The 144179-nt window shown below is 39.2% G+C and overlaps 2 protein-coding genes across 5 annotated transcripts; both read right to left on the minus strand.

Moving 5' to 3' along the window:
• Positions 1-14604: 14604 nt before the first annotated feature.
• LOC108052459 (hemicentin-1) lies at positions 14605-100100 on the minus strand. Of its 3 annotated transcripts, none has more exons than XM_044459103.1 (17): positions 99865-100100; positions 77961-78302; positions 57605-57728; positions 57419-57542; positions 57253-57337; positions 56175-56285; positions 49489-49689; positions 45684-45835; positions 45478-45622; positions 41753-41883; positions 36134-36293; positions 33903-34111; positions 25957-26119; positions 21303-21524; positions 19295-19594; positions 18400-18557; positions 14605-17533 (listed from the first exon to the last, which is right to left on the minus strand). In XM_044459103.1, exons 2-17 carry the CDS (start codon positions 78049-78051, stop codon positions 16697-16699), a joined length of 3213 nt encoding a protein of 1070 aa, XP_044315038.1. In that variant the 5' UTR covers positions 78052-78302; positions 99865-100100; the 3' UTR covers positions 14605-16696. The 3 variants fall into 3 exon arrangements, with proteins under 3 accessions (XP_044315038.1, XP_044315037.1, XP_044315036.1); XM_044459102.1 differs by having other exon boundaries at positions 77961-78357; positions 99749-100100; XM_044459101.1 differs by having other exon boundaries at positions 77961-78632; positions 99240-100100.
• Positions 100101-117487: 17387 nt separating this feature from the next.
• On the minus strand, positions 117488-118977 carry LOC108052461 (endonuclease G, mitochondrial). Of its 2 annotated transcripts, XM_017134839.2 has the most exons (4): positions 118858-118977; positions 118619-118716; positions 118391-118564; positions 117488-118334 (listed from the first exon to the last, which is right to left on the minus strand). In XM_017134839.2, exons 2-4 carry the CDS (start codon positions 118709-118711, stop codon positions 117531-117533), a joined length of 1071 nt encoding a protein of 356 aa, XP_016990328.1. In that variant the 5' UTR covers positions 118712-118716; positions 118858-118977; the 3' UTR covers positions 117488-117530. The 2 variants fall into 2 exon arrangements, with proteins under 2 accessions (XP_016990328.1, XP_016990327.1); XM_017134838.2 differs by having other exon boundaries at positions 118619-118977.
• Positions 118978-144179: the final 25202 nt, after the last annotated feature.

Raw genomic sequence — 144179 nt, forward strand, 5'->3', positions numbered from 1 at the left:
TCAGTGTGTGTGTTCGGGCCAAGTTATGCAAAATGGCACCCGAAAAACTATGGCGAGAACTGCGGAGGGGCAACGCATTCCATGCAAATGTTGGCAAAACAGATTTTTAACCACCTATTTTTTTAGGCTGCTCTCCTCCCGGAAGGATTTCTTGGCCAGCTGGCTGACAGAGTGACTCCCTGGCTCGGATAGTTAGTCCCTTACCAAATTGGCTGCCAGCCAGCTTATGTAGATTTCAGCAAGCCAAACACGTGCCCGCATCCAACTTGAGTTTCGTTTTCAGTTTTCGGTTTCTATTTTCGTCTGAGCAAGTTGATGATGGCTTAGTTTGCATTGGACTGGGGGCCACCGCTTTTTTGGGCTGGTGCCTATAACTTGGTCTGGCCATATTTTTGTAATTTGCATAATTATATGTGTGATTTATGGATTTAAAACTGTATACTTAATACGGCTCGTCCCCTGGGTGCCTTGTTCATCTCTTTCCGTTGGTAAGGTTTGTTTGATTTGTTAGTTTTTTGGCTCCAGCAAGTAGCAGGCTTAATTGGATGGGATTTAAGTTATTTGTGTTTTTGCTTGGAAAATAACATTAAGAGCGCTGTTTTATCACATTTTTTAATATACTTAATTTATAATCAAATACATCTTTAATAAGTATAACAATTGGAATAGTTTTGTGCTTTATATAAAGATGATATGTTATAACATGTATATTCTCTTTAGAAAGTTTTTTCAGCTAAAGAAACTTTCTGAGATAAGAAAAACAAATTTTCAAATTGCATACCATTATTTTTTGGCTTAAATAGCTTACAATATTCGATATTATTCATATTTAGTTACACTTTGAGAGCATCCCGAAAACCGGCAACGAAAAGATCAAATTAAATGTGTGTATAAAAAGAAATATTAATCACAATGTTTCGGAGGACGCTGCTACTGCGGCAATAATTTCAATTTTCGCTGCAATGTGACAGGCGGCAACAACAGGGCAAACAAATAGCGCGGCAGATGAAAGGCAAAAGCACAGCTCGCACACACACACACGCGCGCCTGTGAAAGCACACAGATACTCACACGGATGAAAACCGCACACAGGCAAGGGTCGAGGAAGGGGAATGCAGCGTCCGCATTGCATATGCAACATGTTCGAATTCCTTGCAACGGACACGCCTTCGAGGCATCCGAGGCTCCACTGTACCATCCCCTCCAGCTCCTTGCCACTTGTCGCTGCTATTGAGATAAGGAAATTTATTGGCTGCGCATGTTCTTTGTGACAGATTTCGATTTATGTGCCTTTATGTGCAAAGATTTTTTCTCTCTCCTGCTTTATTTAAATTTTGCTGCCTGTTCTGTGACCGCAGGCATTCCACATCCCACCTACCCACTGGCTTAACTTTAAATGGTTGCTTACCTTAAAGATATTGGGAGGGGTTTTGGATGGAGAGGCCAGCCGGCAGACATTGCAATAAGCAATGAGCTGCAATTGAGAACTGGCAAATTAAAACGCGTACACAGAGAACAAAAATATCCTGGTGACCTAGAAATACCCTTGGAAAAAAACATTTAACTACAAACCCTAAAAAAATATATGTTTAGAACACTTTATTGCTACATATCCAAATTTATAATTATATTCATTTCATCTCAGGCCAAAGGCTACAAAATTTTTGATTTCTAGTAGTTCTTAAACTTTAGACATTAAAAAAATATTTCTGACACTAAAAGTTAAAACTGAAAAGTTTCTTAGATATTGCCATAAAAATAACATATATATTTTTAATACTTAGTATTCTTTATTTTTGTAGATCATAGTGTATATTTTTTGCCCTTGTATCCACAAAAATCGTCAAAGGATATGTACCAAAGAAGGAGTATAGGAAAGATATTGAACAAGGAGGATGAGAAAAAACAGATAGCTGTGCGAGAAAAAAGAAAAACCGTCATGACGATAAGGACCCGGGCAATACAGAGAAAAATTCAATGAATTGTGCATGTGGTTAATGTCCATTTGGCAGCCTTTTGCCAGCCAGGCTATCTGCACTTCGATTTGCACTTCTTTTGCCGTCCAAGTCTGCCTGTAAGTCGGAAAATCTGGCCTTTTGCTGGTCTACAGTATATGGTATATGGCATATATGTAAATGTATGCTATGGCCAGACTACTGTTGCTTCTGCCGCTCCAATCCCGTTTAATGCTGCAATCAGCTTTGCCTTTTGAGCCTGCTGCTGCTTTGCCCTGTCTGTTCTTGGCTTTATGTTAATCATACGCCCTGTGGCAGCCGCCACTGCAGGCCATGTGCAGTTTCGTGCTGGGCCCCCAGGTCGGTTCGACATTTTTATGACCACATCAAAGACGGACGTCATAAAAATAACTTTTGGACTATCGAGCGTGCCCAATCAATCGTATATCATTGATGGGAATTTCTCGCATGTGCCAGACTTAAGCAATTAACGCTCTTATTGTTGCATTAATGTGAAATTGCCTCAAAGTTTTCGGGGCCAATTAAAACGCCTGAAAAGAAAGTGAGAGAGAAAGAGAGAGCGAACAGAATTGCCTCAATTAAATTGAAAGCTTTTTAATCGTTTTACTTTTACTTTCTACTTCAAGAGGTGAGCGGTTTTTCGTCTTGGAATTACTCTCTCAAAATTTCCATCTCTTCGTCCTCTGAAACTTTTTCTGCCTTTGTATTTATGCTCTGTTTAATTGCTGTAAAAAAAATATTTTAATTATATGCACAAGCGCAAAGAAATATTTTCTGAAAATAGCAAAACGAAATGGAAATTATGCAAACGACTGCTGTCTCTTGCTTTTTATTTGAGGTGACTTGCACACGATTGCAGGTTATTAATTAGCATTGCAAGTTTAATTGGCTCCGGCCAAGCGACACTTTCCATTTGAGAAAATCCCCCCTCCCTGAGCCGAATGTTTACTTATGCCGTTTGACTTTCCCTTTCCGGGGCAGGGGAAATTTTCAGTTCGTCTTGCCACTTTTCTTGAAGGCTGCACACGTCAGCCTCGGCTGGCAAAAGTTTTGTTTGTCATAAACGAAAGCAACGTTGGCCAAAGTTAAAACAAAAAAAAAGTATGGTAGCAAGAAAAACAAGACCACCAGAAGCATCAACCAACTGAGGAACGGAAAAGTAATGAAAAGCCAGCCAAAGTAAACGAAAGAAAAAAAAATGTTATCAGAAAAGGTTGATACAGCAAATTTTAAAATACCCTCATAAAATTGTACTTTTTATAATATAATAATTTATAGTGCTTTAGGGGAAACTGTTTTGCATACAGCTTAATTAAAACCATTATACAGTTTTTAAGAACCTTTTTGAAAATAACCTATTAAAGTTAGAAAACTTGTATTTAAACTAAAACATAGATTTATATAAATAAAATATAAAATATGTTTATGCTAAGGTATAAATCAAAACAGCTTATAAATTATTTCGACAAACCATTTCTTTGTGTTTATTGTGTAGTTCTTTTTGAGAAGTTCGGTGTAACGATCAAAAGTACAAGACTGCATGATTTAGAGTGTAGAAAAAAGGTCAAAACTGGAAAATCAGCTTGGCTTAGCAACGGAAAGAAAACGCAATTACAAGCACAAGTCAAGTTTTTCACTGGGTCGAGAGAATCGGAAGGAGAATTGACAGAAAGTCTGAGCGAGGAAGCTGCAATAGAGAGCGATGTAAAAAGGGATCAAAGTTGCTTTTGACTGGTCGTAATTTAATTAAAGACCATTCCCTTTGTCCTAAGACTCTGGCTCACTCAAAATTCTCCTTGCTGCCGACCAAGTGACTAAGCTGGCCATTTGCTGATTTCTTCCAACTTCTCCTTGCAGTCTCGACTTACGGTTTCAATTTCAATTTTCAGTCATCAAGTGGACTGTTTACGAATGTTGCTTGTCCTGCCGAAGTCCCTTCGCATTTTTTTGATGTTATCCAATTGGCAATAAAGCCTTGCCTTGATGACGGTTTTGTAGACATTTTAAATTGTATTTAAAAATGCAAGAAAAGATTGTGACTAACATTCGTTAAACATTCGTTTAAATCCCTTTGCCTCTAAAATAAATGAGAACTAAAAGGTTTTTATTATTAATGGTCGTTAATTTGAACAATTGGATAACTCATTGAAGATAACTTGGACGATTGTAAGGTAAAACATTAATAATATATTCACAGAGCTTTTTACCAAAAAATTATTAAATATTAAAAGTAAAATATGACGACTAATAATTTAATAGTTAATTAATTATATATATATTGTATATATTTATATATTTAATGGTTTAATCAAATACATAACAAAAATGTGTGCAAAATATTATTTTTATTATTATTAATATTAAAGTAAGGATATGGATAAGCCATCGAGCTAATGGGTTATATAATGGGGAACATTATTAAGGGTGCCATTAAAAAATATATACATTTATTTCTAGAAAACATAACGATTTTTAGAAACAAGTCGTTGGAAATTGTTGCTGACTCCCTTGAGTGCTATGTTGTTTGTCATCCACTTTGAGAATATTGTACGACTTATTTCAATCAGAGCTTAGCTCTTCGACCTCTGACATAGCCAATTGTATCTTGGACAGGCCAGGGTTCGACTCTATTCTTAGAAAGGAATCAGCCCCAACCACTTGACCTTGCCCAGCTGATGACGCAGGCGCTTTCTAATTAGCCAAATGGCCATTTATTGTTACAGCTGCTGTATAGGAGCTTCAGTGACGGCTTTCGGCACTGAACGGCGTTTGTAACGTTCGCAACAATTCCGCCCCACTTGCCACCCAACGAAAGCCAAGTGCATTTTTGTTTATTTGTTAGACTAAGCTGCTGTCACATCTTAACTCAAACCCAAGTTCCCCCTTCCCCTTCCCAGCCCCTCCCCCACCCCCTTCGGCTTTTGGCCAACAGCAGTTTGTCTTTCGTTTTTCATTTTGCCAACGTCTTTCTTTCGCTTTGTTTCGTTTTCGGATGGTTCATTCTGTTTTGCTTGCCGCCCTCGCTTTTGGCCCTGCATTCGTTTCAATTAAACAAATCCCCTTAAGTGCCAACGAGTGTACGTGCAGTGGGTGGGGGGTGGTGGTGCAGCAAGGGGGCCACTTTGTCAACACAGACTGAGTCTGGGATCTTTAACAATTAAAGGAATGCACTTGAAAAAAGGCCATTACGTATATGCCGCGTTAACAAATATAGAACAGGTTGGGGGTACACCGAAAAAAATCGGTTGTAGATTTAAAGTGCTCTTGTTATTTGTAATTCTTATTTTAAGTCTATAAAATATAAATAAAATACATAAATAATATGGCTTAACAACGTATACAGAATAAAAAAAATACAATTTAAGATGTTTGAAAAAATTTAAATTAAATTAATGTTCTAAACTAATTATCCGGATTGATTTATATAATTGATTTTTATTTAAATTTTAAGACCTAAGTTTAAGTAATCTATAATTTTCATTCTTCGCTTTTCAGTCTTTGTTGAAATCGCTCAAATTTATAAAAGGAAATCTTGTTTTAATTAGCTTTTGAATTTATAAAAACCTTAAATAGAAATTAAGGCATAAAAGCACGAATTATGTTATAATAATCTTTAGATTACTATAAAGTGTTTTTTCTATTTTTTTAATTTTTGTTTTGTATTTTTTTTTTTATCAGTGCACTTAAATCAAAGGTGCATAGGTAGCAGCATCTGACAACCAATGCGAACGCATTGTCTGATGATAAGTGTTTGATGTGTCGTTCCTCCAGTTCCCAATGCCCCCGGCATATATTTGCATACGTGGGATCTGCAGGTGGCTGCAAGGGATTCAGAGTTGCGACAGGATGTCGGGTGTCCGCAGGATTCGGGATGCAGGATGCAGGGGTGCAGTGGCCACCGCTGCCAGCGCTCACAAAGTATAACTAAGCGCTGCGGATTTGATGATGTGACGTTGAGTAAAGATGATGGATTCATCAGCGTATGCAAAATGCTGTCACACGCTTTGTCGTCCGCTCCTTCGCATCATCATCTAACCAATCCCGCCCGACGTCCCGTTCCCGATCCCACTCCCACTCCCGTTCCCATTCCCATTCCCGTTCCCGTTCTTTATCATGTCCTTGGCTGTCTGTGCGCTCATCAACATCAGCATCAACATCATAGTCGGGACGATGTCGCCGGCGATGATAAACGAACGTGATTTTGTTGCTGGCTTTCTGTCTTTCCGTCAGTTGGTTCCACCATCTTTTCCCGCCCATTCCCTCCAGCTTTCTGGCCAAATCCGTCTGCTGGCTGGCATTGCATAAGTTACAGCGTTTCAGCGTTTCAGCGTGCGGCGCATAATGAAAATTTCATGTAAATGAGCATGAAATATCTTTTCCATTTCAGTCAGCCAGTCAGGCAGTCAACGTTGGCCAGCGAGACAAATGTCAGCTTATGAATTAAAATGCCTTATGATGCTGATTTCATGTCTCCCTCAGTCTATCTTTGTTTTCCGCAAAATCTGTTCTATTTGTCTATCAGGGCACTTTGTGTATCTTCTAACCCAACGGATAATTGTGTCCGATCTTATTGCAGCTGCCAAACGTTCGACTAACGATCCAAATTCTCATTCTAATTAGCGCGAGGGGGCAATTTAATCCACTAAAGGGGAATAGGATGGCCTCGTGTCGAAGCACTTTGAGCTGCCTCCCCTTGCGAATGTAAACCACTTGATAATGAGCGTGACACCTTGACGCCGAGGGCTGCACCACCCAACCACCGAGATGTCTTTCGCTGACCTCTGGGCGGCAATTTAACCACTAATTACATGCAGTGTCAGCCGGGACAGGCCAACTCACCTGGGGTCATAATTAGTGTAAGCAAATGTAGAAAAGAAATCTTAGACGAGGCCACAAAGAAATGGGAAAAAGCGGCAACTAGGCAAAGTAACAAGAAAACCGCGCAGAGTAAAATGTTTAACGAGCGAGAGAAAAGCGATTGAACAACATTATTGGTACTCTCGGATACCTCAAGCGAAAAAAAATATTTATATTGATCACTTTATATCAGGGACGTTATTATAGGAGCAACCTGAAACCACTTTACCCCACATTTTTATTTTTATAAGTTTATTAAAGCATCAAGAAAACTAAAGTAATGCGGAAATGGTTATTAATGTATTGACTTTTAAATTATACAGTGTTGGTTTTAAAATAAAATAGTGCAACAATTTGCAATCAGTGATATAAAATTAAATAATCTTATTTATGTAGTCCCAAACTTTCAAATTCATGATTTGTAATGTATATTATTTATTTCTCTATATATGCCTAAGTAATTTAAAAAATTTTTTTATTTTCCATTTGAATCGGAAATCTGCAGAACTCAAAGTCAAATTATTTTATTTTAATCTTAAACGATCTTTCTAGTTGAGTGAAGCAAATGAAATGTTGACCAACATACCCATTCAGAGCTGGATGCTGGAATGATAAGAAAAATTGAAGGAAAACTCAAACTGAGCACAAAGTTGCGGCCAGGTCAGGCTGATGTCTCTGGGCTCCGCCGCCTTACGGGGCATTTGCTGGCCAAAAGGTGTGAAAACACAAACAGTTTGTTGCTGTTTTCAGTTTTCTGCATCTTCGCCGCTTATCCCTCGCCTTTCTATCACTTTGCTTTTTTTCGCTGCCCTGTTGCCAAACTGTAATTAAAATTAATTGGAGGCTCTGACTGTGGTCAGGCTGAACCGGGCTCACACAGCACCTTAATTAACACGCCTTTTGCCAGAAATTCACTAATGAATTTTAACGCTTTAAAATTACTAGTGGCAAGCTGCGTTAAAGTAAATTGCCGCCGCCGCTCTTGGCCTTTGCTACTTTCTTGCGCAGAAGCGAAACTTGAGCGAAAGTATCCCAAAAGCGCACTAAACAAAACAGTCAATAAATTGTTTACATGGCAAATTGATCCCCAGCGTGCATTAGATGAGAAAAAATGAGTTGACTTTGAGTGAGAGCAGCAAGTACACGGAAGGAGCATTAGGAAAGGCCAGGATGGAATCAGGATGGAATCGGTGGAGCAGCCACACGGAGTCGAGCTGGGAACTCAGTCCTGGACATTTGGGCCATTCATAAATATCAGGATCTAGCGAATAGGGTTCGGGGCATCGACTTGGCCAAGATAGTTATCTGCCCGGTCGTGTCCAAAGTGTTTTATGTTGAGATAGGTCGCAGAATGCCTATGAGGCGTATACGTAACATCTGACTTGCAAGGCATATATAAATTTCTCATTATGTATGGAAACGTTTACACTTAAAAAAGGTTTAGTTGCGTATTTTGGCTTACAGTGAACTAGAAATTAGATCATTTTATCGTCTACATTTGTATCTGTATAATTTTATTTTTTTAAAACTTTAACTAAAATGTATGGTGCTAAGTTAGACCAATCCATTTATAAAATAAACAAAAAAAGGAAGTGTGTACAATTTAAAAGTGATATAAACTTAGTATAAGTCGTTCAGCAGGTAATATTTATAATTATTTATAGATCCTATAACATCTTTGTTATTGTTCGGTTTGAGAAAAATTAGCTTAGTCTTGCTAATACTATTATTAAACCTTAACTAAGGCAAAACATGAACTTCTGACCAGATAACCGTGGAATTAACCCCATTGTTTGCCCCGATAATGTGTCTTCAATGGCCGACCGTATTTGCTTTGGGTCAATGTAGCCATTGCTTGACCCAAATATTTAAACGCTAACCCACCAATTTGCCTATTTGCTGATAGCCTAAGTGCAGCAAGCACACACAGGCGCACTAATAATATGTACAGGCTGGCCAAATGAAACTGGCTCACTCACACATGAAGTCCGTTAAGCTTAATAAGAAATCGATAATAATCAAAGCCATGACAGCTTTACAGGCGGTGTGTATGATAATAACCCATGATGACGCTGCTGCCGCCCCAATCCAATCGAATCGAATCCAATCCAATCGTCTGAATGCGTTATTGCGGATGTGCAACGCGGCGTATGAAATTAATGCCGTTGCGGTTTGTAACACATTAATTGATAATTAATTAAACATTGCACAAAGCGGCGGCGGGTCCTGCGGCTAAAAGTGCATTTTATGCCCAATCCCATGCCAAATAACGCAAACAATGTCACGCATACGCACTGTTGCCAGTGTGGGAGGAGTGAAACACATGATAAATAGTAGCTCTTAGCAAAGGAAGGCGTGACAGCTCATAAATGTTGAACATGAATTTCGAGCAATATATTCCAAGTGCGGGCTATAATCTACTGATTGGTTAACGAGCAAAGTGTGTTTGAGTTGCCAGCCAAATAGGTTTTCTGGACTAAGTGAAGAATTATGTTAATCGATTAACTGTCGAAAATATAAAGGGTTTAAAGTGTTCACTCAAAAAGAAAAACTGAAAAAGGTTGGCTTGTTCAACATGTTGTCCTTCGACCATTTTAATTCTATGAAATGACAATAAAAATAGTGTCACCATCATTCCTTATCCATGGCAAATATAAGATCAAAAAGCTATTTATAGCTATTTGCATTCCAAACTTGCACTAATGGCTGTACATTTGTTATTATGTGTAGCAAGATTTAAGGGCAATAAAAATGTTAAAAGAAAAAAATCCCCTTAACGAAGTGCCAATGAACAAAAAAAAAAACAAAAAGTGTTTTGAGCTAAATAAATAATAGCAATCCGCTGGACCTTGAACAGGTATGCTGTCATCGGCACAGAATGCACTCAGACTAAGCCAAGCCGAGCTGAGGGAAAATAATGACAGGGAGCAAATAATTTTCCATTTGGCCGGAATGGCCTTGAAATGCAATCCCACCGCCCCAGTCACCCCACATACTTTTGCACCTGGGCTCGGACTTGGATTTTGGATTCCATTCCTGGCCCCCGGCGCCTGCCAAGGCAAACTTTTCCACCTCGTTGGGTCATGCAGCGCGTATTTGTGTCATGGCATATTTTTACAGCGACGAGGTTGAGTTTTCCCCAATTTTTTTTTCTTTCGCTCGGCATTCTTTTCTCTCGTTTGTAGCATGCCCCAGATGCTTAAGGCTTGTTCCAGGCAGCGACTTGGCCGCATATTTCCAGCTGCACCAGCAGTACCACCACCAGCTCCATAATGCCGCACATATTTCGGTGTGTGCAAAAGTTGAAATATATTTCATATTTTACTTGGGCTCGGGGAGTTACGGTCTCTCTTAGCTGCACTGCATGGCGTATACGAAATGTGTAGTGCAGCTTCTTAAGAGTGCAATAAAATGTTTTGTGCTCGCAAACTTTTGTTTCAGCTTCGACTGCCAGGCAAAACTCTTTTTTTGGGAAATACTTTTACGTTGCCGCTGAGTTTTTAGTTGGATTTGCAGTTTTGTTTCGCCCAGCTCTCTACACATCCTATTGTTCGTATGTCCATATGAAAAGTGTCGCCAAAACGCGCATTAGACACTTTTAGGGGCTTCGCCAATGCCATTGCGATAAATGGCATCCAGATGGCAGTTAAAGTTTTTGGGTTTCCAAAGTTTCACCAAGGTGGCAAACTCGTTCGGCAGCCAAAGCAATTGCTGTTTAAAAGATTTTTATGATGAAGGAAACACAATTGATTCACTTGAAAGTTGGTAGAGTCTCAGTCCATTAAGCCTTCGCAAGATTCTACTGCAAATTGGAATATTAGCAATGAAATGTATTAGTTTTTTTTAATGGAGCTACATATATTTAAAAAAATATATTGAGTAAGTCAAAGCAACAGAACACTGAATTAAATATGATAAAACGTGTTTCGAATTGAATACTTCTGAAAAAATAAAAAGTTACCATAAATCGATAAAATGTTCTATTTCTGGTGTGCTTGGGATTCCCCCTTTAATAAGTAATAAGCTAAGCTATTTCTGGATCTAAGGCCACCCCCAAAAAATTCGATGCTCATCCGGTCTGGAATAGATTTTTTTCCCCATTTTAGCGCAAACAAATGGGTTCAATCATATTTGCATCAGTTTAGACAAATTGAATACCCAGCTCATTTGTAAGTTGGCCAACATCCGATGGAAACCCGAAAACCGGGCAAAGCAAGATAAATGTTTTTTGTGTCAGAAAACTACTTTTGCAACGACTGACACAGTGAGTGTAATAAAAGTCAAACGTGGTCGCTTTTGTGAACTAATAAGACGAGCACCGGATATGAGAAACTCGGATACAGATACACAAGCGAGGAAGGACACAAGTCCTGGGCTAATAGATCATTAGTTAGCAGTTGTGCTGCTGTGACCATTTTTGGGGTTGCCTTGGATTCCTCTGGTTTTGTCCAAGCTATTTGAATATTTATTGCAGGCGTAACTGTAATTTATTGGCCAACATTTGTCATGCGAGTTGCAAGATCTCTGTACTGTACTTCGTTTCGTGTCTCTTCTGCATGCGAAGTATTTGTTAATTATGCCATAGCCTGCTTGGGAAAACGCGCTGGCTTCAAAGGACATTTTAATATCGAGGGTTGGATGCCAAAACTTTACCACTGATGATAATGTTGATGACAACATTGTCGACGGCGGAGGACAAAAAATAACACTCGGCGGCGATAAGGCAGTCTGCGAGTATCGAACGAGCAAACAAAGCCCCGCCAAGTCAAAGTGCAATGCAGCATAAAAAATGCAGCAATGGGTGAGCAAGGGGCTTTTGGGGCGGAAAATGGGAAGTGGAGATGGGAAATGGGGCAGGATGGGGATGGGAAATGGGGCTGGGAAATGGGGAGCAGACGCGTCGAGTGCATTGACAGCTGACAGCAAAGAGGCTGAGCAGGCCCCGAGTCATGCATACGAGTACGTCTGGGGCGGAAAAGGGGTGCTCGGTAGCCGAGGAGGGGCTGCTTTCTTTTGCAAAATTGCTTGTTTACTTCAAAGCAAGCAATTCCTGTAGCATCAGCTGCATCATGGCCCAAAACAATGCTGTCAACTTGGGCGTCGCTGCCATCGCACAGCGCCATCAGTACTGCAACAAGGGGCAAAAAAAGTGGCAAAACTTAAGACAGCGTTGCGACCGCCAAGTAACCATTAGAGATTTCGATTTCCTTTTATAACTTTTTCCTTAAAAAAAAAACACGAAATGTGGCCTTTTAAATAAAGTATTTATTATATTGTTAAGAGTGTGCAACTAGATTTTTGATACATTTTCTATGTCAAAAGCCTGAAATCAGAATGAAATGTAAGCAGAAAACAGAGAAAATAAACGTAGTGTCATATGGATTATATCAAGTATTATCAGAGTTATTCAGAGTTATTCCAGGCAATATTTAATTCAATCAACTAAATTCATATTTTATTTGTTTAAAATTAAAAATTAATAATATGGAAGAAACCTATTTTTATATTGATTATATTTTAGTAGCTATACAAGTCATTTTTATTAGAGTATTTTAGCAAAGTTACAACTTATTTTTAAATAAATTTAATAATTTGATATAAATCTGAAAAATGAAAATGTAGCATAGCCAAATGCAACCTACTAAGCCATCAAACCCTTTCCCTGACTTGAGTACTGGGTATGAGGAGGCTGTAACAATGGCTACGATTCTTGGGACAAAGAGCGAGTGCTTGAGACTTCCTCGAGCAAGTCCCCGAGCTCTGCCGAGTGCCCCGGCGGATATTGCTATGGAAATTGATTGAAAGTTTGAGCATCTTAAAAGTAATGGTAATGAGATTGTTTTGCTTGCACTGACGTTGCTCAGATGTGGAGGGCTCACATGTGCCGGGTACTATAATCCCCAAGTGCAATAATTATAAATAGTGCTCGAAAGTACGGGGCTGTGAGTGCGATTAAGGATTGCCTGGCTGCTCTTTGCATCGTTTTACATTCTGGATGCTCTGTCAAATGTTATAAATACGCCTGCATTATGCTCCCCGATTCTGATGAATGGGTGCCCAGCAAACCTTCTCCCTGGCTGGAATAATCTGACCTGGTTGCCATCGAGCGGTGTTTGGTGCTTGGTTGGTCTGCGCATAACAAATGGCCAGCAGATAACAATGGATGATGGGTACAAAAGCGAAGAGGAACCAGCTGAAGGGTTGTTCAAGAGCCAGCCAACCAGCCGTCGGGGGAGCCTGATTGAAGTTCCTGCCATATCCCGCTGAGAATGGATCGATGGCGCTTATAAATATGTATGGGGATATGGTAGAAATTTAAAATAAATGTGGCTTCTCAATTGAAGTATTTTCCCTCATGAATTAGCCCTTCTTAAAGCTCTACGGTCTTGCAAACAATCATATGTGACAGAACACGTCGAAAACATGTTTAATTGAGCGTGGTCCTTTCAGTTTTTAATTTGGCCAAATCTGTCACCAAAGCAAAGAGCCAACGACATTTTCTGCCCGATAAAAGGCGGCAAATAAATTACTCCACAAGGAGTCTTCCAGGGCTGTCCGAATACAATGTGACATGTGAGGCAGTCTAGTAGCGACACTTTGTATTATTTAACACTTGAAAAATATCCATTATATTTATACAATTTTGAATATTATTACAAAGACATGTTTCTTTAATGTTCAGTATAAATTGGGAAAGTAAAATATAAGCTAATGTTTGGTTTTACTATAAGTTTTAGATTCATACGTTGTGTAAAATTCAATTGAGAATTAAAAAAATATTTTCTGAACTAAAGAACTTAAAAAATACTTATCAAAGCTCTTGAAAACCTAAAAGAAAAAAGGTTTGAAGTGTAACTGAGAAAAGACCGTAATATTTGCACTGTAGCTTCATTTGCTGTCCGTCCAGCAATCTCAATTTCTGCCTTCTATTCTTCCTGTTTTGCGAGCCCTTGTATGTGTGTGCTTTTTAATTTTGGACCAAGCGAAACAAAGTAACGCAAATACTTGGAAAGTCATGGAAAATGGCCAGAGAGCAAAGTCAGGAGCATCACGGGTAACTTGTCAAACATGACCATTGCCATTGCCAGGCCACAAATCCATGTGATGTCTCCTGCTGTCGTCTTATTTCTCTTAGATCTACGCTTCGCTGCACATGCAAACGTTTGCCAAAAAAAAGCAAAAAAAAATCCGACGATGAAGGAAAATGAAGAAAGCCAAATGGAAGAGAAGTTTATGCCCCGCTCGCATACACATGCCGAAATAGCTCATACGCCATGTCGTCGCTTGTCCTCGGCTGTGTCCATTTGAGTGCACAATTTGAAAAGGCTACTTGCCTCGGTTTTGGCCTTGGGGCCTCTGCTGCAAGAAGACGCCAACGACATTGCATTGTCAATTTATGTCCGCCTGTGTGTGTCTTTCTACACAAAGAAAATTATTATGCCATTAATGAAGAATATCAAAAATAGCATTAACTTTTAAATTCAACTAAATATTAATGAGTTTTTTCTGCATATTAAAATGGTCTCACTATTTTTTTCTAACAGAGTAAGGCTGGGATTGGACTTGGAATGTTTTTCTCTCTCTGTATTTGTGTGTGCATTAAAATTGTTGCAACATTGCAGCAGTGAAAGCCTTGTCGCTAATGGGCCGAGACTCCTTTTGAGTCCTCATCGCTGACTGAAAAGGGATAATACAACCGGGATAGACATCTGAGATCTAAAAAATCTGGAAACCCGCTCTCAAAGAATGAAAATGCTTGGCTTTTCATTGAAATTTTGTATGGATTTATTTGGTTGAGTTCATTCAGTTGTTTGCTGTTCAGTTTGTTTCTTGTGTCTCAAGTTATTATTGTATTCCTTGTATTTATTGGGATAGGGGAGGGGTATTTTCCATATCTTTTTGAGTGCTTAATCGTAACATACATTCATAATTCATTTGTAGAGTATATGTCTTGCTTTAAACTAAATCATTAATATATTTTACAATTATTTTTTATGACTTCGTTTAGATGTTAAATTAGCTACACTTAGTTTAGATTCATATTGGTTGGAACACTTACATGCAGAAATATACGCAGATGATGACCGACCTATATATTTACGTTTCTTTGTATTTTATTCTAATTGATGTAAGAGAAATCACTTGTTTTTTAATTATTTTTTGCTCTTTTCCTCTTAACTAGCTTGGAATGGAAATTGCATTTGCCATGCTTGCCCATAATTCTTGTCTATTACAATTACAGCTCAACATTTTGTTTCATTCATACTTTAAAGGAGTATAGCTTTTCGTTTTGTTTGTGTGTTCACTTTTCCATTTATCAAACACAAATATTAAAATGTAACAATAATTTACAAGGTGCATTTATTTTGTTATATTTATATATTTTCACAGTTTAAACATTGATTTATACATTGAAGAGAAAAAATACAAATTGATATATAAATGCAATTTACAAACAACAATTATTCCCTTTGTTTTTCTTTTTCTGGCTTTGTTATTTTTTCGTTTTCAAAGTTTACATACCAACGATAGGTCCTTGTTTTGTTTTCTTTTTGTTATTTATAGTCTTTTGGAGTTTTTCGAATCGAATGTGCAACTAATTTACATTCATTAGTTTGCAGCGTTTCTGTTTGATTTGCTTTTGGGTTTTGTAAAATAAATTTGATTTACGATTTTGCTATTTACACATTAATACTTAGTATTCATTTATGCTAAGCTAATTGCAGCTAATTTGCTTGTGTTTGTGTGTAGGTGTTCTTTTATTTATATTGTTTACCATAGATTCGAATAATTTAATTTATTTTCAATATAATTGCCAAGAAGTTGCCCATTCGCATTGCTCGCCTATCTTTGGTTGAGTGAGAGTGAGCTTTAAGTCTATTATATCAAGGATATACTTACTTAATATGTACTAAATGTATGTGATCTTTGAGCCTAATTGCTAGAAATCGCTGCTCTTTGCTCGCCAGCTTGCATTTACAAACATTTACAAAGTCTCCTTGGAAAGTTAATTCATAGTTCTCGTATGTGTGAAGGAATCTCTTGAAAAAATATTGCATAGACTGTGTGTCCATCTGAGTACTTACTGTAAGGAAGGAACATTCTTCTTTTGCTGCGCCATTTTCTTGTTCTAATTGTTCAAAAGAGACCAAAAATAAAATTTTCCTGACTGCTTTTGAACATTTTGCCATTTATATTAGAAGTGCTACAAATAATAAATACCAAATCTTCTTTTCGTCCTATTTTTTGGAATCGATTTTGATTTATTATTACTACAGTTGCATGAATTGATTTTTTGATCTAATTTTAAAATTAGGCTTAACAACAATAGTCCGTTCTTGTCATATTATAAAAAAGTTGCAGGTTAAAAAATTATTTTTTCATACATTGATTATTTTTCGAATTAAGTTTCTATTGTAATAAAAATCAATCGTTTTTGATAAGTGATTGTTCAGTCGGATGGTTTCAAATAGGGAGTTTGGCAAAACTAGAATAGGATCGCCACAGAAAATTAATTTTGTAATGTAGAAATGTCTGTCAAGGAATTTATTAAACAATTATCCAAATTAAATTTGTGGAAAGATAAAAAACATTTTCTATTTCCTTTTTAGAAGAACAATTTCTTTATGTGACAGCCGTGTGTCAAGCCTTTGCATTTAAAAATAATCAGTTCCTCCACGAGCACACAAACGATTCGCCTCAATTCTCTTGAATGCTGTTATTTAATTCAATTCGTTTTGGCAACACTTAGCCTAGACACCAACCACGAAGAGCTCAGGACTTACATGACTAGAAAATCGGGTATGTTTTGGGGCGTGTGTTTTGGGGGCATGGGGGCATGGGTCATCCCTGCCTGGGAGTCCTTAGACGCAGCTCTCCTGCTGCGAATACATGAGCGGGGTGCGAACGGTGACGATTTCGCGCGAATAGGACTTGCCCACGCCCGAAAGTCCCGAGAGCGAACTACTGGGACTGGCCACAGCCGCCGTGGTGGAGGCCAATCCGCTGCTGTTGCTCGAGACCAGCATCTGGCCGTGGGCCATCTGATGCTGCTGATTCTGCTGGTGCTGCTGGTAGGAGGGCGGCATGTTGGGCGCGGGATGGTGGTGCAACTGCTGCTGCATCATTTGCATCATCGAAGCGGAGTTCTGGGGACCACCTGCTCCTCCTCCTGCTGCATGGTGATTGTGTGGCAGAGTGTGGTAGCCACCGGGATGCTGGGGCAGGGTGTACATCTGCACGGTGCCGGGCGAAACGGTCGAGGGGGTGCCATGCGATCCGGGCGAGGAGATGCATGCCCCGGCCCCCGACACCCCCGATCCACCTCCTGCTGCTCCTGCACCTGTGGTGTCCACCTGCATCGTCTTGTACGCATCGATTTGCGCGTATATCGTCGGCTCCTCAAAGTAATCGTAGTCGTACGTGGGCGGCGGAGCGTGCTGGTGCGGATGCTGCATTCCGCCCGCATTCGGCTTGTGGCGCTGCAGCGTCGCCGTCGCCGGAATCGTGGGCAGCAGCTTCCTCATACTCGACCCGTGCGGCAAGGTGCCACCCATCAGGGGGTGGGGGTGCTGCCCCTGCTGCACCTGCTGCTGCTGCTGTTGCTGCACCACCCCTACCGGCTGGCCCTTCTTCGAGGCGCCACTGCTGCCGGACGGCATGTTGGTCAGCGACAACTCCGCGTAGTGCAGCTCATCGTCCTGAAGGGGGAGAAAATGGCCATGGATTTAATAAACTGTCATCGGGGAATTTCCGGAGCTTGGGGACATAAAAAATATTGGATGAAAGTGTACAGTCGAAACAACGCTAGAGAAATCAGCAAACAAAATAGGATTTAAAAACTATCTAATTAATGTTTACAGCTTAACAAGCTTCTTAAGCTAAGGACGGAAGTTAGGAAACGTCTCAGAAACTTATACAATTATTAAACTTCACTAATTTAAAACTTCTGAAAAAAATTTAAAAATTTAATAAGAGGAAAATAACTTAAATAAAATAAAAAGAAACTTTAAAAAAGAAGCTATGCAACTATATAATTCAATCCATAAGCTAGATGAAAAAATGTACGCTTAATTTTATTTCTTAAATCATTTGTTTTACTGAACTTTGTAATCTGCAAATAAAAATGTTGTTCTTGTCTTATATTTTCCCTGATTTAATCAAATTGCTATCAAAGGCCTTTGCTGGTATTTCTAGGAAATGCGTAACCCAAATCAAGGCATTTGTCAAGCTAATTAGAGGCAACAAAAATTTCAATTACTTTTAAAAACAACCAATTTGGTCTTCTTGGAAATAACAGGGGCTACAGCTAAGTTAACTCCTTGAAGGGAGCATCCTTCCCCAAGGTGAAACTGTTTTCCAACGGGGGCTATAATCACAAGTTTATTTTCTAATCTGGCCCAAATTGTTTTCAAGAGCATTTGGATTTTCGCAAGAAATTTGCGACATCAAATCAAAGCATTTGTCATGGCAATGTTGCCGGCACTCGGGGGAGTTCGTCATAGAGTAGTTCGACTGTAATTAAAACTTTTCGGTGGCCAAAAGTTTGGCCGGCCGACTGACTCACCTTGCTGCTCTGATAGGTGCCACTGTCCGCCGAGTTGGCCGGTACGATTCCGGTGCCGGAAGTTGAGCCCGGCTTGCAGCTGATTTCCACCTCGCTGGTCGTCGAAAGATGTCCCGATGGCGTTTGAGTTGCTGATTTTTGTTTATATTCACCATCAACTGGGTGGAAATGTTTGGGGGATGGGAAAGAAACAGAATGGAGAACGCTTAGTTAGTTCGAAAAGTTTTGGGCTGGCCTTCGTCGTTTCTGTTTTTTGTTGTTAAGTAGCAAGGCAAAAGTTTCTGGCCCCGGCCGTCGCCCTCAAATCTTTTGGTGATTTTTTGCAACAAGTTTTCTTCCTGCCCAATTTTCCCTTCGCCAGCTTCCTTGGCTTTTCGCTTACTTTTTTTTTTTATATTTTCTTTGGCCATGAAATTGCTTTACGTTTGGAAAATTGATTAAATTGTTGTGCTGTGCTGGAGTTGCTTCTGCTTTGGGCCGTCGCTTGATTTCTTGATTGCCATTAATCAAGCGAGCACGTGCAGTGAGTGAAATTGCTGCTGCTTTGGCCAAACTCTCCCCATTTCACGTTTAAAAGGGTCTTTAAGGCCCTCGACTGCAGACACACGAGCAAACAAGCTAACCGGCGAGGACCTGACAGCAATTAGCTGTCATTTAAATATTTCAGCACTGGCACAAAAATGCAGCCAACTCTTGAGGACGCCAAGACCGTCCTGTTTGTTTTGCCTGCATGAGCCGGACGGCCTGTCAAATGCATTTGCATAAAGGGAAGCCTCAAGCCAGCGTCCATAAATTGTGAACAGAAGCCCGGGCAGACACCATTTATCTTGAAGGGGACACCGAAAGGAAGAGTACAAGGGCTTAGGGCTTGGAGGATTGGAGCCCCGGAACTTACCCTCATTGTAGGGCACAACATCGGGATTCTTCTCGTCGTACATCTCCTCGGAGTGACTCAATGGCAATGAGATTTTGTCCTTAATTTGCAAATTGCCCGGACGTGAGAATTTCGCATTCGGATGTACGAATTTCTGCTGCTGCTGATGTTTGTGCGAGCGCAGCTTCAGTGCGGCAATAGTTCCAATCCCGATGCACACGATGGCCACCAGGATGCCCACGAAGATGCCAATCGACAGGATCGGAGTCAGCTCGAAGTTGTCCGGACTCTGGGCACTGCCCTTGTACGAGGTCAAGGCGACTGCAAATATAAATTAAGAAAAAGATTCGAAAAATTATTAAAAAAGAATTCTTTTGTCATTGTTAATTTTCATATATTTTTTACTGGCTACTTTTAAATAAATACTTTTAAATCAAAATTGTACTACATTTAAAAGTGTTTTTAAGTCAACAATATATTTTAAAACTCATATAGAAATATTTTAAAAATTGTATTTACAAATTAAAAACTATTCTATAGTACAAATCATATTGATTGTTATATTTCCGACATGATTTAGGTTCATAACTATTCTTTATTAAAAATCTTTGCCTTGCTAAAAGGCCTTTTGAAATGTTCTTTCTGTTCAGACTGGTATCTTATATTCCTTAAACTTACTTATTATTTTTTGTTTTCTGAATAACCTTTCAACGCTTTTCGTTCAGACTTGTACCTTATATTCCTTAAACTTACTTACGTATTTTATTTCCTAAATCAGATTTTTGCTCTGTGGTCCAACAAGTGGAGTTATTCTTTCCTTTGAGCATTTGAATCCTCGAGAAATGCTGATCATAATCAAGCTTAACCTTTGCTCAGAGCATCCACTCTTTGACTTTTTGCCAAGACAATTTTCTTTTCTGATTTCCATCTCCGCCTGGTTTTCCTGCTGTTTGCTATTTGCTTTGCACTTTTCCCCGTCGCCATTGCTCCGACTGACTTTATGAAAAATTGAAATGTCGGCTCAAGTTGTTTACACAAAATGTGACTGTCCCTCTCAGATTCTCTTCCTGCTTTTCGTCTTCCTAGCCGCCCTCAAAAGGGAAATGTACAAAAATGAAAATAAAATTCTTGTCAGCTCTTCCTTTGGCTAATTAGCATTACAATTTCCTTTTTCGTTTAGACCCCTTACCCTCGATAAAGAAACTCGCCTTCCGCATTCTTCCAACCCCAATTCATTAATGCTAATCATTTCAGATTTTTTGCGCTACTTTGTGGGGGAAGGCTGCATAAAATTTGGCGTTTACTGTCCCCAAACTGCAGGCAAAAGTTTTGAGTCGCAGAATTTACAATTCATTGAGCAGTTTAGCGTAATTAAATTGCGAGGTGGCATAATAATCATAAAACCCTGGGCCATCTTTGGTGCGAAACTGATACAGAGGCTTTCGACAGGTCCAAGCGAAATGCAAAGTTATGCAATTCGTTTCGTTTTAAGCGAAAGAGAGCGTAATTCTACAGTATTAGCATAAAAAATTCATAAAAAATAAGATTCACTTTGAGAAAAAGGTGTTTATAAAGCTGTCGGTTCCTGAAAGTTAAACAAATAAAATAACTATGCAAGCTAACTTAAAATTAAATTTTCTTCTTTTAAGATTTCTTGATTTCTGCTATAGTTCGTAAAAATGTAAGCTGTCTTATAAAAATGTATTTTAATACAATATAATGAAATAAAATATAATACAATAAAAGTGATGGCGAAGATCTGTTTTGTATTTCATATTTTCTATATTTTAAATTATGAATATCTTTAATCATTATCATTCGGAAATACATAGTTTTAATAAAATATTTTGTAAACCATAGTTGAGTGTAAACATTTTAGTAAAAATCTTGATATTTTGCAACTGAAAAGACATTTACTACTTTTGGTTCTATAATCATTAAAGGACTGTTAATTTCCCGCAGTGTACTACGCATCTGAATGCATTAAAATTCATGGGCTTCATCGACGGCGGTGTATATCGTCACTTACCCGTCTGTTTCTCGGCCGCCTTCAGGGTGTATCCATCGAGGGCTATGGCATCGCTGCGTCCCCGTCCATTGACGGCATACACGTAGATGCGGAATAGGCGGCCAGCATCCAATCCCGTAACACTCAAGGCCGCGAACTTGGCACTGATGTTGGCCTGGAGCTGCCCACTGTGCTGATCGAAGATTTCCATGAGGAACCACTGCCGCATTCCGCCATCGAATCCTGCGAAAAAGAGGGAGACACCGATTGCATAACTTGGCACGAACTGGGGCTTACTTAGCATATTGGCTGGGATTGGCATTGGCCAAGGGGACGGAACTTCGGGCTTATTTATATTAAGTAGTTGCCAATCGACTGCGGCTCTGTTCATACTTTGCTAATGGTTTTGGCGGGGATTTCTTCAAGGTAACGATTTATTTATGACTGCGATTGCCTGGGCAGGACTTTTGTTTCGGGATTTCTTTGATGCCACGAACAGCAGATAAATGGAATTATCATAAGCAAAATTATTGTGTTGCTGGGCAAAACTTTTAGGCCTTCTAAGTTACACAAATAAAATTGCAGGTAATTCCATAACCAAATAAACACTAATTTGTCAGGAAAACCTCCTAACTTTATTAAAAGTCTTTAACATAAACAAGTTAAACGTTTTTGGCTCAGATCATCAGCATTATCACAAAAAAAGAATGGACTACTTAAACATAAATTTAGAATATCAAATTATATGAAAGAGACAGTCCTCTTAAATGTCAAGTTTGTACTATTTGCATGTGCCTCAATTGCTTTTGAAACCATAAGCAATAAAATAAATAAAGTATAACTCTGAACAGGCCAACTTAAGGTCATCCCTCAAGTTCAGCTTTGAGTAGAGCTCACTGGTAATTGAAGGACCCTCTAACTCTTTGCCGACTGCCACCGAAATATGTATTTTAAGTAATCTAAAGTTACATTTAAAATGCCATTTAATCACACCACAAAAGAAGTGGCCAAACCCACTTGAGTTTGCCCTTTTGAGAGGAGGGAGTAGAAGCGGTTTTGGCCAAAAGTAAGAGGCTAATGTTGGGCCACTTCTTCAGCGGCTGCTTTTGCTTAGCTTTGGCAGCTCAAATGGCACTTCATTGTAGACACAAAAGCCGACTTAAAACACTTGCGAAAAATGTTAAAATATTTTGTAATAAAGGCAGCGTCCAGTAAAAAGGTTTAGGGCGGGTTCCGACCAACTTCTTCAGACAGGCACACGCCGTGGGCCCCAAAGCGAAATTGTTGTGGAAAATGTTTTATATGTTGCTATGAATTTTAGTTGTTGCTGGCCAGCTTTTTCAGCCACCCGAATTCGCCCGCACAAAGAAAAGGGCACGGAAATAGAGTAAAGAGAATGTGCTTGGCCTTTGCCTCAAAGCGGCATTGTTAGCCGGTTGGGTGGGTGGTTGGGTGGTTGGGTGCTTCGGTGGGTTTATTCCATTCTTATTTTCCGTGCCCTTTCAAGGGATCACTCCCACTGCTCGTTGGCGGCCATTTTGTGCGCACTTTAAAACGTTTAGCTAATGAAATTTGCCGCAGCTCCGTTGTCAGAGTGAAAAAACTTCATTGTAATGGGTTAATTTTATTTACTTGGCTACAGCAACAATGAAGCTGCACAAGTGGAGTAAAATAATAACACAAGAGCGGCCAGCAATAGAAGCAGAAAACTCACTCAGAAAAATAGATGGAAAACTGTTACAGTTTTATTTTTCTCATAAGTATATTCATTTTTAGTGCTAACGCTAATGTAAGCTTAGAACATTTTAATTTCACTCTTTATTGTGTATTTGTAAATAATTTCAGAGTTTAGAAAAGCTTAAAATCAAGACCAAGAATTAATTAAATTTGTTGCTACTTAATTACTTAATGAGCTCTGAAAAATGCACCAGATTTTTGTTTGACTGGACAAAAATAATTTTTTTATAGGATTAATTCAAATTCATTTGCGTTTTCTATCGAAGCTAAATATTTTTTTATATTATAATATATTTTTAAATTCTTTTTAGTATATCTTTCCCCAAAATGTTATATTCCAACAATGCACTTTCTATGCCAAAGTTTCCCTCCTACAAAATTAAAATCTTTCTCAGTGCAGCAGCATCGTCGGCAGCGAAGCAAAATGTTATAAACTGAAATTTTATTATATTAAACCGACGCTTGATGAGTTTGGTTAGTTGCTGTTGCCGCTGCCCTGTCAGTTTGTTTTATTTTTGTTTTGCGAGAAAAAACAGCAGTAGCCAACCGAACTTGGCCCCAAAGATGTGGAGTTGTCTTCAGCAGCGCACATTGGATTCAATTCGAGTCGGGCACAGTTGGTTTAAGTTAAGTTCAGTTCAGTTCGGTTCGGTTCAGTTTGAGCCGAGTTGAGCTGCGGCGATGGCCACGTCGAGTTGAGTTGGCCAAGTTGCGTGCTGGCTTATTAAAGTCGACCGCAGCTAAAGTTGAGTTATTATAAAAACAAACGACCAAAGGGCTGCCGGCGTTGGGCTGTGGGTGGTGGTGGGTTGTTAAGGGGCGTGGCATTTCAGTAGTCGTTCGCCTTAATGTAGAGTGCAATATAAAAAGTATCGCATTGTGCGCGCTACCCTGATCCTGATGCTGCTGCTCTTGTGTTGTGCTTAAACAACTTGCGTTAAAGTTTTAATGATGCTGATGACTATGATAATAATGTGCAGCCACTAAATTAGCAGCCGGAGGGGTGGACGGGAGGGGCGGAAGTGGGGGTGGTGCGGTAATAAGGCGAACAATGGCTTTGAGGGAAGGAGAGAGATATAGAGCTGAAGCAGCTTAAAGCCATCGTTGCAGTGCATACGTAATGATATCTAAAGTTTGGTCATTAAGTATACGCACTGTGGCCGCTTTGAGGCGGTTATATAAATAGAAAGTGGGGTGGGAAATTCTGATAAGGGTATCGTTTTCAAAGTTGTATTAATTGGTAAATACTTTGCTAGAACTATTTGTAATGAAGTTAGTAATTTTAAAAAAAGGAGAAATTAAAATATATAACTTTCGATTTATCCAAATAAAAATAAAATAGGCTAACAAGTTAAAAATAAAAACATTAAAACTTAATTTAGTATGCGAAGCAATGGTAATAAAGTCCAATCATATCATAAAATTTTCCACTTCAAGTTCCCCATTTTAAATCGAAATATATTAAAGTACTTAAAATTCAGCAAACGAAATCCAAAAGACCCACCGCAAAAGACCCACCAAAAGAAAAGAATATAAATAGTAGCACAGATGTTAACCTATACTTCAGACTCCATTTCAATCATAAAAATTAAAAAGTTCAACATTTCCGTGGAGCCTTGTAAAATGCAACAATGAAGGCATTTCGAAGGAATTCCCCTGCATTTTGTACCGCGTAATAATTACATTACGCATACGCGGGGTGGGCAAGCACTTGAGACAACATTAAGTAAGCCGAACAATTGCAATTGCCAGCAATTGGTAAAAAAACATTGAGCGCTTTAAGCAGTGGAAAAAGGGACTAACAGTGGAATGTGGCACGCGGAGGGTGCAACAAACAGTAACGGGAAAAGAGCGCCATTAAGTATGCAGTTATTATGCGCTTTTTGTTGCACTTCTTGCAGCAGCCGCCTCGTTATGCAACGCTTTGATTTGCGTTGCCTTTTCGCAGGATCCGCCCGCCCTTCCCCCCTCCCTCTGATCCCCCGCTGCCACCGGTTCGGCACTCAAGGGCTGCATAAATGCATCATAAGCTCGGAGGAGCTGCTGCAATTTGCAAGGACATTTCTCTGTCTGCGCTAATGTGCAACTCTATCGCTGCGAACTTTGAACTCTGGGACTGCAATTTGTGCTGCTTATTTTGCGCTTTGCTGGCATTTTTCTGTCCTTCCGCTTTCCACTTTTACGCTGCGCATAAAATATGCGAATTGAATTTGTATTTAAAGTTTCCGCACTCCTTCTTCGGCAACTGGAAGGCAGCAAGTTGCCTAACAAGCCAAAACATTTTGTATGTACAAAATTTGCGCTTAACTTTCGGCCGTGCACTCCTTCAGCTCGCAGTTCATCACATTGCTACTTCTATTTTATTTATTACTACAAATTTTAAGCTAGAACTGAAATTTTAGCAACATTATTTGCCCCTTATACGCTGGGTTTCCTTTCTAGTTTTATGCTTTCATTGCGTTTTTATTATTTGTGTCTGCATCACGAAAGGAAGTTGGCTCTGCTTTACGATTGTGTGAGTGTGTGTGCTTGTCTGTGAGGGAATACGAATCCGTATCTGTATGGGTGGATAGACATACTCGTAGATGGCTGCCAAAGTGCACTTAAGTTGCTCATGTATTTTAAATGAGTCTGAAAAGCGTTGCAGGAAACTCAACATACACAAGTTACGGCTATCGCACACTCGTGCTCATGCTGCAAAGAAAGTCTCAGGACATGACCACTCCCCCTTTTGCCCTGCGGAACTCACCGCCCCCGGCCCCCGCCATCCCCCTTCTCCTCACGCCATTGACCAATGCCTTTTTCGGCCATTGATTGGCTCATCAGCAATTATAGAAACAAAAAGGAAAAGAGAGCAAGCCGAATGAAAAAGGGCAACAAATTGGCTGGCAATTTGACGTATGAGTATGAGTATGAGTGTGTGGGCCATATAACTCACCTTCAATGCAATAAACCTCCAGCGAGTCGGACGTTTGATTGACCACCGTGCAATTGGTGGGCGCTTCCGGTTTGCCAGCGGCTATCAAATGGAACACACAGGGCTCCTTCTGCTGACCCACATTGTTGTCGGCCCAGCACATGATGGTGCCAAAGTCCATTTCCTGGAAAATGCGGAGGAGACAGCGTTTCATCAATACTCAAGGGTGAACGTGGGTTAAAAATAGATTGCACACATGGAGAAACGTACGAAAATATGAGTTCCGTTTTGGAATATTCTTTATGTTATATATATAATAGCAATTGTGGTTTTTGTTACCCCGCAAATCAAAAATCTTTTGAGTGCTTTATTTACTTACTTAATGATCTGATTACAATTAGGTTTAATTTTATTTTGTTATTAGCATTTGTTTATTAATTATTTCATTTCATTTAAAATTAAAAAAAATAACCCAATTTTGTAAGTAATTCTTAAACAAGTATAAAATATAAAATGGGTTATAATCTCAATATTCTGGCAGTGCCACTACTCGAATTCATCTCTTGGACACGCATTTAAATGGAATTCAAGCAGCCGCACACGACATCAATGTGAACTTAATTCATTAAATCAATATGGATACGGGCAGTGTGTTGTCAGAGTTGCTCTTGATTGATTGCCGCTGTCAATAAGTTTTTCATTAATATAATTTCATGTCATGTCAATGCAGGAAGGCCAAGGAAAGACAGAAAAATGCCTGGCAGTAAAAACAAATGAAGCATTTTGTGGTTCTCCACCCTTAGGGCCATGGCACATGTGTATGTTGGTATGTCCGTGAGAAATGTGGGAGAGGACGGAAGTCGTGTTAACATGGCCCTAATGCCTGTCTATCCCATTGTATCCCAGTGCTAAGTGGCCGCCTGCGGTCTTAGCCATTGTTTGTAGCTCTTGTTTATTTGTTTGCATTTTGTCAAATGTTGTGCTAATGAAATCCTTCGTCTCCGGTCAAGAACACACACACACCCACCAAACTATCCAACCATTCGCACACGTCCATACCAATCGATTTGCCTTCATGGCCTGTATCTGCGTATCTTTGTATCTTTGTATCGTTGTATCTTTGCGGGGCGTGTTTACCTTTGGCCTTTCCCGTTGACTGCGGGACCAGAATCAACGCACTTAATCAACTTCAGGCGGCCCGGACTCATTAAAAATTGAAATCACTTTCGGGTGCACGGCGAAATGTCAACGCAAATTGCAGCTTATTTATCAGTCGGCACGCGTTTCAGCCTTCTCTCTTCGCTTTTGCTAGCTTTCCGAGTCGCAACTGGGCGTGGTTGTCATTTTAATTAGGGCAAGAAAAGAAAAACCATGAAAAAAGCTAGCACACCAAAAATAAAGTTTGCCAACTGTCCGGGAAAAAGGCGAGATTTATGGAGATCGGGAAATGAGTAAGGTTTTCAAGCTGTCTTAGATGCGAACTCCAATCATCTAGAAAACGAGTTGGTGAGTTGGCAGAACTGATTGATTTTTCGGCCTAATGCATCCATTCTATAAAAAATTAAGAGGGATTTACTTGGGCTCATTATGACATTGAGACACTAAACTAAACTAATCTCTTAGATATCAATGGCATAATGAGTTAACCGTAAAAATACTTAAAATTACCTATTCAGTAAACTAATAAAATACAATACAATTAATTACGCATAAATATAGTTTTCAAATTTTATGTTATTTTACCCTTGATTTATTTTCAACATGATACTTTCATCGAGTGTTTAAGGACTAATTAAATCGAATTATACTTTTAATTGTAGGCTTGTGAATTAAAAACTCTGATTGAAAACAAGCTTTTCTCGAATACAAAAGTTAAATTGACTCTGATAATTACCAAACGAATATAGTTAAAAGCTTTAAAGCTGCAAAACTACTTACAATTGCAATTTAAATTAAGTCGAGGGACAGCATATAAATAATATATAAGTGAATAATTGAAACAATATTTGAATTTGTTTAATGTTTTAATTTCATTATTGCTCTCTATTTAATCGATAGGCAATTGAAAATAACAATTAAGTTAAATGAATGCTCCTCCTTCTTCTGATTATCAGTCTTCAGCTGAAATTAAATCGAAAACTAAGTTGAGAAACTTTCTTTGTGAATATCATGATTGTTTTGCCATGAGGAGGTTTGAAGACGAAAATAAATTGCAAATATTCAGCATCCTTTGAGTTGTATTTTAAGCAACGGCGCTTATGCAAATTTATGACAAATTTATGAAAATTAAAACCGGTATGTATGTGCATGCCCAGTGTGTAATAGCTTTTGCAGTTTTTGTTGTTCTGTGGCAAAAGTGTCGACACAAAGGCGCCAAGTTGGCAGCTGCCAACACTGCGCATCAACACAACCGGGCCGAAAGGAAAGTGGCTAAAAGCAGGAGCTAAGGCTACGGCTACGGCAATATAATAATGGAAAAGCACAAAACCAGAAACTCACTTGCACACAATTGCATGGCACTTCAAGGAATAATCAATGTGCAAGATGCCCAGTTCGCCCTGGTTTTTCTATTTGCCACTGTCATCGCCCGGACCGACAATTCTTGATAATTTCTAGTCCCTGGGGCCCCTGAATTTATGCCCCTCTATTTATTATGATTATTTTATTGTGTTTATATTGTCCTAATGTTGCGCCAGCAAAAAAGTAAATATTGTTGCAGCAGCAAAATTTCCTTCGTAGACAGGAAAACAAAATGCATAAAATATATATACACCAACGTATACTGGATATTTTTCCATATGTGTATCTGTGTATTTAAGGGCTCTAAAGCGTACAAAATGCCACTTCTAGGCATTGCATTCTGTGCATTTCGTTTCCAGTCAAGTCTTCTGTTATTATTTATGCTTTTTAATTAAAAATTTAAACATTTAAGTGACATTTTAATGAGTTTCTTGCAGTGGGGTTCACACAGAGCACAGAAATAGCTATGCTCCAAAAAGCCAAGAGACCGAAATTTATTTTTGTGAAATATTTGAGAAATTTATATGTCAGCAGCGGAAATTGCTTGACATGAAAGCCTGCAAAAATTGCTCTGCTCACACATAGAAAATAGCAGTGGAATCGAGAAAAAATTTTGGGGGAAATGGAGAACGAGAAATGCCCATGCACAAAACAAAATTAATGAGCTGTTGGCTGCCTTTGAGCAAATCGCACAGGCAGGAAAAAAAATAAAGAAATGAGGGGAAAAACGAAAAGAAAATATCCCAACCAAAATGTGACGACGACGATGATGACGACAACGACGTTTGAGCTGCGGTTGGCGGAAACCGGAAACAGCATATATGACAACAGAACGGAAGGGATTTTTATACCCTTGCAGAGGGTATTATAATTTCAGTCAAAAGTTTGCAACGCAGTGAAGCAGACATTTCCGACCCTATAAAGTATATATATTCTTGATCAGCATCACCAGGAGAGTCGATCAAGCCATGTCCGTCTGTCCGTCCGTCTGTCCGTCCGTCTGTCCGTCTGTCCGTCTGTCCGTCTGTCCGTCCGTCCGTTTCTACGCAAACTAGTCCCTCAGTTTTAAAGCTATCTGCTTGAAACTTTCCCAAAAGTTGTCTTTCTATTGCAGGTAGTATATAAGTCGGAACGAGCCGGATCGGGCCACTATATCATATAGCTGCCATATAACTGAACGATCGGAAATGCCATAACTTTAGTGTTTTTCAAGTTAGCAAGTTAGGAAGTTCTATGGGTTTTATTTTTGGCTAATCAGTCTGACTTACCAAATTTCATAAGGATCGGACGACTATATCCTATAGCTGCCATATAACTGACTGATCGGAAATGCCATAACTTTGGTGTTTGTAAAGTTAGGAAGTTGGGATTATCTATGGGTTTTATTTTTGGCCAATCAATCCGACCTGCCAAATTTCATAAGGATCGGCCGACTATATCCTATAGCTGCCATATAACTGAACGATTGGAAATGACATAACTTTGGTGTTTTTAAAGTTAGGAAGTTGGGATTTTTTATGAGTATTAAGAATGCATCATATAAATAATTTTGGAGAATATAATTTACAGAATATTCTGCAAGGGTATATCAACTTCGGCTCTGCCCGAAGTTAGCTTTTCTTTCTTGTTCATATTCAATTGAGCTAAATGATTTATGTCTGTGAGTGGGTGTGTGTGTGTGTGATTCGACTGGCTGTACTTGTATGTGTGTGTCCAATCAGTGCGATGGACGAGTGTTTGTGAGCGGAACTCATTTGAATGCCGTTTGACTGCCTCGAATTTCGTTCGTTTGATCGCTGAAATGTTAGCTGAGGTTGTCGCTGCCAGTTTGATTAGTTGCATGCCCAAAAAAAAAGGGGACGAAAATAAAGAAAAATACGTAAAAGAGAGTGTAAAGGACGGAAAAGTGCAGAAGGAGCCGCAACATTTTAAACTGGGTCAGCTAGAAAAAAGCAAAGGGAGGAGCCCAAACCCTAAACCAAAACCAAACCAACTGGGTGCCATGCAACTTGAACAACTGTGTTGAGTGCCTCTTCTCAGCACCCCCCTCGTAAACCCCTTTCTGTCCAGTGCCATTTGCAGCATCCAGTTGCAGCTCCTCCACTGTCATCGCATAATGGCAGCCATGTTGGCTTACAAGCGACCACAAGCCCAGTCCGAAAAACTTAACACGTTTGTGGGCAGACAGTCAAGCGGAAATGTAGGTGCCGACTGGCTGATGGCAAAATCTAGCCATGAACAAGAAAGGAAAGCTAACTTCGGGCGGAGCCGAAGTTGATATACCCTTGCAGAATATTCTATAAATTATATTCTCCAAAATTATTCATATGATGCATTCTTAATACTCATAAAAAGTGCCAATTTCCTAACATTACAAACACCAAAGCTATTGCATTTCCGATCAATCAGTTATATGGCGGCTATAGGATATAGTCGTCCGATCCTTATGAAATTTGGTAGGTCGGATTGATTAGCCAAAAATAAGACCCATAAAAAATCCCAACTTCCTAACTTTAAAAACACCAAAGTTATGGCATTTCCGATCGTTCAGTTATAAGGCAGCTATATGATATAGTGGCCCGATCCGGCTCGTTCCGACTTATATACTACCTGCAATAGAAAGACAACTTTTGGGAAAGTTTCAAGCAGATAGCTTTAAAACTGAGGGACTAGTTTGCGTAGAAACGGACGGACAGACGGACAGACGGACGGACAGACGGACATGGCTAGATCGACTCTCCTGGTGATGCTGATCAAGAATATATATACTTTATAGGGTCGGAAATGTCTCCTTCACTGCGTTGCAAACTTTTGACTGAAATTATAATACCCTCTGCAAGGGTATAAAAATCTCTGACAGGAGTTGCCTTGGTCTTCAAGATTCCAAAAAGTGATTCAATGTTGCAGAGAAAAAAGTGGTTCTATAAAACTTCATTTTCAACAAAATCTTTACAGATAAATCTTTATAGTTATCTTTGAAAAATTAAATTTAAATCTTAAAAGAAACAGAATACTTCCATTCTGATTTTAATTTTTTCCTTTTCACATTACTTTACTTTAAGTCTCAACATTTGATTTTTAACTTTATTGACTGGCAAATAGCTGGCAATTCCGATGTGTTTTAGCTGACCGTAAAAATTTACACATATCGGAATATTAGGGCAACATCTGCTGTCGAAAGGCTGACATGGGGAATATCAAATGCAAAAACCGAAATCCCAACGATCCGACGGGAATGCAGCTCATTGATGGCCAATTTGCTTGGCCAATTGGTGGGGCGGAGCGCCGAAAGCTGCAATCGCAATTGCTGTTGGCCATTGGGGCCATTAATGCGGAAATGTTGCCAAAAACGACAGAGACCAGGCCAAGAGCGTTAGCCAGAGAGGTGGAAAGTGCTTAGGTTTATCCTCTTCATTTTGGCCAATGATGATAACTATTAAAGTCAATGGCATTTACTTCCAATAATTTTACCAGCTCTGCTAGCATTTTGCTTTTTTCCCCAAATAACCTTTGACATTCAATGGTGTTTGTTGTCGATGGTGATGATGTTGTTGTTGATGGGGAGATGGTGGCCCTACTGCTATTCGATTTTTAATTAGAAAGCAGTGCTAATAGAATTTTTAATTAAAATCGCTGGCCTGGCCCGAATGGGTGGCTTTTGTCTCTATCAGGAAGGACTGTGCTCCACTTTACTTTCCCTGTTGCTGGCTGACAACATGACACGCGCACAGGCCAAAATAAATGGCAACAACCATGTGACCCGCCTATTAATTAAAATTTTTGCTATTCAATAACAGACAACCCCCGTGGAGTTCAATGGTTACCACCGTGCACTGACAGAATTATGTGTTAATATTTAAAAATTGAAAAAGTAAATTAATAGTCACAGGAATTCACAGACAAAAGGATATGACTTACATCATAAATGTGAGTATTAACAAACTATTAAAACTAATTATTCATAAGTTAAATAAATACACTCTTCAATAAATTATTTTCGCAGGAAATAATGTGTAGTATTTATATCAGAAACTATTATTTGAAATCTCTTATTATGGTTAACACTCAGTTTATTTTATGGTAATAGTTTAAACATTTTAAGGATGATAACCGGAAATATTTAAAGGCAAAAAGGAAATGTCAAATTAGAGATTGAAAGAACTTTTGCCATAATAATTAGTGTGAATAAATAATATTTTTGCCTACAGAATTTTACACCAATATTAGGAAACAAATCATCAAGAATCAATTTCTTTCTTTTTATCCAATACTTTTTTGCCTCGGTGTGGCCTTCAAAATGTCAAACGGTGTCAATAATAATTTAAAACAAGAAAGAAAAGCTAACTTCGGGCGGAGCCGAAGTTGATATACCCTTGCAGAATACTCTGAAAATTATATTCTCCAAAATTATTCATATGCATTCTTAATACTCATCAAAAATCCCAACTTCCTAACTTTAAAAACACCAAAGTTATGGCATTTCCAATCGTTCAGTTATATGGCAGCTATAGGATATAGTCGGCCGATCCTTATGAAATTTAATAGGTAGGATTGATTGGCTAAAAATAAAACCCATAGAAAATCCCAACTTCCTAACTTAACAAACACCAAAGTTATGGCATTTCCGATCGTTCAGTTATATGGCAGCTATAAGATATAGTCGGCCGATTCTCATGAAATTCGGTAGGTCAGATTGATTGGCCAAAAATAAAACCTATAGAAAATCTCAACTTCCTAACTTAACAAACACCAAAGTTATGGCATTTCCGATCGTTCAGTTATATGGCAGCTATAAGATATAGTCGGCCGATTCTCATGAAATTCGGTAGGTCAGATTGATTGGCCAAAAATAAAACCTATTGAAAATCTCAACTTCCTAACTTTACAAACACCAAAGTTATGGCATTTCCGATCGTTCAGTTATATGACAGCTATAGGATATAGTCGTCCGATCCCGGCCGTTCCGACTTATATACTGCGTGCAAAGGAAAGAAGGGTGTGTGCAAAGTTTCAGTTCGATATCTTTAAAACTGAGAGACTAGTTCGCGTAGAAACAGACAGACGGACAGACAGACGGACAGACGGACAGACGGACAGACGGACAGACGGACAGACGGACAGACGGACATGGCTATATCAACTCAGGAGGTGATCCTGATCAAGAATATATATACTTTATAGGGTCGGAGATGTCTCCTTCACTGCGTTGCACACTTTTGACCAAAATTATAATACCCTCTGCAAGGGTATAATTAAAGGCGAGCGCAGCGAAATATGAAATATGAAAAATTGATCAGTGCGCCGCATGTTACTTTGAACCACCAGGATTGAACCGAGTGTCTGACGTGCTTAGCATTTAACATGACGACCGGGTCACGCATCTGCGGACCGCAATGCCGTTGACATTTGTCGGTTCTCAGGCGACTTTCCGGACTTTCGGGACTTACCTTGACGGGCGTGTAGGTGAGGGTGGAGCCCTGGGCGGAATGGGGCCGGAAACCACTCTGCGGCATGTCGAAGGTCTCCGCCGTGTTGTTGAAGGACCACTTGAAGTTCTCCGGCGGCGGAAAGGCATCCACTTCGCAAACGATTTCGGCCGCCTCGTTCCGCGCCACTCCATAGATTTTCTTTTGATCGGGTCGGCAAATTGGCTTATCTGTAGGGCGGAATCAGGGAAAACAGACGGTGAGTGCGGAGATCAAAAGAAAGTTGGCTGTAGTGCATTCTGCTGTTTGCATCTGCAGCTGGAATCAATAATCGCATCAAACTCTGGACGAAGGATTCTTTGTTTCACCCTCTGCCTCTTACAGGCTCAAAAGTCCCAAGTAGGAAAGTTCACCCTTTTGTGTGGCTGCCCCAGCGCCATTGTTGTCCATTCAAGCAGCAAACTAACAGAGCCGAAACGGGTGGATCAATAAGAAACGGCTTAGAGGGCTACTTTCGAAGGGCTAAATTACCTTTGCGCATCTTTAAGGTTAAATAAACTTTAAACCAATAGCTATTAAAATCCGTGACCTTTAGAATATACCACAGTTACCTCTACGCCAATATACCACAGTACCCTACGCCAATAAATACGGTTTCAAAATAATAAAAACCCTTTAAAATTGGGAATTATAAAAAATTAACTTTTTAGCAACAGACAAAATTTAAAAAAAACAACAAAAAAAACATGGATTTGTCTTTAAAAACTGCTTCTTACCAAGTAAAACCTTTTTGCATTCTTCAGTTCAAAATTCATTTAGTTTTATAAAACTACAAAACGAAGACCTGAATAAAAGAACAACTTTTGCCAGCGAAAACTTTTAGCAGAAGCGACGAGAAATGCAAGGAAAAGCCGAGTTGAGCAGGCCAGGGAATATTCAATTTTCTAATCCTTCGCCGGGGAAAATCTTTCAACTGTCTCTTGTCCCAGCCACGAAACTTGCGAAAGTTGCAAGTGGCGAATTTATTGTGCCATTTGACAACTGTCGATATTGCATGCCAAGCTGGGCAAGCCGTAAACAAATTTTTAACAAAGCTCGGGAAGCGGGGGAATACACAGTTGCCAGTTGGACACGGAGTTTTGTGGCCAGCGGAAGCTCTTTTTAAAACAAAAACCCGGCCAGCAAAGAACAAAAAATAGCAGTGGAAGTGATAAAAGGGAAATGGCACCGGAAAAAACCAAGGCATAAGGCCACAACAACAGACAAAGTGGTTAAAGGTCCTGCTGGCGAAAATGAATAGAAGGATCTCTGGCCTGCTAAATTGCTCGAAAAAGGCAAACTAATTAACCAAAGTTTGACTCGAGACAGGACCAAGTTCAGGAATCCTGCACAAATTGAGCAGAAGATTTGCGGTCCTGTCTTTCAAGAAGGGAAGGCTTCGCAACAAATTTAAGTTGAGCACCCAAACAGTTTGAAAAATATAGTTGGGGAAAATGATTTTTGTATACCCTTTATCTCATTTTATGTATTAAATTTGGTCGTCTAAATAAAAAAGAAAAAGAAGAAATTAAGCAAAAAAACAGTTCAAATACCTAAATAGTTGGTATTATCACAAAATATTTATTACTATGACTATTGAGTCTACTATACTGAATCGGATATTCCATAATTAGTTAGATACGGTTGCTTAAATTCCAAACTATCCAGGTTGGCGCCAAGCCAGAGAAAGTTCAAAGTGAGAGATTGCTGCTTGTGAATACACTATACTCCCTTTCGAGCTGTACACAGCTCAGCGGCACACAAAGGAGCATTCAAGCAGCGCACAATAATGGGGCGTATACGCAATAAAACTGCAAGAGGCCCGCACGAGCGCACAATGCCGGGAGTTCCCCGTTGAACCCCGGATTCACCGCTTCTCGCCATTCATCCTCATCTCTGGCCATACTCGAACACTCAATAATGCTCGTTTTTGTGTGTCAAAGGTCCACTCGAGAAACCAAACAGCAGCAGCAGGAGCTCTGAAACCGAAGAAGGATTTCAGTGGGTGGTTTTGGACCAGAATTCGATTTTCTATTTAAGCCTTCGCCGCAGCATTCGTTAATGGCCCGAACTCAGCCGTTCGATAGCGTTTTTATGGGTCAGCCAACACAATACGCGGCACACAATGGGGGTGTGTGTGTGTGTGTGTGTGTGTGTGCTGAGGAGCCACAAATCAACATATCCCGCAAACATCCACTAATCGCGATACTCACACATCACTTTCAGCTCGACCACATTGGAGTCTCCATCGCCCTCCACATTCGAGGCGGTGCAGGTGTAGTTACCCGCCTGGTGACGAGTGACTCCCTGGAGCGCCAGATCTCCGCTGCTGACAATCACGCCCGCTCGCTGGTTGTGCTGGATGATTTGGTGCTGCAATTGGCAGGAAAAGGTCGTTATTAAGAGGAAACATGAGCAAATTAGAGACTGAAAGGCACAGCTTAAGAGAGGTCAAAGCTAATTAGATTTTATTCAGCTCCCTACCAATTATATTCACTTGCATTTAATACCTCACAAGGGCATTAAGATTTGATTAACTGAATGTGTTTATTTCTGGATTTATTATATTATTTTACAACTTTTTCAGAGTGGCTTCAATAATTGTTTCAATATTGTCTAAAGAATGTTGTTAATTTTTCATAAGAGTGACACATGTTTCTTGTTAAGGGTTGTGTAATCTTATTTATATGAACGAGTTCAATTTTCTTCCCCTTTCGATGCTTTCATCTTAAATTTATCTTTAGGTCTCCTTTAAAATTTAGTTTGCCCAGCCAGCATTTATTGACTTATATGCCTTGGATACAAGGTCACCTATTTGCACACTTTCCGCTCCCCGGAAAAGCACTCATAAATGCGCGCATCACTGAACTCGCAGCTTCATTAAGGAGCTGCGCCTTGGATGGCTACGTGCCTGGCATCGATACTGAAAAATCAGCCGATATTTACTTTAAGTTTTCCCTTAAACACACACTCGCGTGGGGCCACCCACATAGAGGCCTTCACACCCAAATGCTTACGGAGGCTTGACCTTCTTGCCGCCTTTCCCGCACTTTCGCTCTCATTTTGAAATAATGCTCGAAGCCTGATGTTCGCCTTTTGGTTTTGTAGCCTTTTCCCCAACAGGCCGGCACTCGACAACATTTTGACGCATTTCCCCAGAGCCTTGTGCCATTTAGCAGCAAAACAAATTCGCACTTTGCCCGAGCTCAGCAAACAAACAAGCGGTGGGCGGCGGGAAAGGGGCGTGGCAACAATGAAAGCATTGAAATAAATAGAAATAGAAATAAAAATGTGTATAAATATGGTCGACAAAAGTCAAAAAGCCAGCGCCAGCCGAACAAAGCCTCAACGACCTTAGCACACATCCATACTGAGATGCCTATATCTGGATGTGTGTGCAAATAAATAGAAACAATGCAGCCAGGCAACCCAACACTTAGATAATAGTGTTGTTAGCTACACTTCAAAAAATTGACAAAACGAAACCTTTTTTAGCTAAATAAAAAGTATGTTTGATTTTAAAAATATTAATATCACTTTTAATAAATATTTAATATCAATGTAATAAAAAAAACGATATATAACATTTAAAATTAATAAACAAAAAGGTTTGTTTGACTCAAATTTTGATAATTACTTGTAGGTTATTTTCAAAGTAAGTAGCATTTCCATAGCAGAATATTATAAAAACATACACACTTATGCTATTTCGAAGTGTATATAATAGTTCATGAGAAGTAGAACGTGCTACAGTTTATATCCGAATGCATTGGGAATGGGTCGTAGATCCTGGAAACACCAAGCCGCGTCTTTTGTTTGGTGGCCCTTTCCATTGTGCAGATGTAAACAATTATTTAGATGGTTAGACAATCGCCGAATGCCAATGACAATATTTGCCCACAAGTCACATTCCGGCTATTGAATTCCATTTGATTTGAGGCAGAATGATTGATACCATCGACAAAGTGTCAGCGCCATCGGAAACCAGATTGCCGATACTGATGTATCCGTTACATATGCAGTGATTAGTCGCTATTAGCATTTCTCTCGACTTGTTTAAAGATCCTTAAAGTGCAGAAAAGCCCCAAAGGCATTGGTGTGCCCACCCCGGCAAAGGACCTTTCTCGTTTTCCGCACAGCCTCAATTCCCGTAGGGTTAACTTAAATAGCCCAAAAGGGAAAGGGAACGAACTGTGGCTTGGCTCAGCGACCTTGTTGTCATAAAACAAATAAAAATGTCGCCATGCATATACGAAAAGTAAATAAAGTTCAAGGTTGTCGGCAGCCCAAAAAAAAAAAAAGAAAAAAAGCGAACCAAAAAGTGTAAGCAAAGGCAAACAGAAGGTAGGCCTGCAAAGCCGTTACGCCCCAGTGGGCGTTGAGGATTATTTCAAATAGTTCGGGGCACATCCGCTGCAGAATTTCCGCTCGAGGTCACCACCCCCTCCCCCCGACGGCACCCACTTCCCGCTGACTTGATGATGTCTGCACAACCCTTTAGTGCCCCTCAATGCTAATGGCGCATTTTATGCGTTGCCATTTCTGTTTGTCTGTCTCTCGGCCGTGTTTTCGACTTGTTTGCCTGCCACTCCTCAAGCGCCAAGAGCCCTGGGCCACAATCACAACCCACGCCGCCCCTCGTGTTCGTCTGTCGTGGATGTTTGTTCCGACTATAAATACCCAATTAGTGTCCGTAATTTATCTGATGGCCCGGTCTGATTGAGTTGATTTGGTTTAGCCGTTCCCTGGGCACTTCTTACGAGGCTGCTCTTCTTTAAAGTTTTTCAAAAGAACTGTGCGTTAGGTCTAAGGCCCTTTTTCGAGTGCGCTAATTTAATTTTTTATGCGCCCTTAAAATTTAAAAATGTAAAACTATTTACATTCATTTATCATGATATTTGTCTAAACTTTATCAGCTGAACTTTCCACTAAACATTTTTTTTAATTGTATGCCACAGCAATCTCTTCAAATATAAAATACAAAAACAATTGTAAATAATTCTGGCGAAATAAAAATATATATTTTTAGGGAGGCTTTAAATTACTTAAAATAAATTGAAGCTACAATTTCAAAATTTATAAAATGAAATTGTAAATCGAGTTTTAACTAATAAACAAAAAAATAAAAAAATATTATTCAATTATCCGTTTTATTTTATTGAAATGGGTCTGCTAACCTGATATTTGCAGTTGAGAGTTCAAAATGGGAATGAAAACATTTATTTAAATCAATGCAAATTTGCAACTGCCTTTATGGTCCAACCAAGCATTTCCATTTGTCTGGTGGAACTATGTAAATATTCATGCTCAAGTTGCTGGAAAACTCTAAAGTCGTTTCCACCGACTTTGTTCTCTAATCAAATTTTCCGGCTATGTTTGCTTTTTCTGCGGTTCCTGACGCAACTCAGATAAATGCGAGTGTGTGGGCCAAATAACTTTTACTGCCAAAAGGATTCGGATTCATTCGGAGCAAACTGGTTGCTCTGGCAACGATTCCATCAAAGTTCTGCTCCTTCTTCGTCTATATGTTGTTGTTAATGAACATGTAAAACTTTTACTCGCACGCATATAGACACGCGTTGGAGAACTTTCTCCCTTGTGAGTGTGTGTGTTTGTGTGTGCAAGTTTAATAAAACTAATTGTTAATTTAATTTGCCAGCTCGTCGTTAATTGTCAGCTTGTCTAATTGAATAATAACAGACGAAGACAAGTTGCCTGCGTTCCAGTTTCGCCCTACGGCTGTTCAGCCAAGAAGAATGGTTCAAACCGAATCGATGTGGTGGCAAAACAAAAATTAATTTACTTGTTAACTGGATGCAACCGAGTTGATATAACTTGATTTGACTTTTAATTGCATTTGCAGGTTGCACTGTCACTGTTGCCAATTAACAATTGACTTTTAATGAACGCCCGACTTGGCTTCTTCGCCTTCACTTCGTCCAAGTCATTTGCAATTTTCCGCATGGCCTTGAACTCATTACGCATACGCCATGTGCACAGCTCGACCAAGTGTGGCTGTCTGTCTAACCCCTCCGCCTTTCACCCTGTTTCACTATTTTCACAGTGTGTGTTTGGCTTAGTTTCGTATCCATTTCATTTCCATTTTTGTACTGCCGCAGTGAACTTTTATTGTTATGACACTCGGCTAAGGCGAAAAGTTAGAGGGCAGAGGGAAAAGTGTAGAGGATTTCACGCTGAGCTGGATAAATGTAAGTGACGATTGCCAACTAACTAACTAACTGAGCTGCTGTCGCTTTCTGGCTTGTTAGCCAGCCAGACATATTCTGTGTGCCGTAAAAGCGGGTATTACGCATTGTTTTTAAAGTTTACTGAGGATAAAACACATTGTAGGTATTACTAGCTTTGAATGGCTCAACTTTATAGCTGACAAAGCATAAAGTAATAAAAAGCATATCAAAGTCTTAGGTATTTAAAAATATTACATATCTAAATTTTAAATAAATAGAAAACAAATTGACCATCTTCTGGAATATTATAATAAATCCGACTTTAAAATTAGAGGAGTTATAACTACAACATCTGCAAGAGTAGTTGAGTTTCGGCTTAGAGTTAAATTTCTTTTGTAATTTCTGTTGTCAGTTCATTTGCATTTAACATTCACTTCTAAAGCTCATTGATTTTACCCCATCCCCCTCTCTGCCTTTAACTTTCCCCATCCCGTCTGTATCCCCTATATAATTAGCATTTTGTTCGATGCAAGATAGACCTTAATGGAAATAGCACTCGAACCAAAACAGTCCCATTGTCTGTCGGGTAAATTATTATTTCATATAAAGTTTTTATCTACCTACCCTCTGGCCTGCGCTCATGTCTTGTGGAAGTTCTTTTGTACTAAATATACGTCCTTTGGCGCCCCCTACTACGAAAAAGTTTTTGGTCGTCTTCGAGTATTTGTATTTCCTTATTGTTGTTTTCGGTAAAAGTTATGACTAAGTTGTTGGTTTTGCTGTTGCCGTTGTTTAGCTTAGCTCTTTGTTTGGCCATGTACTTCATTGTGAATGAATTCAATTAGCATTCATATTATTCATACACTTGATTCGTTTCTTGTTCGGCATTGAATAACATTTATTTGGCAGCCATTGTTGTTGCTGTGGTGAGAGTTTTTTGTGCTGCCACTAATAAACAAATGATTTGCCTTGTAAACTTGTACGGACTCCCGAAATTCTCCCCATACCAAAGCCCTGTCTTATGCCAGCCACTTGACTCAATTGCCTTAAAATAATTGGCCAATAATTCAGTAAAAATGACCACTTAATTTCGGTTTCATAATAATTTAGCCAGGCGGTGGCTCGTGTGTGAGAGAAGCACGCCAATGTCTTGGGAATTGCCGGAAGTTTGGCAATTGTACGCTCAATTGCCTTGAGTGCAACATTTGAAGTATGTTTGAAGGTCAATACACAGAGAAAAAGATAAATAAAATATTTACATGGAACTTATATACCTTTAATATATTTATATAAATATAGGATATTAAGGTTGTTTTAATTCGAATTAAATAAAATAGCAAACACTTCATTCTTTGTTTAAAGAACATTTTTCAATTCTTATGTATATCAAACATATATCTTAACATTGTTTCTCTGTGTATCTAAGCCTGCCTTTTTTGGAAAAGACATCTAAACTTGATGGCCAAAAATAATATATTTTATGTGACCTAAAGAGGTATTTTTGCTAAAAGTTTACTTTACACTTTAGACCACACTCTTCTTCGCTTTTACTTTGTGTTTGTCTCAATAAAAAGAGCTCTTATATTTGAAAGAGCCCTTCATAAATATTGCAAGTCAAGGGAAGTTTTTTATTTGGTCACTTACATTATGCTTCCATACAACTTTATAAGCAGCCGGATTTGCATGCACTTTACACTCGAAGTAAACGTCATCGCCTTCCTCGATATCCTCCGGATTTAGATTGGAGCCCAAGTCCAGCTGCAAGGTGGGAATGACTGCAAAGAAAGTGGGAAAAAAAAACAAAACACTGGATGAGCATTGTATTCAATTGGCTTAGGCTGAGACTTAGACTTGGATTGGGAGTGGTATTCAGTCGGAGGAAAGTCCACCAAACGTAATTTGCTGTTTTGGGCAATCCTTCAACTCGAGCCCAAGAAAGGCATGAAATGGGCGGAAAAAGGGGGTTAATCCGGGCTTATCCGTGATTAGTGTCGCTTCGTCTTCGCCTTCTATCTATGTTTTTCTACCGCCCCTCGGCTCTTCGCCACCTTCCACTTGTTTATTATTATTTTGCACATTGTTTTTGGCAACTTTACCTACTCGTAGTTTTGGTCTGGTGTCTCTGTGTGCTTAGTGTTTATGCCTTTTTCTTTTCCGCTTTCTTGGGTGGCACGTTCTATAAGCAAGTTTCTTTAAGCCGATTTCGTCTTTTCGCAAAGACTTGTTAATGAAAATGAAAAGTGCTTTAGCACACAGCATCTCAGAAATGGAAAGAGAATGGACGAAAACCGTCTGAATGGGGAGGGGAGCGGGGGTGGCAAGGACAATGAGGACAGGAAGAACGAGTCAGAGCAGTTTGCATAATTTAAAGACCTTTCCCACTGCCCCAGCATCCCCCTTTGCCCCACTCATTGTGTCTATCTTTTTCCCGCTCAACAAGTTCATTAGCGATGACTTTAAGCCGGCACAGAAAACTAAGCAGAAACGAAGGGACAATGGAAATAAAGGATGTGCACTTGGCAAAACAAGATTGTTTATTAAATATTTCAGTTTTAATTTTCAGAATTTGGAAAGTGTTTTTATATATGTTGCTTTTTATTTTGTTTAGTAAATTATGGTTATGCCAACGTTTTTATCTTGTATTTTTAAAAGATGTTAGTTTGAAGAAGGTATAAGCATAGTTTTTCAAAGGAAGAATATTTTAATAATTTTAATATAATCCAAATTTATAAAACCCGCATTTTTTTCATCTGCATAATGACAGTTAGACATCCTACGAAGGAAACTCCAAGTGGCTGCCAGGCCACACTGTTGCGGTTAGGATGGGCTTAAGTGGTAATAACTGTCACTGGCCAAGCTGGCCAACTACGTCTGGCTAATGCATTTTATGGTCCTCCATCTCGGTGACTCCCTGACCCATCCCACCCACATGTCCCCCGTGGAGCGAATGTCCCGAAAACGAGAGGAAAAACCAAAGCAAGCCCATCCCAGTCGTAACTGCAGCTTAACGTAACGACTTTTGAGTGCCAGTGGCACATTATGCTTTAGCTGCAGTTGCAATACGAAGGACTGCATCTGTGTGTTTACCAGTGTGTGGGTGGTTGTATATGAGTGTGGGTGAGGTCTGTCATTGTCTATTGCACAAAGTTGAACCAGTCCTCGTTAGCAGTCCTTAAATTGATTCCACTAGCCTCCACTGCCATATAAATTGCATTAAGCTTAGAGCTTATTTTCCTCTTCCTATTCTTTTATATCCTTCATGGGGGTAATTCAGTTATATCGAAAAGTTTACAATTCATTTAGATCCAATAAATGATTGGGAAACTATTTAATAAAGCCACAAAAATGTAAATCCTAAAAAAAATGCAATAGTATTTTTAGCACTTTTTGTTAACACAATTTATTTTTATAAATTGTATATTATTTAATTATGTCATTTTGAAAAATAATTGTTTAAGTAAGATAAAATTGTCCCCCTTTAATCCAAACCCTTAATTTCTTATCTAGTCCATAATTTTGTTTAATCAAAAAATCTGCCTCGTCATTATGTTTATTGCGGATATGACTTTAACTTTTGTGGGCCTGTCGTTTCCTGTTGATTTCATTTTGGGAAGCCTAACCTGAGTTGATTGTCTGGAAAATAAGAGGTCTGCCTGCGCTGAGGTGATCGGATTAAGATATTAGAGATAACTTTTTTACGGCCCCGGCTAAATGTGATGTAATATAATGAGAGAATTATTGGCAGCTTCAACTTCAACCTGCCCCATCTCAAGTCTGTTAGCAGACGACATTGCATCAACTTTTCAATTTACCCCCGACGCAAGAGGCAAACAAAGAACGCGCTTAAAAAAGACACAAAATCTTTTCGTGGAAACGCGGAAGGTCGAGGCGGGAAATATGAAATCTCAGGAAGTGTCAGGAGAAGGAAAACGGAGGGGGACCAAAATATTTTAAGCACGCTATAAACATGTAAATGAGCATGGAAATTGAAATTGTTATCTAATTTTTTATATCAGCGCCCGCGCAGAAGCTGTGCCCTACTCTTTTGCGACAAGACAGGACCACACTGAGAAAAAAAGCTTACAATAAAGTCAAAAACAAAGATTGTATTTAACGGAATTTTATGTCATTTAAATAATGACTGTGAAAGAGAAGTTAACTTTTTAATGTACTATATTTTTATATTTCTGTATTTAAATACATCATAAAAATATTTAATAGGAGAGTTTTTTTAATAAGAAAAAAAATGTGGGACTCTGATTTCACCCCAGCCGTTTCTCTCAGTGCATCATCTGCAGCACAACGGGGAAGCATCCCCATCATCGCGGCAGCCACCGAAAGGAGTAAAAGTTTCAATGGCATTGGGGAACAACGAGGCGGCAAGCTTTTTAGATAATAGACGTGGCAACTGTTTGCCCAAGACGCTGTCGTCACAGCCCAGAAGACGAGGACACGAGACCCCAGGACTATTGAAACATTAAGGGTTTTACGCGCATATGTGTGGTGTGTGGGTGTGGCTTGAAGTGAGCTTTCCGGCTTGTCGTATAGTGTGTGTGGTTGTGCACAACTTTCTTGGCCGCGCGCGTTTTTAATATTTTGCCATAGAAATTTTATTAACAAACTTTACCCTCAGCACATTGTTGACGCGGCCCATAAAACAAACGTTTGACATACGAGCCATTGGAACGCAAAAAGAAAAAATTGAATGTATTATGTAAGGCCCGCCAATATTTGGAACAGAGTTCCGAAATACCGCCTCCCGCCCCCCTGTCACTATGGCATTGGTATGCAAATCAGTATTGATTCCCCGAAGGACATGGGCGATAAGCGGTTGACATAGTTTATGGGTTCGCACGAGAACCAGAACGAGGGCCCATCGATGGTTTATGGGGCACTCATAAAGCAGCGGCATATGTCAAAACGGGGTGTTATTAAAGCGGAGCGGGTCGTCTGTTCCTGGTACAGAAAATGTTCCGGAAGAACTGTTGACAATGGTTTTGATTGATTTCAAAACTAAAAGGGGAGTTATATAGGTTACCCTAATCTAGAAATTAGTCAAAAGCAACATAAAAAGTTACAAGTAAAATTGAACCTCATTTTCTCTTTATTTCCTTACTTGGTTTTCATGTTTTATTAAATATTTATAGAACTAAAACAAAAGCTTGAATATATATTATTTTTTTATCGCGTTTAAAATTTGTACTCAAATATCAAGCTCTCATATTTTTACTTTTTTTAATAAATGCAGGATGTATAACTTATTTTCATTTAAAAATGTATTTGTTTACTAATTTCGTAAAAACCCTTATCGAAACGTTTTAGCATACATTATTAAGTGTATGAGAAATGTATATATATTTTATACTTACAGAAAACATTCAATTTCATGGCCGTTTCTCGAATTCCATTGCGAACGAGCTCATTGGTTGCCCGACAGGACAAAGCCTTGCCGTGATCTTCTCTTGTGGGTGTGATCGATAGCACCGAAGTGCTCACATTGCCATCCTCCGAGACCTTTTGTAGAAATAATAAGTTAAATATATAACAAAAATTTAAAAAATATTTGCTAATTTACCTTCTGACTGTGGCCGAGTAGTTCGAGATTGCCCATCCACCAGGTAATCTTGGCCGGCGGCCTTGATCCAATCGCCTGGCATTCGATCTCGTACTTTCGATCTGCTGACATCGGCTGGTTGTTAAAGCTGATTTCCACCAGAAGAGGCCGCACTGCAATGCAAACAGTTTGTTTATAAACGCACATTAATTTCCATCCTTAATTTATTTGCTTAAATGTCATTTATGGTTGGTTTCTGCCCTCCTCCCCTGACACTTTTTTGGTTTTGTTTCTCGCTTTCTCCATTTTGTTTGGTGCGACAGCAGCTTTTTTGTTGATTTATTCAAATTGTGTGTGAAAAATCGAAATCGAAATGTAAATGACAGCCAATGCAATTAAAATTAATTGCAACAAATTACGATAGCCACCAGCAACAGAAATTGCTGCAAGAACAACTGGGGAAGTGCAACAATGTTGAGCATAGGGCAGCAAATATTTATGTTTTTCATAAAGGGACCCATTATATGAAATGATAAATGTCAGACGAACAAGGCAAAGGCAAAGGAACTGACACGAATCGAGGAAAAGCATCAGCAATTTTTGTCCATATTTCCAACACAAATTATATATTTATTTTTACAGAAAAACAGCGAATACTTGATAAAAAGTTAATCATTCAGGGTAACAATTATAATTGCGAAAAATTCTCATTCAGTTTTTTCGTTCCGCTTGTTCTATTTCATCGAAAACTTTATAAAAAGAAGCTAAACGGGAAAATATTGTTTCCGCATTGCGAAGGATGACTATTTATGGCCAATTGGCATAGGCTATTGTTCGATTGGAAGATCACAAACAATGCATTAAATTTCAGCCAATAAATATTCATGCAATTACATTTATGTAATTTGAATATTTGTTAATATTTATGCTGACAGCAATTTGTTTACCCACTAAATTGAAAATTGGCCAAACAAATAAACAATAACAAACATATTTTTTTCCGTCACCTAAATATGGTCACGTAACGCTTCGGAGTTCAGGTTCATTATCAGCATTACACAATTTCGCATCGTTATCGATGGAATTGTTTGTGTGTGTTTCACCTATAGTTTTTTGCACTTTCGTGCATTCATGGAAAATTATAAATTACGCCCTTTGGTTTTCAAGTGGAAAATGATTACAAATATTAAAATATCGTTTGATAAGCGAATTATTCTTTTAAATGAATATTTACGGAATGCATTTTCCTCATTTAAAATCTCTATTGTCTATTCAATTTTCTTATTAGCTTAAAGATTCACAAAACAGGGAAATAAACTGATGAAAGGGTATACTTTTCCAGATACCTTTAATAATGTATTCATACATTTCCTGCAATTTAACAAGTTAAGCCAACTGTTGTTACTTTTTTCAGTTGTTGTTACATTTGCTGCGGTTGGCCGCACATTTTATGCGTTAATTTAAAGGCGTGACATTTCAGTTAAGCCCAAATGCGATAATAAAAAAGAAAAACCAAAAGAGTGGCAGAGAAAGGGAGGTGCATGCAACTATCTACAATTTTATTTATTTCAATGCCATTTTTTTCCCTTTGTTTTCTCCTGCATACATTACAATATTATTCCACTTTTTAATTGTTTTCGTAGGCATTGAACAGGTTTCGATGCGTTTGTTGTTGCTGCTGCAGCAGCGCTTTATTGTAATTAAATTAATTATGCACATTTGCATTGGAAAATCATTTAAATGTTTAATTAAACGCACTACACCAGCGAGCATAGAAGACCTGGCCCCAAAGGCCCTGAACTGCGACCAATTATGCAAACAGATCCAATAAATTTTTAAAGCTACATTTTCTGCAGTAATATCCAAAATAAAAGAAGTGTCAATTTTGTGATGTGATTGCCTCTTATATTTTTGATTGGAATTGGAACCATGGGGAAACCTAAGCCAGAACTGCAACGAAATTAATGAATACAGAGGGAACGCTTTAATTCAATTAAATGTTGCATTTCGGCTTTGACCAGCCCTTTTGGGGCCTTAAATTGTGTGCTAATGAGGAACTCTCATAATTGTTTTGTGTGAGGGACTGAGTCTCGTGACAGGCGTAATCTAATTGTTAGTGGCCATAAAATTAACTAATTAAGGTCGTACTTATTATACAACTGCCCTGTTCCCCATGCTCCTATTCTCTCATTACACGCGAAGCTTACCAAAAACAACAGAATTTCTGTAAAGGGAAAGTGAAAAAACCTGGTTAAGTTTTCTACCACTACCTTCATTTCAAGGTCATTTGTTAAACGCGGTAAGAAACTGTGGCCACATTAATTGACCAAGTTATAGAAATTCCAACGCCTCATCTTAAGCTGTTCTTATTGGCGTGTTAACTTTTATGTCCATATTCTTATGCTCTTCCTTAGTGCCAGTATTTTGGCCAACTCAAGGCAATAATATCAAATATGCGCATCACCAGCTGCTGTCGCTGGAAATCTACATTATTTTTGGGGTACTGGGAACCTAAGTAGGAATTGACGTCCAATTGCTTTGGCATTTTGAGAGCCATGACAGACGCGCCAAAGTGCCATAAAATTCTATGGCCAATCTTTGGCTGTTAGCGCAATGTCATGGGCCTAATAACCGAGCATCCAACAAAATATTAGATGAAAGGAGAACAAGGAGAGGTGGCAGGAACTTAAAGATCATAACTGGTTTTCGTCGGGATAATACTATAAATATTTTTAAAATAAAAACATGACTTCTTCAGATCGTTGGAGATTTTAGATTATAGGGCTATACGAAAATAAAGTGATTGATAATTAATTGATAAGGATACTATAATGACCTTTTATTTCGTTTTCGTTAAGGATGTTTTTATATCTGATGGTTGGAATTGCAATTTATTTATAATGCTCTCCCTTAATAAAGCTGACAGAATTTGTAAATATATTTCAGTCGCAGCAAATAAACTCGCAGCTAACAGCTTTTCAGGACACAATTCTCTCAACCACTCACACTCACTCTCGAAATTGGCAACAATTTAATTCAATTTAACAATTTGCACTACTGCTGCCCGTGAAAAGCGTACAAAAGAGGCATTTAAAAAAATTTCACAAAATAATAAATCCACTGGGGTCATGCACAGTCCACTAACCTGACTGAAACTTCTACATTTAAAAAAAAAACAAAAAAAAAGGAGAGTTTGATATGATGTTGGGGCGAACAATATGTGCCAGGTCAGAGGCCATAGTAGGTAGGATAAGTTACGCACAGGAATTTCTGTTTTCCCTATTCAGTGTATACTTTTTATTTGGGCATTCGGGTATCGCATGCAATGTTGCTGCTGTTGCCGTTTGCATTTTGTTATATTTGCATAAGCCATTTTATTATCTATTTTTTCCTGCTCAGCCTCCCTGGGTTCTTCTCTACTTTTTTTGGGGTGGCTGCTGGTTCGTTTTTATCTGCACAGCTATTTGTTAAAACTTTTATCGCAACGCTTAAAACCGAACAACAAAAGCAAGAACTCAGGATCAGAAAAACTGAAATAAATACAATAAATAAATAAATTGTTTGGCAAAACGTTTTTAGCACCATATTTGGGTCACTTAAACTCGTTTCAATGCAGTGGGCCTGCAATTTACTATAAAGTCATAAGACGCTAGAAGGAATTTAAAATCTAAATGAAAACACCTTCTGATTTGAGAAAGAAAAATAAAACTTTGATTTGGTAAATTCTTTAAAAGCAGGCACTAGATTTTAAGCTTTAATATCAAGACACTAAATTCAGTGGTTGATGTTTAATTATATTTTACCAATATAGCAGTTTTATACTCACGGTAGAGCTCGATAGTTATGTTGGTGGCCACATATTTCTTGTGGAAATTGCTGGCCTGGCAGGTGTAGACCGCATGCTGGTGGATTCGTGACAGGTTGCGAACCACCAGTTTGCTGTTGATGGCCCCATCGTATGTGTAATCGACAACGCTGTTCTGCAGCTGCCCATTCATCAGCCAGATGACAGTCGGCGGTGGAGACCCTGCAAAAAGAAGGAATATATTGTAAACAAGAGATGCTGGGAAAATCGTTTCAAACTGGTATTTATAAATTAATCTTCAAATAATCCATTTAATATTGTATTTTGCGAGTTATGGTAAGCTATTTGTATTCTTCAGATACTGGACAATATGGGGACAAGACTTACTGGGCACTAGTTACTTTTCAAGCTCTCCATTACCTGGATTGAAGTGCCCGTTATAATCTATCCTTGGAACCTCTAATTTAGTTGGCTGGTGGGGCATGTTAACTAGCCACCATGGTGGTGCAATTGCTGAGGAGTGGGCTCCACTTAAATCAGCACACAGACGCACAGCCACATTACTCATACGCAGCGTGCGGCACTTGGCCCCTTTTAACGACTTCAACTTAATCAAGCGCTGAAATTAGCTTTTGTGTGCGTATATGAGCGCACATTAATTTAATAGCAACGGGTGGTCGGTCACTCTCTCAAAGGAGAGCTCATAATACACTGTGAACAAATAATAAATCTAATGTGCAGCTTAAAACAATTACACAGGGTGTACATTATTCAGTGTGGCATATTTTAAATTCCATTGCACTTAGCTAATCTACAATAAATAACCAGAGTTTTCTAAACTTTTCTGTCAGTGTCGTGCGTGGAAACAAATAAATTCTCTGACATGCTTGTTGTATATTTTTCTATTATTACATAGTTATTACGCAAAATGCTTGATGAGTAGCCATAAAAAGCAATGCGACTGAACAAGTACCATTAAATCCACCTGGAAATTCACTAAAACTAAGCCACGGATGGGCCAAAAACTGCACTTGATATGTTTGAAAAATGTGTCGCCCAGGCATATATAGATTTTCATATATGTAGACGGAAATACAGAGAGGTAAACGCACATTAATTTGATTAATAACTGCCATTTGGTAGAGTTTTATGTTGTTTATGAAAATATTTCACATACTAGCTCTGTGTGTGTGTTTGTGCTGGAGTAGATTAGCGCATGTGTAGCAAGGCGGCTTAATGGTTGCCAGTGATTTATTGGCCTCTTCTCCAACAGAAACACAATGCAAAAATCTAGCAAAAAACAATTGGAGAGCCAGAGAGAAACGCCAGTTAAAATTATGATTTGGCAATGCAATTGTTGCTATTTTTTCCGCACTTAAAGTCAGAATTTGTATTTTTTGACAATTTATCTGACTCTTGCTTTCACTTTAAAGCGCACACCAAGATTGCTTTAAGGCTCGGGTGAAGTCTACTTTTTTTAATGTCAACATAAGGTGGCACAGCCAACGCAAACTCTCTTACACACACACACACACCTGAAGCTGACTTGCATTTACTCCGCACAAAAACACACATAAAGTTTGCACTAGTTTTTTACTCTTTCTCCTTGGACTTTTTTATTTTAGCCTGCCTTACATACCCTTACCAAAAGCGATTCCCAAATGTGTGCCAGGGTCACAATAAAATTCTTACTTTTTACTGGATTAAACTTATTGTGCCGTTAACAAATATTTTAGCTTAAACCTAAATACATAGGAGGTTTTGATTTCTATAGCTCTTTCTATAATAATAGAAATATTAAATGATTAGGAGCTTTATGTATTTTAGTTTACATTAAACTTTTTAATGTATCTTTCAACACAACTGTTGTAGTTAATACGATCACTACATAAACCTACTAAAGAGTATTTTGGCCAACATTCCTGAAAGAAGCACGCTCCTTTCTTTTATTTTCTTTTGCTTTTTTGCCAAGTGCTTTGCCATTTTTAGAGCAGGCATCAGAAAACGGGTTTTTGTGCCAGGCAGCAGAAAAGCAGTAGCCGTAGTGGCAAGAGCGACATTAGCATTTCTTTGCCATGTCCACCTGGCGGGAGTGCACCTGCCCACCTTCCCACCTAACCACCACCCACATCCACACCCACTTCCTAATGAGCAGCAGCATTCAAATGCGTGCCAGTTTTCAGCGTTTCCTTTTGGCGGAGACTTAAAGCCGCTGCCAGCCAAGTCCGACTCACTTATGCACTTTTGCACACACGTTACCAGAGCTCAAAGAGTCCATATTTCTGGCTTCGTATTGTTCTGTTCACCGACATTATACAGAAATGCACAGCGAAAGGAAAGTGCCACCAAAAATGCCTTCCAGCTAATGTATGCCACTTAATATGGCCAAATATTTATATCAAATATTTTACATAATAGTCAATGAATAAAAAAATTACTATAATGTCTTTTAATTATGAAAAAACTAATGATAAAAAATACATCAATTATGTTGTAATTTGATACTATTTGTTTGATTTATGATAATTAATCTATCTGTCTTTAATTAATCAAAAAGTGTCATTAATATGGACACATTTTAAAACAAATTTGTATTGCTTTTTTTGTATGGTTTTTTGATTGTAAATGAAATTAAAAACTTAGAATGAAAAACTGCTGGTGATACTGTTTATTTAGTTTGTTCTCTGTGTAGAATAAACAAATGAGAGCCAGAGACACACCCTCCAACATACACATGAAAACTTAGACCATGTGCTTTAGTTATGCAATGCTGAAATATTTGCTTGTTTAGTTTTGCATATCTGTACATCTCCTGCATCTGTTTTGGCTTTGGATTTGTCTCGGGTGAAACAGATACACTGCTCGAGTGCGGAGAAGGGACCACGCAAACAAAGCTCTTAAGAAATAGAAGAAACAGCAGCAAAATTTAGGACTCATGATAGTAACAAAAAAAAGTAAAAGGAGGAAACTCTGCCATGCCACATAAATATATTTTATGTTGTTGTCTTTGTACACTTTCTGTTTATTCAGTTCGCATTCACTCTGACTCTCTTTCTCCCTTTATTCCTTTGTGTGCTCTTTGGCATTTGACCTTTTGTCCAGTGAGGAAGCTGTAAAATAAATTTAAGGCTTGCCGGCTTCGAGGGTCCTTTTAAAGAACAACACTCAATTGTCATTTGTGCTTTGTTTATGAAGTAAAGAGTTGAACTCTTTCGCACTTGAGAAAAGTGCAGTAAAAATTATTTTAAAAATTAAGTTCATTCTTGAAACTTAAAAACGAACCGAATATAATTACAGATATTTTCAAGGCTTATATCTCTTAAAGGAAACCTTTTCAAAGCTGCCATAAATGAAAAATAAATGAAGTAGAAATTATGCTAACTTTCGACTTCTTAAGTATTTTCCCCATTTTCGTGGTCCTATTTTCGCTTTAGTAAATAGCTTGTGTTCTTGCATGGCCCGTATTGTTGCACTTCCGTGCTCCGAAATGTGCCACAACAACGCAACAACAATGGTCGTAATAATAATAACAACAACGGAAAAGTGAAGTAAGAAATTTTTATAAAAATGCACACAATTTTGTACTCGACAACCTGCCTAGAACAACAACCACAACAGCAAACACAATAACAATATGGCCAACGCTCACTTTGGCCAAAGCGGAAAACGCCTGCACTTCCGTTTGACACACAGAGCGAAAAAAAAGAAAGTAGGGTAAAAGCCATTTTTAGCACACTTTTGCTATGCAAGGAATTTTTAAGGGTATATGGGATCCTTGACTGACAATAATTTCTATACTGGATCCAAAAAAACATTTCAAAATTAGTCATTTAAAATCAGTCTCTATACCTCTCTTTGTGTACCTTCGAATTGAACAAGCAAAAACTATTAAAATCTTCAAAAGTTAAGATTTTACTAATAAATATCTAGTGCCTTTGGAAATATTTAACAAAGAAAGAAAATTCCATAAAATATTAGGGTAACCAAAATGCTAAACCAAAATGTCCCCCTTCGGTTTAGTTGATGCTTTCTCCTGCGAACTGCGGCTTTCAGTTCACTATATGCTCCGGAGAGTTGCTGGATAAAGGATCAGAGGGGAAAATCGGAGTCAGAGGGGCAGAAACCACCGTGTGGAAAATTCATGACGTGCAAAAGAAGGCAACGCTGAATATTATGCATTAGTGGCCACATAAACCCAGGGTTTTCGCCCGACTTCCAATGCCAGCGCACAATGGCTGCCCCCCAGTTCCAATGTATATTCTTTATGATTTGGATGGGGGAACTCGGGGAAGATTGGTAATTTTTACTACCCACACAGACTGTGCTGGTTTATAACTTCATTTCGCTCCCCGTTTCGACGGCATTTTTCGGGGCTGGCGTGTCGCGCTCATTTGCAATTGTGGCCCTCCTCCTAGGCTGCAATAAAATTTACTGCTCCTTTGTCGATTTCGCACACTCTTAAGCCCAAACTGGCTCCATCCACCGACCATTTCCATTCCGGGCCGATCCTTCCTCATCGCCTGCCGCTTTTGACTTACTTCTGCTGATTGCACTTGTTTAAGTGGCAACTTTTTCAGCACTTTATGCTCCCACCCCCTCCTTACTGCCGCCTTTTTGTTTTGGCCACAGAATTGCAATTTCTGTAATGGACATTGCATGTTGAATGCCAAAGACCTGACCACACCAGACCCAGAACCGAAAACAGCTAAGAATGGAAATGGAGATGGTGCCGGGCTGAGCATAATGTCAGCATTTGCCTGCTATTTATTTCCGCCCGCTTTTCAAGATTTCAGTAGTACGGAAAGCATTTTCAATTTCACACCACCACCTAGTCGTTCCAACATAATTGGGATGTTCAGCGGTTAGGGGAGGACCTGGCCAGTTAAAGGATAATAGCTCCTTTGTGCACTAAAAAAATTTAAATTAATTTAAATGCATTCCATGAAACTGTTGGAAAAGTTAAACTTTTATCTAAATACCAAAAAATTTGTTTGGGCTTAATTTCGCAAACATTTCTTTCACAATATAGGCTTAATTAATTATCCTGACAGAAATTTATATTTTTTAACAATATATGTGTTATTTAAGATGAAACTCTTATTTTAAGATGTTATAGTATATTAAAAATTATTCAGCTTTAATATTTCAAAAAATGTAGATGCCATTGGTGTTTCAGTGCTTTAATAGTATGGACCCACTAACTTTATTTGGAAAATAATTTTATTCGAGTGCAGCACTTTTCCTTACAACTGGGATCAATTTGTTCGTTTCAACTGTCAACGAGCCTGACCACACACACTCACTTTCTCCCCTTTCGTTTTGTACAAGTTTCAAGTACTCCAATTGCTTTTCTCCTCCCCCTCGCTCATTTGCCAACATCAACAGACTTCCTTTTGCCTTGTCAACAACTTGGTTGTCCACTATCCCCCTTCCACCCTTACCACCCTTCCCCCCACACAACTACCAACTTTCCCCCAGCTCGTATGTATTCACATTTGTACATTGGCAACATTTTCCTTGCCCCCATTTAATTGGCACATACAACATTTTGAGTGCCCAATTTTCTTGCTTTCTTTTTTCCCTAGCCACCCCCGCCGATTCACCCCTTTGACGGCCACCGCCCAACAGTACCGCCCAGAAAACTACTGACCAGTTAACAGTTGCCGCGCAGTTTCAAGTGCAGTTTGCCTGCTTGGTGATTTATTTTATGTCAACGTTGACATGTCAAACCATTCAAAGTGGTTTCGCTTCCGCCCAGACCCAGAAAACAAAGGGTAGTACGCAGCGATAAAGCACGCGATTGTCGCTGCCCGCTGACATACTTATGTCGAGCACTGTGACGACTTCTGGAGAGGAAAGCGCTCTGGATTCTCGACTTCTCTCGGACTTCCCTGAGTCCGCTATCAGCTTCGTATTTCCCAGGGATTTTATTTGATCAACCAATCCTTATTTTGGTTCTCATCAACAACAATTGACTTAAGGGTTTTGTGTGCGATTTTCCGATTGTACACAATGAGAAATAATTGAGGATTCGATATTAAGACAATGGAAATGATTGCTGTTGTGAAGTTATCTTCAGGAAATTTCTCATAGCTTTATACCATGAAATCCCTTTAATAAATCTTATAAAAAATATATATATTTTTATCTGTAGTGCCTAAGCAGTATTCAAATTTTTTCTCCGTTTACCCATTGTCAACATATCAGCCTGGAAATCATCGATAACAATGCCTGTTGACTGCTGCGGCCCCCTACAATTTTCCCGCTTTCCTTTTCCCTTTGACTTTTTCTTACTCTTGGGCATTTTTAACCCTTTTGTTAAGGCGACACATTTGTGAAATTAACTTGGCTCACAAGGCTCTTTGCCTCCACTAGCCATTCAATTGGCTCCTGTTTCACTGACATTTGGGCTCGCTTTCTTTACAATTGAACTTTTCATTACCGCTCGGCGCCTTATTTATTGTTTGTTGTTTATGCTCGTGCCATTGTTTGCATGCCAACAAAGCTTAGTTACCCACCCCGACCATAAGCGCGATTTTAATTTTTGATTGCGTTCGTGCCGGATACTTTTATGTTTTTACAGGCACTTGTAAAGTTTAATTATTGATTGCATTTTATAGGGCCAGCAGTAAATATTTTATTTCACTAAAACTATACTGCCCCACATCCAGTTCTTATAGTTTTTGATCAGCATTTCAGGTACTCACCTCCGTAGACGACGCAGGTGACCTCCAGGCTGCCACCCTCTTCATAAGGACCTGCCCTCGAATCGATTCGCAGGCGACGCTCGTTGAAGATAATCGGCTGCGTTGGCGGCACTGCAAAATAAAACCATATGCATTTACTATTTTTTTAATGATTGCAATGATTTTAAACAGCCGCAAATCAGAAACCATTTGGCATTGTCAAAAGCAATGCAAAGTCCGATTTATACAACGCTTTTACTCATATACCTCGCATAATAAATTGTAAGTTTTGCGGCTAACCGAAAAATCATTTCAGCTAATTTATGTGCATTTCGTTTGGCTCGGAGTGTGTGCGTACGAAACAAATATTAATTGCTTTTATAATCGTTTCTGGCTGGCCATATTTATTTATTTATGTGAATGTTGATTTTGTATGCACGTATATTGTGTATATATTTATTAATGGTTTTTTTTATTTAAACTGGTCGAAGTGGAAAATTTTTTAATTGAGATTTGAGTTGAACAAACAGAAAAGGATTTCATTTTTATTTATTTGTGTTTGCCTTAGGCTGCACAGTTTGGCAATCATTGTTTCATTTCAACCAACGTTTCATTTCAAAACAGTAACAATTTAACGTGACATTTTACCGCTATGAAAAATATAGCTTAAAGTATTTAATTTTTAAGTATGCCAACCCTTTTTTGTTGATTTATAAAATGCTAAGGACTACTTTTGCACATATTTATTAACCTTCGGATTTATTTTGCTATGCTTAACAATAATCAAAATTTGATCAGAAAGTTTAGTGCATAGTGTACAAATCACACTATTGGCAGCCATTAAATTCAATTCCTAAGCCTTCCGAGAAATTTAAGGTGACTTAGTTCTATTAAAATAAATATATATTTTCTTTTCTTAACCCAGTTTAATATATTGAACATTTTAAATGGCTCATAAATGTATCAATCCCCTTTAACTTGCTTTTAAATGGTTTTCTGTTAATTAAAAAGTAGTTAGATCCTTTCAAACATGTATGCGAGTGTGAGGCATTCGAAACATATTGGATTCCTGACATCTTTTGATTCTGGGTATACGCACCGACAACCTCCAAATTGACATTGCTGTTGCGGGTCTGCGATAGCTTGAAGTCCACGCGACAGCGAAAGTTGCCCGCATCCTTTTCCTGAAATGAAATTCCAATTATAGAGCGCCGCGCTGTTGACACTCGCTAGTGACGGGGGGGTGCGGGGAATTTGTTCGTTACCTTAACCGGATTTATAATCAATTCCGCCGGCTCCTTGTGCGTGCGAAAGACGGCCCGATCCTCGAGGACCTCCTCGTCCCGCCAGTGCGATGGGGTGCCTGCGTGGGCGCCACGTGTGTCGTAGCTGACAAAGGGATTGAGATACAGATACAGATACACGCGCTCGTAGTGCCCAGATTGACCTACCTGTAAATGGGTAAATTATTCTTGTACCAAACAACCAGCAGCACTTTGTCATCGGCCTGGCTGGAGCCCACATCGCATTTGATTTGGGCCGAGCTGTTCACCAGCACGCGCAGGATTTCGCCATCTGAAAGGAGATTGGTGAACAGAAATGCCATGAGAATGGAGTCGTTGCAAGTTGGCAAGTTTTATTTCTAAGTTATTTCTGCTGTGCTGGCAGAAATCTCTTGGCTGAGAATGGAAGTCAATTTAGCTGGCAAATTGATTTTCAAGTGGCTGCCGCAAAAAATTTGTCAAAAAGTGTTCAACAATTGCATTGCAGCATACTCATACATACAAACGCTGAAGAAGTAAAGGAGCATTATGAAGTTTTTCAAATTTTGATAAAGTTGTTAGTGCGGACGAGTAGGAAAATATTTCATATTTTCTGGCACCCATTCAAAGGATTTCTCTCTGATAAATGTGGCTACTTGTTGGCTGGCAAGGAACTTCCCCTATCCCCGATTTAATTAGCCGAAAGCCGACCAACACTGCCTGCATTCGCACCATTTGGCTAAGCTTTAAAATATTGATCGATCTGCGGCTGTTTGAGGTCCGAAAAATGAAAACCAAAAATGGCCGAAAATCGCCAAACGAAATCACAACATTCATAGAGAGATGGAGATACCGGGAAAGGGGCGATGGCGCTGGAAAACCAGATAAAGGGGGAAAATGCAGCGACAAGCGACCACATAATGCTGCAAAACAAAACAGGAAAAAAAGCTTACAGCAAAACCCGGCAAAAGCCCTCGCACGTGTGAGGGAGGGGGGAGCTGAAGGGATGATGTCCCGGGGATAGTGGAAAAGCGGAGCTTAGGGGTGATTACCCAGCCACATGCGGATTACAAAATGGCCGCCATTTTCGTGTTGTGCTGCCCAGTGGTGTCCCGCCCAGTGGCAGTGTGTGTTTATGCGGTAAAAATGCAATGGCAAATGCGTCTGGCTTGTAAAAAGAGGCGGAAGAAAACAAACACAGAGGATGAAAATAAAAATAAGACACTACTGATCGAATATTCCATTACCCTGAACTAAAATTGTTTAAGATATCTATTTGGATTTACAAATAATGATGCAGGAATGCACAGCTAAAAGTTATTTTAAAGCAGACTTTACTTTCGCTTCATTACTATCTTTTCAATCATTTTATAGCTTGTAACAAACGTATATAATTAAGAAAATGTCTCCGCTTGTTTTTAAAGATTTGTGCACTAATAAAATATATATATATTTATCTGATGAAATCTGATTTTGAAAAAAGTGCAACCTAAACTATAAAGAACTTTAATAGTTTTATTGTAATTTTGACAAAAAAAAAAACACAGTTGATATTTAAATGTGCATTTCTAAAAATGTTTTATTTTTGCGACGATGTTAAATAGATAGATGCAATTTATAGTTTATATTGGAGTAACTGCATCAAAAAATGAAAATGTAAACACCTTTTTCTGAAGTTACAATTACAATTAAAATCAAAGTAGGGAATATAGAAACGGATGGCCCGTTTTCTGGCATAATTAAGCTGTGTTTCTTAACAAGGCAAAAGACTGGCCGAGGAAACTATCTCTGACTTCTGTTGCCAGCATACCCCTGCAAATCATATCCTTAGGGTGCTCGGGATTGGAGCGACAAGTGCCTTGGATGGCAAACGACATCGAAATTCACTTGCTGCGGCACAGGGTAAACGGTAAACGCCTTTGGCAGAGCTTTTGTTTCTAATTTTGCACTTGTGTGCGCAATGTGGCCGCAAAAGGCCTACGCAAAGGGGCAGCCGCCCACTTGCCCACTTTTGCCGCCCAGTCGCAAACAGAGAGCCATGTCGGCGGCCCGGGGCCTCTGGCTTCAGTTCACTTTGTCCACACAGAGCACACCCGTAGCGGACCACATGATAAATAATCGATAAATTATGTGGACACATGTTTAATCTAGCATGAAATGGAATCATTTCCCTTCAATTTGTTGTTAGCCAGGCCAGCAAAACAACAAAGCAAACGGGGCGATACGACAAAAAAAATACGATAAAAAAACCAGAGAACAGATGTGTTTCGGGTGCGTTGGGGAAGGACCTATTTAAATATAAATAATGATCAAATTATAAACGGCGGCGAGTGTCCGCTGTCTGCTGACTAAACACGTCGTTGCTACGAGGGAATTGTTTGCTATACACTAAATTATTGCGCATACGCCATGTTAACGCACTTGGCCAACTTGGCGCAGTGTCAACTTGTCTGGTCTCCAGACAACACAGCCGCATCTCTCCGTTGTTAAATGATTCATTCATCATTTGCTTAATTGCATGCCAAACATTACAATTACCCAAACGACAGCTCCAAATGTCCACTGACGAAACGACAGACTGGCCATATTCATTGTCTCTATCTTTATCACTGTCTGCTGTCTGGAGTTTCTTAATTAATATTTTATTTCATTAGCAGATTGGTCATGAAATGACACACGATCCCGTCAAAGCTGAAACCACTTTTGGTAAGGAAATTAGCTGCACAGTCAAACATTTTGAAATATATACGAAAGTTAATTGACCCTGTCAAATACTGAGTTTGCTAAAATTTAATTTGTTTCATGTCCGAAGACTGGTTAAAAAGAATAAGAAATAATGAATAAGCATAAATAATGATCATTTGAAACACTTGATGAATAGAAGCTAGTTTTTTTCTTTAATCTTTAAAGCAAGGTGTTAATAAATGTTTTTATCTCTTTAAAAAAATGGTTTTGCATTTAATTCTAACCAGTGCTATACCAAAAACATGATGCTTTCACATAAGTTTTTTCATTCTTATTAAAATGTTTGTACGGAATCGTATGGATGCCGAATTATCCATTGATATTTTAGCACTCTCATGTAGGTTTGTATCCAATTTATATGTGTTCATATTGAAACTACGCCAGAAATGTTCTAATTTCCTTGGCATTCTTATACATCTGTCTGTGCATGCTTTGTCTCACAAGGCACAAAAACACAAAAGCACAAATACCGACAGTGACAATGACTCTCTGGATATCCTTCATGGCGATGCCTTTAACAAAGCCCCCACTTGTTGTTGTTTGCTCCCTCTTCGGCTTAATGTAATTGAACTTTTTCTAATTGACACTTGTCACTGGCAAAGACATTTAAAAAGCTACAGCGAAAAAGAAATAAACTTAATTTTGACGCATTTACACATACATTTATTTCAATTTCCCTGCACAACAAAGGGAGCGAAGTAGTCGCAGTGGCAAACAAAACAATGCCAGCCCAACTGCCACACGGATGGGATAACTACACCCACACAGGCAACTAAGGCAACTTGTATATGTGTCTGTGCTTGCGATACAATGGAAAGCCCCTCGACAATGGCACACAAAGCGTAACTCGGGCTGGCGAATTTATTGCACTGGTGTGAGCTTCAATGTGAATGGGAAGTCATACGAGTGGTTGCAGTAACCGCAAAGAAAAGGCTGCAGGAGCTTGTGCGGCGTCAGGTGGAGAACAGTGTCCTGGAGGACACAACTAAATACGAAAACCACGTGACAATGTTTCCCCCTCCGATGACGAGTGGTGGCTGAAAAGCAGACATTTCAGTGGTGCCGCACAGTTGGATGTATCCATGTGGCCACCAGCCAGCAGAACTTTGTGTCGCACTCGCAGAAAGAAAACCGCACGGGAATGCATCAAGCTGCTGGAAGCAGGTAAAACGCGAACGCTGCAAAACTGGATAACTGGGCGTATGCGTGATATGCGGTTGTAGAAGGGAACTACGAGCGGTGAGGGAACATAATCATCAGAGGTAAAAATAAATGATTTTGGGTTGACTTCTCACCTGACTGAAGGAACTTATATATATAAATAAACAGGTCTTTATCTGTTATATATTTTTATTTACCTTTTTAGTTGAAATGTTTGTATCTTTTATCTGTTATATATTTTTATTTGCCTTTTTAGTTGAAATTTTTGTATTTTCAGTGGGATAGTTTCAATTTTTCATAAAATAACCATCTAGCTTTGATTGCTAATTTGGGATATAGCTTAGTTTTCCTTGTTGGTTTTTTTCTTTTGAATAAACTATTAAATATTTTTGTAGTTTTTTTTATATTTTATATATCCTTTTAAGGCTCTTTTGGGGGACATTACATATTAAAGTAACTTCATGCACACCCCTTCAGATATGATGTGCATGACCTTACAAAAACATTGCCTGGGAATGGGCGCACATGTCGTATGCGCGTTATGCAGTGCACTTCGTTAAATCCAATAACAAGACAGACAGCGCTCACAACAACAACATGGGTAGCAGCTAAAATAACATACAATCAACAGAGACAGCTAGACAGGCAACCCTCAAAAAAGAGTCCTTGCTGTTTCACTGCGGGACAAATGAAAACTGGGAGGAAGAAGGAGACAGCTGCCATCCAATGGTAATTGACAGAAGTCGCTCAGAGGAACGTCGTTATAGAACTCCGGCCTGCACTTGCAATGATAATGTCAAACTGATTTCACTGCAACTCAAACCAGGACAAGCCTTCTGCGGTTACACATTTCAAGACAGCCCACAGGCTTGCTTAAAGATCAAGTTGGTAAATTCATCAGAAACGTATAAATCATTCAGAGAAAAATATGGGAATCATGAATTCTAAGCCTGCAGCGACATATGAGTGAAATATAAACCCGAGCTGAAAGTCAAACATTACAAATATAACATGGATCGCTGCAGACACGTTCTGGTGTGCCTGGGAAATATTTTTCTTTCATTGCTCACGGACATCGTTAGCCCAAATTGTTGTGGAACAACGGAAACAGGAGGGGGTTACAAACGCTCAGCTAATGCCAGGACCTCAAATCAAAGGCAACACAAAATCAAGTTGAAAGAAGGTTGAAGTGCAAAAGCATTCGTTAACCTGTAGCCCAATCAATTGCACCAAAATAAATACAAAACAAGAAAGGAAAGCTAACTTCGGGCGGAGCCGAAGTTGATATACCCTTGCAGAATACTCTGTAAATTATATTCTCCAAAATTATTCATATGATGCATTCTTAATACTCATCAAAAATCCCAACTTCCTAACTTTAAAAACACCAAAGTTATGGCATTTCCAATCGTTCAGTTATATGGCAGCTATAGGATATAGTCGACCGATCCTTATGAAATTTGATAGGTCGGATTGATTGGCTAAAAATAAAACCCATAGAAAATCCCAACTTCCTAACTTAAGAAACACCAAAGTTATGGCATTTCCGATCGTTCAGTTATATGGCAGCTATAAGATATAGTCGGCCGATTCTCATGAAATTCGGTAGGTCAGATTGATTGGCCAAAAATAAAACCTATAGAAAATCTCAACTTCCTAACTTTACAAACACCAAAGTTATGGCATTTCCGATCGTTCAGTTATATGACAGCTATAGGATATAGTCGTCCGATCCCGGCCGTTCCGACTTATATACTGCGTGCAAAGGAAAGAAGGTGTGTGCAAAGTTTCAATTCGATCTCTTTAAAACTGAGAGACTAGTTCGCGTAGAAACAGACAGACGGACAGACAGACGGACAGACAGACGGACAGACGGACAGACGGACAGACGGACATGGCTATATCAACTCAGGAGGTGATCCTGATCAAGAATATATATACTTTATAGGGTCGGAGATGTCTCCTTCACTGCGTTGCACACTTTTGACCAAAATTATAATACCCTCTGCAAGGGTATAATTAAGACTTTTGTGAATGGTAAGCAGATTATTAAATAAGTTTACCTAAATTAACATCAATAGTTAAATCTAATACGTTTTAATCTAAACAAACTAAATAAATAATAGAAGCCTGTAATTTTAAAAAAGTTATAAAGGACCATAATACAAATTTTTTAAACTTTGTTATACCCTTGCAGAGGGTATTATAATTTTGGTCAAAAGTGTGCAACGCAGTGAAGGAGACATCTCCGACCATATAAAGTATATATATTCTTGATCAGGATCACCTCCTGAGTTGATATAGCCATGTCCGTCTGTCCGTCTGTCCGTCTGTCCGTCTGTCTGTCCGTCTGTCTGTCCGTCTGTCTGTCCGTCTGTCTGTTTCTACGCGAACTAGTCTCTCAGTTTTAAAGATATCGAATTGAAACTTTGCACACACCCTTCTTTCCTTTGCACGCAGTATATATGTCGGAACGGCCGGGATCGGCCGACTATATCCTATAGCTGCCATATAACTGATTGATCGGAAATGCCATAACTTTGGTGTTTATAAAGTTAGGAAGCTAGGATTTACTATGGGTTTTATATTTGGCCAATAAATCCGACCTACCAAATTTCATAAGGATCGGCCAACTATATCCTATAGCTGCCATATAACTGATTGATCGGAAATGCCATAACTTTGGTGTTTGTAAAGCTAGGCAGTTGGGGTTTTCTATGGGTTTTATATTTGGCCAATCAATCAGACCTACCAAATTTCATAAGGATCGGCCGACTATATTCTATAGCTGCCATATAACTGATTGATCGGAAATGCCATAACTTTGGTGTTTGTAAAGTTAGAAAGTTTGGATTTCCTATGGGTTTTATTTTTGGCCAGTTAATCCGACCTACCAATTTTCATATGGATCGGCCGACTATATCCTATAGCTGCCATATAACTGAACGATTGGAAATGCCATAACTTTGGTGTTTTTAAAGTTAGGAAGTTGGGATTTTTTATGAGTATTAAGAATGCATCATATGAATAATTTTGGAGAATATAATTTACAGAGTATTCAGCAAGGGTATATCAACTTCGGCTCCGCCCGAAGTTAGCTTTCCTTTCTTGTTTAAAATGCCCTAGTGAAAGTGACTAAAGGCTAATTATAAGTAATAGAGATTTGGTTACAAGCCGTGCATATTTGTTACGTAACATCTAGATCCACACACCCCGAATTACGCCACATGTTTGCTTCAAACAAAAACCATAAGTCAAAAAATTACATTTTTGGTCAACTTTATGTACGTGTCTCGGGTATAGAAACTCCACCTTTAACTCCTCTAAATCTCCACCTGCTCTTTCAGATAAATCCAATTCCATTTCTTCGATAAATCACAATGGGTATTTGGGCAACGATCGCGACACGTTCGCGGTGCCACAAAGTTTATTAAACGTCTCGCGACTTTGGCAATAACTTCGATTTCTGCGCTGGCTCGGGATTGCAATAAATTAGCTTTAATGTGCAATTTATGGGACACCATTTAATTAGTTTCAGTTGTTCGGCGGGGCAAATTGATGTTGACAGAGATTATTGGTCCGGGCACGTAATGCAGCTAAAGCCCCACGGCGCTTCGATCCGTTTGCCTTTTGCTAATGGGCCAAAGTTGACTGGTGGCCGGAGGGGCGTCTTGTCGAGCAGCCTCCAGTTTATTTGTACGTGTCGCCAAACGACTTGCGCCCCGACTATAAGACTATAACTTCCGCTTGGCGCCCATTGACCTCGTCAACATTTATCTAACAGTTAAATGCCAGACACCCCCATACACACACGCACACACTGAACCACACACAAAGACTGTGGGGCCAGTCACAATCTGTATCACATCGTATCTGTGGGCATTCGGTTTTGTCTAAAAGTTTTTCCCCGCCAATTCATTTATGTTCTGTAGTTGGCAAGAGGCTTGTGTTAGTTATGATTATGGCCGTGTTTATGGCACTGGCTGAAAAGCCTTTATCAAGATTAATTGCTGGAAAATTGTTATGCCCCAACGACACTTTTAGCCTAATGTCCTTTCTTCTCGGCCGCATGTTGTTGTGCCAGTTAAATATTAACCAGCATGTTGAATATTTGTACGGCTAAATAGTTTGGACGAATCGATCGATATGCTCACACGCTCCATACGTTCCATTATTGTAATGAAAAACCGTGTTGGGTTTTAAGCTGTCTCCAGAGGGTTGCCGTTCGAGTTTTCCTTACGGAAGGCGCGTTTCCTTTGAAATCGTTTTCCTTTTCTTTGACGGAACTCTTTGAACCAACCCCTGGCGAGCAGGTTTATGGAAAACCTATTACAACATGCAAATAATAATTGCGCTATTAAAAGTTGCATATTAAATGCGACACGACTACAACATCAAAATGCAACCAGCGACGTGCAACGTGCAACACCCATCCACAAACAAGAGGCGGGAATGTGTACCGCTGATGCCCAACAACACTTTAGACCTCTGACATAAAACAGCATTTTTAGGGGTAGCCGGAAATAAACAAGTCGAGTGCTGGAATACCCTCTCAAAAAAAAAAAACAGTAAATATTAATACATTTTATTACTCCGGGAAAGTTATTTTCGAAGTAGTAAATAAGTATTTAAAAAAAAACGTTGACAATAGAAAATGACAACAAAAATTAAGTTTGGCAACCTAGAAAAAATAATGTGCAAGTTAAAGTACAAAATATAAAGCATTTGTTAAAAAAATAGTCAACATAAAATTGAAATATATTATAAGTTAAAGGCCGTATCATTTCAAATATAAATAACAAAATGGTTTTAAAAAAAACGCTTTTTAAACAATTATTTTTTTTAATTCGTTTAAAAATTCGTAAAGTAATAAATTAAGATTAAATCTCAGGAACAATTAGCATTATTTCTAAAATATACAACAACCTAGAAGTAAATCAGCATTGTAATGCTTAATTAAAGGACCATCTTAGAGGGTATTCAAATGGAGATCCGCTTTCGGGCGCTTGTTGGTGTGCGTTGGCCAGTGGCAAAACCTTGGCACATAAATTATTCATTGATTAGCAACAAATGCCATTAAACATGCACCCAAAGTGCTGGCTGCTTCAGCCCTTCAGCTCCCCATTCATGTGTGTGCGTGTGGGCCTTGGTAATAGTTTACGCTTGTGTGGGGAGACACTTTAAACTGTCATTTGTTTGCCGCTTGTGTTCGCCTGGCGTTTTGGCCGCCTGCATTTCTGGTTATTGCCCAATTGTCTGGTCTCCGACTGCGATTTGGTTCGCTGAAGGTTTGCCTAAAAGCAAGCCATAAATTTTTGCTGCTGCCATCAAAGAGCGCTAAACGGCTTACATGGCCACGCCCACCGACCGCCGCCCACCCAAAGGTCCCATAACAGTTAATGCCAACGTAGGCCATGAAATTTTTTGTTCACGTTGCCGAATTGCATAGACCCGCACTGCCAAATATATACATCCTATATATATAAACCTATGTATATATATGAAGAAATTTTAATTTAAATGTTTTTGGCAGCCTTTTGCCCGCCCACCGCTCCCTCGCCACATATACGCGGCTTTTATGCGCTGATTTTGAATGCGATGGGACAGGGAAAATGGGCAACTCAGTGGGCGAGAGCAGAGCTTGATGAAAATCTGAAAATGCCCGGCAAAGCGAGCATTTTTCAATGGCATTTTCTTTTTTTTTTCTGTTCGCCAACCAACCCAGTACAATTTTTTCACCGTTTATTTTTTGTTTGCCCTGGTAAAAATTTTCTGTAGGTGACCCTGAGCTGGGCGGTGGGTTGCGGCTGTGGTTTTGTTTTTTGTTTTTTTCACTGCCTCTTGTTGTTGTTCTTGCACGTTAGCCGCGCATAGAAAAAGGCTCACACACGAGCTATGCAGCTGCTCTTGGTGCGGCTTTTAATTTGCTTAATTTTGCGCTTAGCCACAGCAGCTGGCAGAGGCTACTTTGAAAGCGAAAGGATATAGCCGAGTGACAGGGGCGTGGCTGTCGGATAGGGGCGGGGGCTGGAAATCCACGCTGCGGCTAATGTGGCAACAGATGTTGGGGAATTCAAGCTTTTTTTTGCGTTAAATGAGTTGCGAGATGTGGGTTATGGACTTTGATTAATTATTGTCGGAGATGTTGGTAAATTGCAAATATAATATATAAAAGGGTAGAACATATAAAGGCAGTTAAGGATACATATCTCTTATGGTATTACAATGCATGGATAAGATTATATAGAATTTAACAATTCCATTTTATTTCTGTAAGATCTATTTTACTGAGAAATCGAATTGAATTATATTTAGAGTATTTGGACCGCAAGGTATTTTTTTAAGATGCTCATCTCAAATGCTTTTATATTAATAAAGAGGTTTATTAACCAGTATCTAAAAGCCTTTAATTTGGGATACACCGAACAGAGCCGAGATTGTATATATACCTTCATTTTTGGAGCAGCTGGGGCTCCATTTTCCCATTAGAGCTTAGGCAAAGTGCAGGAAAAGTTGCCCTTCTGCAGAAAAAGCCATAACCATAGCCATATTTTGATATAATCGCCAACACACTCTCGCACGCATGTATAAACCCGATCCAGGCGAGATTAGTGAGCTGTCGGGGCACGCCTTGAAATTGATTTCATGAATATTTCAAAAGGTTTCACACACGCCAGGAATGGAGGGGAATTCTGGTGAAAATGTTGGAAGTTAGGGTAGATTTTCAATCTGCGGTGTCTGTGTATCAATTAACCGGCCCCTCCAACACTTTGTTGTGGTTGCCAAAGAAAAATGACGAAACAAAACCAGTGCCAGATTCAAACACACACATTACGCATACGCCCCGTTCGTTATCTCTATAGAAGGAATTTCAATCAGGCCGCCATTTTAATTGACCGCCAATTTCGGCAGTAGCCAAAAGTTTTATCAGAATTTTTTATGGAAATTTAATGAAAAATTGGTTTAGTTATTGACTTTATTACGTTTTGTGGTCGACCAGAAATTGGCAAGGCAGACATGGAGCCAAAGGGGAGGTGTGTCGGCCCAAACAAAATGTAGCTGACCTTGCAAAGCCTCTTCAGACAGCCACAGCCATTCGCATATCGAAAGTTGCCGGCGCAGCAAAGTCAAGACTGTATGCAAAGAGCCAGAGTCGGAGAAAAAGGACAAGTTCATCGCACCAAAAGGACAAGACCAGACAGCTCCCAGGCACATCCGTATCCATGTGTGTGTCTCCGTGCGTTTGGGTCCTGTGTTTGACTTTGGGCTTGCAGCCAAAACTGTTATCAGCCATTTTAATAATGGCCAGCTTAAAGTGTAGGACAAGAAAAATGTTTGCCAACAAAGGAAAGGAAAGGCCAGGCATCGAATGAAAGGCCCCAAGAAATTGTGAGAAAATCATTAAAAATTCCCAAGGCAGAGGCTTTGAGTTGGGCCAGAGGCCAATATACCTGGCCCGGGACTCTCATCGCATGCTGAGTATTTAGCCGAGGTCAAATTGATATGTCTGCCAGGACGAAAACGGGACAATGGACGGAAGGACGAGACAGGAGAAGGAGATGTATGGCTGGCAATTGTCAGTGGATGGGATACAGACACGGATGGCATTAGTATGTAAGAAATTGTACACAATACAAAATTTGTTGAGCACATTGCAAATTTCAGATGATATTGTATGAATAGTACTAGTACCTTGTAATATTGTAAGTCTGTAATAGAAATTGAAAACTTGAAAGATAAATGCTATAGGTAAATAATATAAATGCTATGGTATAGGTAAATATTGCAACTTTAATATATTTTTTTAAGAAAATAAAACCTTATAAAATAAAAATAAAAAATAATTTATAATCTTGTCATTATTGTAAGTCTGATTTATTTCTTTATTTGTATTAGTTTTGCAAATTTATTTCTTTCTACTTATATTTCTTTCTCTGCATAGATAACGACTAAGATGGCCAATATGAAAGGGGAAATTGAAGCCACTTTAGTCCTGTCTTGCACTTTGCTTCTTCCGTTGCTGATTTCAACTAAATGTCACTCGAGTGTAATTTACAAGCACTAGAAAAAGTACCATCCAGACAGAAGCGAAGTGTGTATGTGGGGCTGAAACAAAATCCTGGCAATCGTAATAAAGTGCTTTAAGATTCACCTTGTCGTTTCCCTGCATGCATTTTCCGAGGCTTACTTCGGCCACAAGTGGCTTTAATTGAGTGGCAAAGAAAATTAACTTGACTTTAGTTGTCAGTTGACAGGAGGCCATATAAATTTAGAAATTATAATGAGTTTGATTATTTATAGACACATTTCGTTAAGTTTCTTAAAGGAAAATAAAAATAAATCTCTAGCTGAAATCCGATTGCCTTGGCCTTTAGCTGTCGTCAACAAAAACCACCACACCAAATATTTCCCAGAAAAATAGATATAATAAGCCCGCCTGGGGAAGAAACACCCACAGCCAGCAGAAAAAAAATAATACACCAAAATAAGTGTGTTGGAAAATTTATTTCATCAATTTAGCAGTAAATTGTTTAGAGCATACTTTTTCCGCAATAACAACGAGACCATAAACAGCTTAACCCACACAGAAAAACGTAGACGTACAATGGCATTCGCAAAAGCAAAATAAATCGATAAATCTTAAAAATCTTTTTGTTTGGCCCAGGTCGAAGCCAGTCGAAAATAAACACAACAGGCGCTCAGCAAAAGGACTTTAAAGCATCAAATATTACGCATACGCAGCGTGTGCGGCCGTCAGAGAAAGAGAGGGAACGATGGAGGGCGGGGGACACAGATCGAGGGGAAACAGAGTGAGATAGAGCCAGTTGAGGCCAGCTTACCCACAGAGCTTTTCCCAGATAAACGGACCATGGACTGCAACAGCCACAAGAGTTGTACGAGTCCCGCCGACTACATGTGTAAATTACTAGAGAGTGAGGGAGACACTGGGGCTTAGAGGGAGAGAGATAGTGCCGCAGAGAGAGAGAGAGAGATAGAGCAAGTGGCTGGGAGTGTACGTAAAAATGCATGATATATGGTAAATGTTTTGTGGCATTTTTGGCTTAGTTCTGCTGCGCCAAGCGGCAAGCGCCATGAAGCCTTGGCCATATCTCCGGCAGTATCTGTTACTCGTAGCAAGCATAATGCATACAAATTGTGGCATTTTCTGTGCCAGCTCAACTGCTCCCTGGCATTTTCCGAGGGCATTGAACATGACATTTAACGATTGCCCATTGATAAGGGCGTGGCGTTTCCCTGTAACAAAGTGCACTCCAGATTCGATGAAGCGGAGTTGAATCCCACTTCAAATTTCAGGGGTCAGGTGTAGAAGAAACCGATTCACTTCACTTTCTTGTAAGTCATACCCATAAATATAGTGGTTATTAGAAGTATTTATACTTTATAAATAAACTATAAACTATATTAGGCGATGAATCAAAATAAGTTTAAGAGTTGAAAACATACTGCTTCTAAAGTTACACTATTTTGTAGCCATAAATTCTATGAAGCAATTTGCCTGTACCATCATAAAGTTGCATTTAAATGAAGGCAGTCTTGGGGAAACCACAAGATCAAACTTTTTGTTGGTGGCTGCGAGTTCAGTAATAGAAACCTAAACACTAAAATTGAATTATCTGCCCTGACCAGAGCACAATTTAAAAATTACTCGCTCGGAAAATTCAATCAGCCAGCGGACTAAGGAGGAAGGACACCTTTCCTGTTTTTCGCTCCCTTTTGCGAAAGTAAATAAATAAAATAAAAACCCGAAAACAATTTGAGAAGGTAGCCCAAGGAGAGTGGGTAAGGGAAGCCTAAGCATCTTTAAAGCGCCAGAAGGAAATGCCTAAGATGCTTAGTATTTTTGGTTCTTCTTTGAATTTTTTTTTGTTGGCCGCTCAGGCATGGAAAAAATTTACACAATTTAATGTGTTTTTTTTTTCGGTTGCTTACAAAGGCTTCAAGGAATTCCGGGGCTTACTTGTTGTGTGTGTTGATTCTGGCTTTAAGCTGCTCAACTGAAGCGCGAAACGACAATTTGCGCTGGTTGTTTGTTCCCCTCCTGATCCCTTTTGGTTTTTTTGCTGCGCATTAGCAGCGGTAAGCAGGCCGAGGAAAATCACTTGGCCGCCTAACTAAATAAACGGCTTTTCCCGCCCCCATTTTGTTTGTGGGTGTTGATTTTCCTTAAAGCATAGACAAGGACCTGCGGAGCCTCGCATGCTTACAGTTTGTTAGTTTATTTTGCACTTACTTTGCTGCCACGCCCTCGCCACGCAGCTCAAGTGCTGCCCATTCAAATCGTGAACCTTTAATGATGACCCGCCAGAAGCGAGTCAAGGTTAAAGGGCAGCTCGCAGAAATCGGGCAACCACTGAAATCGTTTAGGGTCGTTTAATTTCTGTAATCATATACACGAGTCCTTGGCAAGGACGACGACACCTGAATAAACTTGAGCAGACACTGAGGAAAAACTCTTTTAAAATCTGAGTAATAAAATAAATAATATGGACCTTATTGAACAACAATTTTATTTCTTATATATACACATTACTTTTCTTTCTGGAACTGCACCCTTTTGGCCTTTATTTTAGTATCATTCTCCTGTTTCTTAAACGGACCGATTTATATCTGCAATTTCTTTCATATGCTATATTTTACCAAGTACGAATTATACGACTAATACAAATTATACTTAACTCAATACTTTCTCTTAATTATTACCATTATACTTATGTTTTAGTAATTATTCTGTAGCTTCGAAATATCCCCAAAAATATTATTTAACTAAAATGTGCAGCATTTTATCCAGATTTATTCAAATTTTTTTTTAGTGATCTTTCATAGAAGCCAAAATTCCTCGTATGAGATTCATATTGAGCTGCTTTTAAGCATCCTTAATCCTGCTTATTTCCACCGCAGCTAGGGGTGAAAGCAACCTGAAGCCAAGGGTTCAGCTCTCATTATTTATACCCTTACATAGGATCTCAATAAAGAAACATTTCCTGTGAGTCTAAGTTTCAATTGGATTATTTATGGCAACAACCTTAGTTTTGGGGCATTGAGGAGGTATTGGGGGGTAGACTGTTACACATTTTCACGTGTGCGACATATAACACACACTCGGGCAAACGAACACAAATTCATTACAGCAGCAACATCGAATAATGGCTTTGTCTGTAAGTAGCTTGTGATTGAATTGAGCCAGCAAACCGACGTCTTTTACCTTTCGTTCACCTGGCAATTGTTGTTTGTGAGTGTGTGTGCCGGTCGGGGTAGCTGTGTGTGTGTGTGTGAGTGTGTTTGGCTGACAAGCCGAATGAAAAATGAAATCAAAGCATTTAAAGCGCGACATGCGCTGACAATGTAAACGACACCAACGCTGCGGCTCTGCCTGTGACAGCATTCCATTCGCATTGGCACTCGCGCCCTTCTGCTGCCTTCGCCCCTTTGGATTAGCACTCGAGATCCTTCGGTTATTTAAGTGTGTGTGCGCCATAAAAAACGAGCTACGTAGATCCCTTCTACCATGCACACACACACACCCACGCTGGAAAACTCTGAAATGTACACACACCGTAAAACCTTTTCAATTATTTCTTTATGCAGTTGGGTTTTGGTTTTGGCTTGGGGTTTTCCCTAGCATGCACGCCAAGCCATGTCAGTAGAATAGGGGACGGCAGCAGACTGGCAAGCCTTGCATGCCGTTTGTCTATCTCCACACTTGCAGATAAAATCGAGCACTCTCGGCCGAAATTGGCGAAACAAAGAAGTTGAGTTATTTTAAGGTCGATAAGAAAATTTGTATTATTATGTATTATTGAATTTTATTGTATATTTTCTCGCAAGCAAAGAAACTAAGGATTACATTAAAGATGTTAACCAAATCTCAAAAAAAGTATTTACAAAAAAACAGGTGTGTTTGAAAGGAAAATTTAATTGTTTTGTAATGAAATGTAGAAAATCCTCAAAAAACTTAATTGGTGGCATAAATATAAGTATTTTTTAATTGCAATACATTTTAAATATTATTAAAATCCTAGAAAAACAAACCACGATTTTATTTTCAGTGTTCTGGCTGACTTCGCCCGTGTGCCCTGTCTGCGTGAGTGTCTTTGGCACAATGCAAGTGACAGTTTAAGGCATGCAGGTATGGCATGCATTTTATTTGCTTTCGATTAGACCCAACAAACTGTCTCGTCTGCTGCAGTTTGTTTGCCATTTGTTTATGGCGACTAATTTCGTGTTAAGAAATTTGCAAACAACCCGTTCAAAGCCCGGCATTCGCCAGCTCTCAGGGCCCATTTGTCATGCCTGAATGGGCGTTTTCAGGGGAGCGAAGCGGTCTAGACAAGGGTCCGCCCACCCACACCAGTGCGCCTGTCAGTGGCAGCTGCTCGTCTGTCTGTCAAAAGGGGCCGACCGCCCTGAACTTGAATTTTAAACGCCGAACCGCAAATAAAATGTGTATGTGGTGTATGGTGTGTGTTGTTTGTGGTCATTAAACGTCAGCTGCAGACAGGAAAAAGTCAAATGCTCAACAGTCCCTCGGAGCACCGCATAATACGCATTAATAAGCCGGGATGCTTACCAACTGAATTACGCCAATAACTGTCATATTTGACATTACCGCTGCCAGTTCTCCGATCCCCGAACAGTTCATTATTCTTAGCTCTAGGAAATTTTAAATAAATTCAAAAATAATAAAAACAAACGGATAAAATAAAATGAGAGTGTGTTGCGTAAGCAAAATTTCAAAGTATGAAACACCAGATTCAAATTTTGACAAATTTGTTGCTTTCATTACAAAATATATTTTTCTTACAGAAATTCTAAAGAGATAAATTATAATTCATTACGAATTATGAGGTATTTAATTGAGATAAATATTATTTTTACGCCCACCATGACTCGTTGTACGAACTTTGATAAATATTAAATATTTCTTTAAATTGTTTTACAAATGTTGATCCTCTTTTTGAACGTAATAAATTGCACAACATTTTGAGTATATTTTTACCCCTTAGCCAAGTGGTTAATTAGATTTTGCTATGGGACATACATAATTTTATAAAAGCACAGAGCGTTGAAAAACGCTAAATCAACATATTCCCGGAGCCCACTTGATGATATTGTCACGTACGGCGTCATACGCTGCGTATGCGCAACAAATCGGGGCCAAAGCCAAATAAACAAATGTGTCTTCTTTTTTCGCAACTACGGCTGTTGCTTTTGCTTTTGTTGGGCATCAACAATCAAGCTAAAAGCCACGTTCAGGTGGAGTTTCCTCGTATTTTTTTGGAGGGGCATGGGGAGGTATACTGTGAGCGTGGGAATGTGAGTGTGTGTCGCATATGTAACAATGTTTGCCCGGCCAGATTAAAAATTATGCTTTGTTTGCCCAACTGTCAGCAGAAAAAGCCGGGGCAACAACAATAACAGCGGGGACACAAAAACGCCCCAACACACAAAATGGCGAACAAAATAAAAAAAAATGGTGTAAAAAACTTTTCTGGCCTACACACAGTGACAGTGACAACAAACCAAACAAAAGTTGCCAAAGCCGGGTTTCGTTGTTCTTACCTTGCCCCGAAAATGTGTGTCAGCTGATACATAAGAGACATCACCCACCGCCAACCACCCACCACCCACGCATCATAATCATTTTTTTCGGCCACACCGTGTTGTTGGTAGCAATCAGCATTTTTCTTTATTTCTGCCCGTTTTGCAAGCTGAAGTTTATTTTGTAAACATGCCACTAAAAGTTTTCCACTTTGCTCTAAAATACTCAAACCGAATGCCAACACCAGCGACAACGTGTCCCACTCACCCCACTCAACCCAATGCCCCCTCCCCTTTGTTTACTGTTTTTTAGTTAATTTAAAAAGTTTTTTTTTTGCCGCTCCTGGTTTTGCAGAGAAATTTCTGTCGTTTCTCGTTTTTGATTTGCAGCAGTCAGAAAAATTGGTAAACGATTCGTCGAAATGTTGTTAGGGCACTACCCACAAACAGAGAGGAATATTTTTGTAGTGGCAGTTGTAGCTGCGGCCGGTTGAGTCCTGGGAAAACTGACATTTGTGCGCCTTTTCCTCCCTTCGTCTGTATTTTTCTTTACAGTTTTCTCCCTCGTTTTTGCCAAGGCATTGCTTTTACAGTTTTTTCGTCGGTTTGCTTTGCTTTTGACTGCTGCTTCTCAAAATGCTTCTTTTATTTATGTGCTGTCACCGAAATTGAATTAGAAATCGCTTGTGCTGGCAGCCAAGCTAGCGGTCCAAATGGATTTAACTCGATAAAAGTGTGAGTAAAAGCACACGCTCTTAAAATACAAAATTTATTTTGGCTACATATTATATTATAAAAAAGTAAAAATAGTAAACAAACTTGTTTTAAACAAATACAGGTTTATTTTATAACACACGTTGAGTAAGAAGTATAGTTTATAGTTTTGAGTAAGGAGTTTAGTTTACCATTACATAATTCAATCTAAAACTGTTATAATATTTTTAAGACCAAAAAAACTGGTTCTATCTCTGTTAAAACCCTTTTACAAACTTCGATCTTGATTTCCGCATTTTGTGATTTCATTTGGACGCATAGCAGATCCTCTAATGGTCCTTTTAACCTCTCTGCTGAATTTCAATGGCCACGTTATCTGGCCAAAACGAGCCGTTTTGGTTAGCAAAACATTTGCGTTTGTCTGGCCCTCTGTTTTTCCCGAGCTTTCAGCTGGAGCCGCTAACTGCATTCTGGGAACTGCACGTTCGGCGTCCTTTAATTAGATTTCAGTCCGGCAACGACATCGTCGAGCTACTACTCTGCTGGTATTATTCTTCCTGGACATCGACGCTCGTTGACAACTGGCTGCTGGTGTCCTGCGCCGTGCCACTATGCATATATCCCTAGCTCGCTAAAATTGGAGCGCTTTTTTGTGAGAAAAATGATGTGAAATAATTTGCCAAGGTTGCTGTCCTTCGCCGGCGAAAAGGATCCAGAGTAAGTGGGTCGTGAACGTGCGTCTGACGTGGCCATTTGGCGCACCTTCACGGAGATGTATAACCTTATAAAAGGGGGAACGGGAGATGGTTTGTTTTCCCACCGAGGCTGCCCTTTCTCGCTGTGTTTATTTAGGTGAAATTTATTTTACTAATTATTATGTAAGCGGCGGCGCTTTGAAGCATCTAGCGCCAAGTGTTGCTTAATGAAATTAAAGCGCTTCTAAAGTGGGCCACGCCCACCCTCGCCTCTAATTTTCCATTACGTAATTTATGTGCCAGGTGTGTCTAGCATGTTTTAAAACATAGCATAACGCAAATGATCGATAATTTATACCCATAAAATAAAGTTAACCTTGCTGGAGAAATTCCTCCATCGCCGCATCGCCGCTGTGCAATATGATAATGTTCAGGTTTTAACTTAATTTTACATGCCCCACGCCGGGGCAAAATTCCCTTGGCCAAAAGTGGACAGCAAAGTAAATTTGTACACACATATGTAGTGAAATAACAGCAAATATACATATATTTACTATACCATATATAGTGCCACGTTATATATTTTTTTATAGCTCTCCTGGGATAATCAGCGAGAGCAGCAGCATCGCTGGCAAAGCTAATGTAAAGTCCAACGCAGACACATAAAAATGAGAATTTATGCATTTTTTTCGAGGCAGAACAGTCGACCAAAGTAGCCACCGCAGGGAGCGGGACCAACAACATCCTGCCAGGTGGGGTGGGCATTTCGGCATCCTGGCATCCCGGCATCCAGGAGCAGCAGAGGTGACACAGGTGACGCTTTTGTGGATTTGTGGCCAGCATTGGCGTTTATTACTGGATGGCGCGGAGAGGAAGGAAGTGCGCACATGTCGCCCAGGAAGAAAGCTACAGCAACAAAATGTCCATAATAAAGTTGTAAAAATTGCAAAATTTTATTTCTTTCTTTCCGTATTAATTTAAACATTTTTACCTCTCGCTGGAAAAAAATATTGTTCGTTTATGCAAACGACACATTCAGAATAAAAAATTGGTTGACCACATTTTTAAATGTTTGGTTGGAAAAATTATATACACAGCTTAAAACAATGGATTTAAATGTTCAATAAAGAGCGACGCGTCGAGGGAATGAATGAATGAATTGTTTAAGGAAAAGTTCAGTAAATTTCAATAACACATGTATACATCAGCATATTTGCATTTAAATGTCATATAAAACATGTTTGTCTAATTAGCCAGATAAACCTTATCTCTCAGCAGACTTTTCCTTGACTTGACTTTTCCAAAACAAAGTCACAAGCGGCTAATTAAAAAGTGTATAACTTTTGCTGCATAATTAAATTTTATTTTTCCTTTGCGGCAGAGAAAAGTTGAAAAACAAAAAGCTCTCGAATTTTAAAGCCTGGCTGAAGGTTGGGAAAAAATTTGAGTAAGCAATGTGGGTGTGAATAATTGTTATTATAAATGAAACGAAACCTGAGCAAATATGCCAATTGGTGACAAACAATTGTCAATACTTTATACTACGAAAATAATGATTTTCTGTGTTGAAATAATAATTTTTAATTACTCATTGTTGATATGTTTGTCTACAGCTATTTTGAGCAGCCGAGAAATGGCCAGCAAAGATAAAAATTGATTTCATGACTCACCTGGCTTGAAGCCATCGGCATGCTCGTGCGAATTTACATAGGTTATGGCTCCCATGATCAGGCAGATAAGGAATGAGACGGTGATGGACATGGTTGTGGCTCTGCTCCCGATCCGATTGGCTGATTGGTGATTACTGGTTAGTTGGTATTCGGCGCTTGGCTTGATTGCGGCTCACTGAACGAGCACTGAATATGCAAATAAATTGGGCTCGCTCTGCTCGAACATCGTTTCAAATATTTAAGCTCGTTGCTCTAATTCGCTCTCTCTCAATGATTTGTTGGCGGCGCGTTTTATCGTTACCACTCGTGTTTTCGCTTTTCACTTAATTAAAAACTTTTGCGCTGCACATAAATTCATTTTAATATTTACAAACATTTTTTCCGCTTGGCTCCTGAGCTGCTGTTTGTACAAAACGCATAACCGTTAAGATGAATTTTTAATAGAATTTGACGAGGCTTAACTTTGGTCACCTAAATATGTGTGTGTGTGTGTGTGCGCGTGTGTTGGTGCGCGTTTCGCTGTGTGTGTGTTTGCTTATAAATATTTAAAATAAAGCGCGCACGTGTTGCTCATTTCGCGCACTTTTTCTTGCCCGCTTCGCATTAAAAATGTAATTTCAAATCCTTTTTCCTCGCATCCTGAAGCTTAGCCGTGTCCTTTCCGAGTAGTAACTGCAATTAAACAGAAAGAGACACAAGTTTAGAGTGAGTCAACAAGGATAGCGGTCGTTTCATGTGGTTAGTGGCGTTTTAATTAAAATGCTCGCATATTTGCCCACTAAGCCAGTTCGTTTTGGGGGATTTCTCGACGCAGCTCCACCATAAATAAATGCTCATTAATTCGAAGGCCATTACATAATGCCAGGACACACACCGAGAACAACTTAATGCCAATCAATAATGATGGATTAGCCCGGGACACACACAGGAGAACTTTCATTTATCTGCTCGGGATACGCAAACGAATGGCCCAAGTTCAGCTTAGGTGGGAATTAATTGAGGAAGCACAAAGTAAAATAGCACTGAAGAAAAAAGCACCCTTAAAAGCGGTTATTCAGCTCTTGATATTTTCAGTTAATTTAAGCAATTCATAATCTTTATCTTGAAACTCTATTTTAACAGTTGTTATGTTGGGGTTATAATCATTGTAATACTTATCAATGTGGATTTAACAATATGAAACTTATCGGTATTTTCTGCTCGATTTGATTGAATGTACCTATAATCTTATAACTATTTTCGCAGTGCTGCAGTGAGGGCAAAAAAGATACACACGCGGAAAAACAAAGAAAGATCTCTACCACATGACATTCCCAATCGCCTTGTCAATGGCCTAATGTGTGGCCATGGTCTTAAGCAAACCAAACTCTGTATCTCCCCTCGCCACCCACAACACCCCATTGCTAACTAACGGTAATTGACAAAAGAGTCATGAAAACTTTGACTTGAAAGTTGTTGCCACGTTTTTGTTTAACACGCAGCCAAACAAGCTGACAGACTTGTATGACAGCCAGTCAAGCGAAGTTCTCCAGCGCCTGGGAAAAAAGACTCCTGGAGGAGGAGGACGAGGACGAAGCGGAGGAAGTGGGTGCAGGTGCGATGGGTCAGAGGAGCAGACCCACCTTGAGCGGCGGGAACACCCACATTTACCTCAAGGACAAGTTGTGTTACTTGAGCAAGTTTGCATTGGGTAATTAAGAGCTGTGCAAGTGTTTATTGAGAGATTGTCGGCGGAGAGTGTCTTTACCTATGTGAGTGGGTCTCTGTGGGGGAAAAGTTTAGTTTTTCCACAAAAAGGGAAGAGGGAAAAAAAAACTTTGACTGCTAAGTACCGATTAAGGGGTATACGATAGCATCTTCGTTAATATTCTGAAGACACAATCGTACCGAAAATTGTTATTGCAAACACACCTTTATGTAACACACCAGTTCTTATTAAAATGTGTTATTTTTTTTGTTTATATTTCAAATAAAATGTTCGAAACTTTCTACTTTGTACAAGTAGCTTAAATAAAGCCTAATTGATTTATAAGAAATTTAAATCTAATAAGATAAATAGCTTTTTAACTTTAAATATCTATTGACCTGTCTTATAACTATAACAGCTATTACCATTCTAAATTCAAGTTTTTATTTAGGGTTCATATTTTAACTTAAAATATTAGAAACTTTCACTTTGTATAAGCAGCTTAATTAAAGATTTATTAATTTAAAAGTAATTGTATTGTTATTAAGATTAATAGTGTTTAAACTTATTTGGCTAACCGATTTTTATTTCCAGAAATTCCAGGCAAAACTCGCAACTTAAAATGCAATCTGATGCGATATGGATCTATACAAGTCATAATTCTGCACTGCTTTTTCACTGAAATCGCTCGACAAATTCCAAGTCACTTGGCTAGTCAGTGAACCCATTTGCCTATGCCTATAGAAACAGTCAACAAATGGCACATTAGGTTCTAGAACCGATGGCAGTGGCTGAAAAACCGGGCGAACAAACAAAAACCATTGACAAAAACCAAGTCAATTATGCCAACAATATGCACACATTTCAAAAACGATGCCAGTAAAAACAACAACATAGCCAAGGACAACACGGATATTCCATACAACTATGGCAATGTTAAACAATAACAAAAAATAAGGTGGTCGAGCAGGAGGGAAAACGGGGAGGGGCACAAAACCTAACCAAACCGAACGAAATGAAATGAAATGAATAACCGATGGTGGTAGTGGAGTCCAGGGAAATGGAGTAGAGTCAGTGTGAAGTTGGTTGAATGTTTTTTGCCTGCGGCGATAGTTTTATTTTTTCCTGTCTTTTTCCTCACTTTTAGAAAGAGCTTTAGATTTTTAAACGCACTAAAAGAGAATAAAAGAATATATAAATTATTTTGAGTAGATGTTGTGTCAGAAGGAAACATTAATTATAAATTATTTGTATAGTAAACTAAGCTAAGATTATTTTTTAGATTTGTTTATGACTATTTTTGTTGATTTAATATATATATATATAATATATAATAATACATTTTCACCTTATGGTTTAAAAACCATAATTGATTTTATTTTATTTGACATTAATTTATTATTTACCGATTTTAAGTGTATTCAAAACAACGACCAGTAAAGTGTACATTTTCCACAGAACTTTTTTGTTATTCACTTTTTCATTGCAAGTTACCTGGCAATGCCTTTGGGCGCTTAGCGTATAAATTGAGCGCAGCAATTTCATTTAAATGTGCACAATAAACTTAGTTCATGACCCTCGAGCATTTTGGGTGGCGGGACGGAGTCGTCTCCTTCGGTGTTGTGTGTCGTTTATGTCTGCACATCGTCTAAATTGTAAATCACATTAAATTTGCGAGCAACATGCATAATGCAGGCCAGGCCAGCAAAAGCACGGAAAATGAGGCAAAAAGTCGCAGCCAGGACGAATGACAGTGCAGGAACCGGAAGTGCAGCACAAGCACACACATAAGTGATTTTTTGTGGGGCAATTGAAATGAAATGAATTGCGGTTGAGGAGTCCGCAAACAAAGCAGAGTCAGCAACATAAAGCAGGAGAAGAAACAGGAAAGGACCCGCCCGCCGCGAAAATTGCACTGGAAAAACTGTCGCCCGGCAAGGAAATCGATAAGCATGGGGGAAGAAAGACGGTAAGCCAAAGCGGAAAACTTAAGCGATCGGGTTGAGTGAGTGGCATCCAGCATAAAGGTAATTTAGTCGCTTGACATGCTTTTCAAACTGCCAAACCTTTTTTCATTTCGCCTCACTCCACTCCGCTTTTCTATCAAGATTTCCTGCACTTGTTTTTACAGCACAGAATTTGATTTGCATTTCCTGCGTTAGATAGATAGTCTCTGTGTGTCCATCTATATCCGACTGCGCTTGTCAGGAGATTTGGTCGTATTTGACAGCTGGGAAAATGCAAATTGATTGGCTAAATGAAAATTAATTTAAAGCAGCCAGCAGATGGGGGAGTGGAATCCGCTGCCAGGCACTCCAATTAAATCCTGCCTTCAGCTGCAGGCGCTCCCCTCCACTCCTATAAAAATTTAAGCAATATTTTAAAAGCCTGTCTCTCGTCTGCTGCATATTTTATGTTTTATATTTACAGCGAAGCGAAATTTTCGGGATGAGCCGAGGGGTTTGAGTGGTCGAGCTCCACTTTTGCACCTGCAACTGCAACAATTTCTTCTGGCCCTTGTTTTTTTTTTTTTTTTTTTTAAATTTTTTTGTTTTATTTTTTGCCTGGCTCAATTTCCGGCAAACTGCCGACAAGGCTTATCCGTCTTCCGCCCCACCTGCTCTTGGCCTCCGGCGCCTGGACCATGCCCACTTTCATTTCAACTACACGCTCAAGTGAACTTCGCTAAATAATACAACAAATTGTGCAGTGGGGCCCACTGCAAGCACCCTCAACGCAAAAAAATTTTAAAACATTTTCGTGAATATACATACATATATATATACATTTTTTTGCAACTTGAATTGCATTTTTAAAATCGAGTAAAGTGCGCGGGTGGCGACCTAAATATTTGCCATGTTGTTAAATTACAAGAGAAGGAATAAAAACCAGCGTCAGCATTGCGAGTGCGAGAAATAAAAGGCGAAACTAAATCAACAAACGCCTACGGGCCAAAGGCAGACATTATGAAAATGGCGACAAACGACCGGAAGTGGCCACCAGCACACACACACACACACACTCACGCGGGCAGAAAGGCACACACACAACTGTATGTATGTGTAGAAGCACATGGGATAGTATAGCCCGTAGCTAACCTGGCGCTGACTTCCTGCGATTTAAATATGGCCAAGCCGCAGCCCCAAAGCCAAAAGCCAAACAGACGACAACGCATGCAAACAGAGGGGAGGGGATGCGGGTGCCGAGGGGGGTGGTGGTAGCAAGGAAGTGGGGCAGCGTAGGAAGCAGCCAGCTATATAATGAGGCTGAAACCAGGCTCGCATTTGCCCGCTGCTCATTTCCAGGTCGACATAATTTGTCCATAATTTGTCTGCGTCTTGCGCAGAGGGGTCGCCCAAAAAGGGAATGGGAACTCCGTCTGAGGGTTTATCTATGCCCCGCCGGGAAGCTATTTATGTCCTCTTTTGGGGCTCCATTCACCCCTCACAAAATTCGGCTTCGGCATTGGGGGAAATGTAAATTATGAAACTGAGTCGATTTTTAATAGAGAAATTGGGCGAGGACGGAATGTGGGATACACAGTGGCAATTATGAAGAACATACTTGAACATTCTTTGAATTCTATGATTTATTAAAGTTGAATAATAGCAGACTTAAGGCAAAAATAATTACTTTCTTATTTTCTTTTTGCATATCCAATTAAAAGCAGGCAAATAAACTTTTATATAAAAAAAGGAAACTACTTTTGAACTTATTATTATTTGCTTTCAATTAATTTTAAATTTCCTTTTCATTTTAAAGGTACTTGAAAGGTACTCGTTCTTTTCTTTTATTCCTGATTTAATACAGATTTTAAATATTTTCCGAATTTCATTACATTTCTGGTTTTATTTTTCAGTGTTGATAATAATGGTAAGAGGGAGTCACCACTAAAAGTGTGATAAGCGACATGCACACGTGAAAATGACCTACTTATCCACCCTCTCCCTTTTAAGTTCAGGCTAACCATTAATCTAAACCACTTCGGACACGGCACAAACAATTGCCGTGTTGGCCCCGGTGTTAACAACTTTTTCACGGCTCTCACTGACCACGGACTAATTAAACGGGACGGAGTCTAATCATGTTGAATGTGTGACCACTGATTGATTGATTGATTGATTGCATGTTCGGCCTCCGAAATGCGAAACACTCGCAACACTTAATATGGAAGTAAAGGTGTTCGAATGCCCATGGCTTAGCCAAAAATTTCGAATGCAAAAATCGATACATAGTTTGAGCTTATTCAACCGGATATAAATGCTTCCTAAATGATTAACTTTTCATTGTCTGTTTGGGTGTTAATTCCCGGTCGATTAGATATTGGCTTCGATTTCTTTACAATGCCTGTTTAAGAAATTCAATATTAATTTGCTTAGTTATTGAAATGAACTCCCATTCTGTTGGATAGTATTTCAAAAAGTCGAATATAAATGTTTATTGGTCATGAATCTCTTTAAAACTGTTTATTTATATTTTCATTGCTAAATGGCAGTATTAGATTTCTAGACAATTAGTTAAAGTTCAATTTAATTGTTACCAATTAAATGAATAGTGTATACGGAGTGCGAGATTTATAAAATGTAATTTAATTAATATATTTGAGTTTCAGATCCACATGAGAAGTGCTATGAAAATTGGCTCACATCAAGGTGGCCCTATAAAGATAACAGCCAGCCAAATGCTCACGTCGAAAACGATATATTTATTTTTAATATATTCATGATGCTTCGCAACCTGTTGACAAGGAGAGGAACAACAGTGGAAGCAGCAAATAATAATAAAATGCAGCAGAAAGAGCAACAGCTGCCGTGACAATAACTCCTGGCGATGCACATGCACATGCACAGCGACACACACACCTACTCGCAGTAACGCGCACACCTATGCAAACAGCCAGTGCTGTTGCCCACATAAGTATGCTGCACTTATTCAGCTGCCTTGTAACATAGCTATGTATAGTGTGTCTGCATTGTGTGTACATACATATATGTATCTATGCAACAACAGCAGCTGCACTTGCCGCCAGCCATAAACCCCACCTCCCCCCAACTCACGTTTTTAATTGAAAATGTTTTGTTTTAATTAACTGAAGCGAATTTTTACAGCTGACATGTGCGTGAGCGCAAGTGTGTTTGTGTGACTTCTAGGCCTTCGGCGGATGGGCTCCTTAAAGCAGAACCCTCACTTATTGTTATTATGATGCGCTTTATTGTCACGCGAAGCGGAGCGAAATACTTTTGATATTTCTTTACGGCGTCAAATTTATGTTTACAGCACAAGTGGGATGTGCAATGAAAAGCTCGCCGAAACAATGCCAAAACGGAAACGGATGCTGCCGGAGATGTGTGAGCGGCACTCAAAATGTCTCGGTTATATGAAGACATAAAAGTGTTTTATAATAAAGCAAAGCGTGAAATAATTCACAGCGCTATGTGGTCCACGATCTGTGGTCCCAGCCAAGCGAACGACCGAAACGCAGCAGCCAAACAGAAGCTGACAATTTTTATAGTCCCTCCAGCACACAGAGATGTGTATACACGAACACACCCACGCTTTGGTAATGATGTTAAATAAAATATTGTTTATGTGCCAACATAATAAATGGCCAACTGCCGCCAACCGACTCGTAAAGCACACACCTAGACACTCCCATTCGCATTCGCATTCGCATTCGCATTCACATTCACATCGACATTATTATGACCGAGAGCAACTCATAATGGTTTATATATCTCAGCGTCAATAGGAGCCCAACGAATGTTTCTCTACGGCTGCACACTTGACAATTACAATAATGACAGATGTGGCCGACGTGCTGGGGCAAAACTTTGGGCCACTTCAAGTGTAAATAAATGTTCAGACGGATGTTTGTCTTGGGCAAAGAGAGACAAAGTGACAAAGTGGTTATGGCTGCTGCTACAGGCCGAAGGTGTGAGGATCGGAATTTTATAAGATATTTTAGAAAGCTTAACATTCGCATTACTTTTTTATTTGTTATACACAAGGTACCTATCTGTACGGTTACTTAATTTAAATTCTAAGTTTCTCTCTATTTAAAGACTTTATATTTTTTTTAAATAAGTATCAAAGGCAATAAGACTCAGAAGTAAAATTGAAGTTAGTAAAATTTTTATCACAGTTGTTGTTACTTTTACTTTAAGGCTTTCTGAAGTTTATCTCTGCTTAAAGACTTAAAATAGTTTTTAAATAAGTATTAAAAGCAATGAAACTCAGAAGTAAATTGCAATTTTCATTACAGGTACGGTTGCACTTTTACTTTGCTTTTAATACGCTTCGACCTTGCCTAAAATATATAGCCTCAACATTTGTATTGTAAAAACAAAATCTCCTGCCAGTTTCCGAGTACTTAGTACTTTAGATTTAAGCCCAAATGTACGTTTCCTACCAAGTTGAATAGGATGTTTAGTTAATTATGAAACATACGTTCTCTTTCTGCTTATGGTTATTTTCGTAACTTCTCTTATTCAGTTGCTGAATTACTTAGTTGCTTTTTGCATTCGCTTGGCCCAGTTTTTTTCCGCTCCGCAGCCAAGTGACCCAGTTGAGTCCTGGGATCCTTTGCCCACCTCGCCCGGCGCTGTCATGTTAAGTGTCGGACCCCGGACACGGACACGAACATGGGCAAGGTCCTGGGGTCCCAGCCTCCCCCCGGCAAATCCATTACCCCGAAAAGGGGGGCGCGGGGAGCGGGGCCTTGTGACCGCTCACTTCTTTTGCGGGAGTGAGGTTTTTGGGGCCACAAAAATGTTCTAATTTATTATTTTGCGCATTTAAATATTTTAAGTGTCCCGCAGGACTTGAACTCGCTCTTTGTCCCCCTTTTCATGCCCGCCCTCCCTTGATAAACTTGCAAGGACACTAAAAATTAGTCACCTCGCCGCACTCAGCCATGTGTATATGTGTGTGTGAGTGGGTGAGCCCCGTCTCGCTTTTTATGTGTGCGGCTATCTCTTTCACTTTTTGCTCTGCAACAGCGACAGCAGCCACGTTACAAGTTAATATAATTTTAATGAAAATTAACATGAAGCCTGGCACTTTTTGCCACGCTTTAATTTCCCCAAAGACGAGCCCCCTATACACTGGCATGTGTGTGTGTGTGTGTGTGTGAGAGTGTGTGTCTCCGTCTCGCTTGCTCTGTATCTCCCTCTCGCTTGCTCTTTTGCGTTGGTTTATTGCACACGCCGACCCACTATTAAGCGCATAGTTTACCAGCTGCCTTCATTTTTATTCCCCTCTTACATAAGCTTTTTGCCTAATTTGTTGCTGTCGAGTGCGTTCTCGTGTTGGGATTTACGCAACTAATTTCACGTAGGCAAAATGAAAAGGATGCTGCCGCCTACGCCGCCGTTGGCTGTGGGCGTGTCAGCCACCTGGCTTTGATTTATAATACCCGCCGAGTTCCGTTCACTTCGGTTCAGGGAAAAGCTCCGGATCCGCTGTTTACCTTTGGGCTGACACACCGACAAACACACTCGCGTCGGAGCCTTTGTAACATGGTCCTGTTGCAACGGATCAAATTTAACTTGCCACACACCGGCGTCCTCGCACACGCATTCACACACACACACACACACACATAGCCAGGGATAAAATTAATGCCGCCAGGGACATTTGCAAACGGTGCACTGCCACCATCAAATTTCAATATGTCGCTGCACTCTGACGGTTATCCTCGGGGACTACGATTCACACAACTCCATAGCACGATTGGATCTAACTGGCTTTCAACAGCAGCGGAAACAAAGCCGAATGTGTAAAAAATGCAAACATTTTTTGGGATATTCATAAATGAAACTTTCTGTCTTTATTACCGCTTTTTGTAAAGTAAGGTCTTAGTCTCTTGTTTCTTTTTAAGCCCGTTCTATGATAATTTGGTAAGTGAATTCGATTGGGGATTTAACGTTAGTTTACCAAACTTCTAAATAATATTTTATTTTTGCAGCTCAGAGAAGCTTTAATTGGAACATTAATTAAACTTGTGTTAAATTGTGTACAAATATTTTGAAACCTAAATTAGTAAAGTTTATAGTTAGAACTGCAATCCTTTCTCACCATTAAAAACTTTTAACCCTAACAAATTTTTTTTTGTAAATAGAGTTAAAATAAAATGAAAAAAAACTGTGGTTGTTGATAACGAGAAATTAAATATTTGTATTAGATTTTTATCACAAAAAAACAGTTAACATAAAATCTTAAAAAAAATTGTAAAATAAATGAAATAAATCTTACAATTTAATTTAGACAAAAAATTAACAATTTCAGGCCGCTGCCGAAACAATAATATTATTAGAGCTCGTCACTCAGGGCCCCACACTTTTCTTTGGTCATTAGTCCTGTCCAACCAAGAGATAATCAGCCACAAAAAAAAGCCTCGAATCATTTCGGTTTTGGCCAAGTTTGTTGTGTTTTTCCACTGGCAGGGAAATGCGCTCATTTATCAGAAATGAAGACAGAGGCAGCGAGCTGCCAAGCGATGCCCTCGAGAATCTGATTTTTCAGGGTCTGGTAGAAGGTTGACGGTGGGCGGTGGAATTGACACGAAACGACCTTGACGGGAAGCAATTAGTTAATACATTTCGTAAGTAGCCTTGGCTCGCTTATCTGCAATCGGTAATAAATAAATTACATGACTTTTGGATTATGTCAGCGTCTGGGCGAGGGGGAAAAAGCCAAGGAAAGGGGAGTCGGATGGTGTGAAAGTAAGGTGTCGCCTTAACACAATATTTAATAGTGTCTTTGGCTCTTTCGCCTGTCCTGGCCTGAATATCCTGCAACTTAACGTGTCCTTGCTGCTGTCTCTACTTTTATCTCCGCCCGCTTTTTTATTGGCCTCGTCTGTCTCAACCCCGTCTGTCTATCTATTTGTGTCTGTTTGTTTCCCAGCTCGCATTTCGCAGCTTCCGTTTCCCTGCCATGTGTCGTTTATTTTATTTGTTGCCAGCATTTCAGCTGCCGGCGAAATCGATTTTTATTTTGCACTCGTTCTTGTGTGTCTGGCTTTTGTTTTGCTCTCCTGTTTGCCGAGAGGATATCGGTTTGATTTGACTGAAATGCAAACGGAGTCCGGGATTGAGACCCATTCTGAGACTCTGGGCTTGATTGAAAAGCTCTCGAAAGACGCCGGAATTTGCACAGCTAATGTTCGAGCATACTTTGCCTGGTAATTCTTGAGCTCGGCTAACCAGTTTCCGTTTCCGTATCGATTCTTTTGTCCTCTAATTAGCGCCGCTCGCAACTTTTGTAATTAGAGCATTGTATTTGAATTTCGGTTTCATTGATTTAACAATTAGATGAAAGTTTCGCGCACCGATTAAATTGAAATTATTTGGCAGCCCCCTTAAATCCAAATTAGGCATTGGAAAGTGGTCACCGGCAGCTGTTCTGGCCACATCTTAAATTGAAGGTTCTCCAGGAGCCGTAATTAAGCTGGCAACGGCCTAATGAGCCGAGCAGGTTGGGGAAAACTCTCAGGATTTCACTTTCCCCTGCTTGCCTTTTCCCCCAGCTGAAGATTCCTCTTGTCATATGTCAGAGTTGAGATGCCGTCGCCTGTGGCTAAAAGATGGAGATAAAACAAGTGAAAGGCGACCAAAGACAAGCAAATAAAAACAGGACCAAAAATGGTTTCAGCATTTATTACCATGTTTTAGGTTTTAACCTGCTTTCATTTTGTTCATAATAAAAAGGAATTTTTTGTATAAGCTTTGCTTAAATGGTCTTCATGATAACTTTTAAATTAGAAATACCTTTTAATTGTATTTCCTAAAAACCACAATTTGTTTAACCAGACATATGCTCTAGTTGTAAAATTTTGTTTTCTTTAAATTTAAATGTATTCAAATTGTTACTTTAATTTTTGATTTGTTTTCAGAATTTTACTTTTTTTTAATGATTTTCATTTTATATTTATAAGAAGAGTTTTAAGAATTGGTTTTAAATATTTTGCAGAAATATTAAGTGCTTTTGACGAGTGTATCTAGGCCCAAAAGACTTGGCTTTCTGTGCTGTGATTGGGCGAAACACGTGGATAGACAAAAGGTGCCGCCGTCAAAGCGGAAGCTTTCACATAAGTGCCCCCATCCAATCCGCACCTAGGCATCCTTTTCCCTTTTGGCTGACAGAGTTTGCAGGCTTCCTTCTATCTGATGTTTTCCCTATTTTTCCACCTCGTTTTTCGTCTTTTTTTGGTAGCTTTGCACTCAGTGTTAGCCCACTTTTGGGCTTTTTTGTATTGTTCGGCCCTCGCCTTTTGCGAGTGAGTGTGTGTGGGCCAAAAATGGAGCGCCTGGCAGATTTAGACGCTGATATGTTTGAGAGGGGTGTGTTTGCAAAGTGCCTGCCGCCTTACCAATTTGGACGCCATACAATCTAATGCGCTTTGATGCCAACTGACAAACCCATCAGCCAGTTGGCACTCTTTTGCCCAGCTTCTCGTTTTCGCTTTTCCGCATTTCCGTATTTTCAAATTTCCCTTTCACCTTTGGACAACCCTTTTGCGCAGAGCGGGAAAGCCCGGAGAGTGGCCACATTAATCACATTAATCAAATCAAATTAGACGTCCGAAATTGATGCAAATTAACAGAGCAGCCAAACAGCGTCATTCGATATGTGAGCGAATCAATCAAAATCAATCGCCGAGTATGCCCGAAATTGAATAATCGATTCCCTGGCAGGGCAAACAAATACATAGATCGAGAGTGGGGGCGGTATTTTGGTAAATTGTGTAAGCTTGCCATTTAAATGTGTATGCCGGGCTATCGAATTACCAGACGTGTCGCATAAAGTACCAAAAGAAAAGGACCTCGAGGAGCGGGAAGGCGCCGTGTGCCACGTGTCTCCTTCACCGGTCGCTTATGTCAGGCCACGGGGCGCATTAAAGGCTGCAAATCGTTTTAAGCTCTTCACGTATGCAAACACAAACTCACTTACATACGAAAATACGAAAATACGCTCGAATTTCTCTTGGCCCGCAAACATTCAGGCATTGATTGCACTCACTTATTCATGATTTTCCTTCTTATTTCTGCGGCATTTCTTTTTATATTCCCTCCAAGGGAAACAATAATGTAGCTGTGCTCTGCAGTAAGCTGTTCTCAAATACTAACTTCCTTCCGAATCAGCAGCGAGGGCTATTAAGTTTTGTTTTCCTTTGCTGGCAAAAGCATGAGAATTATAGCAACTGCTCAAATCAGATTGGCAAAGATATGCCCATGATTGCTTGGATTCATTCCTCAAAATCGAAGGAAAAAGTCTGCAAAGTTACCACAAGGTATTATCTTCGAATTATGCGGAATAAATTTATATAGAATATATGAGTAAAATTTGTATTTATTTATACGTTATTATTAACAAAATTAAAATTGCCCAGCCATTTACTGTTTATCTGTCGAAATCTGTCTCTTCGATGTCAGTAGCATGGGAAATATTTTGAAATATTATTTTATTTCGGTCGCTTTTTTATTATGGTTCAACAATGGACAACCTTGAACTTTGAAGCTGCCTTGATCCTTTCAATATTTGGATTAGATTCCAAGTATATCTGCAACAGCATACCGATTGAGTTAAACGTGACCCTACAGGGCTGCATTATCTGTCCCATCTTCTTCTAAATATTATGCAAAGCACTTAAATGAATGCACAAACACATAGAAGTCGGCACTCGCACAGAGTGCTCTTAGCCGGATTCTCCGTCCATCCAGCTCTCCGGTTGTGTTTCTAGTTCGAGCCATAAAATGCTCGACAGCCAGGGCGCGAAACAAATTGCATTAGGGTCCTGAACCCTTGCACCTGTGCATGTGTACGTATGTACAGATGTGCGGCCAAGGTAAATATGATAAATCACCAGTGCTCTGCTGTTTCTCCTTGCCATGACAAATGACGTGGGCGGAGTGGGATATGGGGTGAGGGGTGGGGAAAATTCCGATGCTGCTGCTCCACATACGAGTAGTATACAATAATCGATGCGATTTGATGAATGCCAACTGGTCGTGTGTGAGGGCCATATACACTCGCATCGCTAGCATTATGTGCACGAATATCAACATATTTATGTCTGTGGCAGGGCGCATAAATATTCATTTTTATGGCCAGAGACGAGGACAAATTCGTTTGGTGCAAATGGGACCGGGCAAGCAGTTAAAGTAAGCAGGAATCATAAACGAAAATCACGTAATGCGTGCGATCCACTCGAGGCGTCAGGTGTTGCTGCAATGATTTTCAATTTTACGCCTGAAAGTCATGCGCTAATTTTCTCGTCCTTGGTTGCTCTTCGCGCTTTTTGTCTATTCATTGTCATTTGCCACACTTTGCCGCAGTTGCCGCCCTCCAATTGACATTAATGACTTGGACAAATTGCACTAATTGAGACAGAAGGTGCTGCCGCCGGTGAGTTTTATAATTAGCCCCAGCCATTTACATTGATTTGCCCGGCTGACTCCGACTGCTGGCAACTAATGCTGCACTGAGCACTTCCACTTGATCCCCACACCGGTCACGTCCTTCGGCCGCTAACATGTCACCGCATAAGCAAGCGAAGCACTCAACCGACGGACTTGACCTTTGCCTTTGACAGCGCCCCTTTCGAAAAATGGCTTATATAAAGTTGGATCTCGGTCGGGGGCAGCATATCAGGATAAAACACTCTATTCCCCAAAATCCTTTACCCTGCAAGTTTGTGTGTGGGTAAAAATGCGTTGAGAATATAAAAGTCACGTAACTGGCTGTCGTTTCCTTTAGCGCCGCACACGCGCTTCACCCACACCAAGAAAACCCGAATACACCAGCACACACATACGTCTACATCATTACCCGAAAACTAAGTCCTGGCATTAGCATTTGTTTGTGTTCGGCTGCTTTGATTACGCTTCGATTCGAAAGCTAGGTAAAAAACTTTTACAAAAACTTTTTTCCTCACTTTTTTTTTGGCCAACTTTCAGCTTCTTTTTTTTTTTTTCTCAGCCATGTGCGTGTGTTCGAAAGAGTGGGTATTAGTGGGGCAAAATGACTTTATTTATGTGTATTATGGAAATATGAAGTGAAAGCCAAAGGGGGAAATGTATATGGCTCTATCGACATTAGAGCTTAGTTAGTGGCTCAAATTCGAACCCGAAAAAAAGTGGCACAAATTTCACTTGGGCTGGATTGATTTAAATGCAAAACTCTCCCGCCTTCCACGAAATTTCAAATATGAAAAGTTTTTTATTTATCAGACAGTCAAATGGCAAGGCAAACACTGATGATGTACCCGACACACAAAAAAAACAAAAAGTGGCAGGAAGATGGCTCGCTGGGTCCTTCATTTTTGCCATTGGCAAAAAACAGGCAGCAGTCAACTTCAACTTTATTTTGATGGCGCGGTAAATTGCGGAAAAATATGTATATGGCTGGCAAGAAAGGCAAGCTAAATGAACCTCAAAGTACTCTTACGATTGTATTCAGCATTCTGAAATTTTCAATTGGCTTGTCGTTATGTGTTGGTTTGTGTTTCTAAGCAAAACAGTTTTTTTTAATTAATTTTTAAAATATTATTTATTCATTGCATTCACATTCGCATTGGAGTTTATCGTGACTTTTTTAACAGCCTTTGCACTAGTATAAATAATTAAGAAAATATATATTTTGAAAGGCGAATAAAACATGTTTTCGGTTTTAAGTAGGGTCTCATGCGTTGCATTTGTTATGTGATTTTGATACTTTTACTGCAACACCAAAAGACCCTTTTGAAGGGTAGCCTACAGAAAAAAAAAGTATATCAAAAGACAGCAGCAAAAGCAAAAATGATGTGCTTGCCAACACACATTCATGCGTGTGCTGGCATCATTTTCATATGCGTCGCAAAAGTTTTGCAAGCCAAGTTAAGGCCTAAGCAGACGGATGTGGGCGTGGCCCAGCGGGTGGAAAAGGGGGCGTGGCCGGGGAGAGGGTCGCTGACATGCAACGCGCTTTCAATTTCAGGCCTCCAGGCTATGTATGTGTGTGTGTGAATGTGTGTCTGGGAAATCTTTAAGCGCAGACAGGAAATATTTTGTTGCTACTGCTGGTTTTCTGTTCTTCTTAGCCATCACCATCATCATCATCAACAGCAACATTGTGGCCTCTGCTGCTTATTGCGAAAAAATCCTTTCGCAGTGTCCTTGCTTTTGCACACTTTTTAGGCCCCCGTTTTAGTTTTCTACGTGTGTGCGCGCCTGTTTGCTTTTAATAGTCCACTCGTCCTGTGTTTGCTGTTTGCTGTTTGCTCTGCTGTCAGCGCTTCATGCGTGACAAATACACAGGGACACTCGAGACGCAGAAGTTTGCGTGACTCGCGCATAGAAATTATGGCGAAAAGCAAAGGAAAATGCCGAAAACTTTGGCAAGCAGAAGGGCAACGGGAAATGCTCACACTGGCCCGGAAAATTAGCTGAGCTGGGGTTAAAAAAGAATCCCTGATTAAAGAGTTAAGCGTTTGTCACGCCATTCCCCCTTTGTCCACTTCTCCACTGACCTTTTATCCGGGTTAATCAAATGTTTTTCTGCCATTTTCTGTCACTCTCAGTCGACCACGCCCCGCGCCCCCTTGATGTTCATGCCTGTGTTTGCCCAAAATGTCAAACATGTCAAATTAATTTTCATATTTGTTTTGCTTTTTAGATAATTGAATGTCTCTTTTATTTGCTCATTTCATATTCCACAAGTCTGCATGTTTGCATGTTTGATTTTCTGTGGTTTATCTTCATGCCTTTTGGAAAAGTAAATGTTTTTTAAATATGAGTTGCAAAACTTTCCTGCCACTCCCCCGATTATCGATTTAAGTAGGAAACTTAATAGTAAGCAAACAAATAAACAAAGATATTGTTGTCTTCAACAGCGGTATATGTAAATGTTTTATCGGAAAAATGTAATTTGTTTAGATCCCTTTGGAGAAAATTCTTAAGAAATTCTTGTACTAATTAATTAACCTTTGCTAAATAATGATAAAATTAAATCTAGCTAATTGATTACTCACTTTCAGTGGCAGCTAAATGATTCAAATTAAAATAAATCACTTAAACTCCGCAATAACTTGATTGAATGCAAATTGTTTTGAAATAACTCTCTTTTCCAATTAAAAATTAATAATTTAATTAAAATTGTAATCAAGTTTGTGGAAAATTTGTGTCAATTATATATGCGTGTGCTATCAATGCGGATAAATCACCAGTACCTCAACTACAGATAGGTATGCCAATGTTGGTGCGAGAAAGACAATCAAGTAGGTACCCCAGCCACATTTGTGGAACCTTTGGCATATACATAAACAATTACACTAAGTGCCACAATTTACCAAGGGCCATAAATCAATAGGGCCAAGTAGTTGGAGTCGGTTTCGTTTTACTAATTATTATTATTGAAATATATCTGCCACAGTCGCACTGACAGTGCCCCCTGCTCGACATCGAGCAAACAGAGAATTACAGGCTTTACTCAGTGTCAATAGGGACGGAGATACAGGCACTGGACAGGCTTAAATTATAGTGTAGCTGATTCCTGTTTGTTCGCTGGGCCAGTGATAATCCCGGCGAAACTGCAGCTAAAAATTAAGCAAAGCTCGTAAGCGGCTCCACTAAAGTATGCAATGGAAATGCGATAATAAAGCGGAGTGCGATGGAGGGAAAGTGGGTGGAAAGCGGAGCGGTCTAAATAATGTGAGTTGCTAATAAAAAATGCAGCAGGCAGGGAGCAGGCCAAGCGGAAACGGAAATAAGAAAGCAGCCCGAAATCAAAAAAGGACGCAGCAGATGGAGGAGCTCACTCCTCACTCCTCACTCCTCGTCACTTATTTCGTACACAAAGTACATATTTTACTTAAACATAAGCAATGGCTATTATTTTAAGTTACCCACGCGCTCACTGATTTAATTTCAGACTATTATGCGCACACAATGCCAACGGTAAACGCAGAGCGAAACTAGAGGAAAAGTAAAAGCCCCAAGGAGGGAAAAGGAGTGGGAGCGAACGAAAAGTTTTCCAGCAAGACGATGCTTTTAATACACTTTGCATAGCTCACTGTCAGGGCTTTTATAGTTTCAAGGTATGATGGAATAACTGATTGATGGAAACACCAGAAGACGATATAAAGCTAAGAGAAAATGCTTAAATTTGTAATGCTTGTCATACCAAATACTCTGTATTAAAGAAATATTTATTCTAGCCTAGAGCCTTTTTAGAATTTCTTATATGTGAAATGCAGAATGTTGAAATTGTGTATGAACATCACAAAACAAAATTAAATTCCTAAATATTTTTAAAAGCAGTCAAGTCCTTACCGTTAAGTACGTATTAAAAAAGTAATCAAAATCGTTCCATTATTACTTCTGAAGCCCCAAAAACTCAATACAAATTGCTAAGCTCTTCCTGTAACCCAAGTACTCTTTACTCTCAACTAGTGCAAAGTTTGCTCTATTCCAGGCTAAAGCAATATGCCGTGGTTTTTAACTCATGTTGGTTTTCCACTTTTTATGCTTTTGCATTTCTTCATTTTCTTGCCCCTGCAGATTTGGGTCGACCGTTTGAATGAATTTATATTCTGCATCTACCTTCCGCCCCAACTAAATTTCTTGCCTCAGTTTTTGCTCTTAATGCCCCCCAGCCCGTCGGGCTTCTTTTATTTTTGTTCACTGGTCAACATTGGAAGTACATTAGGCTTTTCACTAATTTTGTAAAAATGGAAGGCAGCCTTTGGATGCTGATTGGAAGGGGAAACAAAATCGGAGGTTCAGATTCCGGATTAGCATTGGCCGGGCCGAACGCATGGCTTCACATTTCAAAACAATTTGTGCTAATTTCAAGCCATGATGACTGTGAAATCGAAGAAGCTCCAAAAGAAAACTGGGAGAGGAGAGTCAAAAAAGCCGAACGCTGCACTCGAATGAGGATTAAGTTTGATTGGAGCGGAAGTCGAATATGCCAAGCTTTCAATGGAAGGGGAAATAAAATTTTAGAAGGAGACCCTAATTGCTGCATGATATAAGAAAACGAAATCATGGTTTTTAAAAGTTTGAATAAAAGTCTTGTTTGCTTTCGGCTGCCAATAATTAGAGGCTAACCGAACATGTAATTAAAACAAAAGCAAGTAAGGCCATATAAATTCAAAAGAATATCAAATTTGTAAGCCCAAGGCATTTGCTGGCCTCATACAGTTTTTGATGGGTATTCAGCAACGAAAATCAATCGCTCTACATACAAAAATTTATCACCGTCTAGACTGAAACCAAATGCATTAGGCGAGAAACAAAATTCGCTGCGCAATTTCACCAATAACAAAGCCTGATTTCCCATAAAGTACAATAAAAGCGCAGGCAGTAAGCAGCTTTGATTACCGCCACTCACAACGGATTTATTTCCCCTTACCAGGGTTTCTGTTACCCTTTTTCGCTCAGTGTGCGAGTGTGTGTGCTTGCTTAGGCATTTGAAACCTGATTAGTTGTCAAGCACTTCAAGTGCTCGAGCTCGAGTTGTTCGGTATATACTTTGGGTTGGGCTTACCTCTGCAGCTGTGTGTGAAATTTATTGTTTCAAGTTAATGCCACTTGATGGATTATTTGGCTTTGTACAGCCAAAGCTTTGATTTCTGTTCTTCTTTGCTTTGAAATGTGATATTCCAAGGGTTTTTTCAAGCGCTTTAACTTGAATGTATGCGAACGTTTTAACAAAACGAAATTAATGATATAAGTGTATTACATATTCTTTTGTTGAAGATGTGAGTTTTTGGATCCATGCAAAAATTTTTTTTTTGAGTTTAAGAACTACTGGTAAATCTCAGAAAAGTATTTTAAACTGTTGCGTTGTTGAAAACTCCTTCTACTGTTTCTTACCCACCGAATAAATAATAATAATAATATATTTTATATGTTGTAAATATCTAAAACTACCTAATATAACTAAAAATATAAATTTTCTTATTTTCCCCAAAAAATTTAATAAGAATCTGTGCGGTTGAATTGAATAGTTTCCTAAAAATTATTGCTAATTTTTTTTTACTTCTTAAAGTTATAGCCAGTAATAATTTAATTTATTTGTTTTCTCCAGAAAAATGTAATCCAACAAATGTTTTTATAGTTCGGGTAGGTTTAATCTCAACAAACTTCTGTTTCAAATGCGTTAGAAGTCAGCTTGGCAAGTTTTACTATTAACTATTCAAATGAATTGTGAAACTTTTCACTCTGAATTTGATGCGAGTCACACGCTTCGTCTTCCATTTGGGCTCATAAATCTCGGCTGTCTACACACACACTCGTATCCTTTCACCCGTTGTCCTCCAGAGCCTGTCAACAAAGGGCCAGTGAAAGTTTTCGTGTGTCATGATAATATTTACATGCTGCATTAAACTTGCTCTCCTTGACAGGCGAAACTTTTGCAGCTGCTGCTCATGTTATTAAAGTTGCGCATACGCCAGGTTGTCCCCTGGCCAGCTTGATTTATGCGAGGAGCCCTAAGTTCTTGGACCAGCCTCTTAATAATTTAAGTTCCGCAGAAAATCAGAGTCGAGATAGCTCCCCCTCGGTATCCCTTTTGGCCCGATGCCAAGCCACGTTGCGCTGACTGAGCCGAAAAATGCAAAAATTTCCTGCTGCCGTTCCTGCTTTCTGGCCATGTTGACAATGCCGGCAACAAAGCGCATTTGGCAACCGCCTGCAGTCTTGCCAACACCCATACCCAAGCCCACACCTCTTACCCATATCCACATGCGAAGACGTGCTCAGCAAAAGTGAAATGGCAACAATATATGTGCGAATGCACAATGCAAACGGGTGCGAGACCCACCGAGTTGTATAGTACTTGCATGCTATATATACGAATATATATATGTATATAAAAATATAAAAAGTAGGTTATCCACAGACAGCACTTTAATATGATTTCCATGGCTTACGTCTCCTCGAGATAGACTAACGCACTTCGCAGACTGACTAACTGACACCCCGGCATCAACAAAATGATCAAAGGCAATGGGAAATATTATCCCTGACACAGTCGCAGACAAATTGTAAGTTTCAGTCGTTTGTCTGACCCACTTTCATGTTGTGGCTTAAAACACATCAGCTGAAATTTTCAGCAAAGTTGATATCATAATGTTCCGTTTTTGCTCTGATTTTAAGCTTTATACTGACAAATTCCTGACAAATCTGTATTATTTTACTTTATACGAATTAATGTTTTATTTCAGGAGAAACCAAAACATTTTATTATCCCAATTGGATTCCAAATCGCGTAGATTTTAATAAGGATTATTATTATTATTACTCTGGTTATGTTGTATCTTTTTATTTCTGGACTCAATATCATTACAAGCAAAGGGCGGGTGATTTTGGAGACTGAAATCATTTCAAATGTGCAGGGCCTTTGTTTTATATTGATTTGTTTACCTTTTATTACCATTCGATCCTAGGAAACTGATTATTTCTATTTTAAATGCCTAGCACAATCGCCTGCATTATTATTCGTAGCTTACTTTTGAGCGTTTCTTTTTCGGTCGAAGATTAGGTAGTAGGTAGAAAGGATATGTATGTGTTTATTTGGGTAGATATTTACTCCCACCAAGGACTTACCCCTGCTTGGCCGTATTGTATCCTTTTGCTGTGGCGTTTACTCCGCTTTTTGGCGTTTTTTACGGCCTTTGTAATAAAAGCAGCCCGCAGGGATGGAGTTGTTGCTGCTGTGCTTATTGCTTATTGCTGCTGTTGAGGGCGTGTTGGCATTGAGCGGGTTTTATGCAGCCAGCGAGACGCACACATCATACCAATGAGCGGAGGAGGCGCAGAAGGAGGAGCGGCGGGCAGGCAATTGAGCAAAAAATATGGAAAAGTATTTGGCGGGTGCGAGGCATAAATTTCGATTTCGGCGGCCTTGCTTTGGTTGGCTTTCTACAGACTTTCTCGTCTTCGAATCGCCGCCAGCCACGGGGCCAATATTTAAAGTAGCAGCCGATGCGAACTTTATTTATGACTCAATAATGTGTATTTTGATTTATGCATTGTGGGCGCGTACACCAGCGCACATACACACTGTAACTGCGGCACACATACACACTCAACCGCACTCACTCACACACACTCACTGTATTGTTGCCTCAAGCCAAAACGATGCGATTTGCATAACAACACATCCAGAAACTTAACGCAGGCATTTGAGATGTTTGTAGCACGTGCACTCTCGTCTCACTTAACGCTTTACCAGCATTCAACAATTGCGATAACCGATGGCGGAATACTTTTAAATATCTGGGCTGGCACTTGTTTCTTGATTTTCCAGCTGCCTTGCTTCGTTCGAGAGATTGCGGATGCGGACGGTCAACACTGCGGCTACGCGATGTGAGGCGATGCGTTGATGCCCATACGACAGCGACAACGACAACGACAACACGACAACGAGAACGAGAACGACAACGACAAGCGACAACAACGGAGCACGACAACTACACAAATCCACGACCTTTTCAGTACTAAAGCGCCTGGCCATTCATTCGTGGCTTTGGCCACTTTTGCCATCGCCCTCCACGATTCGGATCCTTCGGCTCGCGTTCGGGTCGCGCATTTTCGAATTGCCGAGCAGTCGAATCCTTTGCGTTCCCGTGTGTGTGAGCCTTGTAAGTGGGCCAACGCTTGTCGCCGGTTCGACACCGAAAAGCGAACGGCTGGCACCAGCGGTATAAGAGTTTTGGGGGTTCAAATCCAACAAAGCCGCTTGATTAGTGGGTCTGTGGAAGGTAAGCTTTTCTCAAATGCCACATGAACTTGAATTGTCAAGATTGTCAGCGGAATATAAACTATGAAAGGGATAATGATTACTAAAAAAAAGTTTATTAGTTAAATGGTTATTATTCTTTCGTATTAAGAATGGTTGCTTTAATATATTTCGATATTCTTCAGGTCTAAAGAAAAACCTAAGAGGACTGACTATAATTTATTAAATAATTGAACAATTATATTAAAATGTAATCATTTTTTTTTTAATCCGAACATTATTCTATTGATGAAAGTATTTTTTACAAATCTTTTGGCTTAAAAATATGTACCATGAACCTTAACAATATTTTTCGAAAAATTATCTTCCTTAAGATCTTATACTGCCACAAATTTTAAATTAATGTTTTTTAAACTGTGACGAATGCAAAATCAAAATATATGTGTTTGATCTGACACTTTTCTTTGTTGTAAGGAGTCGGTCCTACCTCAACACCCTGCTCCCCTTCTGAACCTTTTCCAAACACGTTCCACCACGCATTTTTGTGGATCCTTTTGCCCTCCCTCGTCTTGCTCTCTCTATCTAACTGCCTCTTGCCGTCTCTCCTTAGTGCCGCCTCTCCTTAGATGAATGAGAGTTTCAAAAATCGGTTACCAAGAGCATCTCAAAGTTACTGCAGCTTCGCTGGTCAAGGCAGCCAGTCAAGGATCACAGATTACAATGAATATTGCATTTATATATAGCTAAAATACTTGCAACATATATAGTACCATACAACTTAAAAAGATAATAAAGCCCCACAGAAAATTAAAAAAAAATAGTATACCAATAGACCTTTTTTCGGACTTATTCATTTTAATTAAATGCCGTTTTTCCGTTATTTGAACTATAAAGCCGTAACATAGCTCTGTTCATGATTTTACCCAAGTCAAGTCATTCATAAAAAAGAATTTTTTTGATAATTCGTTAGGTTGCAGGCTAAGCTACAACTTAACCTACACCACCGTCAAAATCACGCAGCACAACGCTTACAAAAAACTCTACTACAATGGGGTGTAAGCGTGTAAGTTGACATGGGACCACGAGACCCGAGTCTTGAATCTCTCCAGCTTTCTCTCGACTTTCTCCCGCTCTCTTTTCGATTTCGAATTTCGTGGTTTCGACAGACATGCGCCCCAAACCACCGAAAAGCCGAACGAAGTGTGGAACCTAGAACACATTCGTTTGCCATGAATGGGATTTTTTCAAAATTTCCAACGGTTTCACTCTTATACCACTCAAAAAAAGCTTCCGCCTTGTAAGAAATTGCACTCAAAGAATAAAGAAGGGCCCAGAGGTTCCACTGCAACAATTGCACAGCCTAATCTTATCAAATTTCATTTACACGCTTGGCCAAACTCTAATGGCAAATCCAATGCCGTAATGAAAATAGCACTAAGCCACTTTTGTCAGCACACACATGACATTTCTCCTTATTTTCCACACTATGTTAGGGACACACATATATGGAAAAGGTTACTAGTGATGTTGTCAAAGTATTTGGCTGCTCAACACGGCATTCTTTGGACCAAAATTGCGCTGGCTAAACATTAACTAAAACTGCAAAATTCCATCACACACACATAGACACACTGAAACACCCAGGACGACACTCACACACATGCAAGTTCGTGTGTGGTGTGGACTGTCGGTCTTCTGCAGCTGCAAAATCTCAACGCTCAACCGCCAAGCATGGCATTTCATCAGGCGGCAGCAACTAGAGCAGCAGCCCCAGAATCAGCCCAAATCTAGGCAGCTGCAGCTGGGATCGTGACTCTACTGATGCCCATTAATTTCTTAAATATACTTATTAATGAACCTCCATTAGATTACCAAGTCAGTATTACAATTGAGGTATATAATATATAGTAAATTATTGTAAATTGATTTGGCTATGCCATTTTACCCATTAAAAATTGCAAAAAAAAATAAACTTTGAAAATAATAAATAGTTTACAGACTACCATTTACAATACAAACCACCTAAGCGTAACTGTTTCAAATATCTTGTCACTTCAATAATAAACTCTTAATAAGCTCGATCAATAATTTGTGTTTATTCATATTGTCAAACAATGCAGATATCCGGTTGGCCTTGCTATGAGACAGTTTTATTTATTAAAAGCTTATAATTAATTACAATGAGTTTCCCTTGCTTCATCACAGCTGCTTTCACCCATTTTCCCATGTACCTCAAGTCAGTAATGAGTAGCAGGTTTAAAAACCCTTAACCCACTGCTGGCCCACCCCTTTCGCTGGCTGGCGAAAAACCCCAGCAATGCGAGCAAAGGAAGTGCACTAAGAGCAGTGACCAAATAGCTGCCAGAGAGTCCCGAACCGGCAGCTGATCCTGCTCCTGCTCCTGCTCCTGCCCCTGCTGCTTCTGCTGTTGCTTCTGCTGTTGCCACCGCCAGGAAGTGGCGATGGTGTTGCACATGACTTTATAGCTTTTACATTAATCTGTGTGATGGTGTGCGGGTGTGAGAGAGCCTGGCTCTGTGTGTGTGAGTGCGACAGTTTGGCTATAAAGCAAAAGTTGCATTAAATTTAAATCATGAGACGGCGGTTTCTGTGGGCACCACTCTCTGATAAGCCCACACTGACGAAAATGGCTGGTTTCGCCTAATTAAATGTATCGCAGATAAGGGGTATTCAACGTTTTGGTACTAGAAAAATACAATTTCATGGCAAAAATTAAAGCTAAGTAACTTAGCTAAAGTTGCAGAACTCTAACTACCAATTCTAAAAAAATTCAAAGTAATGAGTATTTATTCATTTTGTGTAGCCAAGCCATTACTATAAAAAATTTATTAAGGTCTTATTTCAGGGCAGTACTCTAATTAAGAATTCAATAGTATTATTATTGATTTATAAACCCTAATGTTAACTTAATTCTTGAGTATTTAAAGAGTGGTTTCTCCAAGTGCCTGGCTAACTGCATGTGAGCTGATCTGAAATAAGCTGGGTAAAAGTTAGGGCTAAGCGCCGCTCAACGTTTTGTCATTAAAAGTTGAGCTGGTGCATCGGAAAGCTTTTCGCGGTGGCCCCGACTTGCATTCTCCTAACCGCCTCCAAAAATCAAGAGCCCTGCAATCACAATTAGCCCGACAACAAACGCAATTTGCATGCGAACGCGATGCGGTGTGAGCAACAATTACCTAATTATAACGCACTTTCGATGCATTGTCATAAACAGAGGTGTGTGCGTGGGCAGGATCCTATGTGCGGGCAGGACAACTAATTAATCAGCTTTCGTAATCAATGCTTAATGATGCAGCACCATCAGTGGCAGCGCAACGGCATTTAAATGGTCTATAATTAAATCAAACACTCAATTAAACCGGAGACGAATCGAACTGGGACCGTCGGGCTCAAATTGGATAAGGTTACCGATGGCCTGCTAATGAATAGCAAACCAAACAAAATTATAGCCTGCAAGAGCCGAGTCATTGAGACCTTTTTCAACCTCTGGCGGGCCAACCTCAGATGGTTTTCACTCATTAATTAATCAAAACTTCAAATAGTAACCACAGAAACCGAACGGGCTGTGCTAAAACGTGGCGCACATCAAACTGACCAAAGGGTACTCAAAGGATTTCTTTGTCCTTTGGCAATCTAAAAAGTTATCACTTAATTATTCATCAGGTAAGACATTCGAATATATAAGCGCAGTATGTGCTATAGTTGATAAGCATCTACTTTACATAATAATAATTGGTTTTATTTAAATTTACATATCCTTACAGAACTAGATGGGCTTAGTAAAATAAATGTCAATAAAAGTAAATATAGTTTATTGGTAAATGGTTTTAGTAATAGTTTGATTCTTAAGAGTTTTTTAAATGGTTTTATAAAACTAAATTTACGGAAAACAGCATTTTAATTCTTAAGTTTTTACCACTGCTTAAAAAATGATTATTAAATTTTTAAAGGCATCACTATGGTTACTAAAAAGGTCACTAATTTCATTAACCGAGCCGTTCAATTTTTAGTTGATAAATATAGGTACGAACTCTTAGCATACAGAGCATTTTGTATTCGTTGTGTTTCTGCCAACTCCTTTTACTCCTTCGTCTGTCTTGTATCTGGCTTCCTTTTGGTCAAGCCGTAAATTTATTTTACCACACATTGAGATACATTCCATTGGGAGCATGGCGGGGACAAGTCGTCTGCTTTTTGGCCAAGTGGCAAGTTTACCGAAACTTGCAAAAAAGCTGAAAACTAAAAGGAAAGGGGAGAACTGAACTAAAAGGAAACAGCAGCAGCGGCATTGGCAACTCCGGGCTGCTGCAATCCAGATTCACAGCCAGCCGCAGAGGTGTAACCAAGTCCTTACAACAAAAACTTTCAACACATGTTGCTGTGTGTGTGAGTTGATGTTGCTGTTGCTTTTTCTGTTGCCATTGCTGCTGTTAGCAGCCAGTGAGGCGAGCAAAAGCAGCAGCGGGACGATGGACGTTAGACGTTGGACGATAGACGCCTCCTGGCCAGGAGCAGACTTCCTCAAATATTAAAAGTCCAAGCAGGAGAAGGACAAACACAGCTGCAAGCAGAGGGATCACTGAGAAAAATATAACAATTAAATTAAATTAATGTTGAAATATGGGTTTTTTTGATTTACAAGGTTTTCTTAATGAAATCGATGCCTAACTTGACAAAACAGACATAACAATACCCCAAATTATACTTAGCTTTCTTTCAGATTCTTTCAACTTTCGACTAATGTAAACTAGACATTACTTCGTACTTTAAAAGCAAGGAAAACAAATATTTTCGATAACAAACCAATACTTATTTTTTGGTGTTATAGTTAATGTCCTTTCGATTTGCTCCATTTAACACAAACACTACCGAAAACGAAAATACTAATGACGAAACTAATGTTATAAATTATTTCTATTCCTATTCAATTGGTTGACCTTACATTTTTTACATGAATTTCCTTTCCAGTGTTGGCCGGTTCTTTTTTGGCCAACAGCCGCCGCTTGTCGCACGTCGTCACTTAGGCAAAACGCAAAGTTTTCTCTTCGCAGTATGCTGTCAGTCAGAGGGCTGCCTCCGCCGCCCCTTTCACTGCACTTTCCCCCGATGCTTTTTTTGTTTTAGTTCCCTCCCCTAAGCCTTTCTCTTTCCCACCAACATCCCCAACCCTTACATTTCTCCTGCCTGCGGTCTTTGTTTGAAGTAACAACTACAACTACACAACTGTGACGAGCGCACAAGGACACGCGTTAAGCTAAGCAAAAGTTTTGGCACACCCACACACTGCAAACACTGTTGCAATTCCCCTACACACACACACACACACACACACACATGAGTGCCGCGCATTTAACATAAACAAACTACACTAGTTACAACAAATTTTTTCTTTTTCTGGCCACGACTTTCTATTTGTTTTGTCGGTTTCTTGTTTTATTTTTAAAAAGGATTTTTCCACCAAGAAAACGTGTTCGGAAAATTAAAAATAGTTAGTCAGAGTCAGGCAAAGGTTGTTGTTTGTTTTCTTTGCAATTTATTTGCGGAAAATTCAAGAAATTCTGTAATATACATTTATTTTAAAAGTTCTTTTTGACAGCTTCCCATTTATTTAAATTATTTTTCCACCAAATTAAGTTTTACTTATTTATCAAGTATAATTGATAAGTTCTTTAGCTTTATGGTCGGTGAACCTTAATCTATTAAAATATAATTAATATATTTTAGGCTGCATCACTGGAAAATAAATGAAAAAAACATAAATAAACAAAGGGCTTTTAAAAAATAAATTCAAAACTATGTTGTTGTTAAAAGGCAATCATGAGTGCATTGACTTAACATTTTTTTTAAATTCAATTTATGAAAAAAGACATTTAATTGTCTTTGTAATTAATGTTGTAATTATAACTATATAATTGTAAAATGTTTTGTGATAGTAATACCCCTAAAAAATAATAGATTACTCGAAATTCACAAGAACACTAACATGGAAAAACTATTAAGTACGAACAACAATTCACCTGGATGCGTGGAATTTCCACCAATTTCTGGACCTCCTCCGCCCACATCTTGGGGCTGACATCATCAGCCATTGTTGGGCTACATGTAATTTTTCCTGGAATTGCCCGGCAGCCGTTCCCTCTACATCACATCAACATTTTACTGGATGCCTTGCAGGCGTTTTCCGCCATATGCAAAACGCATGGGTGGGACAGGGGCATAAAGTATAGACGACGCCTACGTTTCCGGATATACACATGGGTGTATACATGGGTGTATATATCTGACAATGGAATGGCTGCCTGGCTGCCACTGTGTGTATTCATTAAATTTGTATAAACAAATACAGTGGGCATAAATTTCGAGCATCCAGTATTCAGTATCCAGTATCCAGTTGGAGTTGGAGTTGCTGCTGAAGTTGGAAATGGGAACGTCTTGGGCGGTGAAGCTATCTACGCCACATTATTCTTTTCCTACCTACACTACAAATGTATCTCTATCTTTGTGTTTGTGTTTGCTTTCCCGTGTGTTTGTGTGTGTGCGAGTGTGTGTTGTCTAAAATAAGCAAAAATGGCAGCCTGAAAAAACAAGTAACAGTTTTACTCGACAAACAATGAAAACAACGAGCAGTGGAGAAAGGAGAAAAGAGAAAGAGAGCGAATAAAACAACAACAACAAATCAGCACTTTACCTTATGTTTGTTGATTTTGTTCGTTATTTTATTTTGCTTCACGTTGCTCTCAGTCTAACCCCCCCAACCCTCGAAAATTCCCCTAAACTCTCCTCCCTTTTCCCGGCACTAACAAGACACAAAAAATTTACAATTTCAAATTGTGAGCATGTGAATTACGGATGCATAGATACACATGTATCTCGACGGCGGAGGAAACTCACCTGGCCATCGGACACGCCACGGCGCACACCGTACAGATGTTTTAGCACCGCCAGCACTTGGCCAAAAAACTTGGCAAGCGAATGGCTGAGCTTAATGGACACTTCCGCCCACTTCCCACCGCCCTCACATCCGCGGTGACAGGATCCAAAAGGAGGAAGGGCGGGGAGTTGGGGTGGCAAGCCCAGCGAACTACAACGAAAACTTATCGATGTTGCACTTGCGAGGACGCAAGCTTAGAAGATGTCGCGCCCCAAAAAGTTTCCAACTTGCTAAGATTATAAAATTTCCGTTAAAAGCTGAAAGCCAAGATCTGAGAGATGTATCCATTTTCGCATAAAGGGGTGACTTTATTTCAAAAATGATTATTATAGTTTCTCTGTAAAGATTTAATTTCCACAAATAGTCTTTTTAACTAAATTCCTTTTATTTATGTTGGTTTTGGTATCGACCTATTACACAATAATTGTAGTGTTATTGAATTACTCGAGGTCATACGTTGGTTATATTTTAATTTCTTCTATAACACAACGATTTATTCCACTAAACTTTCATCACACTTACTCTCCCTGAGGAGTGAACCCGACTATGATAAACCTTTTAAATAAATGAATAATTAATACATTAAATCTAAGTTATATTGCTATTTTTACCTTGTAATACAACATGAATGTTAAGTATGAGTCATATACAGCAAATACATAACCATTTGTCTGATATTAATAAGAGCCTTACAATTTCTTGTCTATTTTTAGTGCATGAACAATCCTTGTCTTTGCGTATTTTCACTTCCAAACACATTTCGTTAAACACCCCTTTTCCTGCAGGCCCATTACCTTTCTAATTGAGTCCTCCCACCTGATTTTACCTGCAGCTTATCCCCTGGCCGAGTAATCGATAACATCTACAATCTCGTATCCTATCTCCTCGGGCTGTCCACACCCACAGCTGTCACCTTCTGCTAAATTGTCCAATTGTCGCCCAGTTAGGCGGCTCTGTCGACCTGCCTGTTTATTCATTACATTAAATCACCGGGCCACCTCCTCCTTTTGGGCGCCTGTGCAAAGGCAATTAAATGTAATTAAACGTAAGATTAACTCTAATTATAATAAATTAAATGCGACGTCGTTTCGGATGAAGAGCCGACTCAAACGGGCCAAGGCAAATATCAAAAATGCAATTAAACATTAAAAATTTGTTGTGCTGCAAAAAGAGATCATGAATTAAACAATGCGACGGAGATAAAACGCGAACAGTGTGGCTGGAAAAAAAGTGAAATCCGCACTGATTAAGGCCCCGGTTAAAGCCGACATTCCCTCGGCCAGAATCAGAATCTGAATTCGAATCGGAATCGGAATCAGAATGGGAATCAGAATCAGAGCCTGAAACCAGAGCCGTTGGCCAGACCAATTCCATTTGCATAATCAATGCATATTTGGATGCGGCTATAAATTAACAAATAGAATTTAATTGCATACTTTTGAAGGCGATGGCGGCGAGTACACAAATTAATAATTCATTAATGCGCATTAATTGTTACGCTGCAGCGGCAACTGAAAGCTGAAACTGTCGCAGAAAATTGAAAATGAATGCATATGCTCGTTGGATATCGCAAAAGGTCCCTTTCCCACACGAACAGACTCCATAATCGCTTCAATGCTGGCAAATTAATTGCGGCCTTTGTTTAATCAGACTAAAATAGCATCGTTTATATTTATTGCGATTTTATTTCGAAGTGCATCAGGACACCACTCTTTACCTCGTCCCCCCCCTTTCGCCCATTTAAATTGCTACCTTTGTTGAGTGCTGCGGTCAACGAGCCGTCGATGTTTTTGTTGCCTTTGTTGCCGCCACCGTGCACATGGCATGCATTTATTAAATGCCGCACACAAAAAGAAGTCCACCGCCGAGGAATCAGCATCAGCCGCAGTAGAAAAGTGGAAGGGGAAGGGTAGGGGGAGGGGGGGGGCTGGCAAAATAATCGTGGGAAAATAAATATTGTATGGTCCGCTTTTGTGCGAGTCCTGGGAGCCGTCTTCGTGTCGGCCAGATTGCTATAATTGTGTAATTGTGACACACACGCAAATTATGGCCGTTCGCTTTAACCAGCCGCTAATGGAATTGTGATGGACAAGTGCCGGCCCACACAATGCCGTTTTCCCACAGAGTGAAACCATTGTGTTATAAAAGGATTCACATTTTTCTCTATTGTGCCTCCCCAGAACAACGACATTAATATTTTTATTATAACTATTTCGTGTCATAATACTTAGGACTTTAGCTGACTTCCCTTTTAAATATCCGAAAAATGAGCCTTGTAATAATCTAAGAATTTTCGTCTAAGGACAACAATTATTTTTAGATCTTATATAGTGGTTATAAATGTTGTATTTTTATAGTGAGATAGAAGTATCTTTAGTTTTGAGAAATTTATTTATTTTATTTAAAAATATTTTTTGCACATTAATATATAATAATTTTTATACTTAATATATTCTATTGTATACTTAACTCTTGCAATTAAACGCTCCTCTTATTTCGAGCCCTCTGTTAGGTTAAGTGAATTGCTAAGACGTCTGTGTATAAACAACTTTAAAACCAGGCTGCCCACTTAACACTGCACAAAGCAATCACAGCACACTCGGAGGACCAAGGAGGTGCCCGGATTGAGGAGTGGTGGAGGGAAACCCCGTGGTAAGGTGGAACCCCGAGGCAAAGGGGAATCCTGAGATCCATTGACAGGATGCCCGGCCTCATGCATGCAGTCAGCGGCTAGGAAAAGCGGCCCAGGCTACTGCGTTTCATGAATTCAATCAATTTTAATGCAATTTAAATTGCATTCTCCTGTGAAAACACACAATGCACTGCCGTCTACACATGTGCGAGACAACCACAATGCACCCACGCAGACGGGTGAAAGAGAGGGGCATAGAGTCGGAGAAAGAGACGGGGACAGGCAGACGTGTGTGCGCACATTATGCTGCCAGCGGAAAGGAGGCATCGCCTTGCGTTAATTGGTGGTCATGCCTCTGGCCGTGCAAAGGATACGGATAGCCAGGACCCATCCCCATGCGATCCTGGCATCCAAGACCGCAACTGCCGTCGTCTTCGTGCGCGGCCGACGTTTATATTGTTTTAAATGCCACGCATTCATCGTTTGCCCCTTGTCGCCTCGACTGGACAGAATACAGAATACAGAACACTGACGCACTATAAAAACAGATGGTTGGTCTTCGAGATTAAATGAGAAATACCCTAACATACATTCAAGTTTTCTGGTGATATACGAGGTAATTTTAAAAATAAAACCCATGAACTTTAATAGTTCTGTTAGTGTGAGATAATAAATCAGTAAATTAATATGTAAATCAATTACATATACAAAGTAGAGTTTTACTATTAGTATTTCTTATCACATTTAGGAAGATAATGATCATAAAACTTAATAGAAAGAGTTTTTCAAATTTTGAGTTGCTTAAGCCTTAAGAAATCGCCATTACCGGATGCTACCAAAGGGTATACAACCGGGTCAGGGGAAGAAAACTGTTGCATTTGCAAAGGAGTCGGAACCCGACAAGCAATTATACGAGGCCACGAGCGTAGTCAGAATCAGTATACAAGCCACTCGAATTGCATTGCATATCGGGCTACAATCATTCAATTTTCAACTTGCACTTAACCAAATACTTGACCCTGGTAACCATCGCCGATTGTTTGCATTGGTAAGCTGTCTGAATCTGAATCTGAGTGGTCAAGCCAATCACAGCCGAAATCGGAGCTCCACTTCCAAAACTGGTAAAGAGGATAAGAGACTTTAGCCTAAAAGTCGTTGGTAGAAATAAACTTTATATTGTTACTATTTCACAATGCAAATATTTTAAATGTATATCCACAATAAAATTGATTAAATGTAAATGTTACAATCGGATGATTTAATTTCATGTAAAGAATTTTATTTTAGTTTTTTAATAAAACAATTCAATTTCAATTCAAAAAATAGTTGCAAAAGTACAATTTAAACCGGTCTAGAAAATATAAAATAGAAAGGTCAAAGAAATATATATTTTAATTTTATAAAGTAAATACAACTTTTTAGTAACAATATTTGTATAAAATGATTTATGTTTCTCCAGCCCATCAACTGATAATTTAAATAGGCTTACAGACATGTCTAAAATAATAAACGGAAATTATTTATTTAAGCCGGCCAGTCCACAAGCACTAAACCATCGCAAACACGCGTGCAAGTGAAAGATAATCAATAACACTTCCCTTCAATTGATTTAGATATTAATACGGATGTATGGTATTCTTGTGCATTTACTGTGTAGCCGCATTGTTGTGTTGAATTTTTTATGAGGTATTGCAAACCGCGAACGGGCATTATGCAAGTGAATTGCTCATTATCGTATTTGGTTTGGTTTGTCTCTGGCATTTGAATGCTTTTTCAGAAATCCCCTTTTTAATGTTTGCGCAATCCCTTTTAATGCGCACAATTAATTCCGTTATGCTTTGTCGCCTTTGATACGCCGCTAACCCCGCGCCGCGTCATTCGCGTAACAATTTGCTAAAATGTCGGGGCTTAGAGTATTATTCGCAATGGGTTAGCCGAACGCCGTTTTAAAATCCTCGCATTGCATAATTATGACCAACTCACATCGGCTTTCGTACTGCGGCAAATTTCCCAATTTTCCATGCAGCCAAACGTAATTAAAATTATTTTAATTTTACAAAACGACATACGCACACCCATGGCAGGGATAGAGATGCAGGAAAACATTGGAAATTAATTTTCATCTAAGCTCGGCCCCCGCTCAGCATCGAAAAAGCATCAACAAATTGTCAGGCTTTTCATTTATTTGCTAATTTTATTTTCTATTTTAGCCGGAATGGCCGGACAAAATGTTCGTGCCCATGTTTACACCAAAACGTGTCCGGATATTTTGTAAATTTCATTCCGCCATTCGTGGCTTGCCTTGGGGTTGGGTTGGTGTAGGTATGGTCGATTATTAATCAAATAGACTTTGATTGGGGATTGACAAAAGGTTACAGCTTTATCTAGTAAGAAAACATGTGTTTCTTCTAAGTAAATAAATGAGACTTAATAATAGTTAGGTTTTTAAAACAGTAACATAATTTATAATTTATTTAACATAATAATTAAAAACTAATTATATACAAAAGCTTCATGTGCCGTATTGCACGGATACAATGAATACAAATCGATTAAACTTTCCTAGAGATCATGTTACACTAGCTAAACAATAATAATGATAATATTGTGTCTTCTCTGGCAATCATTTATTTATTATTCTATCTTCTTTTATTCGACGTACTTTATTTAAATATGTGCATAACTTCTGGACAGATGCACCCCGAGCACCTGCAGCATCCTTGTAAAAAAAAACTCACATAAAAAATAAAGAAAAGCGAAAATATATAAGTATAAAAAAGATGCCAGCGTACAAAAGCATTTTTTCCGAGCTGTGCTCTTCGCTTCTGACTGCATATTTCATAGCAAAACAAGAAGAAAAACTGCTAGAAATACAAAAAGTGGAAAAAAAAAATGAAAATGCTAAACAAAGAAAATAAAAGTAAGCGGCGAGCTATACAAAAAATGGGCGCAAGGCAAAACTAAAAGCCAAAAGAAAAATGCCGCGCTTTGGCCAAGAGTGGAGAGCTGAGAGCAGAGGTCAGAGGTCACGGAGGGGGTTCGGCTCGCATTATTTTGTATTACGGCGTCCCCTGCACATTCAGTAGTGGCTGCTTCGCCCGGACCCCCGGCTCAGCTTGTATTGCAATTTTTCAATTTCAAAAACAATTTTGCTCTGCCAACATACGTGTGGTCAAAGATAAGCTCTGTAAATATATATAACAAAACAACCAAAATGAATACGGCCAGCTAGTAGGGCTATAAAAAAAAACCGAAGCTCGGCATAAAAACAAAAAAAAAAAAAGGGGGCAGCCAAACCAAAGCTAACCGCAGCTCAAGCAGCTATTGCAGCAGCTCAAAACTGGCCAAAGCCAAAAAGGCGGTCAGCAGAAAAAAAGCACGAGTCGAAATACCAAAAATAAAAATGCTATATGGGGTCTGTATGGTGTGGGCGAGTGTCAGCTTGGCACACAGCGGGAAATTGCACAAAAATGAATTGTGTTGTGCAGCATTTAGTGCTGAAATATAAGTGACCTGCTGGGCGGGACAGTCGAAAACAGGGACTCTGCGATTTCCAGGGGGTTCGTTCGAAAAGGGGCTTCTGGTCACTGCCAGGCTTCCTCAGCTTTGTTGGGGGATTGATTGAATTTTCCTTGCATCTGCCGGGTAAAACCAGGAAAAGTTACAATAAGAGTGGAATTTTATTTGGACTTCAATAAAAATATTCAGAAAAAATAAAATGTCATAAAAAAATTGGTTAATAACAAAACCTTTTACACAAAATTAATATGATATTGGCTTTAAAACAAATGTATACTAAATATATAAATGATGTATAGCCAAAGACCTATTTTTAAATGAAATTTAAACTTTGATATTCTATTTAAACCCGTTTTGCTACAATTAAATTATTTAATATCATTGAAGGTAAAATAGTCAGACGTTTACTCTAATCGTTGATTAACAAATCAATCAATCATTATTACAGTTGTGTCAAATTCGTATTAGTTGTAACAGAAACCATCGATTATCCACTTTATATAATTAATTCTCACTTTTCCGAAACAGTAATGTCATGTAACGTTTATGCTTTCGAAGTGCCAGTTAGTCAATGTACGAAGATCAAGTTGTTGGGCAGACAAACAATGAAAACCAATGCCAATGCAGCAGCAAGAAGCGATAACAATTACTGCAGTTGCAGTAGCAGGTTGCTGTTGTTGCTCCTGCTGAGTCCTTTGACCGCATGCACAAAGCAGCTTGCCAAGTTCTCAAGTGCATTAACTGCTTTTAGCGCAATGCGTCGGATTTATTACGGAAATATTGATGGGAAATGCAGCAGCAGAAGGTGAAACAGTATCTTGGCAAATCTCACAACCTCTGACCCGACTATTACGTGTTCGGTTTAATAGTTGGCTGAAGCTAATAATGTTGGAGAGCTATTGCAATGTCAGAAATATACTCTTTTTTGCTTAAACATTTTTAACGTTAATGTAAACATTTGCCAGGAAATGAAGTTCCTTTCGATTTGAATTTAAGTGTATGATTATTTCAGATCGCCGAAATGTAGTTTGTTTAAAGAATATAAATAAAACCCAAGTTTTCATTAACGCTATTTAATCGTGGTATTAGCTTTTTAAGCATCTTAACAATATTAGCAGCTCCACGAAATTTAAATCAGTATTTTCGTTCGATCGCAGGGTAAAGCAACCATTTGTCCACTCAATTTAAAATAAAACCAGGATTGATTAATTCGAAACTGCTCTACGAATGGATCTCCTTTTTTCGTGAGCGAAACAAATGTTCTGAACCGTTGGTCTGAGTAAGTGCATCAGGCATTGGCGGAAATCGAATTCATTTGGGGCTTTCGTATGCCCTGCGGCAACAGTGCGTATGTGCGATGTGGCTTTGGTAGCGCCAAGCAAATTGACAAAAGCAGGGCGGCAGTCGGCGCGCCCAAAAGGCACTCAGCGGTTGTGGCGGCAGCAATAACACAAAACCGCAAATCCCTAAGCCGCTATAACATTTCTCAAACGCTTCCAAAAGGGATAGGTTCCAATCTAGGGGCCAAGGGGCTTTAGGGCTGTGGGGTGAAAGTGTAGCCAATCGGGGCATCGAAACCGACGTAAGCCGCTAACAGAAGCAGCTGCAGATGTAGCTGCAACTGCAACTGCATCCACAGCCAAGCCAGCCAAGCCAAGCGGAGCATGGCGAAGGCAAACAAAAGCTTAGCGGGCATAAAAACAAAATGCCAAATGCGAAATGCGAATTGCGCCCCAGCGAAACCCAAGTCCAATCGAAGCCAGAAGCAAATCAAAGCAAATGCAACACTCAATTGCCATTATCGACGACGCTAAGGCAGTTGGGCTAAGGGCTGCCTTTGAAAACCGAAATGAAAATACCCCCAATGAAATTGTAACTGCCTTCAGCCAAAGAATCTCCGACGATTGCTAGCTTTCCTTGCCTGGATTTTTATATTAAAAACCGCTTAATGGAGTGCAACTTATTGCATGTGCACTGAAAAGAGACAGACAAGTTTCGCCTACTGAAAGGAGCCGCCCAGAAATGCAATAAAAATGAAATGAAAACGCCAATGACTGTTCCCAATGGCCCACCGACAATCAAAATTCAATGGGTGTGTATATATGGTCAAAGGTTTTAGGCCCTTGTAAGAGTTTAGAAATGCTTTTAAAAATAATTAGTCTCATGAGTTTATACCAACTATCAGCTTTTAGAGTTTGAAATAATTTTAAATTTAATGTTTTTTCGAAACAAAAAAGTTATCTTTATTGAAAGCTTACTTTTCAAACTTAAAACTCTTATAAAAATATTTGTCACTAGCAAAATTGAACATTTAATTTTATCTAATATAATTTAAAAAAAAAAAGATTATGTGTTGAAACAATTTAAGAAAATGTAGTTGAAATAGACAGAAAATATTTGTTTAGGTAAATCACTCTTTACTTAAACTAGATTTGCTGTTCTGTGAATATCTCTTTCTTAACATATTTGGCCATAAAATAAACCATAATCTGGGCAGCCGGTGATGTTGATCATATTCCTCGCCAATGGCCCACACATTTCCGGAGAAGCTGCCATCAAGTATGCATCACATACATGCGAACTGGCAACGCATGATGGGGCAAGTGGAGCAGTGGCACCTCATGTACCATAGGTGGCACCACCCTGAACCACCTGGACCAGTTCCACCAGCCCGATTAAGTGAGTTGAGCAGCAAGAAGCTGCTCTTTTTGCTGTTCTTTAATTTGAAAAAATTGTCAAGCATCAAAACACTTTTAGAGCTTTCCTCCGCCCGAAGGCAGTGGAAAGCAGGAGATGAAGCCCAAGTTACTTGGCCAAGTTACTTGTCAGCAGCCGCGTGCGGTGCGTGTAAATAAATCAAATAAATTATGGGAAAACCAAAGTAAAGTGTGAGAAATGGTTGCTTCCTCCACCGCCCCCGCCCCCCTCCGCTACAATCCCTGGCCTATTCATATGCTTATGCTGTAGCCGAAAAAAAAAATAAAGAAAAAAATCAGGAATGGAAAACCAGACTAAAAGAGTGAAAATTTCTGTTGGCGGGTGTTGCAGCTGGAAAAAAGGAGTAACACCGACCATAAAAAATAGCAGCAACGTCATAATCAACAGCAAAAAAATATTAATGGAGTTTTCATGTTTATAATGTCATTAGCTCACAAATGCTGCGGATGCTGTATAAGCTTATGTTGCTGTTTCTGTTGCTGTTGCTTTTGCTTTTGCTGCTCCTGTTACTGTTGCACATGTGCCGTGATTCTGTGCCACATATTTTCAGTGATTTTTTCGCTCCTGCCACCACCTCCTTGGGCGCACACAGAGACAGCCGTAAACATGCAGCACACACTCATAGACACATATACACATCTATAAATGTGCGAACACTAATGTGCACATTATGTTGGGGCCATTATGCCGGGGTCCCTGGCTCCTCGAAAGCCAAGGGGCCTGGAGCCGACTGCCAACCAGACCATGCACAATGAGTTGGTGGTTTGGTTTTCTGGGTGGCGCCACCAGTTAGCAAGTAAAAACCCTTTAACTCATTTGTTTTGCTTAGCACAGCAGCAACAACAAGGGGAGCATGTGAATGCGGAAAGAGGCGGCTTGCTTGTATAAAACAGGGGGCGTGTGAAATAACGTTTAGCTTGGCATTACGGGCTAAGACGTATACCCCACACCACCCTGGGCCAGATTGTCTTTGCTAGCAGAAAGTCAAGTCTTAATATATCTTAAGTATATCGAATCACATTTTCATGCTGGGTATTTCTGCTATTTCTTCTAAAAGAAAAATATTATGAGGTTTAAAAATGGGCTTTAAAAATTGTGGAATGTAAAGTAAATGGATAATAAATGTTTTCTAATAAATATACATTTTATGAATAATATTAATTTTGGGTTGACTTTTTAATCTCCTATTATAGATAGAAAGTTATAAGATTGGGGCAAACAAACCGTGTTACTAAATAATTATGTATTATTTAAGCCCTCATCCTGCGTAAACTAATTCAAGGTGTGAGATATATTATTCTTTAACAATGGATGTTTATTTTAATCACAGCTTTCTTAATCTTGAAGATCCGTCATAGACGGCACATTTACTACCATATCTATTTTATCCCGCTGCTGACCGTCATAAAATTTAAGTCCTGCAAAATGCTCGATATCCCGAATGTCGGATAAAAATGATCGCAATTCCATTTCCGTGTCGACATTGGCATTGGGCACAACAAAGCCTTCCATCATAGGTCCAGCACCATCAAAATTCTGATCGCAAATGATGACTTTGAAAAAGTGGGTTGGCACAGCAACAGTGTTCATGCCCATTACGTGATGACGCACAGACCAGTTTCTGAAGGTAATCCTTTGCGGCATGAACAGAGGACCGGTATAAACATAGACGGAATCGAACTTTAGTGCGAGTTCCCTTACATAGTTTTCCAAGCGTAGCCAAATGTTGTTTTTTAGTCCCCTATCGATGGGTACAATGTTGGGAAATTTGTAGGCTTCCATAAATTTTTCCATGTCGCATTTGTAGTTTTGTGGTGAGACCAGATGACCTCCAACCCAATCGCTGTTCCTAAAATCCCGCATAGTTGCACTAAATATTGGCGATATGGAATTATCCGGTATGTAGGAGTTCGGTTTATTCAGCGTCTTTGGATCTCTCAACAGTAAACAGTCCTTATTTATGTGTTCGCACACCCAATGCGCAATTCGGTTACGACGATCGTATGAAAGTACAAAATTTTTATAAACACGTATTTCATCCATTCCCGGAAAGCCATACTTCATAATTCCAGCCACATGCTCTATTGCCTTATACTTGTCACCTGCCTGTTGACCGACGGAAAAAGTCATGAACATGATCTTAAAAAGCTTTTTCATTAGCTATCGTCTTTCCCATCATTCAAATTTCCACTTACTACATTAAATGCCTTTGTCCGACTCCACAGTACGAATTGCTCAAATAAGGACACACTTCCAGTATCTTGCAAATCGATTGATCTTTTTCTGTTAGTAGCACCCTCTAAGCTATTTCTCTTCTCGTTTTCATTACCAACTATGGAAGTTGTAGCATACCGTCCAAAAAGTGCTAGCTATAATACATAAAGTCTATTACAACACTATAAGATAAAAACGATGGAACTTACGGCACTAAAAATATGTTTGCGACACTGGAAAACATAAGGATCAGTAACCATGATGGCCTTAATTTTTCTGTATGATATATCTTGTTGGACCATCGCACCTAGAACAAAAAAAGTAGCTCCCGTTGCAGCACAGAATGTTGCAATTACATAAATTGACATTATAATGATGTTGATACTCTGACTGTTGTGTAGAAATTTAAATTTTGTTATCGAAATGTTGTTGTAAAAATTACACGTACGATATACATAATAGATTAGAAATTTTTAAGTCTAAGGAGATTAGTTTCCTAAATGGTTTCTAAACAAACATATTTAGAACAAAATTTTAGATTAACACAGAAATATGTAAGGAATAAATAAAATTGCTCACAACTTTGACATTTTAAGCAACGACATTTTATTAAATCGAAGTATTTAATACAGGGACTAGACAACTGAGCTTGAGTTACAAACAAATTGAAACATTTTTAAACATTTTTGTTTTATTTTTGTTTAAATACCAATATAAACATGTCCCTAGTATGATTTACTTCTTCTTTTAATACTTACTTTTTCCGCCTTTTCTGTTGACATTTTATGCTGTTTTTAGGATATGTGCTTACCATATTTGTACTTTAACACTATATGCTTGTATTATTATGAATAATGTAAACTTAATGATATGACACAAATTTTGTGTGAGATGTGAGCGAGTTTAATGTATTTTAAAGTTACTTTCCACCCATATCGAACGCATCTTTACTAAGCTGCGAAAGAAAGTTGTCTGTCTAGAGAAAATAGAAAGGAATATTGTGCTAATTCATGAGAGACCCCCTTTCTCCCACCAAAATCCACCCCCTTGATATCCACAGGAAAATCTAGAATTTTCCGCTCCCTTTCGCGAGGTTTTTCTACTTTATAATGATAACATTTTCATGTTTTACAATGTTGTAATGCCTGGATATGAGTCCCAAAAGCGGCATCCTGCCCTAGACGATGTTTTTATGACGTCATTTAGGGGTTAATGTGTGTGGGTGTGCGCGTCATGGTTGATTCATTAATTTTGAAAACTTTTCAAAACTATTAACAGCAACAATCTATCCACAGCGGCACTGAGAGGTTTTCGAGCTGAGTTTCCCGGGTTTTGCGTTGTCAATTATAATTTTGCCGAGAAGAGCCAGGGCACGAATGCATTATTAAAGAGCTCAATCAGCCTTGGCCGGAAACGGAAGTGAATTTCAAGTTTTTATTTCAACACTTCCCATGGCGAAAGTTTTTTGGATGCGGGAGGGGAAAGTGCACGTTTACATCCGCGTTTAGTTCGCCTTTGTTTGAGGCCAGCAAAGTTAGCGCATTTCATTTATTCATGCCTCCTTGACCAGGCCCATTTTCCCCTTCTCCACTTGCAGCGCTCTTCCGTATTTTCCTTTTTCTCGAAGGAAACAGGATGAGGCAGAATGTCGCGTCCTGTGCTAAATGTAATTTTCCGTTGTTAAATCCTGTTTTTCAAAACTTCTTTCCAAAGTGTAAAGGAAGTCAACTCGAGCAGACAACAAGCAAAATGTAACAAAAAAAAAAGGAGGAAAAACAGAAGACAAACCAGAGGAACTACCAACAAATATCAGACAGTTGGCGATAGAAATAAATGGCACTCATCATCTCTGTTCCTCAAATCTTGCAATTTTTTAAGCTTGTCAGTAAAAACTGTATAAACCAAATTAAAGTTAAAAATCAAATCAATGTAAGATGTAAAAATTCTTTCAGATAGCTGATAAATTGAAATGACAATTAAAATACCCTTTTTTATATAAATTGTTTGTCATTTCTAGCGCAAAATAGATATTAATTTGGACAAAGCTCTTTTTATATAGAAAAGTTTATACAAATTTATATTACATATTTGAACTTCAGTAAATATTACAGGAATTAGTTTGTTAGTAAACTATTCTTTTTCCTGCAAGCCAACATTTTTCACTCTTTTATTTTCAAATAAAAGAATGTTTGAAATTAATATGTTTGATTAATTAAATTAGTTTGTTGGTAAACTATGTTTTCCCTGCAAGCCAACAGTTTTCACTATTTTATTTTCAAATAAAAGAATGTTTGAATGAAAACAATTTTTCTCACTAGCGTGTGGAATTAATAATTATACAGATTCTCTGATTTCTGTGAAAGAAAATAAGTGAGGTTCTTAATAATTAATTCATTTTTATTATCGTTTGTATAATGTATTATATTTCCACTCTCGAAAATGTCCGAAAATGTTTACAGCTCCAAAAATGTTTCTCGTCCTTCGAGAGTTATGGACCAACTTGATGGTAAATATTGTTCAAAGCCACGCCCAACTAATTACAACTTCTTGTGTGCCGCAACACATTTACTTTAATTAAGTTATTTGCCCCGCCCATCGTGGGTTAATTTTGGCCGGCCAAAATGACAAATGTACCAGTGCGAACGCCTACCGAAAAAACTTTACAGCTGCGCGGAAGCGGGTCATAGTTTTTATATGTGCGAGTACATCTCCTGACTGACAGTCCCGCCTCCTTCTGCTCCTTTTGGCCAGGACTCACTCTGTCCCCGAGGTCTTTGTCCACTTGGCAGGAAAACAAATTTACGGCATTGCTTTTAGTTGTTCCTCGTTATTGTTGTTGCACATTTCAAATGTACATAATAATTCACACTCTCTGGACTGCGGGGGAGGGAGGTTTGGTGGGGGGCCACGCACAAATCTACGCCAAAAGTAAAGTCATAAGAAAATGCATAAAACATGCCCAACATTCGCCGTCAACGTCGCCAACACTTCAGCTGGCTGCCTGCCTGCCAGGCAAAAACTTTTCTCATCATCAACCACAAACAAAGGCCAAAACAATGGGAGAGCAAGTGAGACGGCAACAGAGGCCAGAGCGAGAGGGGCAAAAGGGGCCCGAAAAAAAGCCGAAAACCGAATCGGTGGACCAGGCCCAAAACATAAATTGCTGCAGGACAGCAAAAGAGAGAGTGTGAGCCAACACAGTACACACTGGAAAAAATTTCTATTTAAATTGGTTTCCATTTGCTATAGCTTTTAGTCGGAATATACAGAGATTTCTATTATAATAAAATATTTAATAATAAAAGGCCAAATCAATAAAGGTACACAGTGAAGACAGATTTTACATCATCATTTGTAGAACACTACTAAATGGAGCACTTGCATTCAATATATAAAAATATTTTAACAACACAAAGACTTTTGGAATTTCATCTACATTTTATGAATGTTGAACATGGCATGACTTTTAAAATTAATAGTCTCACCAAACTTAAAGTTATTGTTGAGTTGTGTTTTTGTGACACCTCTGATGATAATATCCATTTAAAAGCATGGTGTATATCCTTTAACTCTATTTCAAAAAACGTAGTTTTTATGAATAATATATATATATATATATAACATATTCCGAGTTTTACCTTTGTTACCATAAAATTAAAAGCTTTAAAGGCTTCTTCTAATAGGGTTTGACTACAATCAAATTTTGTACTGATTCGTTTAATGTGGTTTAATATTGTAAATATCTTTCTTCTACCGTGTAGACAATGGCAGCCACCCCAAAAAGACCACCCCCCGGAGCACCTCCACAGCACACGCCCACTGCCACGCCCAACCGGCTAAGCCACAACAACTTTGCAGCAATTAAGCTCGGGGCCAGTTCTGACATTGGGCCCAAAAGCAATGCGAAGCGAGGGCCGAGAGAAAATAATTTTTAATTGTGCTGCACAATGCTGTAAAATTAATTCATCTTTTTCACACTCAAATAAATTGCTGTTGACGCGACAACAACGGCTTTGCGGGTTGAGAAGGGGAGGAAGTTGTTGTCGCCGTCGTCTGCTCAAGAGCGTAAATAATTACATTTTCTTTGTGCTGTTGCCAAAACGTTGCAATTCCTGCTGCTGCCCCTTAAACTCGAATCCTCGGCCGCCCACTTGTCCCTCATCTGCTGCCTTTGGCTCCAACCTGTCACTTGCCGGTGGCAAAAAGCACAGAAACCGACTGAAATAAAACAAAACTGCAATTGCAGCTGCAGCCGAAACTGAAACTGCGCGGCATACATGGCGTATACGTAACGTGCTGGAAGAGCTGCAATTTCTTTAATATATTTACGCCCAATGCTTGTAGCAAAACAAACAATGACGCATACAATTTATATTTAATTATGCGCAAATTAGTCTGCTCTACCCTCCTCGTGCAGAAACATACAAAAAACCAAAGCAGTTGGAAGTGTTGGCACATGACAAACACTCTCAACTTTTTGCCCCGTATTGCCCACTATAAATGTGTATAGTAAATGCGGGTTTGGGGAGCTGCGAGTTTGGTTTTTGTTTACTGTTCAGTTTCGGTCGGATTTTACGCTAATTTTCCCTGGCCCGTTTATTGCGGCCTTGTTGCACTTTTTTTTATTAGATTGCATGCTTGCAAGCAATTTACCGAAAACCTAATGAATATTCAGCAGTTTGGGGGCAAGCGATAGCTTACAGTTATGACCAGAGCTATGGCATCTCCCCTGCACTAAATGCCGGTCGTAATCTATCCGTTTAAATTATTCAATTCCCTTGCCCCGGCTGCTGTCTGGATTTGAACACCTCACAAATCGGACGGCCCAAAGGCTGCCACGTGGCAGGATTAAAAGCTCTCCGGACGATGGGCTAACTGTGCGTATAAGCGATTAATAGAAGAAGAGTAAGGAAATGAAGGGGAGTCATGGAACAGAGAAAACGAATTTCTAAAGAACCATAGAAAAAGAACAGTGAAATGTGTATTTATACTTTAATGTTAATTAAAAAAAGTTAGTTTTTTTGCTGCACCCCAAAACACAACAATTTAACAGATATACCGACCAAGCTTAAGAAATAATATCTTAATTAATCTTAATTTTCAAAATTGTTTAACATCTTTCTCTAATAAGCTTCTGTATCGATGCCTCTACAATTTATGAATATTTCCTGTGCGCAAATACTTTCGACAAGAATTTCTCTCGCTGGGGCTCCAAACTTCTTTAAAAAGTGCTTCAGTCGAGAAGAGTTCTTGCCGTGAAGAGTTTAACAATTTAAGTTGAGCAAGAATCCGCACAACTTTGACAATCGAATAGTTTTGCTGGCAAAAACTTTAAAGACACACCTCGTGGGAGCCCCGCCCCCTTTTAATTTTATCCCGTTTTCCTGGCCAACATTTGCACACTCATTAAACGCTGCACATCAAGTTGGTCCCCGAAGCCCGCACAATTTATGGCGGCAACTGCGAGTTGCATGCCTCCGTAATTAACTTGTTGTACCCGCCTCGCATGCAGCACATTGGGGCCCGTATAGGGGCTGCAGACGGTACAGGTGGCACTGCGGTGTGGTTGACTATTATTAGGAGCCCTGAAGCGATGGCAGGAACACTGAATTTATGAATGGCAAACGGTTTGGGGAAGTATTGAAGGAGGTTCGTGCAAATGCTCAACACCATTACACTGAGAAATAAACGATTAACTGGTTGTTAATATTTAGTAAAAGTAATACAATATTATAAATTATGGAATTTGTATTTATTGTTGAAGGTCTTGTTTCATGACCTTTTGAATATCAACCAAAAACACTACATTTTGTGATTAAATTTAAAATATAATATTTTTTCAATAAAAGGTGCATTACTTAACTTATGCAAAAAAAAAATTTTGTTTGCCTTATAAAAAATAAGAATATAAATTGTAAATAACAAAAAGGTTTTTGTTTTATTATGTTTTTAAATTTTTTTAATATATTTAATTTGATTTATTTTTGATACAAAATTATTTTATCGTGTATTCGAGGCTTTGTTATTTGATTCTCCTCTGAGGAATTTCTCTCCATATGCCAATGTGACTGAAATTTGCCAACTGTCGCTGACAAGCAAAGGAAATACTACATCGTTGAAAAACCACGTCAAACAACAGCGTCTGAAGAGAGAGGGGAGAAAGGAGAAAGGGGAAATGAGAAATGAGAAAGGAAAAGGAAAGAGGGGGACAGACAGGGGTTTCCGCTGGGGTCGCTGCATGCATGTGAATTGCTGAATTGGGTGCGCCGCCTCTTATAAACAACAATACCAACAACCAGCCGAACCAACTGAAAATTGTCGCGACAACAAAACGCTTGAAATGTCTGTGACCTCTGGGGGGCTCTAAGGGGGGTGGGGCCTCCAACGGGGGGAGGATCAAAGGCGCAACACCTTCACAGACGAGTCCTTTGGGTATTTTGGTCGCAAATTGTTTGAGTCGGCAGACGCATTATACAAATGAGAAAATGAATTAAATAAACTCACATTGTTCATATTTTTGCTTTGGTTAGGGTCAACCACATATAAACCTTTCAAATAGTTACGTGTAAAGGGCACTGATATAATTTATTAATTCATTTATTTTCCCGATATCACAATTATTTATTAAAGTCTGATTGTTTGTGATGTATAACTTAGGGCTTCCACGCAAATTCATAGCCGCGACAATAGTCAAATTAATTAATTTAAGTATATATATTTTCTAAGCCCTAGTTCGGTTGACCCACAATTAATTTATGTACATAAACCAATCGCCATTGGCAAAAAAGCGAGCCACATAAATATTTTTTACTTCACCCCAGAACTCAATGAAATATTAAATATTTTTACACACACAACCACGTGGATACTCACACAATCCCATACCCTAAGCCCCGTATAGCAACAAACTGAAGTTCAACTAATACTGATTTATTTATATATTTATGTAATGGCATAAATGTTATCGCTAGCAAACAATACAAAAGCCTGACAAGGACGAGGGGCCACAAAGCGGGTGAAAAAGTGGGTGGGTCCAAGAGACCCTCGCAAATGGTCATTTATAACGATTGCCAAGAGTTACGGTTTGGGAAAGGGGAACAAAGCATTACATAATAATAAAATAAACAGAGACTGGCAATGAATGCACTTAAAAAAATATAATTTGCAATTAATTATCTAATCAATGCATTAAATAAACAACTCCTTTTGAAAAAGGTTTTTTATCATAATCCCTTGGGTGAAATTTTGTTTATAGCTTATATTTTAAAAGAAGACTATAAAATGTTAATACATAATTTTTCTTTATTTGTATTTCATTTTTTTAAGGAGTGAAGACAATCCATCTTAAAGGTAACTCCACATATTTATTTGGTAAGATGTTGTTAGAATAAAGAACCATTTTAATCACAAATAATATAATTTATGTCATTGTTTGTTATTTATTTTAGTCATATTTTAAATGTCTAATAATTGTCTATGTTAAAAATAATATATTTTTGACAAATTTATTGGTGGATTTGGTGTCCTGTATTTTTTTAAGTACAATTATTCAATATTTTGTTTGTGTACATTCCCTTTATCCCCTGTTTTTCTTTTCCTGGAAGTCCCCCTTTCACTTTTCATGTTGCATCATTTAATATGCGGCGCATTTGAACGCTTTATCTCAAGCGGAGCACTGCGATCCTTCAGTCCGCCGACTGGAGTATTTATCATCAATCAACGCACGGCCTGCTGCACACACACATGCACACACCCTCACGCACACTCGCTTGGCGGCACTCACACATATGTCCGCTTATGACTTTTGGCCAAAATGGAGGAAAACTGCGCATCTTCAACTGGACTCTGGCTGGGGCTGATTGATGAATCGCACATGTAAATTAATTTTCTGATGTTTTCTTCATTCTCATTTCAGTCTTGTCAGAGTTGTTTGCACCAACTGTCTGTGCCTTCTATGCGTGGGTGTGTGTATCTGTGTTTGGTCCTGTGATATTCAGATACTCACACTCAGAGGCTTTCTGCATTGGCTGGCATTTGTAAGGCGCTTAATTGCTTTATTTCGCCGTCTTTGACTGGCTCTTCTTCACTGTCCTGGTTTTTCCTTTCTACTTCTCCTACCTTTTTCACTCTGCAGAGGGTAAAATTTTAAATTAAAAAGAACCCCAAAAAAAATATATAAAAAACAAAAAAAAGAAGAAAAAAAACCCCCCCCCCCCCCCCCCCTCCCCCCCCCCCCCCCCCCCCCCCCCCCCCCCCTTTTCCTTTTTTTTTACACCCCTTTCCTAAAAAAATTAAAAAAAAAAACTTAAAAAAACCTCCAAAACCAAAAAAAAAAAAATTAAAAAAAAAAAAAAAAAAAAACCCCCCTCTAAACTCAAAACCCCAAAAAAACAAAAAAAAAAATATAAAAAAAATTTAAAAAATATTAAAAAAAAAAAAAAAAAAAAAAAAAAAAAAAAAAAAATATAATTTATTTTTAAAAAAAAAAAAAAAAAAAAACCAGGCAAAAACCCTTTAAACCCAAACCAAAAAAAAAAAAAAAAAAAAAAAAAATAAAAAAATAAAAAAATTTTAAAAAATTTTAAAAAATTAAAAAAAAAAAAAAAAAAAATTAAAAAAAAATAATTAATTATATAAATAAAAAAAAAAAAAAAAAACCTAAAAAAACCAAATATAAAAAAAAAACAAAAAAAAAAAAAAAAAAATAAAAAAAAAAAAATTAAAATTTTTTTTAAAATATTAATTTTTTATAATTTTAAATTTTTTTATTTTTTCCCCTTGGATTTTCGACGATTTCCCCAATTGGCTTTTCCTGAAATTCAGCTACTATTTTGCCAAAATATTCTTTGTAATTTTGGGGGTCTGTCGAGTCTGCTAACTGGGGTGGGATTCTTTTTTACACCAATAACTCCATTAGGTTTATACTCTACACTAGGTATTTATTTCACTAGATTTCTATACATATTTATTGTATCTACGTACTTTTAAAATTGTAATTGAAATTGCATTATATTTGTGTTAAATTAACATTAGCAAACACAACCTATACCTTCATCTGCAAGACTTAAAAGGGCTCTTATTTTAGAACACAGTTTTTTTTTTATATTTACATATGTTATAATACTTTTTTAGTATTTTATTTAGTCAGATAACCTATGATGAAGAGCATTTCCCCGTCGCTTTCTTCATTAGCTGATTCGCCTCAGCTTGTTATTTATATGCCCGTTCCCTTTGATATATTAAAAACCATTTTCCGCTACAAAGTACAATTGCAAAAGAATGTGGCAAGCTCATAAGGCCGTGTGTGTGGGCCGAAGGATAAGTGTCCTGGGCACGCACTCCCACACAGATTCTCGGAGCCAACCAACCCAATCCACATGGGCTCTTTGGTTTGTTTTATGGTACATTTAAGTTAATATGATTTACATTCGCCTGCGGATGTCAAAGGCAACAGGGAAACGAAGGGAACGGAGGCGGGGAGCTGCCATTAAAGATCAATCAAAAACGTTTATCCTTGATTATTTGTCATTATCCTTTTTGCGGCAACAAAGCAAAACCGAGCGAACAAAGCCAGCAACATCGACGGCTTAAACTGTATCCGAGTGTGTAGGCTTGTGATTCTGCGAGTCCCTTATTTATTTTGTACATTTCAAATGCGTGCTAATGCCAATGCCAACCATAGACCCATTCGAAATCCGAAATCCCCTTCCCCGCAAGGCAAGCGCGTGATAAATGACATTAATCCGCCATGTTCAGCGTTTCAAGTGGCAAAGCCGCAAAAAAGCATGGAAATTTCCCGCAAGCCGACAAATGCCAGTGGACCTCTCATGCTGAAACTATATTTGTTTCGTTAATAGTCCCACTCAACTCATCGGAACTCACAGTCGCCCCAGCTGATAAGACAAGTGGCTTTGTTGCTTGATATATAGACACAGGTGCGAGTGGCGCACACTGGGCATTCATTCAGTCAGTCAGTCAGGCGACGATTAATATTCATTAGGTTGAGGACCTAAGAATTTCCTATTGAGCCAAGACAGTTTCAAGGAAAAAGATAAGGAAACACAAATGTATTTACAAAAATCAATCTATATACTATAATAAAAATAACTGTGCCATGTTGATATACTAAAAGAAAAGAAACTTAATATCCACTCAGCGTTCAAATATGTTTTAAATAGAGTGCTGAGAAATGACAATATAATTAATGTTGTGTTTTTCCTGTAATACCTTATAATATCTCTAGTTCAACACAAAACATACCTCAGCTTTTTGTCATTTTTTTCTTTTCATTTTTTATTTGTATACAACAAATAAATATTTAAATTTGGTTAGATTTTTTTTCATCATCCCATAACCTTTCGAAGAAATCACCCTCCCAAAGGGAACCCTCTCAGTCTTCCGCATCATACATCAACGTTATTAAAAGAGGAATACCGAACAACTTATGCATACATTTAGATTGATTTCCCATAAAACCCAACCATTCTCGAGCTCACCTCTTTCAGCGCCATCGACTGCACCTCAGCCGCCGTATATTCGCCTTTCCTTCGCCTTCAACGTCTTTGCCAACCTTGGCAATCATTAATTTATCAATGTGCCACCGCCTTGGGAGAGCATGAAAATTTTTGACATGGTTGCATGGCTCACGGCTTCTTTTATGGGCTTTTTTATTATGATTATTTCTTTCTTTTCGGCGAGACAACAACAAAGGGGGAATCACATACGGTCGCGGCTATAATGTGCGTTGGGTGGGATTTTGGGGTTGGACTGGGACTGTTACCGGGACTCTGGAATTGGGCTGTGTCCTGGCCTCGGGCCTTGGGAGTTGAGAGCTGGGACTGCTTGTTGCTCTTGGGCTGCCAAAATAAAGTCAAAAATCAAATGTTTTTGATATCGACTTTGACAGCTTCATGACAGCGCTCAATAAATTTTGATAACGTTTTTTTTTGCCTACCTCTCTGCGCCTGAAGAAATTGAAAAGCCTGCGTTGAAGTCATGAAATCTCAGTCGGCTAACACAGACACACTGCCACACACGCACACACACGCACAGAGCAGACAAGAGGCGTAAAAAAGCAAACAAACTTTTGGCCCCAAACTTGCTGACAGGTGTAGTCTGGCATCCCGAGAGTTCTATGTGGGCTTTTGTTGTCTAAGCCTTTTGGTATTTTATAGGGGCACAAGAACGCGTAATTGCTTAGAGGAAAATGACATTGAATAATAAACAAGACTGGTCTGAGAAGGAGTTTGTCGCCGCCCAAGAGGCGATTGTATAGCTGTTTATGAGCAATTAATATGCTTGCTCAGGAGACTGCCAACTGCCTAATTAAGGACAAGTTATGAACTCTTCAGTCGGTTGTCTTCAGGTCGTCTCAAAGAAGATTTATAATAAATTCTATATAATTTCTGAACGCTGAATCAAGTTCAACTTTAATTCCAAAAGCCTAAAAAACAAATAAGAGTGAAACAACAATGTGCTACCTTATTTATAAAATTCTTCAAAAAAAAACACACAGTTCTTATTGATTTCCTGGACCCCATCATACAATTTTCCGCCGAATTACCGCCTCCCTATCTGTGATAATTACCCAATTACATTTCAATCCAAATCCAAAAATCAGGCATCAAATAGAATGTCAAATCCTCCAACCCCGACGACACTTATCATCTTGTGTTCATCGCATTAAATGCCATAAAAAGGAGGCTGGAGCAGAACCGAAAGCAAAACCAATCAAATGCCAGACATCAACTTGAAATCCAAACATTAAGCCAAAGCGGGCGTAATTTTATTTATTTATTGATAATTTGCACCGCCGTCACACACACGCACATCGAAATAAAAATCCCAATTGGAGGAACCACAAACAATTTTTACGCACATTTACGCGGTATTTTTCTGAAGCTTATTTATTTATCTGCTGAAGTTTTATATTTCCTGTCTGTCGTATTTGGCATTGACACAAATCATAAACAGTGAGATTTAACTTTGATTGATGACAAATGCGTTGGATCAGGCTTTGATCAGGCTGTTAATGCATCCCCCAAAACCATCTGTGTCTAGGTGCCTCCTAAATATTTGATTCTGTGCACTTCGAGGAATTTTCATTTCTGCCTCCCTGTTTTTCCATCCACATGGCGGATGCGTAATGTGCGAAAATTTAATTTAATGACTGTATAACGTATTTATGCAGAAATAGCTGAACGTAGCGAGTGTTACCTGTGCCAGCACGGGGAATGCCAATTTGTTTTATAAGTGCACGTCAAATTTGATCGCTTACAAATGCAGGAAGCGGAGCCCGTGCTCCATCTCCTACTCATTTCCTTCAGCCATCTAGTGAATGTCTGTAATATGCGTACTATTTATGAATAATGTGCATGTGCCTGTGTGCTCAAGTGTATTTGTGTTTTTATTTTTATTTTATTTTAGTTGAAAATGACAGCACGTCGCGGGAGTATTATTCACTTTGGGAGCAGCTTTTAGCGTGCTAAAGCGATGTCCTACTGTAGAGAACATTCTCGGTACTTCCATTGGATTGGATACGATAAATTTATCTTGTTTAACTATGACTCTCAGAATAAAAATATAATCCAATTAATATATATTTATTTATTAATTACTTTGATATAAATAAAAAAAATTATTAAATTTAAAAATAATCTCAAATACATTTTAAACAATTTATTAAATTAAATCAGTAATAATATTTCTATATAGTCGTTTTACTTATTTTGGTTAATTTGAAGTTTTTAACTCAAAAATAACATTTTATAATCCTTGTTTTGTAAACTATATTTCTATTATTTGATTTTTCCCTGTAACCGTTTTGTCCATAACTTTTCCACTTACTCTTATTTATCTCTTTATATTTACTTAAGTTCGATGCTATGCTTCTTTTCACCTTAAAAACCGCACTGAAATTTCCACCTAACCGAACTGCAACCTTAGTCCGCATACACTTTTCACACCTCTCTTTCCGTGCACTCTTCCGCTGGAAAAACAAAACACGGAAGCAAAAAGAAATTGAAAGGAAAGCGGAGCTCATACAGCATATATTACGCAAAGGAAATTATTTTTTTCCCTTGCATGTTTTTTCATCGCCAGTTCGCAAGCTCAAAATGTAATACACGTTGAAAGAGTTGACAACTCGAATGCTTTTCGGAGCTTCCACCTTCGCCTCATACAGCTCCCTCAGTGGCTCCGCTTTCCGGTTCCGGCCAAGTCATTTATATGCAAGTCAAGCGTTTGGCAAACTTTATGTGAAAAATTGACGTTGGCGCAAAACACAAAGGTGCGAGGAACTCGAAACTCGAAACTGGGAACGGGGTGAAACAGGTTGCCGAGGTAACGACAACATGCACGTGCATGCATTTAAAAATGTGCCGTGTGCGTTTTAATTTTCCCAAATAGCTAAGCATAATTTATAATACACTGAGTGTGGGGGCCAAAGGATCCGGTTGAGTGCCGAAAGATATCGCACACATAAGAAAAATTGTACGGCAATTACACGTGCTGGATAAACGGATGCCCCATTAAAGTTGCCAAAACATTTATGACCCCCAAAGAAACACGTTGACAGGGGCCCAAGTGTCAGTGGAAGTGGGTGAGGGTGGGGGTGGGTGTGGGGGTGAGGGTGAGGGACCCGGTGACAGGTACAAGAGTCAAATCCAGAGGCACTCGACAGCGTGTGCCGGCTATTAATCCCGCACACACTTAACCCCACAGCGCCGTCCCACACTCTCGGCCAGCCGAAAAACCAGGGCCAGATAAACCCCCCCCCCCCCACCTGCTCATCAGGTAGCTTTTAGCAGGTCCGGCATACGGTAAATTGTGCACATTTTGACACATCATTTGACACCGGGTGTCAAACTGTGCGCCCGAGACAAAAATGAAAAGTTGTCCCTCACCCCAAAATCCGGAACTGAAGAGACGGAGAGAGATAAAATAAAGGGAGCGAGAGAGAAAAACGAAGGCACACTGACCAAAATGCCTCATAACTGTATAATTTTTTCAGACTAAAACAGATCTATAAATAATAATTTACTTATTCAACAGTAAGCAAATTGTTTTTGATTAGAGTTTATTACTCATAATGAAAATACATATATAAATAACTCCTGTTAAAGGTCAGGGTTATCTTTATTTTATAACTATTATCTAAAAATATTACACATTTTTGAAAAACTTAGACATTTTATTTTGAAATATATCTTGTTAAAATAAATTATGAATATAAAACGTTCTTTATTTTGTCTTAAATAAATTCAAAAAAAGATAACTCTTAGTCTTTATTTCCTAAATTGTTTCAAAAACTAAGTGTTTCTCATGCCACTTACTTACTCTTAATAAAAGCTCAATTTCAGCCTTTAATCGGCTTTATATAAATTTTTTAAGTTTTGTATCTTAAGTGTTACCTTGCTGAAACATACTTTTTCCCAGTGTGCCTGTGAAAAGCTGTCCAAGGTGCAAGAGGCAAACTTATAATAAACACGCCGACACACGAACCCTCCAAAGGTTTTAAGACTGCTCCTCCTGGCCAACGTTTTTGGGTCAGGAAGAAAAGTTTTCAGCGTCACCAGCAAAATTATATTCTGAAAATAGCTATAGTTTCTGCTAGACTCCCTACTCCCTACTTCATTTATTTTTGACCAGAATTTTACAAGCTTTGACTCGCCCCGGTCGCCTCTAAATTTCTGATGAGCAGCAGCACTCAATGAATATTTTCGCCCGGCCTTGCATAATTTCCCAGTGAATTTTCTGAAAATAATTAAACGACCACTCTGTTCTATGAACAAGTCGGGTCTAAGTAAATTAGCTGTCACCAGATTTTTTTTCTCTGTCTTTGGATTGGTGACGAAAAAGCGGTGCATTAAATATATGTATTTGAAATTAATTAAAATATTTCAATTAATCAGCGATGTAGGTTTGACAGGAATTGAATTTGGCGGAATTTTTTTGAACTTAAAAGAGAAATTAAGGAGTGCCAACGATTGACATCAATAAAGAACATAAGCCATACATATACAATTATTAAGACTTGAAATTGAAGAGAAAGTTTTGGCCCCTTTCGGCAGACATTTTTCCCAAATTTAGAAAATAGGGCTTAAAAAAATACTAAAAAATCGAAACCCTAATTCAAATAAAGACTTCAGCAAAAAATTTTGATTTTTATAAAAATAAATGCATTTTTCTCAAATCGTTTAAAATTAGTTTATCTCTTTATTAAAGAAGCAGAACATTTCTACTTGGTCTGATGGTAGAGACATTCATTTTATTCCTGGCTTCATTCAAAATGTACGTAATCTTTGTCCCTCGGCAATATATTACTCGAAGTCAATAGCTTTCCGTGCTGCCCTGGAAACTCCCCATCAACTGTTGCATACTTTACAGCGCGGTCATCATCTCCCCAGTAGGTTGCTCATATTTCAAAACGTACACACATGCGCCCCATAAAAAGTTGTTCCAAAAGGGGGAAGTTACCGTGTCTGGCGTGGCCAGCGTTGATTTATTTAAAGTAAGCCAAAGTTATGCCAAAAAAGGCGCCATAAGAATGGTAAATAATGTATGTGGCTGGGCAGGTGAAGCAGGCGAAATCGCCAGGGAAATAAGCAAACTTTATGCCAGAGCCGTTCAGAGAGTTGAAAAAATTGATTAATGCACCTGCCAGATCATTTAATTAAGCCCCACACTGTTGACCACTCAGCGGGCCCACTTTATCATTAATGCACCGAACTCCAGCAGCCACCGCCCACTCGGTGACCCACTTTGATTTGCCTCAAGGTGTGCAACAACGATGCACTACGGGAAAATTATTTTTTTTAAAGGGAAAAACCTTAAATACTTTTCAAAAAAAGTTGTTTTGACTCCTGGTTACCAAACGGATTTCTTAAAAATAAGCTTTATTCCGATTTGTATTCACTCTTTTTAAACTCATGGTTATTAATGATGATATTTGAATATTAATTCTGTGTTTTTCAAGTATTGTTGTCAAATAGAAATAATTATTTTAATTTTTTGCTTTAAAATCAGAGAACAAATTCTTATCAGCTCGTCATTTTTTCCCAGTGAACATCTACAAACACATCGCGGTGCATTGTTATTAGCGCTAAGTTGCCATCAATTCAAGTAAACTAATCTGCTCGGAGTTGACGCTGGAAACTGGGCGCTGGGCACTGAACACCGGACTTTGGACCCTGGACTCTGGACACCGGTCGGCGGGGCTGCCCTGATGTCCCAGGCATAACATAAACAGGTATTTGCCGAGCTGGCCGAAAGGCCACGCCCAACACAACATGACAACATCAATGTCAACAGGACACAGCAGAATACCGCCCCCAATCGCCTCCCAAAATTCATGGCACAACGTGCCTCCAACATGACACACATCGTTTGCATTTCGGAGGGTGGAAGTTCGCCGAATCATGTGAATAAGTATACGGAAAAAAAAAATATTCAAAATATTGCTTAATACAACAAAATAAAAATATATCTTTGGAACTCGAAATAAAATACCTAAGTGCTTAAATTTAAACTAAATAAGTTTAAATTCCTAAACATCATTATAAAATCAAACCTAAAGAAAGTATAGAAAATCGAGTTAAGATTGAAATAATGTAAATATTAAAAGAAATTATCTTCTGACATAAAATTAAGCTAAAACCACTTAAAAGTAGTTTTATTTGCGATCTAAAAATATTGCGCTAACTGTAAGGGTGTTACGCGATGCCAAAATTAACCCGCCAGGACCAACAGCCTGCAGGCTCCGTTGCGAGGGCAGGACTAGCCGGACTAGCAGCGCATTTAAGTTGATCCAATGACATCAAATTGACATTTTATGCGCCAATTTTAAAATGTCGCCACGGCGCCTGACACGCGGCCTCTGTCCGAAACTCCGTAATTATGCGGCCAGCGACGGGCAAACAATTTAGCCAGGCCAACAGGACCCGTGGAGTAGCGCCAGGACACGGGGCAGAGGGCAAAGGACACTGGACGCGGGACAGCACTGCTGCATTTGGTTTTGGCCAGCTCACTTTTTTCATTGCAGTTGGTTTTAATTATGGCCCGGCAAATGCTCTCACCGCCACAGTTGTCCACTGCGGCCGGCCAATGATGTTAATTGGATATGATGTTGGCAGCAGCCGGGCAAAAATGGTTGGGCTCAGAGAGGGTCAAATTCCCAAAGAAATTACTGCGGGTGAGACATTTGCAGGGGTAATCAGGTGAGTATACTGCAGCGATATTCAGACAAGAAAAACTGTACTTAGTTTTAAAAGTTACCTAAATATTACTTCAGCAAAACTGTGGTAATTTGTATAATTTTTTCCTAAATTGGCAAAGCTCTTTAAGATATTACACCCAGATGGATTTTAAAACCTGAAATCTTATTTATATTTCTATTTTCAGATAGCTCTGTGCAGAGACTGTATAAATCGTTTTTAAATACTCTTAGATTGACTTGGTAACACATCGCCAATGCAAAGTGATTGCTTAAACCAAGTTTTTTTTATTACTGCCCCTTCTCTCACTCCGTTTACCCAAACCCCCGAAACTGTTAGCTGATTTAATTGCGAGGGAATCGAAACTTTCTTTTAGCGCTCTGACCTCGATTCCCCCGATCGCTGGCCGTCCATCATCGCCGATTCCGTCCCAAGGGTCCGGTCAAAGGGCAGCCCACGCATAATTAGCAGCTGGCATCGGGGCCACAGTTGGCCAGTTGGCAGCGAGTTGGCCAGTTCGGCATCATTAGCAGCCGCAAACGGGGGCCGGCTATTATTATGGCATCAATTTGTGGGCCAACGTTGGCAGAGAAGAAAAATTAAATGCAACTTTCCCCAGCGACTTGCCGGCAACAATCTAATAACAACATTTTGGCACATGTGGGTCCGTCGCTCCGTCCGTCGTAATTACACGACACTTGACGCCAAGCAATTTGTTAGCGAAAACTGTCGCAACAATAAAAACTACCAGGAGTCGAGTCAACAAGGACTCGGAATTAAATAAAACTTAATGACAGTGCGCGCCGGCGAGCGAGCAAAGAAAAGACAATGGCCCGGCGAAGGCATTGAGGTCCCAACCTAAGACAGAAACTCCCCGAGAGCCGGCAGCTCAACTGCAGGCCCCAGGGCAGCCGATGGAGGCCATAGCTGGCGGGCCAGGACATCGAGTCCCCAGTTCCCCCGACCAGGAGTCAAATAAGTTGACAGCCCAGCCAAGACCCCACTGTCAACAGACAGGCCCCGAATCGCGTCAAAGGCAGGAGGGAATCACCATCGGCTCGGTGGGAGCTTTGATTACATGATTAATTTCATTTACTTATACCCTTATGACACTTGCTTAAAATCCTGTGAAATATACAATTGCTTCATATATTAAAACACTGATCCACAGATTAATTTTATATTTTAATAACTTGATTTTGTACTGCTTGTTTAATAGACACAACACTATTGATTTGCTTTTAATACATTAATATTGAGAGGTGATGTGTAATTTAATGCAGATACAGTGTCATGTGGCCTTAATGCTACAACAATGTGCTTTTAATATATTTAAAAATTTTCAAGTGGGACAATGATATCAGCTGAAATTAAGTCAAGGAAATTTCATGTTAGCACCAAACAAAATTAATACATATGTAGTCTTCAAAATTATCCAACATTGGGGAGTGTAGTTAAATAATTTGAATGTGCTTTTAGAGCAGTTGAATTTTTTTTAAGTACTTTAAATAATATAGCATATCAACAATCCATAATAACCAAGGAATGAGGTTGACATCTTATCCCGAAGCCAATTGTCAACAGGCCCAAAAGTCCGAAAATATTTCAACAGCTTATTCCCATTTTTGTTTTTGTGCTCATTCCGCTTCTGTGGCATTCACTGTGATTGACGCTTAATTCACACATGTGGAATGAAATGTAACCCATCCAGACTATCACTAATATTGTTTCACAGTTTTTGCCAACTGGTCGGGTAGTTGTTTTTTGTTATAGCCATGTTATATTTTTTTTGTTTCCTTAGCTGACAGTGTTTTTGCTGCTCATGACGTTGATGAGTTGTTGCTGTCTAAGTGTCAGGAGACGCGCCAAACTTTAAACTACATGCCAACGCCCCCGCAGTGAATTGTTGTGCGAGTGTGTTCATGGAGCCGAGAGAGCTGTTGGCACATTAATGTTTGCCACCCCCGTAAATAGAGGGTTAAATGCATATGAGGAGCAGCGGAAGTGCCAACTAATCTGGGATCTAAGCCCACTTTGACAGCACTTCCGCTTCGACCAATCCACTCGAAGGATACAAAGGTGTTTTGGGGCTTTGCCTAAGCGGCAATCGTCTAGACTTTGGCAGTTTTATTTTCCAACCACAACCTAAAAGTACACAAACGAAATGGTTAATTAACTTTTAAACTCACTTTATTAGTTTCAGTATTTTAAAAATACAGTTTTCTTTTACCAAGCAACATTTAAACACATTTTTATTTCCTTTCCACAATTGAATATAATTATAAACCGATTAAAATGCCCTTAACTAAATATTTCTAAATATATATAGATGGCAGATCACTTTGATTTTATAACAAATGATATAAAACACTACAACACTTATAACAGTATAATTCTTTGAACTTTTAATTCTTATTGTCGTCATGTTTTATGTTAAAATGTCAAGTGAGAGGACCTAAAATATATACTTATTAAACCAAGATGATGTTTCTTTGTATTGATTGAGTAGCATTTGAGTATATTTTAAACTTAAACTAGCTTATGAATCATTCGTATAATTTCGTAGTTTAAATGATTGACTAATGTATATATAATATATAAAATACAGCATCTTTGACATACAATTTTTTCTCTGTGCACTTCTCCAATGACAATCGGAGCCAGAAGCCTCAAGTACGACAAGACACCTCGACACTCGTTCCCTGTCAGCGGCCAAGTGATAGTGAAATGGAGTGTTGGCCCGGCAGTAGGGTGTTTTAGAGGATGGCAGACAATAAACTTACACAAAACCCCAAAACAAGCAGGCATTCATCATACGAAGGCCCCGTCAGCCGCAGGACATTCCAAACTGAGTTTCATTCGCTTTCAAGCCCACATTTTTTCGGGGGGTTAAAAGTGCATTTTGTAAATTGCGAAGTGATTGACACCAACAGCAACAGGAAGTGCGATGGTCGGATGGGGGAGGAAAAAAGAAGGGGTAGCTGGAAAAAGGATCCGGCCAGTGGGGAATGGGGACTAAGAGCAGGCCGCACTTAAACTGAACTCAAGCGGCCACTTTGTTGCTCTCGGTCCACTGTCAAGTGTGAAACCGAACAGCCTACGAACAGCAGGAGCAATGTGCCCATCTTTTCCCAACCCATGAACGATGACCTTCCCCCCGTTTGTTGCAGTGAGTGATTGCATTGAGATTAGGCAGGGCAGCAGCAGCAACGTTCATTGCAACACGGCAGCAACATCAACAGCAGCAGCAACTGCAGCTGCAGGTTGCAAGAGGATGGCAACTTTCAAATTCCTCATGCAGATAACGTTGCACTTTTGCAAATTCGTGCAGCTGCCGGTTTCCGATCAGAGAGTTCGAGAACCCTTGTTGTCTTTAAAAATACATTGACTGGGCTCAGAGCATGTGAGCAGGCAAACCTAAGATACGGAATCGCATATAAAATGGGTAGGTTGAAAAGTTTCGTTTTTAAATCTGAAGGCGTTTAAAAAATGTATGCATCTTGAACCTTTATTTAAAAAATTATATATATTTATATACTTTTAATTTATGTAATATTTAAAAATATCTAAACGAGGACAATTAAAATGTAACTATAAATTGTTAGCATCAGCATAAACTGCCTGCTTGAATACTTGTATATAACTAGAAGTGACTATTATAAATTCTGCACTGAATTTTAAACAAACACAAGTAAAAGGCACATGAAATATATTTAATGGTATCATAACATGTAAATATAAGCACGATTTTTTAACTATAAAGGCAACCCACTCAAACTGCGGCAGAGACAAGGTGCATTGAACTGCTCGAGTGGAGTTCTGGGCAGGGGCCATTCAATTTGCTCGTGCCTTGCACCGTTCCAACTTCATCTCATCCTGGCGGAGCTGAGCTGAGCTGCCGGGCAAGTGGGTCAACTGTACTCCATTCCATCGACGCGTCTCCTGGCAACCCTGAGCAGGTGTGCCAATTTCTCGCTTATATGCTGCTCAGCCCGCTTTACCGCACCGCACCGTACCGATTTAAGGTCCTTGCAAAAATATATAATCAAATATTTATTATAATGGCAAAAGCTCCTCTGAAAAGGGCGAAGACCGAAATGATGGCCAAGAAATGGCAGAATGGAATGCGGCGAGGGGGTGAGGGAAGCTGGGGGAAGTAATGTAAGTATAATGAATACTTTCACTTGGTCGCCGAGGTTTCCGCTTCCGTTGCACATGGCGTATGAACAATGTGACAAATGAAGCAACGCTCATTGAATTATTACAGAAGCCACTCCCACTGCCCAGTTTTCCTTTTATTTCTTGTTGGCAACCCGCGAGTTGTCAAGACAGAAACTGGTTACTGACTGCAGCCGAAACTGAAACTGTCGCACGTTGTCAAATGAAAAATGAACGCGACAATTATCGTAATTGGCCCGTCCAAAGCAGCAACACGGCTTCGGCTGCCAAAAAAGTCGAGAGCCGACACTCTAATATATAAGAATATATATATATGTCTGTATAACTTATAAGTAATATGCTTTAAAGTCCCCTTCACCGGAAACTAATTAAGTAAGTGGCAAGCTCTGCTTGGTAATTTATGACTTTGATGACGCAGATACGCATATATTCTTAGATATAGATCGGGCCGTGGGCCAAGCCAAATCAGCTGTCCAAAAATTAACATCAAAGCCGACCACAGGCAAAACCAACTTAAGCAGTGTGGCAAAGCTCCAGCAAACGAAACACCCACAAAAATGGGAGACTAAGACTTGACATCCTCCGGGCAAAAGTAAGTCGCCCAAAGTACAATACTCCGGCTTTCTTGGCCAGCACTCAGTTGCCAATCCCACTCGCTTCCAGTTGGCACTCTGGCCATGGCATTATATTGTTATTTTATGCACAGACTTTCGGGGGCCGGGCGTCTAAGGCTATTTGCCAACTGAAGATACGTTGCAAACTGCATTCGGGGCTGCCATTAGATGGACCGAATTATTGGACAAAAGCAACCGCAAAAACAAAAGCCAACTAAAATCTGCAAGTAGCGGCTAAAATCTTATAGCTTTGTGACGACAAGTATGCCCTATAGGAGCGTATAAAATCCCCTGAAGCCTAACCCCTTATTAAGTTTTTTTTAACCAAAACATTTCGTACTAGAGGGGGTGGCAAAAAAACTAGTGAAAAACAAAAGTATTGTATTATATTTAAGTTTATTGAATGAATGGCAATTCATGTTAATGTATCAAAAGCTTAAATAAATCCTTTTAAAACTAAAAGGTACTTCATTATAAATTTTTTAATTCGATTAAGAATTATAATCACTTAAATAAAAAAATGAATATTTCTTTTTGAATATAGTATAAAGAATTATCCTGAGCTCTTAACAATATTTTCTTAAATTATAAATTCTATATATTTTTGCATTTTTACCTAACCTGATGTACTCCTTGGCGCAATCGAACTTTTTTGTGTAGGGTATGAAAAGCCGGCAGAAAAAAACTAAGCTAAAATCCTTTTTGGCTCACTACTGTCAAGGTAACTCTCAGAACCATTCTTGGTCCAATTCCCCATTCCCAAAACCACTAACCCACCACCCCCGAGGCGGTGGTGCAGTGGTGCAGCTGTTGCAAATTTTTATGGCGCGCGGACACGTTGTGGGCGGGCCAAAATGGGAGGTGGGTGGCACCACTAAAGCTGCGACAACTTTTGCCTTGGCACATAAAAACACCACCCTCTTTCTTTATGGAAGGAACAACAACAACTGCAACAAAAACAACACTGGCGACAGCGGCAGAAATTGTTAGTTTAAATCGCATATAACTTTAATGCTTTTACCTTTATGTCTGGCACTTTTACTACCCAGCAAAGAACAACATCGGCGAAAACTATTGCAGACAATCTTTTTTCGTACTTATTTTTTGTTGCTGCCCAGAAATTCCATCTTGAGTTGGCCAAGTTCCCCATCGCCCACCCGACGTAGTAAGCAGCTTAATTGAAAAATTCTAGAGTTCCTCACTCTGGCATCATAATTGAAAATATTTTTGCACTGCGGTCGTGGGGCTGAAGCCGAAGTTGAACACCGGAATCCAAAGCTAAAGCCAATGTCAGGGAAGTCAGGACTAAGGCTAAATCTGCAGGTGAAGCCAAAGCTGAAGCTGTCGCCAAGCATTTCTATTTATATTGTATGGGCATTGGATTTTGCAATGGCTTCAACTCAGTTGGCCTCAATGCCAAAGGTTTTTTCCCTCGCATTTTTATGGGAGGACAGTGGACAAAGACTTGCAATGGCTCACCATTTAAACGAGTAAAATATTCATCTAAGGAAATTAAAACTTTATCAAAGCATTTGAAAAAATTCTTTATTTCAAATATATTTGTTTCCCTCACCAAATAGTTAAATGCCAACTTATCCGTAAAACAATTGGAAAAGTGTGGCAGACATTTAATACATGCACCTGCAACCGGAATTTTCGTACTCTAAAAACTTTTTCTCTTCAAATCCAAAGGTGAGTGGTTTGTGGGGCTGGCAGAAAATCCCCATATAATTGCTATCCATTTAAGCAACAACATTTTTTCTTTGCCTTTCTTGCTTTTCATATTTATGACTCCGGTCGGGAGCAAAGTCGACCACAAACAAGTTTTAATGCACAACTTTTTAGATTTCCGTCATAATTTCTTGGCCCGCCTGATAAAGATTTGTGCATGTGCATGTGTATGTGTCGGTGTGAGTGTGTGTGTGTGTGTGTGTGTGAGCGAGAGGAAAGGCCAGCATTACCACTATAAAGCATGGAGCATAAAGCATATACTTTAGCCGACAATAAACTCAACTTTATGCACTTTCAATCCCGCCAACTTGTATGCACAGATTTGACTGCCATTCTGCTAAGGAGAATGCGAACGGTGGAACTTGCCATCTCATTCGCTCTCCGCCGATTCCCATCTGGCCTTCTCGCTTCCGCTTTCTTGGCCCCACCCAGTTGCTCCGCACAGGATTCTCTTTCTTCATACCCTTCTATAAGGAGCAGCTCAAGGATTATACGTTTTGGAAAATACACATGTAACTATAAAATTGGGTTTTGGAATTGGAAAAATTAAATTATCATTTCAATTTCTAGAGTGTGTCAATATAAATAGTAGACAAATAGTGGGTCAAATAACAATCCATCCATAAACTTAAGCCATTTAACACAAACATAAATACTTTTTTTTACATAAAATCCCGATATTTATATTAAATTAATTTTAAACGGATCACAATAAGATAAATTATACATTTGGCTTATAAATCATTCTGTTATTTAAAATTACACCTTAATCCTACCCAAATACATAACACAATGCCAGTAATAGACTCCAATTACTTGAGAAACTTTAATGGAAATATTTAGGAATGTATGTAATTACTTTAAAAAAATCCTGAAATAGCAAGGGTATTCACACTGCAGCATGAAGCCCGACATCAAATCCTTCTTGTTTCAAAACCTAATGGAGTTTCCTCTGGCACACACAGATACACACACGCACACAATCCCCCAACACATGCAAAGTTTTCGTTTTCGTGACGATAAGCAGCACGAGTCGGCGGCTTCCTGGCCAGCAAAATTTATGCATGCCACATAATTTGGGCACTATTATTTCTTTTGCCCCCGCCCCGTTCCGCCCCTTGTTATCCTGGACAAGAAAAGGGGGACTGCTCGAATGTAAAACGAAAACTTACACTAAACTCGAGGGCAATTCAATTAGATGTCGGGGCTTTAAAGAACTGGAACTCGCAGCGAGCAAACAAATCACCAAAACAAAATCAAATAACTATAATTCACCTGGGGCTTTATCGCGATTGAGTTGCCAGCGGGAGGCTGCCTGGCCAGGAAGTGCTCCTGCCGGAGTCGAGAGCACTCCGTCTGATTAATTTATAGAATGTCGCGCGAGTGGAAAAAATATGTGAGCGAATATAAAGAGGAGCGGGCGAAACAATAAGTGGAAAGTGCGAAAGAAAGCGGGCCAGCAGGATTGAGTTGCCCATGAAGATGTGGATGGTTGGTGGGAATGGCGGAGGAAATCGCCAGGGACGGAAGCACCAGCACTGATGAAGGACAATGGGCACTGGAACATCTGCTGCATCCGCTTTCGACCTGCTCGCCTCCCAGGAGTTGCTTAAGTTGTGATAAACTAATAAAGCGACAAACATTTGCTGGGCGGCAGGATATTTGCTTTTTACAAGGCGGCGTCCATAAAAATTCAAATTGAAAATGAAAACACTGGGATCGGGAGCCAGAGCGGCCGGCTGATCAAGCCTTCAAGATAACGGCCAGGACCCTAGGAGCAACCCTCATCAGGGGCGGGCCAGTTGTCACGGCCAGCCCACTCAGGTGTTGGATGTCCACCTTGGGGGCGTGCAATTTAAACGCCAGTCGCCGGGTAGTTTTTCCTAGCTGGGTAAATATTTAAGGGCCGGCGGAGAAAATAAAAAAATATATATAAGGCAAAACGGAGAGCGGAGAGCGGAGAGCTAAGAACACGGAAGACGAAGCCTGCAAAAAAGGTGCAAAGTGTCGCCCTCAGCGCTTGGCAATCTGTT

The sequence above is a fragment of the Drosophila rhopaloa genome, unplaced genomic scaffold, assembly GCF_018152115.1.
Source record: "Drosophila rhopaloa isolate 14029-0021.01 unplaced genomic scaffold, ASM1815211v1 contig_178, whole genome shotgun sequence".
Classification (NCBI taxonomy): domain Eukaryota; kingdom Metazoa; phylum Arthropoda; class Insecta; order Diptera; family Drosophilidae; genus Drosophila; species Drosophila rhopaloa.

Coding starts and splice junctions, on each gene's coding strand:
- LOC108052461 (XM_017134838.2), bottom strand. CDS start 118,777: ATGTCAATTTATGTAATTGCAACATTCTGTGCTGCAACGGGAGCTACT. Junction 118,565..118,618: donor GCAAACATATTTTTAGTGCC/GTAAGTTCCATC, acceptor TATGTATTATAG/CTAGCACTTTTTGGACGGTA. Junction 118,335..118,390: donor GGACAAAGGCATTTAATGTA/GTAAGTGGAAAT, acceptor AAGCTTTTTAAG/ATCATGTTCATGACTTTTTC.
- LOC108052459 (XM_044459103.1), bottom strand. CDS start 78,051: ATGTCCATCACCGTCTCATTCCTTATCTGCCTGATCATGGGAGCCATA. Junction 56,286..57,252: donor TGTCAATTTGGAGGTTGTCG/GTGCGTATACCC, acceptor TTTATTTTGCAG/TGCCGCCAACGCAGCCGATT. Junction 45,836..49,488: donor CATAACTATCGAGCTCTACC/GTGAGTATAAAA, acceptor TTTGCATTGCAG/TGCGGCCTCTTCTGGTGGAA.